We start from the raw sequence: 144,179 nt of genomic DNA on the forward strand, positions 1-144,179 counted from the left end.
TGAGATTATGCAGAGTAAAAACACCAATTCTCAAGGGAAAAGAGGGCCAGCCCCTCTTCTTTTCTTCCTTTAGAGTTTGTGTGACACTCTCGGCCATAATCTGGTAAGAGATTTCTCGGGCCAACAATTTGTCTGGAATATATAAAGGGAGAACATGCGGCCTGGCCTGGCTCCCAAAAACCCTAACATAGGTAAAATGCTCTTCCCCGAACCAACTTGCTATAGCTGGTAAGTCGAAGGAAGCTTCATAGGAAATTTTTGGGATGGGTTTGTCATAGATGGAATAGTAAATGGGCACCATGAAACCATTGCAAATTTGATACAAATGGTCCTTGTAAGAGGACTTCCACAATTTCTGATGGTACAAATGAATGGGTGAAGGGTCTTGGGTGGTCCACCTCCAACTGAGGATAGGAAACTCAGAATTAAAGCACAGGGTATCCATAATGTAAGCAGTATAATAAAATGGTGGGATCTTCCTTTCGGTGACTATGGTTTTGGCTCTAAAGTCACGAAAAGCTACGACCAATTTATCAGAAAGAATGGTGGCCCAATCCATGATTATACTATTAACAGCTGCTTCCATTAGGGGAACCATATCAATATTGATATTAGCAGAGTCATGTAACCCCCATAGTCTACACATCATAATCCCCGCATAGCAATAGGGAGAAGCCAAAGAATCGACGGAGTACTTACCCGAACTCTCGTGCTTGTGTTTGGCCGGGTTCTGCCTCCAATCTCGGATGGGTTCAGATGGTGATTCATTTTCGGCTGCAAATTTCTCCACGAAGGCTCTGTTATAGATTAGCTCTGGTTCAGGCAAATGATACATTTGTCTCAGGTTATCAGGCTTGAACGACCCGAAAATCCTTCCATCCCTTGTATGAAAAGTTCTATCAGTGATGGGAATTTCCTCAATTGCCCAGCGCACCACATCAGTGTAAGGGAGGACCTGCTCTCTGGCTGCTATCCTGTGCAGAAAGGAGTCGGCCAAGTCTTTTAGGGTTGCGTCGGACTTCCTTTGTACATCCACAGTAGCTTCCGTCACTGTCTTTTCCGGTTGCTCAGCTTCTAATAGATTATACGTGCCCTGCCATGTGGTCCTAGTGAGACCAGTGCACGTAGTGTCTGAAATTAGGCCTTTCTTCGGATTTGTGGCAGCTTGACCTGCAACAGATGTAGCAGTGGAACCAGCAGTCCTCTTGGATTTCTTCCCCATCATGTTCAGGCTTTTCTCAACAGATGAACTCTACACAAATGCAAGAGAAATCGTAACAAGAAAAATAACGATGACAATCCATAATGGGAAAGATATATATCACTTAAAGCGTGGCGAGATTAATTTTCAAAGGTGGCTGCGGATCTAATCACTAGGAAGTCATTGCAGATGCATTGATGGTGATTTAAGGCCTGCTACCCATTAAATGAGTATTACACCGTTATTCGGCTGAATGATCCCCTAAAGCGTGCAACAGATATTTTAATGGTTTAAACGCAAGTGTTCGTTAATCGAAGGGGCAAGGTTTTAAATACGCATGCATTACCTTATCCCTGCATTTAACGGTATTTTGAAATTTGCGCTTTATCAACCGGATTTAAATATAATTTTAAGGCTTGAAGCAATCACTTTTTGAGAATGCCGATCACTGATGAATCAATATCGCATCGCATCGGGGGTAAGATGCTACACTATTGTTTGGAAAAGGTCCTAGGCGAATGCCGATTGCGACATCGCATCGGACTAGTGCGTGAAAACAAAACAAAGTGCTTATAAAGTGATTTGCCGACTTCCGATTGCGATATCGCATCGCATCGGGGGTAAGACCTGAGCGCCTTATCAAAGTGCATAGGATTCCGCCGACGGCCGATAGCGATATCGCATCGAGTCGGGGTTTATAACTTAAAGTGTTTTATCACAAGAGGTAGTGCCGATAGCCGATCGCCGATATCGCGTCGCATCGGGGTGTGAGTTATGTGCTCTTATTAGGTGTGCATTGAATACCGCCGATCGCCGATAGTGATATCGCATCGGCAAAGACCAAAGTGTCATTTAAATGCGTTTCTCTTGTTATTGCGATATGCGATCTTGCGATTGCTTTATCACAATAACGAAAGATTGTTTAATTATTGGAACATTATTATTCAAAAAGGCTTAAATTCATAAACTCATTTGATTATCATACCTTTTTTGAACAAACTCATTGATGCCAATTAAATTTCTAAAAGGGACCCATTCCATATGTTAATTTTTGTGAATGAAAATGTTATGAATTGGGGGGTTGTTGTAGAGCACAACAGGACCTTAAGTGGAGTGATTCTTATGTGTTGATACAATTACTTGTGAATGTATATACATTGTTATGATTATGTTATACATGTATCACGCTAATTTTGTGATCTTGCCGACAGGGTATTCTCCCCGAGCTATACTAAGGTATGTTGGTTTATTGTGATTTGGTTTATTTGACATACATTGCAGGAAGAAAGCTCAAATGGCTAGCAAGGTGGTAGACTACATAGAATCTCCCTATGCATCAGATGAGCAGCGTGGTATGGGGCATGCTTTTGATTTCACCGATACATTGAGGATCTTGAAGGAAGAGATAAGGAGTTGTAAGGTAGATAATGACTGAATCATACAAGCACAAGAGAAGTAGGAAGAGGTTAATTTTATACTTCTTTAGAGTTTGTCAGAACTGCAGCGACAAGGGCTGCTTCGGATCATCCATGCACATGAGGATGGGACTAGTGGAACATGTGGTAGTAGATCTCCCGGTAAACACAAGTTGGATAGATATGACACAATGAGAGATGGCAGGTTGTTGGAAACTCTGGAAAGGAGGGGTGATAAGTACAGGTATTATTCTAGTTTTGGTTTTGGTAGACATCATGATCATCATCGCTGTCATCCTTACAGGAGGATTGATAGGGGATACTTGCTGTATGAATTCAACAAAGAAAAAGTACTCACGTTTAACGCAGATGTGAAGAAGCCGGAAGATGTAGAAGCTTGGATACTTGGTATGAAGAAATTCTTTGAGTTGCATGAGTACACAGATAACATGAAGGCTAGAATAGTTATCTTCAGCTTGAAAGATAAAGTATACATCTGGTGGGAAGATGTTAAGTGAGTCAGAGATATCAGGAGAGATGACTTGAGTTGGCGGGAATTCAAGAGGAATTTAGGAAGAAGTATTTGTCAGAAATGTACTATGACATTAAGGAAAAATAATTTTATGAGCTAAATATGGGATCATTGAACGACGAAGAGTGCATAACTAAGTTTCTTGAGCTATTGAGGTATGTAACATATCTTGCTGATGAGAAGGCTAAAGTTCAAAGATTTGTTAGTGGATTTCCATTATCATTAAGAGATCGGATTGAGTATGATGAGCCTCTGTCGCTTGAGGAAGTTATTGGGAAACTAAATCATTTGTATGAACAATCAAAGAATAAGAATGAATCTCAGCATGGATGGAAGGGAAAGGATAAAGGTAGAGGTAAATGGCAGCCTAAGAGGACAAGACCTTAGAATGCAGATGAGAAAGAAAATGTGGCACTGCAAAAGAGATTTAATGCAACTAGATAGGGACATGGACCACAAAAGCAACATGAGGTGAGGGCATTGGTCGGTTGGAGTGTTGGACATGTGGAGAAGAACACCCGAGGAGAGTTTTTCCGCAACATTAGGGTGGAAGGCCTAAGATATACAGTGCACAAGAGGCGCAAACTGTTGAGGATGTTGGTCAGAGTATTCCACATATCTATGCATCAGTGGACAACATGCAGGAAGAACATCAGGAACCTATAATTGAGATGGATGGTAATATTTATGATCATGTTATTTCTATGTTGATTGACCCTGGATCCAATTATAGCTATGTTAGTCCTGGCTTTGTAGATAAGTGTGGTTTTAATAAGGAATTGCATGCGAAGTCTTGGTTAGTGTAGTTGGCTACATGTACAAAGAAGCAAGTGCATCATTAGGTAAGAGCTTGCGCATTTGATTTGAATGGTATGCCTACAACAACACATTTGAATGTTTTACCTTTGGGTTCATAAAGTATGTTATTGGGCATGGATTGGTTGTATTTACATAGAACCAAGGTTGACTGCTATGACAAAGCTATTAAGTGTGTTGATGACAATGGAGAGCCAAGAGTCTTGCAAGGTAAGAAGAAAGCTACATCAGTTAGGATGGTAATAGCTATGCAAGAAAAGAATAGCCAAAGGAAAGGGTACAAGCTATTTGCAGTAAACATTTCTAGTGATAAGGGTAAGGAGGTTGAGGATGCAGATGTGTTAAACAGGTACCCAGTGTTGCAGTAGTTTCAGGATGTATTTCCTGAGGACATTACATAGTTTCCACCTCATAGGGAGGTAGACTTTTCTATTGAGTTAGTGCCAGGGGCAAATCCAGCATTGAAAGCACCTTACAGGATGAGCACACCTGAGTTGATTGAGTTAAAGTTGCAGTTGAAGGAAATGTTGGACAAGGGATACATTAGGCCAAGTGTATCACCTTGGGGCACATCAATATTGTTTTTAAGGAAGAAGGATGGTATTCTTAGATTATGCATTGACTACAGGGAGTTGAACAAAGTGACTATCAAGAACAAGTACCCTTTGCTGAGGATTGATGACCTTTTCGATCAGCTAAAGGGAGCAGCAATGTTCTCGAAGATTGACTTGAGATCTGGATACCATCAAGTACACATCAAAGAGGAGGACATTTACAAGACTACAATTAGGACTAGGTATGGGCACTATGAGTTTGTTGTTGTTCCATTTGGCTTAACTAATCCTCCAACTACATTCATGTGTTTGATGAATAGTGTGTTGCATCCATATTTGGATAAGTTTTTTATTATTTTCATTGATGATATACTGGTATATCATAAAAATGAGGAAGAGCATGCTGAAAATTTAGCAACAGTGTTGAGGTTGTTGAGAGAGCATATGATATATGCTAAGCTCATCAAGTGTAGTTTCTTTCAGATAGAGGTACACTACTTGAGGCATGTTGTCTCAAAGGAAGGCATTGTAGTAGATCCAAAGAATATAAGGGCCATCATGGAGTGGGTAGCTCCTAAGAGTGTGGATGAGGTAAGATCTTTCATGGGTTTGGTAGGCTATGATAGGAGGTTCATCAGGAACTTCTCGTAGATTGATTTACATCATTGCAAAGGAAAGATAAGAAGTTCGAATGGATAGAGGAGTGTGAAACTAACTTTGAGTAGCTCAAGCAGTTGTTGACACATGCACCAATGTTATAAATTGTTGATTCAGACAAAGAGTTTGTGGTATGTACAAATGCTTGCAAGAGAGGGCTTGGTGGATTCCTTATGTAGGATGGACAGGTGGTATGCTATGAGTCGCGGAAACTAACGAGCATGAACAGAACTACCCGACACATAATCATGAGTTAGCAACGATTATACATGCATTGAATATGTGGAGGTACTATCTTCTTGGCAACAAGATTTTGCTGAGGAGTCATCACATTGGGTTGAGATATTTGATGGACTAGTCGAGTGTGAATGGAAGATAGTCTAGATGGTTGGCCACGATCAATGAGTTTGATTTTGAGATCAAGTACATCAAAGTTAAAGATAACAGGGTGGTCGATGCTCTCAGTAGATGGGTACAAATACATCACTTAACGGCTATGAGCTCCTATGGGACAAACTTACAGGATAGGATCTTGTAGGAAAGACAATGGGATGTCAAGTATATGGAGATTGTGCGTAGGATGCAGCAGGATGCTGGCACAAGTACAGGTGATATTACAGGTATAGGTATAGGTGTTAGTATAAGTATAGGTGATATTACAAGTATAGGTACAGATGCTGGTACAGGTACATGTACAGGTGATATTATAGGTATAGGTACAGGTGTTGGTACAGGTACATGTAGTGGTATAGGTATAGGTGATATTATAGGTACATGTACAAGTGCTCGTACAGGATACTTTGGTGTAGCGAAGACTGTGGCTAGCTTGTAGAGGTATGTGTATTGGCCCAAAATGTAAGAGCAAGTAGCTAGATTCATAAGAGGATGCTTTCTTTGTTGTACCAGCAAGCCTAGCAATAGGAAACAAGGTATGTATCATCCCCTACCTGTACCTACTCATCCTTGGGAAAGAATTTCCATGGCCTTTGTGGGAGGTTTACTGACAACTAGGAAGCGACATGACTACCTATTCATGGTAGTTGACAGGTTCAGCAAGATGTGTGTTCTAATGCCCTGTAAAAAGACCATCAATGGACAAGAAGCAGCAAACTTGTTCTTTGGATAGGTCTGGTTACACTTTGGGATACCAAGGAGCATCATTTCAGACAAGGATACAAGATTTATCAGTGCATTCTGGAATACATTGTGGGAGAAGATGGACATGAAGTTGAAGAGATCTACAACATTCCTTCTACAGGCGGATGGGCAGGCACAAGTAGTCGATAGGACTTTGGTGCAACTTTTGAGGGGTTACAACTAGAAGCATCTGAAGACCTGGAATGAAAATCTGGTGTATATACAACATTCTTATAACAGAGCGGTCCACACTTCTACAGGAAAGTCCCCATTTGAAACTTGTTTTGGATATTTACCACCTTCACCTTTGGATATTGCATATGGGTAGCAAGGAGGAGTGAAGGAAGACCTTACAAGACATGCTTTGAGGGATGAAAAAATTATAGAGAAGATTAGGCAGATCCACATACAGGTATAAGAAACGCTGCGGAAGTCGTGGGAGAAGTATAAGGTCAGACATGATCAACACATAATAGAGAAATCATTCAAGGTGGGAGACAGAGTATGGCTATAGTTGAATAAGGAGAGGCTACAGGGGCCTAGTAAGAAAATCAAGGCTCTAAGATATGGTCCCTTTGAGATACTAGAAAAGGTGGGTGATAACGCATATTGACTCAGTTTACCATCATATATGCGCATTTACTCAGTTGTAAATGTAGAGAATTTGAAACTCTATGAGCCTTCCATGTTAGATCAGGAAGAAGAATAGGTCCTACCTTCTGTGGAGGATTTGCCACCAGACGCTCAGGCAGAGTTGACAGAAGATATAGTTTTACAGAAGAGGTCCAAAACTACAAGACAAGGGCAACAAGACCTTTGGTAGATTGGGTTTAAGGGACAACTTTCAGGAAAAGCTAAATGGTACACTAAAGAGAAGGTGGAGGAAAACATTCTTACCTCATTCAGTAAAAGATTTTGGGGACCAAAATCTTCCCAAAATGGGGAGGTGTGATCTGAATTGGATAATTATATTGTTTTTCATCCATGCCAATGCATTTGGAGTGGAAAAAGTGGAGGAATCAGCTCACCAGACCGTTTTTACTGGCGGGACCTAGTTGGTGAAATGTGGTCTGAAACCTTATGGGAGAATTTTGAATCATCAAATGAATTTTTTGAGGTAAAATGTTGTTTCTTAAGTGCCACACCCTTTCATGTTGTTCTACACAAAAAAATCTTTCCAACGACGCAAGAATCGTGTCAATCAGAGTTCGTATGCAAAAGTTATGCCACTAAGAAGTTGACCTTCCTATTTTCACACCTATAGTTCGAGAGGGTGCTGCGTCAGCCCCCATTATTCATGGAAAAGGGGCTAGCCATGTGTTTGTGATGTAGAAGGCTCTAGAATAGTCTATTTTGTAACTTTAGTGAAGAGTTGATGTAGTCAAACTTAACCATTAGAAGGCTATCAGGTTGTGTTATAATTGTCCGCTAGGAGGAAGAGGCATTCCATTCTTTCGAGAGCATTTTGCTCCTTGGATGAGAAAATATAAGCGGGAGAGATACGAGGTAGAGCACACATAGATGATTTGTGCACTATAGCAGCCCATGAGCCACAGTCATTACTTCTTTATATTTGCTGCCATATTTCCAGATAGAGAAAGAGAGCGAAGAAACCTCACCTTCTAGCTGGGTTTTCTCTTGAAAGGGTTTCCCAGAGAGAATATATTGTGTCTTATGTGTGTGTGAGCTTGTTTTATTCATTCTCTACTTTTCTGCATATTTTATATTCGTATGCATGCACTAATTACAATAAAATCTACAGATCTATAAATTAAATAAAATTATAATAGTGTAGAATCTTAGTTTTTTAATATAATATTATCAAATCTATTGTGACGAACTGTCCAGTGGAATATCCATGACAGTTTACAGATCACTCTTCCAGGAAAGAGACATTGTGGACTTTTACAATCAAATGGATTTTACCCAAACATATCTGTAGGTTTTAACCCCGTACAGAAATTACCCGCATACGAATTCTAAAACACAGAAAATAAACAATGCGAGAGAATAACACATAAAACACATATACATAGAGATTTTCCCCTGGATCCCAAAACTAGGACTACTAGCTTGATTTTTCATTATGTTCCTTTCAATGTTACAATACATATTTATACATGTTGAAGCATCCAATACCATGGACCAAAAACCATCACGTCGAAAATCATGTGCGAAAAACATGCACAAAACCATAGGTAGGTCCACCCAACCTAATATAGAGTCCAAAACCAAAATTTTCCGAGGCCCTACCCCAGACCCCATAGAGTGGGGTTACCTGCGCCCCTCAAACCCCCTGTGACTGCCCCCGCTACATAATTGGAGCAACGAAGGGAGGGCTCTGCCCCCCTTCTAAACCCCTAGTTAACTACATGGGTTAGTCGTGGAAAGAATATAACACAACCCAACATTCTCCCACTTGTTGTTTTCTTTCCACAAGGGGTCATAAGAGAGCTTAGTCATTTATCCAGCCCTGCAAGGCCCATTGTTTCTCTACACCAAGAGAACTTCTTAGATCTCACAGATTTTGTCAATGCATCTGCAGTATTCTTCAAAGTGTCCACCTTTACCAGTAACACCTTTTTGTCTTCTATCATATCCCTCACAAAGTGATATTGAACATCAATGTGTTTTGTCTTTGAATGATATGCAGGGTTCTTTTCCAAGAAAATTGCACTTTCGCTGTCACAGTCTATCCTTATAGCTCCCCATACTAACCCCACACTTGAACACAATCTCTACAACCAAACTGCTTCCTTGCTTGCATGAGTGGCTGCCATGTATTCTACCTCTGTAGTTGATAGTGCCACTACAAATTGTTTCTTACTCATCCAACTGACTACACCTCCAAATAGGTTAAACACATACCCACTTGTAGATCTTCTTTGATCCAGATCTCCAGCCCAGTCCGCATCAACAAAGCCACGAATATCCAACACTCTGTCCAATCTTGGTCTTCCTTGGTAGCACAAACCATAATCACTAGTGCCATACAAATACCTGAAAATGCTCTTCACTACTATCTAGTGCTCCTTCCCTGGTTTTGACATAAACTTGCTCAATACTCCCACTACATGTGCAATGCGTGGTCTAATACAAGTCATCACATACATCAGCCTACTGACTGCACTTGCATATGGAACACGAGACATGTCCTCTTCCTCTTCTTGTGTCTTGGGACACTGTTCAGTAGATAGCTTTACACCTATAGGAATAGGAACCTTCAGCGATTTACTATCCTTCATATTAAACCTCTGCAATATTGTCTCGACATACTTCCTCTAGTTTAACCATAGCTTCCTGTTTGTTCGATCTCTTTTAATTTCCATGCCAGAAATATAGTTTGCAGCACCAAGATCTTTCATGTCAAATTTGGAGGATAAATGGGTCTTAAAATCTTGGATAATTTCTTTGTCATTTCCAACCAGCAACATATCATCCACATACAAGACCAGATAAATAACACTGTCACCAATTAATTTAAAATACACACAATGATCTGCTTTGCTTCTGGTGAAGCCAAGTCCCCATATAAATGTATCAAATTTCTGATACCACACCCTTGGTGACTGTTTTAACCCATATAGAGACTTCTTTAACTTGCATACCCGTTCTTTTTTACCCTTCACTACAAAGCCTTCAGGTTGCTTCATGTATATCTCCTCTTCCAGACCCCCATAAAGAAATGTTGTCTTCACATCCATCTGTTCTACCTCAAAATCAAAAGCAGCAGAAACAGATAAAAGTAATCTAATAGAAGTTACCTTGGTAACAGGAGAAAAACTATCACCAAAATCAATTCCCGACACCTGGGAATAACCTTTTGCTACCAATCAAGCTTTGTATTTCTCCACCTTTCCTTCTACATTTGTCTTCTTCTTGAACACCCATTTGCTACCAATGGGTTTCCTTCCAGCCAGCAACTCCACCAGATCACAAGCCTCATTTTTGTGCAAATATGCCATTTCATCAACCATGGCCTCTTTCCAGAGTTTTCCATCCTCTGAATCTACTACTTCCCTCACAGTTCTCGGATCATCATCAGTAATAAATAAAGCAAAATTTGAATAGAAAGCAGATGGACCATACTTTTCTGGTTGCCTTCTTTCTCGAACTGATCTTCTCACACCTGGAGTTTGTGGCTCTTCATCTTTTGATTCCTCCTCTACTGTAGAGTTTGATTCTTCCTCCTTTAGCTCAAACTCTATCTTCTCAAGTTCCTTTGGTTGGACTTCATGTTTAATAACATCTTTCAACTCTCTGAACACCACATCTCGACTGTACACAACCTTCCTTATTACTGGGTTCCAAATCTTGTAACCCTTTAAACCATCCTTATGCCCAATAAAGATGCACTTTTCAAATTTACTATCCAACTTGGTTCATTTCTCCTTTGGAACATGTACATATGCATCACATCCAAATACCCTCTGATGTGAAAGAGAGGGTTTCTTACCAGTCCATACCTCTTGTGGAGTCTTATCCTCCAACGCTGATGAAGGTGATCTATTAACCAGGTAACATGTTGTCTCCACCACCTCTACCCAGAATTCCTGTCCTAACCTGACACCACTGAGCATGCTTCTTGCCATTTCCATCAATGTCTTGTTCATTCTTTCTGCAACTCCATTTTACTGAGGTGTATATGGAGTAGTCTTTTGCTGTGCTATACCACACTTCTTACAGAATTCTTCAAATTCCTTACTACAAAACTCTCCACCGTTATCTATCCTCAATGCCTTTATCTTCTTCTCTGTTTGGTTTTCCACTAGAGCCTTAAATTCTTTAAACCTGTCAAAGACTTCAGATTTCTTCTTAAGGAAATATATCCATGTGTTCCTTGAGAAGTCATCTATAAATGATACATAGTCACAGACTTACCTAGTGATGGAACCTTCACAGGTTCAAACACATCACTATGCACAAGCTCTAATATCTGTTTTGCCCTCTTACCACCAGAGGGGAAACTCACCCGATTCTGCTTCCCATATACATAATTTTCACAGAAATCAAAATCCAGAGAGCTATTACTCATACCTTCTACCATACATTTACCATGAAGTATTCAAAGGCCCTTCTCTCCATTATGTCCAAGCCTTTGATGCCACATCATGGTCTTCTCCCCAGAGACCACTAGATTTTCTACTCCACTTTCAGGAACCACAGAATTATTGCACCCATCAAAAACAATGCTACCTTGCAGCTTGTATAGAGTTCCAATCCGAACTCCCCATATCAATACCAGTGCTCCCCAAAGCATCTTGCAGGTATCCTTCTCAAACACTATTTTTACACCTGCATCATCCAGCTTTCTTACAGAAATCAGATTTCTGGCTAATGCAGGAATATGCAGAACACCCAGAAGTGTTCTAACCCTTCCACCTTGCAACTTCAACTTTACTTTTCTGCGACCAACAATTCTAGCCTTCCTGGCATCCCCCAAGAAGACATCACCACCATCATATTTCTCATACTTACAGAACCACTCTTTGTGGGGAGTAAAGTGAAAGGATGCACTTGAGTCAATCAACCATGCCTCATGATCTACATGTGTACTTGAAGAAGCCAAGTACAAATCCCCACCTTCATTTGAGGTGGTTTTCACCTCTGCATAAAGAGCATCATCAGATCCCTTTCCTTTTTCAGGAGTTTTAGATTTACAGTCCCTTTTGTAGTGCCCTTCCTTTCCGCATTTCTAGCACACCACCTTTACAGGTTTTCCTGGAGATTTAGATCTCCTTCTAGATTTAGATCTCCCACTTGATGACTTATTTTTGTTTCTGTTCTGGGACCATCCTCGTATAGACAAGGCATCACCATTCTGGCTCTCCATATTTTTCCGTCTCATCTCCTCCGTCAGCAAGGATGAGACTATTTCATCAAATAGCAAGGCAGTTGCATTGCTACCTATTGCAATAACCAGACTATCCCACGAATTTGGTAGAGAACACAACAAGCTAATGCACTTATCTTCATCTGAAATTTTTATATCAACAAACGATAACTGACTTACCACAATATTAAACACATTTAGATGCTCTGTCACCGAGTCTCCATCTTTCATCTTCGGGTTATACAGTTTTTTCCATAGGAACAGTTTATTCACCAGAGACTTAGATTGGTACAAAGCCCCTAACTTGTCCCACAAAGCCTTCGTTGTAGCTTCCCCTGATACATTCAGCAACATTGAATCTGACACACACAATCGTACTGTGCTCTTTGCCTTCTAATCCAACTTCTTCCATTATTCATCAGACACTCCCGTTGGTTTAGTATCTGGATCTGCCACGATCCATTGATCTTTATCCACCAATAGATCCTCCATCTTGAGTTTCCACAACTCAAAACTCTGACCATTAAATTTCTCGATCTCTATCTTTCCACTACTTGCCATCTTCTTTCACTACCAGAATCGATCTCGCAGATCTCCCACTGAATAGGGTCTACCACATGCCCGAACAAAACCCCTCAGCAACAAAGGCATCCCCTTGAAGGCAAAACAACTTTGATACCAAATGTAGGTTTTAACCCCGTACAAGATTACCTGCATACGAATTCTAAAACAAAGAAAATAAAGAATGTGAGAGCATAACACATAAAACATATATATACAGAGATTTTCCCCTAGATCCCAAAATCAGAACTACCAGCTTGATTTTTCATTATGTTCCTTTCAATGTTACAATACATATTTATACATGCTGAAGCATCCAATACCATGGACCGAAAACCATCGCGTCCGAAACCATGTGAGAAAAACATGCACAAAACCATAGGTAGGTCCACCCAACCTAATATAGAGTCCAAAACCATAATTTTCTGGGGCACTGCCACGAGCCCCATAGAGTGGGGTTACTTGCACCCCTCAAACCCCCTGTGATTCCCCCTGCTACACAATTGGTGCAACGAAGGGAGGCCTTCGCCCCCCTTCTAACTACGTGGGTTAGTCGTGGAAAGAATATAACACAACCCAACAATATCCTCACATGTTCGATGACGATGATAGGACTATTGGAGGCCCCATTACTTTGGAGGAAATTATTCGGGCCCTAAAATCCTCTACATAGGATAAGTGTCCACAACCCAATGACTAGATAGTTGAGTTATTTTCCCACTTCCTGGAGATTACGGGGCAAGATTTGTTGATGATGGTGGAAGAGTCTAGATTGAATCATCAGATTTTGAGCTCCTTAAATTCCACTTTTATCAACATTATAACAAAATATTCAAAGGCTTCCTTATTTTTGGAATTCTAGCCAATATCCATATGCAATATTTTATATAAGTTGATCTCCAAGATCATTGCTTCACGACTCAAAGAAAAATTATCTTTATATATTTTCCCTCAACATTTTAGGTTTCTTAAGAACTATCAAATTCATTGTGGCCATTTCATAGGAGTGTATTAACTCAATTAAGGCATGGAAACAAGAGTCAATGATCTTGAAATTAGATTTATTCAAGGCTTATAATTTTGTGGATTGGTCCTTCCTACGTTTAATCCTTCATAAAATCAAACTCTCACTGGAAGTGGTGGAATGGATCATGGCATGTGTGTCTTCCGTAAATTATGTTGTGTTGATTAATGGTATTCCCTCCTCTATTTTCAAGATGCTCACGACTTATAACAGGGATGTTCTCTCTCCCCTTTACTCTTCCTTCTAGTCATCAATGGTTTGAGTAGGAGGATAACTATGGATAATTAGTGTGACTTGTTTCAAGGTGTTAAGGTTTCTAGTAGCAGTATTGTGACCCATCTTATCTTCATTGATGATGTACTAGTATTTAGTTGCATATCCTCACCACAATGGAAACATATATATTCGATTATCAGTAAATTTGAGTACCCTTTAGGTTTATATATGAATGAAAGGAAATCTCTTCTTATTTATGCTGCGGAAGATTATGGGTAGACCGAGGAAATTGCAAACTTACTATCTGTCAATAGATATGTGTTAGAGCATGGTTTTAGATACCTTGGTTTTACTCTCAAGCCAACTAGATATAAATTAATAGACTATTAATGCCTTTTACAAAAAATTGAGTTTAGAATCCCAATGTGGGCTTAAAGATGGCTATCATTGGGTGGGTGATTGACCTTTGCACAATCAGTCTTGCAAGGAATAGTTGTATATTGGATGCACCTCTTCATAATTCCCAAGAAGGCGGTCAATTTCATAAATTAAGTAATTGATCACTTCTAATGGTTAGGTGCTCATGGCCTAGACCATTTTCACCTGCTTCATTTGGAGTCTCTTACCAAGCGAAAGCCTGAAGGTGGTTTGGGTATAAATAATTTGGAGAGATTCAAAAGGGCATCGATAACAAAACGCTCATGGAGAGTTATGGTTGGTACTAGACAATGGCATAAGATCCTCTTAGAGAAATATTTAAAAAATCAATCTTTGCAGGGATGGATTTTGAGTGGGGCTCCCTGAATACAAATTGGATCATATATTTAGAGGGGCTTCATGAAAAAAAAACAATGGATCATGAGAAACTTATGTTGGATGTTGGTAGAGGCTCTGAGGTGGAAATGGATTTAGATCCCATCATTGGCTTTGTTGAAAACCATGTCCTCCCCAAGGAGATCATGCTTCATATACACGAGCTAGGCATATATACACTTCAACGAATACATGAATGGGACAACATTATGGGCCTACATCCAATATGGTATAGCAGAAAGAATTTTGGTTTAGCTGGGAAGTGGACATTAATTTGGGAATATTATATCCAAAATTTATATGAAGTTGGAGTTACATTAACCGACACGGTTGACGCCCTCATTTGGAATGGGAGATCATCCCAACAAATATTGGTTGAGGAAATATATTCATACATCACCCCTCCAAATTTCCTTCCAATCGGGAAGGAATGGACTTAGAAGATTTGGACATGAAATATGACATTAAAATTGAAATGTTTTGGTTACCTCATTGATACAATAAAATCCACACATGGGAGAATCTAAAAAAATGAGGATTTGATAGCCCTATTAGATGTTACATATGTCAACAAGGTAGTGAAGACCAATTGCATTTTTTTTTAAATTGCATGGGTGTTATTGTTGTATGGTCAAATTTACTATAATGCTTAAATATTTGTGATTTCAAGATATACTCCTCTATCAATGAATGTTTAATAGACCGGAGTTAGAAACATAGCCCCCTTAAAGCCCTTCATTTATTTATATGCTAGGGGATCTGGTGTGGAAGGAATAAATCCTTTTTGATGACATTCCTTTCTCTATTCATAGGAACAACAATAAATCAATTGTGTTTTTCATGGAATTCTTGCAACTCCTTGTGAGTGAAAAGGGTATGATTCCATCCTTTATTAGCTATATGGACATTATCCCTGTTGGATTCTTCGATGGGAATGCACTGAACTTGTTATGTGGTTTCATAGCTATTTTAATCATGGAACCTAGCTCACATTATGCTTACAATTGGTTTGGAGGTTGGGAGACTAACTCTAAAGCTGAAGTGATGGCTTTATGGGGTCCCTTGGATTGTGCTCTTAGGCTATGCCTCAAATCACTTTCAATATTTGGTGACTCCAAGATCACAATTGATTGGGAAAATCATATATTTGGTTTCAACTCTACAATTCTCACGAACTGATTAAGGTGCATTAGGGACATGTCTTCTCATTTTAATAACCTCACATTTGCACACATTAAATGCCATCAAAATCAATTGGATAACACAATGTCAGAGGAAGGTTTGAGAATAACTAGGGGCAGAATACACTTTCAAATATTGAGTTATGGTCATTATGTTGGCAAGGGATTCATCCCCATATTTTGATGACTGTTAATAGGAATCGTTATATGTTTTATTTCTCTTAAGAAAAGGGATCCTCCATTTGGGTTTGGTTTGGATTGGACTTCCTCCAGACATTGTCATTTATATTTTTAGTCGATTACAGTCTCATTGGATTTGGATTGGCTTATTTTTCTTGAGATGTAAGTATGAAATGTTTTTTAAAATTGCTTTACAGTCTAATTTTACACATTTTATTTTTCCCTTCTTCGTCAAAGCTCTATAGGATATGTTATGACAATCACTTGCTTATGTAAGCATTATGGAATATTCTAGGGCGTTGTGTGATGTGTCATCTCATGAGCTTGTTTAATTGGTTTTCTCTTTTCACATTCCTTATGTGTGGGTATCGTGTTTCCATCCATTTTATATATGTTTATGTTGGATCATATAAAATGGTTTTATTTTAATATAAACAATTTTGTATTTTTTTTTTTTTGAAAAAAAAAGGCATGTCTATATTATAATAGGGTTCCTAGATTTTATATCTAATTATCAATCATTATTAGGTGGATGGCAGAGAATTCATTTCCATAGAATGTTTTATAATATTCCAGACTATTCTTAATAGTATACACAAATTAAAGACTTGATATTTGTTTCCAAGGTAGTTGTCTTTTTTCCTTTTAATTAAAATTCATTAATTAAAAAATATCATATTAAAGGGATAGTCAATTATCATCGTGAATAGGAGTTTTGGAGTTATATTTCTTGGAATTGAAAAAAGTGGAAACAAAATAATTATTATGGAGATTTGGAGTAGATTGTTTGTTAATTGTGGTTATTGTAATTCCTATTAATATTAATGTTTGGTAGGTAAATGTTTTTACGTTTATTATGGTTTGATGCTTATGAATATTTATCAACTATAGTTATTATAGTATTAAATATAATCATAATGGATTGTAAAGTATCAATTGATATTAAAAACAGACTATGTTACAATACCGAGAGAAGTGGTGGTGTCTAAAGACACAATTGTTCGAATCTTAATGGCCAACTGAAAAAATTAACATGAGTTTGTTTGGAATTAAAATTTGTTACATGGGAGATTAATGCTATCTACAAAACCATGGGTTTCCACAAAAGTGGAGCCTAAAAACCGCGGGTAACTTAACTGAGTCAAGCTTTCCTGAACCACCCTAACAAACCCTTCCTTAAATTTGACTTAGGGAGATTAACGTGGTCCTATTAATTTATTAACCATCTCACTTGAGATCTCACATGCCACCCTCAATGTAGGATACCAATACAATTTCCACCCTGGTACCTATCCAAGTGGTCCATTCCACAATTTGATGACTCGATGTGCCACTACACTACATATATCTTTGATCATAGTCTTAAGGCCTTACAATATTCTTGAAAAACATGTATTACAACTTTATCGAAAATACACATGCATTAGACGAAAAATCTTTAGGAGGTTAATTCATCACATGCTCAATCGTTCATTAAACTTTAGTGCCTCCATCTTCATTATTTCTATTTTGATATATCTTTCCCAACCGATACCTTGACCTGACTTTTTAACAATATTTTCACTCATAAAATCTGCACTATGAATCAACCACCATACAACTCGACCTATTTCTATTTCTCATTTGCAATGACAATTTAATTTGCAACCTCGTCGAATAGGTTGTTAAATATAGCTAATTACTCCTGCATGGAGAGTTATATAAAATTAGAGAGTCAGTTAACTGAGTTAAGTTCAGTCAAGTCGAGTTAAGCCTTATTCTAGGTAAAGTAGAATTTAGTGTGTGGTTGCATGTCAAGTTATTTTAAGTGATTCACTAGTCGGAAAAGGTTTAAATACCCCTCACTCGGTTCATTCTTATCATCAATATTTGTTTGATCAATTGAAGATCCGACACTCATGTTATTGTGTGTGTATATTTTTTGTTATTTTGTGCCTTTCCTCCTCTTCCTTTCCAAAAAATTGGTATTAGAGCAGACGAAGGAATACAGATCCGTGGAGCCAGCAAAACCAATAAGAAGAGGGCCAAGTGAAGAAGGTCGACAATGTTTTTAAAATTGCATTATAAAATTGTTGCAGGAGTTAAGCATGTGCAAGTCAAGTGCACAATTCCCACTTTGTTAGTGCAAAAACTGTGACAATTTGGTCACAAACTTTCGGTTTGAAAAAATTGAGATATTTGTGCAAGTTAGCTGAATCGGGGGTGCGCAAACACTATGAGGCATTAAAACGTCAAAATTGTTCGTTTCAAGGCATATAAAGGAGTCACATGGGGCCATGTTTGAAATTCAAAGTTTTACATGTTTAAGGTCACGTGGGTTGTTATGACTTACATTAAAGTGTGATACACTTTTTTTTAAATGGATTTTTCGAAGGTTTCTCAATTCAAAGAGCTTTATAAAGTTTCTCATATATTTTTGTGAGTTCTTTATAAAATATACAAAGGTTTTTTTATTAAAGTTGTTTAAAAAAAAGAGAAGTTGAAAGTTTTGTTATTTAAAAAGGTTTTTATTAGTTTTTGAAGATGGCTTTGTCCAGTTTCCATTTGCAATTTCCTTCGTTTATAGGGAAGGATTATGATGAGTGGGCCATTAATATGGAAACCACATTGAAGAAGCGTGATGTTTTGGAATATGTCACATATGGATTTCCATAACCTAAAGATGAAGCGACTAAACGAGCCCTTAGTAATGCAGAGAGGGAACAATGGAAGAAAGACAAAAATAAGAATGCACAAGCGTTGCAACTTATCTAGCAAGGAGTGGACCGAGCAGTGTTCCAGAAAATTATGATCACATCTTTAGTGAAGACAACACGGGAGACTTTGGCCACAAGCTATAAAGGTATGGCCAAATTCAATATTGTTAAGTTGCAGAATACTAGGAGATATTATGGAAGTCTGTAGATGAAGGAGATAGAGGACATCGATTCATTCATAAATTGGGTCACAACTATCGTAAGTCAATTAAAAATATATGGTGATGATATTAAAGATCAAACAATGGTTGACAGGTCCTCATATCTTTTTCTACCACATTTGACGTTGTGGTAGCAGCCATAGAAGAAGCTAAGGATTTGGAAACATTGATAGTTAATGAGTTGATGGGATCATTTCTATACCATGAGGAAAGGATCGATAGAAATAAATATTCCACTTTAGAAACCGCTTTGAAAATCCATGTCTCTATTTCAAGAGGTAGAGGTTGAGGAAGAGGGAGATCGAGAGGTAGAGGATGAGGTGGAATATTAGGTGCTCAAAGAGATGGCAGAGAAGAGCAGGAACATGAAAGTGGAAGCAACAACAGAAGCTTCAACAACAACCAAAGAGTTGATAAATCGAAGGTCAGGTGTTATCATTACAATAAATTTGGACACTATGCCTGTGATTGGAGGAAGAAGATAGTTGATCAAGGAAAGCATAGAGATAATGTCACTATAGATAATACTAACTCTATGTTCATATATTTCCATATCATGCATGAACCTTCTGATAATGTGTGGCTATTATACAGTGGTTGTAGTAACTGCATGACAGGAAACAATAATTTGGTTGCAAATTTGGAACAATCTGTGAAAACAAAGACTGAAAAGACTATGGATGTAGATGGCAAAGGAGTGGTCAACATTCTAACCAGGTAGGGGGAGATGAAGATAATATCAGAGGCATATTATGTCCCTAGTCTCAAACATAATTTTAAGATAAGTGTTGGTCAATTGAGTGTGTTATATATGACAAGCCCCCAAGCAAGCAGCTGATAACTAGGGTGCAGATGATGAGGAACAAACTCCTTCATCTAGTAGTGAATTATAGTGATTAGGTTAGTTCATTTACAGTTGCATGTTCTAATGATTCTAGGTCATGGCACATTCGGTTTGGACACTTGCACTTCTCTAGTTTAAAATTGTTGCAGCAGAAACAAATGGTTAAAGGATTACCTCCCATCAAAGAACCTACTAGTACTTGTGAGTGTTTCATCTTGGGAAAGAAACATCGTGAGAGTTTTCTAAAAGGAGTTGCATACAGAGCAAAGCATCCACTAGAGTTGGTCCATACATACTTGTGTGGACTTATGAGGACACATTCAATTGGTGGAAGTTGTTACTTCCTCACTTTCATTGATGGCTGTAACAGAAAGACTTGGGTTTACTTCTTGAAGCAGAAGTCTGAAACTTTTACAAAGTTCAAAGAATTCAAAGCCTTAGCAGAGAACCAATGTGATTGTAGGATCAACGTATTGACGTAAAATCGTGGTGGAGAATATGATTCGAAGGCATTCCATGATTATCGCAAACAACATGGAATCATAAGACAGTTACAACTAGGTACACACCACAGTAGAATGGTGTAGCAGAGAGAAAGAACATAACCATTATGAATATGGAAAGGAGCATGCTGAAAGGAAGAAACTTGTCTAATGAGTATTGGGCAGAAGCAGTTGCATGTGTTGTTTATGTGATAAACATATCCCCTACAAAGAGTGTGATGAACATAGTACCAGAAGAAGCATGGTCAGGTATGTCTTGCAATGTATCTCATCTCAGAGTGTTTGGATGTGTAGCCTATGCATATGTGCCTAAAGAGTTAAAAGTCAAGTTGGATGATAAAAGTGAAAAATGCATATTTACTGGTTATAGTGAGTAGTCAAAATCTTACAAAGTGTATAACCATGTCACCAAGAAGACCATGGTCAACAGAGATGTTTTGTTCAAAGAAAAAGAGCCATGAAATGGCAATATAGACAAGACTATTGATGCAATAGTGCCACTAATGGAAGAAGAGGATGTAGCAAAACAAGAGCAGCAAGGATCATAAGAGAAGACATCTAACAAAGTCACCCCAGCAAGGACTCCAAGATATTATGAACAACATGGATCTTCAAGTAGATCAACAGATCAAATTTCTCCTAGTAGTCAATTAGGTGATGGATCAAGCAATGGTAAGAAGAAGATCAAAAGTTTGAAATAAATTTATGATGATTTGGATGTCAATTCAAACTTTACATTATTGTCATTCTAACCTGATTCGTTTGAAGAAGCAATAAGAGATGAAAATTGGGTGCAAGCCATGGATGAAAAAATGAAAGTTATTAAAAAGAATGAATCACGGGATTTGGTTGATTTTCCAAAGGATAAGAACCTCATTGGTATAAAATGGGTGTACAAGAAAAAGTTGAAGGAGAAAGGAGAAATTGAAAGATTTAAAGAAAGACTTTTAAAAAAATGATTATCACAGCAACTAGGACTAGATTTTAGAGAAACATTTCCTTGAGTAGCCAGATTGGATATGGTAAGAGCAGTTCTAGCAACAACAAGTTAGAAAAAGTGAAAAGTATAGAAATTAACCTTTATGAATGGAATTCTAGAAGAAAGGTAAAGAAGGTAAATTTTACAAGTTGAAGAAAGTGCTCTATGGACTAAAGCGATCACCTAGAGCTTGGTATAGCAGAATTGATAGCTACATGATCAAGAATGGATTTTGCAGAAAAAGCATTGAGCCTACCTTGTACACAAAGGTAAATGGGCATGGACAGATTTTGATTGTTTTTTTATATGTGAATGAAATGATTTACACTAGAGATCTTGAGTTAGATGAATTTAAAGCAGTCATGAAAAAATAATTTGAGATGACAGATCTTGGTCTCATGAAATATTTTCTTGGCATAGAGTTGAGCAATCTAAAAAATGAGTTTTTATTTGCCAAAATAAATATGCTAGAGATTTGCTGAAACGATTCAGGATGGAAAGTAAACCAGCCCCAGTTGGAATAGGCACCAAGTTAAGTAAAGATGATGAAGGATCAGATGTCAATCCAACTCTATTCAAAAGATTGATTAACAGCCTCATGTATCTCACAGCCATAAGACCAGATATTATGCAAGGAGTTAGTTTGATCTCTAGCTTTATGGAGACTCCAAAAGACACATTGGAGAGTAGGAAAAAGAATTTTGAGATACATAACATGAACTAGAGATTGTGGCATAACGTATGTAAGCACAGGGAAGAAGGATTTGATTGGGTACATATATAGTGATTTTGCAGGAAGTTTGGATGATAGGAAGAGCACTTCTGGTTATGTGTTTCATCTTGGTTCAAGTGTGATAGCATGAACATCTAATAAGCAACCTATTGTGACATTTTCGTCAACAAAAGCATAATATGTAGCAGCAACATCAACAACATGTTAAGCAGTGTGGTTAAGAAGAGTATTTGATGGACTCAAGCAGAAACAACAATGATCAACAACAATATATTGTGACAACACCTCAGCGATTGCACTTTCCAAGAATAGTGTGTTTCATCAAAAGAGAAAGCATATTAATACTAAATATCACTTTATTAGAGAATTTGTCAACAATGGAGAAGTTCACTTGAAGCCTTGTAAATCGAGTGATCAATTGACTAATATATTTATTAAGCCATTAGCAAAATATGTGTTTGAATTCCATAAAAGAAACTTGGGTGTTGTAAGCCTAGCTGAGACATAGACTAATAAACATGCTTAAATTGTCATGAGTCATGTCTTAGTTTAGCGGTCGTAATTAGGGGGGTGTTAAAGATAGCTAATTACTCTAGGATTGGGAGTTATTTAAAATTAGGGAGTAGTCAAGTTCAGTGAAATTGAGTCAAGTGGACTTAAGTCTTATTCTAGGTAAAGTTGAACTTAGTGTGTGGTTGCATGTCAAGTTATTTTAGGCGAGTAGTGTGAAAAAGTTTAAATATCCTCATCAGGCTCATTGTTATCATCAAGATTTTTGTGATTAATTGAAGAGCCGTAGCTAGTATTATTGTGTTGTGAATTTTGTGTTATTTTATGTCTTTCCTCCTCTATCCTTCCAACCTTCCAAGATAGGTTGCCCTTGCACCCTCACGCACCACAACGAGTTATGGGGTGAACCCAATCCTATTGAGATCTAGCCACCAATAACTCTAGTTGTCCCTCATCCTTGGAGTTTTCTTTCCAGCGGGATTATTATGGCAATCCTTATGGCAGCAACCTTCGTCTTGAGAGCACCTCGACGTTCTCCTTTCTCCGACTAGCACATTGATAGTGTTTACAGAAACCACAAACATCCATTAATATCATTTGACCACTCTTGTTGGACAGTCCAGGTCCAACCCGTGCTCGACTACAACTTAAAAACTTCTGGACAAAAAAAATCTTTCTGTGGCCAACTCTATTTCTCTAGAAATCTTTCTGGATTTGAGCGTAGCTTCAACATTGCTTCGTGGTTATCCCAATGATCATGATGGTCCCATTGTTCTTTGCATGGGCAATGATGGTTTTCTCTTTGTTTCCCACGGCAGCAAGATCTCCGTCTATAACTGGGTGCTCTGCAAGGAGAGATTGGTTCTACCCGCTTTAGAACTATGGACACTGTGCGTCCTTGGGTTGTGGCCCAAACATCGTCCCCATTGTGTGAGCTCGTGTCCATTGCCTTTATTCGGTAGGCCCTCTGGATGCCTCAATCTGTAATATGTCCTATACTTCCTTTAACTGGGGAATCTCCTCATCACTGAGCTATTCAACTTTTCGGCATCCCGGTCTCCAATTCCTGCCATTATCAGAGATCCCACGTTGACTTACATTCTACAGTTATCCTTCCTCCAACATCTTGCTGCTATCGCCGCCACTTCACTTCTCATATACCCGCCTATAGCTAGGGCTTACCATCGTGGACAGGGTGCAATTCGGGTAACTTGGGAAACATTTTCCATCTACATTGTAGAGTAGCCACATAAATTTTGTCTCATCAATCTCGCGTCATGGTTTCACATTGTCTTTGGTCGATCTCACGCTGGCTCTGGCTCTGGTTGCTCCACTCTACGCTGGTCGCACTTGGAGAAAAAACAAATAATTCGACACTTTAACATTAGTTGGCTCATCTCCACTCAAGCAGGCTTCACGTTATATGCAACAACACAACCATTGCTTCTTTGTACTTTCCTCCACAAATAGGACGTACATCCACAAGTGTTGTTTTTTTTCTTCACATGGTTTACCAGGTTATCCACTTCACTCCAGCTCTTACATTCACTAAGTTCTAATATATTCACTTTCGGCACATTGTTGTTTCGATTCTAAAGGCTACTTGGAAAAATTATTGGCTTTTTAAATAGGTTAAAAGAGGTTACATGAAGATGAATACCACGAACAAAATTATGGGTTCTCCCAAATTTGGAGCCATAAAATTGTTGATAACTTTACCAGTCAAATTTATCTAAACCGCCCTAACAAACTAAACCACATCTTAACAGTGTTTATAAATCATAAAACATGAACAACTTAAATGTGATATCTGGTCGTACAATTTTCTGCGTGATTTACTGTCATGTAACAATATTCTGCGTGATTTACTGTTCAAATTTAATGACATCAGAGCTTCGCCTGTGCACGACGTATGTGGCTTGTCATTTCATTTCACTTGAACTTCATGAATAAATAGGTAAAGATACATTGTATCGGGATTAAGATACATTGAATGCTGTGAGAATTCACTGAATTTGATTAATGGGAGGGGTCGAACCTCGAACGTGAAACACTGTTCCGTTTAACGGGGAAGTAAAGAGATGCTGATGGATCCATGAGATGTAGGAGTTGGAGCAGCAGCTTGGGTCTCAGATTCAGGTATGGAAGTGGAATTCGGGCGTCTGTCTACAGCGGCATCTATAAAAGCTGGTCGTGTGGGCTCAACAATTCTCTCTGAATTGGTTGTTAACATCGACACAACCTCTGACATGGCCGGTCGTTGCGTCCATGAGCCTTGGGTGCATAGAAGTGCTATACGAATCACTCTTAGCACCTGCTCTCTTGGGTACTGCCCCTCCAACAATCGATCGACAATATCCAAAACTTGATTCTGCTCGAACTGATTCCATGCCTGCATTATCATCAAAATAATCAACAAAATTTTTATAGTCACAGTTAGACGTGTTTCATATACCATAATTCATAGGCTAGGTCTATAATATTAGACACCATTTTACAAGCAAAATTACAACCGTGTTACATATATAGGCTACGTCTATATGAGACTTCTCTGCAGCAGCATTTACAACATTGCGGTTCATAAAGAAATATGAGGGATAAGTGCAAACGTACTCTATAAATACACCATCGGTTACAGATTCAATAGTTTATATATATATAAAAAAATGAGATGAATGCAGCTTTAGACCTTAGGAAAGATGAGTAAACATGCAATAAGCCACATTATCATTTTAGGTTAGTAAAAAGATAAAAGAGAAATAAACTAAAAATAACATTAATAATTCACACCACATAGACACTATCCTCTAAATTATTTTAGAAAAACCAACTTTGAAAAACAAATTTAATTTACTAACTTTGTTTCATAAAAAAAATTACAACATAATTTTTATATCTTTATAAAATACATTATATTACTTTCAAAATGACTAGGAACCACCAACTTCCAACTATAAATTGGTTCTATCATTAAATCTTCACCCAAAGTCCTTTAACACCACTTACATTTTAATATTCCATAATAGCTTCTTAGCTTTCAATAAGAAGAGAAGGAAAGCCTAAATTTTCCTATCAAAGAGGATATGGTGCAGCATGGTAATTAATGTAAGAGTTGCAAAGAGGAGGAAAATAAAGCTTTCCTTAACATGCTAGGAAAGAGGTATCTTGAGGATATGGTGTAGCATGGTAATTAATGTAAGAGTTGCAAAGAGGAAGAAAATAAAGATTTCTTTAACATGCTAGAAAAGAGGTATCTTAATATGACAAATTAGTATGACAGATTAGTAGTGTATTTTATATTTTAGTATTTAAAATATAATTGTGAAATGTTATTTTCAAATGTTTCTTATAAGTATTTTAATTTAGAATTATTTAAGTAATTTTAGATAAATGGATATAAATTAATATACTAATTAAATTAAAACATTAAATAATGAAATATTTATACTTTAATTATTTATATATTTTTAAAATATTTAATAGGTTAAGATACATATAAATTAATATATTAATTAAATAAAAAAATTAAATATTTATATTTTAATTATTTTTTATTTTTTTAATATTTAATAGATTAAAACATTAAAATATGAATGGATGTATTAATAAAAGATACGTTTCCATTCGGCCTGGAGTATGCCGTAAAACTGCTTCTGCTTGGCTAAGAGCTCGTCTTCCTCGGACGTAAGGAAACAGGTTAACGGCCCAAGACCCAGAGGCATCTGGCAGGAGTGAAAGCCTGCTCCCTTACGGACCACCAGCGGGTTATTACAGGTGGCGTGGTTTTCCTTGATAACGGTGATGAGTCAAATTGACATTCGCGGATAGCAGCCAGAGATGGTTGTCCTCACTGTTGGTTTGACACCTGAGTTTGATAGGTTTTGCCACCTTTGGAAAAAAAAAAAAAAAAGATACGTTTCCATTATTTTTATTTTTCCAAAAAATTCATATTTAGTTGTTTATAGATATTCGTACAAATATGAATATATATATATATATGTATATAGATATATATATTATTCTAATATTTAATATATTAAATTTTTAAAATATAAATTAGCATATTACTAAAAATAAAAATACATGTTTTTTTTATTTTTCAAAAAAAACATATTTAGTGTTTTCTGGATATTTGCATCCTATATTATTTACTGCATCATTAAAACCCACTTTCTGGTCGGACATTCGTGGAGTGATGACATTTTTTCTATGACCTGACCTCACATTCCACAACAGGAAGGTAATCCTAAAAATTACTACTCTCTGGAATAGGTGGACAAACTCTTTCATTATCACTAGACCCTGCAAGGAGTTTGGCTTCCATGTATGTAATAGGTGGTGGTTTATGTGGCAATGTTGTTGTTGTTGCTGCTGCGAGGAATGCTTGTGACATCTTTTTAATGAAAGATTGTTGATATACAACTAGATGCCCACGTACGTTTGGGTTTAACGCGATTGGAGTAACTGGAACTTTTGTCAGTCCTCAATCTAATTTGTCAACTTCATTTGGACTTGTTAACATCGACTCCCTACTCTCTGAGTAGCTTCAATGGTTTTACAAGCAGTATTTTTTCACAGAAAATCGACCTCACTAATCCACTGGTTTTCATTTGTTTAAATTTATATTGGTAGGGGGAAGATTTAAGTGATTTGACTTGGGTCCGCATCACAATACTCTTCTGCTGACAAATCTGTCCCAAGCATGGTTTCAAATTGAATACGTGGTGCAGCTGTAGGTGTTATATATTTTTCTTTTATATAACAACACTTACTTGGTTTACTCTATTGGGGTACAATAGGTCGGCGTCGTACCTTGGTTTTTGTATTGCTGGTATTTTATATATGATACAGTAGATTTTCTGGACGCTGTTGCAATCCCAAAACATTCTCTTTTGGGATTTGCTGATGGATTCGCTGGTTTAAGTGTCCTTACTACCTGAAGATCCTTTATTGCTATTTATGACCATACATGCCGGTTCTTAATAGCTATTTATGATCATAGTTGTGCCGGACCTGACATCTTATTGAACACTCATTCTGGATGGACCCTTCCGAATCAGACACATCGGCACAAGAAGCTTTCATCAGGGCCACGTTGGAGGCTGAGAATAAGTATCCATAAGGCATGGGATTTGAATGGGTTGGTGGGCCAGCACCGCTGCACTCATGGTGCCTGGAAATGACTCCTATGGGGAGGCTAGGTGGAGAACATGCATCAACCGGTGTACAAGTGCAATATCTGGAGGCTGGTCAATGACATAGCAAGAACAAACAACTTTTCATGGATATTGCAACCCCGACTCCTATGCTATGTTTTTGCTATGATGTGCTTATTGACCAAGTCTCTAGTAAGAGGAAAAGGGCACTCATGTGGGTAAATGGTATTTCTCTAATCCAAGTGAGGGACAGATGCAGGACTGGATAGCTTCGAAGTGGAAATCAATGTTAGGGTATATGCCAACGGTGGTGAGACTGATGGGGGGTTGGTACAACTTCCAATTCCTCTGTGAAGAGGATTTGCAGAAAATTAAAAAAGTTCCATGGATAAAGGGGTGCAGCTTCTTAGCATTGCATGCATGGTACGTGGGGTTTAATCCCCTGAAGGAGATGCCAAAAAACAAGTTTATCTGGGTAAAATTACCAGGATTACCTATTGAATTTTGGACTATGCAAGTTCTGACGGATATTGGTAATGCTATTGGTCAATGTATATACGTTGATCCACAATGTTTGGGGGCCAAAGATAAGTGAATTGCTTGGATATTGATTGAGAAAGATTACTGTGGTAGTTTTTCAGATCATATTGAGATTAAGTGGGAGGACACACAATTACAACAACGACTGGACTTTTGGGGCATTCCTTTCCGGTGTCTTATATGCCACCACACGGGCCACTTTATGGCACAATGTCTGCACAAGAGGAGTGGAAAGCGCATGTACCACAAAAGAAGGAGAGGTGATGAACAAGTCAAAGGTGGCGGTATGCTGGACTCCCAGATAGTTGGTTGTGGCAGGACTCCTATTTCGGATATGGCTATGCGTCACACAGGTATTTCACATATCACTACTATTACCCTTGTTGGAAATTCTCCACTGTTAATTTGAGCTGAGTCTAGGTCGGGTCTGGTCCAATCTTCCTCTTTGGAAATGGGGGTGAGTTCCCCGCCACTCCCAGATAACATTCCCGTTATATCTCGCCCTGAGTCTCTCCATACCTCCACTTTTCCAGCTCATAGTCTACCTTACGCGATACCTTCCACGTCCCACATTACCTATATCCCCTCCCCTAAATGTCACCCTACTCCCATCACAGTTCCACCTTGCATTGACCGACCCATCTCTCCCATTTCACCAGTTGCCTCGCCCACCAACTCAGTCGACAGTGACCTGGAGTTTCTTTTGCAGTGGAAGACATTGGACTTACACATGCTCACCATCCACAAGCCATCTGGATCCACATCCCCTGTAATTAACCTGACATCAGCCGGAAATATTACGGTTCGACGGAAGAATAGCCGAGACAGTCGACATTTCTAGGGACGACCCCGAAATATCCCTTTTGAATCTTTCGACTCTCGTTCTTTGACAGATGTCCCCATTGCATCTTCATCCTCTCCACGGGCCCTTAGAGCAAAGCAGCCCTTAACCTGTATCCCATGAATTACATCCTGTCAATGAACATCTGGGGATGGGGCCGTCCCACAAGTATTTGGCCCTAAAAGAGCTTTTCTTTTCGACCCATCCTTTCATTATTCTTCTACAAGAGACTATACATTTAGTAATCTAGGTAATAAAATAGTTTAGGAAAAAGTTACCTAACTAGTATATGGCGGCCTCTGATGTGGACGACCTGTCTGGGGGACTTGTTGCATTATGGGGATGAAGGCATATTCATGCTTTGCTGGTATCCTCTTGGTGGGTAATATTAGAGGTTTGCCTGACCGGATTCACATTTTGAACATCTATGCCCCATATAGGGATAGAGGCTTATTCTGGAAGAAGCTGGTGGATACTCAGATATTTGAATTAACCACTCTGATCATGGCAGGGGATATGAACTGTACAACTGGTGTGGATGAGTTATGGGGAGGTAATGGATGAGCAGGCTCGGTATTTGCTCAGATAAAAGATATCATTATTGATTATAACTTCATTGATATTAATCCTTGTAAGTTCGGGCTAACCTGGGACAGCGAGAGAATGGGAAATGACTATGTCGCCAAAAGACTGGATCGATTTTTTCTCCAGGAACAAGTTGTCGAGAACTTGGTTTTGTCCAATTGGACATTGTTGACAATTTCATATCAGATCACTGACCTAATACTCTTGGCTGGCGCTGTGGGGATGTACGCGTTGGAATTCCTTTCAAGTTCAATTGGGTATGGTTGGCGGACCCCAAATTTGACAAGATCATCTAGGAACACTAGAAAAGGAACATTTCAAATTCCTCTTCCCATAAGATTCATATGCTACAAAATCTTCGTGCCCTAGAAAAGGTGGTTAAAAGCTGGGAACGCAAACAAATCACATTACAAAAAATTGAATTGATTGAGATATCAGAGGCTTTGTCTTCTTTTCGACCTCAGTTGTTAACTCAACAACTATTCGGGGTGGTTTGGGATAAAATACACTCATTGGAATAGAAGAGGAATCAAATCTTGCAGCACAGGGAGGCGATATGGAGCCTTAAGAGCAGGGCTATATAGATACAGGAAGGCGACAAAAACACAAAAACCTTCCATATGTTTGCTAACTATAGAAGGAAAATCAATTCTATATGGGAAATTGTCGATGAAGTGGGAAATAAACATATGACACAACAAGGGATTAGCAGAGCGACGATTCTGCATTTCGAGAGGGCCTACAATCGTAGGGAGCATGAGAACGCAGAAGACCAATTTGGGGGATAGAGGAGTACCCACATATGTTCGAGGAAGAAAACAACAACTTGTGCAAGGAGGTTTCGAAGGAAGAAATTTGGGGGTTACTAAAAACCATGAAGTGTGATAAGATTCCTAGCTTGGACGGCTGGATGGTTTAATTATTCTCTCATTTCTTTGACATCTTCAAGGGAGAGCTAGTAAATATGGTGCAGGAATCAAGAGATAGAGGTTATATTCATCCACGTATCAACTCTACGTACATAGCTTTGATTAAGAAGAAGGAAAAATCGATTTTTTATCAGATTATTGGCCCATTTCTTTATGTAATCTTATCTATAAGATTATATCAAAAAAAATTGCCAACAAGATAAGGACACACTACCAAAGTACATTTCTCTAGAACAATATGGTTTTTTACAAGACCGGTAGATACATGATGTGGTGGCAATCGCACAGGAATGCATACATTCTATACATGGAAAAAAATTAAATGCAGCCATCATGAAAGTGGACCTTCAGAATGCATATGATTACCTCGACTGGTGGTATTTGAGGATGATCCTCCATAAAATAGGAATACATCACAGAGGCACAAAAAGGATAATGGCGTGTGTCACAAATGTTCAATTTGTTGTTGTGATCAATGGATACCCAACTAGATTCTTTGGTGCTAGGAAAGCGCTCAGGCAAGGGTGCTCCCTCTTACCACTGTTGTTCACATTGGCGATGGACAACCTTAGCTTGAAGATAAAAAAGGCGGTTGATAATGAAGAATTCAGGGCACTGAGCTTGGGCAAGGATATCAAAATCTCACACAGCTTCTTTGTGGACGATGAATTGATCATGGGTTTGATTAAGCAATATGACTGGTATGTACTATCGCATACCTTTAAAATATTCGAGAGGGCATCGGGGCTCATTATGAATGTACTCAAATCTTCCATTTTATATGGCTCCTACAACATGGATGACATTGCATTTATACAAAATCTATTTGGGCTTGAGGCAGTCTCTCTGGAAGGTGGAATAAAATATTTTGGATTTCATATCAAACCTGGTAGATATCGAAATCAGGACTGGATGTGGTTGATAGATAAATTCTATAAAAGGATTACAGGTTGGGAATTTAGATGCCTCTCCCTAGGAGGATGAATTACACTCACACAAGCTGTTATTACTCAATTGGGAGTATATTGGGCTCATTTATACCATCTCCCTAAGGTTATTCTACATAAACTGAATCGTCTCATGGCACAATTTATTTGGTCGGGGACGATGCGCTCCCACAAATAACATCTGGCCAGACCGGAGCTGATAACCATGCCAAAGCGCATGGGTGGTTGGGGTATATTAAACCTAAAGCTATTTGGATGGGCTCTACTGATGAAAGATCTTTGGAGGGAAATATTCGGTGCTGGCATATGGGGATGTATTGTCAGGAAAAAATACTTAAAGGACAAACCTTTACTATGTGGATGCACAATAGTAATGTCAAGGTCTCTATGGACTCAACTATATGGTGTAGTTTATGTAAAATTAAGAACTTATCCTTAAGGAGCTTGTGCTGGCGTTTGGGAATGGGACACCATATTATTATGGGACTAGATCATATTATGGGTATTGATACACATGATATGTTTTCTATGGAGTTGATACAGAAACTAAACAGGTGGGGTATTATTTTCTAGAATCAAGTACCAATACCAATATGGAAAAATGCTAGAGATCTAGGATTGACGGACCAGATGGCACAAGAATGGGAGCATGTCAGGCAGATTATGAAAATGACTTGTATTTGCTGGGATGCGAAGGGTTATCAGATTACATGGAATGAGAAGATGAAGGCTGGAGGAGTGATGGTGGTGGATGCATATAATGCCCTTTGCAGACAAGAGACACAATCTATTGAGGTATGTTGGTTCTACAATTTTTGGAAAACCAAGATGCCTATCAAAATGATTGCTTTTATTTGGCTTGTATGGCATAATAAGAATCTTATATGGGGGAACCTAAAAAAGAGGAATTGGCAAGGGCCAACATATTGTGTACTTTGTAGACATGCCGGTGAAGATAATACACATCTATTCCTAACTTGTCCTGTTGCCATAATGATTTGGGAACACATTGTTGCATATGTGGGTTTTCCCTACATACGTTTTGATAATATTGAGAACTGTTTGATTTGGTGGAGTAATAAAAAACCATCTTGGCATACGATCCCCCTTGCTATTTTCTGGGAAATATGGAACAAACGCAACATAATTATTTTTGAAAATGCCCTGGGTGATGTTGTGTAGATGTTGGACAATATTAAGCAATGGTATATGATTGGAATTTCACAGGATAGTGGTCAAAAGAAAAAGGTAGAGAAGAGCTATGGTCCTGATATTACATACCTGACTGGTTTTTTTGATAAGGCAGAACAAAGAGGCATATGTGGATGTGGATTTTGGATCAAATTTTCAGAGGTATAGGAATACTGGGTACACTGGGGAGCCAGTAGAGGCTCGAATATGAAGGCAGAAGTGATTGCCTTATGGGGATTATTATGGTTCACTACTTTCCTCAACATTTTGAGTATTCATATATATGGAGACTCTAGGACCACTATTGAGCACATCCATGGTAAAATCAAAATTAAATAGCCTATGTTGAATGGATGGCTATGCCAAATAGAGCCGATTTGACATACTTTAAAGGACTCAACTCTACAAACATAGGACGAGAACAAAACCAAAACTCGATGGCATGCATATCATGATCGTGACGTATGAACACAGAGTGGATGTTGGTTTGCTTCCTTTGCCCAGATAAATCATCTACTAATGCAAGGAATCCTTGACGTGTTTTATGTTGTTTTTTGTATACTTTTTGTGATTTTGTGAATACTTACAGGATGATATACTACAAGCTTTCTTGAATGCATAGGATATGTTTATTTTTCTAATGACACACAGAGGCTATTTTTCCTTTCTACCGATGTGGTGCAAATAATCTTGTACAAAGATGCTCTAGGATGGGATACTGTATAGAATGACACAGCATATGTCGGGTTAATATTTAGTTGACGCTGACAACTATGAATGTAATATGTAGATGACATATACTTGGGTTGCTAGTGACTCCAATTTATTTTACATAAATAGTGATCACTGAAGGGATACATCAAATCAAACATATAAACTTTATATGCACTGCATTTTTGTTTCACTATATCTTACTGAAAAAAAGAATACCGTAAAAGATTCTTATGAAGGAAAAGTATAGGGGAATATGAAGAGGTATCTTTCTCACAAAAATGATTCTAAAAGCTACATTATATAACAAATACTCTATTACACTCTAGGATGTGGATAGTTATAGAAGCTAAGTTATATAACAAATGTTCTATTTCAATATAGAGTGTGGATAGTTATAAAATACTATTATATTGTTAAATTTAAATATTATTTTTTATCCATTTTTTATATTGAATTATTTTTTAATATAAATATAGATATTATAATTTGATATATAAATAATTAAATTTAAATTATTTTTAAAAAGTTAAGATATTTTGGAATTTCAATTTAATTATTAATAATTTAAAATTTAGATATTCGAAATTTAATTTCAATAAAATAATTTTAATAGGAAATAAAAATAGACAAAAATTTAAATTAAACTTTAATCTTTATAATTATATAATTTTTTCAATGGAAAATTCTAATCCTTACCATTTTTTATTTACAATTTTATTTTTTTCAATTTAATAAAAAAAGTTGAATGTTACGAATTCAAAGGAGGGATGATTTTTTTCACATTCATCATTATTTCTGAGGAGGGACGATTCGATTCGTTTTCATCATTATCTTTGTGTGTCCTTGTTTGCATGTAGGCTATGGATCAAATGGATTATTGGTGTTGCATTAACACCTTTTCTTGAAATTTTTCAGTGATAGGAGAAAATGGATCAAGAAAACATGAATTTTGGACATGTCTCTGCACTTCTCTTCCATGGTATGCATATAGGCGGCCTTGTATACCTAGACCAGGAAGATAAATCCAAGATGTAGGGTATGATAAAGCAGCGAGCAATGAGATATTGAATGTATATAATGAGAGGGTGGTATCATTTTGGTCAATTTCTTCATCCACTGCAGGGGAATCACATGAAAGGAATAGGCGTGATTATGAAAAATCCTATTCCTGATTCATCGCTTGCAGAATGGGAAGAATAACACTAGCAAAGCCAACCCAAAGCTGGTATTCAGTGTTCACATGGTTAAAGCCAGAATGAGATCTTTAGATTATTTAAGAGTGCTATAATTTTTATGAGGTGTAGATCAACTTTAAGCTTATGTCGATCGTTGATTCTCATAATATTTAGGATTTGGACGGAATCGCATGAACAGAATAGGCATGATTATGGAAAATCTTATTTTTGATTCATCACTTGCAGAACGAGAAGAATAACACTGGCAAAGCCAGCCCAAAGTCGCTATTCAATTTTCACATGGTTAAAGCCGAAAGGAGATCCTTAGAGTATTTAAGAGTGCTATAATTTTTATGAGGTGTAGATCAACTTTGAGCTCATGTCAATTGTTGATTCTCAGAATATTCAGGAATTGGATGGAATCTTATGAATGAAATAGGTGTAATTATGAAAAATACTATTCCCGATTCATTACTTACAGAACGGGAAGAATAGCACTCGCAAAGCTAACCCAAAGCCGGTATTCAATGTTCACATGGTTAAAGCCAAAAGGAGATCCTTAGAGTATTTAAGAGTGCTTTAATTTTATGTGGTGTAGATCAACTTTGAGCTTATGTTGATGGCTGATTCTCAGAATATTCAGAAATTGGACGGAATCACATGAATGAAATAGACGTGATTACGAAAAATCCTATTCCCGATTCATCGCTTATAGAACGAGAAGGATAGCACTGGCAAAGCCAACCCAAAGCCAGTATTCAATGTTCACATGATTAAAGCCAAAAGGAGATCCTTGAGTATTTAAGAGTGTTATAATTTTTATGAGGTGTAGATCAATTTTGAGCTTATGTCGATCGCCGATTCTAAGAATATTTGGGAATTGGACAAAATCGCATGAACGGAATAGGCGTGATTATGCAAAATCCTATTTCTGATTCATCGCTTGCAGAATGAGAAGAATAGCACTGGCAAAGCCAACTTAAAGTCGGTATTCAGTGTTCACATGGTTAAAGCCAAAAGGAGATTCTTAGAGTATTTAAGAATGGTATAATTTTTATGAGGTGTAGATCAACTTTGAGCTTATGTAAATTGTTGATTCTCAAAATATTCGAGAATTGGATGGAATTGCATGAACGTAATATGCGTGACTATGCAAAATCCTATTCCCGATTCATCGCTTGCAGAACGAGAAGAATAGCACTGGAAAAGCTAACCCAAAGTCGGTATTCAGTGTTCACATGGTTAAAGGCAGAAGGAGATCCTTAGAGTATTTAAGAGTGCTATAATTTTTATGAGGTGTATATCAACTTTGAGCCTATGTCGATTGCCGATTCTCAGAATATTTAGGAATTGGACGAAATCACATGAATGGAATATGCATGATTATGCAAAATCCTATTCTCGATTCATCACTTGCAAAATGGGAAGAATAGCATTGGCAAAGCCAACCCAAAGCCGGTATTCAATGTTCACATTGTTAAAGCCAAAAGGAGATCCTTAGAGTATTTAAGAGTGGTATAATTTTTATGAGGTGTAGATCAACTTTGAGCTTATGTCGATTTCTCATTCTTAGAATATTCAGGAATTGGATGGAATCGCATGAACAGAATAGGTGTGAACATGAAAAATCCTATTCTTGATTCATCGCTTGCAGAATGAGAATAATAGCACTGCAAAGCCAACCCAAAGTCGGTATTCAGTGTTCACGTGGTTAAAGCCAAAAGTAGATCCTTAGAGTATTTAAGAGTGGTATAATTTTTATGAGGTGTAGACCAACTTTGAGTTTATGTCGATTGTTGATTCTCAGATGTTGGAAATAATAATCCCAACCACCGCAATAAACAGCCTGACAACAGCCATACTTGTTAGACGTATTTTTGTAGGTTGCGTCTCTGTTTGAAGATGGAAGGACTGAAGCCAGGCGTGAACCATTCTGAAATGCAGCAAGGAATTTAAAATAGTCAATGTACTTTGGTAAATAGATATGGGCAAGCATTCATTCAGCAACCATTGCCCACACTCTAGAAACACCTGCGTGATTCTGATTACACTCAACAACAACATCATATTAATTTCCCTCTGTCATGGATTAAATGTAAAATTGTATGTTGACCTATATATGAATGTAAAAGTCATTTTGTAATGGGTTAGAGAGTAAGAGGTTAGAAAAAAAGAGAGCGCAAGTCTCTGGGGAGAAAATGGTGGAGAAAATTTTGGTGGGCGCGTGAAAACAATAATTACAGTATTTTACTGTGTGTTATTCCATGTGAAATTTTAATTTTTACTTAGTGATTGAGCCGCAGCCTCTTGTGAATGTATTTTCTTGTTTTAGAATATAATACGATGTTTTATTGTGTTGCTCCAAACCTACTTTGTCATTTTTTCTGTGAGCAAATATTATTCATAAGTCTCTGAAATAGCTTCGCGGTGCGCGAAGGTAGCTGCGTGAAATCAGATCTGTAGTGCACGAAGCTAGCTGCACGAAAGTAGCTTCGCGAAAGTCAAAGACTTCTACCCCTCCATGAAAATTAAAATTCCTAATTTTTTTTTAACATAGTATGAAAGCGGGTTAAGTATTGTTAGTGTAAAAACAAGAGTTTTTACTAATAGTGAAAATTGTTTTGAGCGCCGATTGTTTTTTAGCATATTTACCAGCAGGTAGAAAGTTTTTTTTACGCTCAGAAATGGAAACATAAAGCACAAGCTTGACTAATCCTCAACTACCTCAGTTTAATGGAAAAAATTACGATTATTGGGCTATTATAATGAAGGCCCTATTTTCTTCTCAAGACATTTGGGATTTGGTGGAGAATGGTTTTCAAGAACCAACAGATTCAGCAGCATACAATGCCTTATCTCAACAAGAAAAAGATGTGTTAAGAGACAACAGGAAGAAGGATTCAAAAGCCCTGTTTTATATTTTCCAAGCGGTTCATGAAAGTATTTTCCTAAGGTTTGCAGCAGCAACGAAGTCCAAGCAAGCATGGGACACCCTTTAGACAACCTACCAAGGCATGGAAAAAGTCAACACAACAAAGTTGCAAATGTTGAGGAGATATTTTGAAACACTTCCTATGAAAGAGTCTGAGAATATAGACTCGTTTTTTACACATGTAAGTGGGCTGGTTACTCAAATCAGGTCTCATGGTGAGACACTTAAGGAAGGAAGAATAGTTGAGAAAGTTTTGAGAAGTTTGCCAGCAAGGTTTGAGGCCATTGCTGTGGCCATAGAAGAGACAAAGGATCTCTCACAGTTCTCAGTGGATGAGCTTAATGCATCACTAATCTCTCATGAACATAGACTAAATAGACCAGCAACCTCCTCATTGGAGCATGCCTTCAAGACACAAGTATCATTTGTTCAAGGTTGAGGCAAAGTAAGATCATATGCTAGAGGAAGAGGAAGAAGCCCACATAGAGGTGGAAGAAGCAGCCCTTCAAGCTCAAGTGGAAGAGGCAGCAATCAAAATCCAAGTCAAGGCCCAAGCCAAAATCAAGCAGAAGGTCAGAGGTATGATAAATCTCAAATTTAATGTCATTACTGTAAGAAGTATGGTCATTATGCAAATGAATGTAGAAAGAAGCAATATGACATTAGTAACAAACCAAGTGTAAATTTCACAAGATAAAATCAGAACCATGATAGCATGTTTTTAGCTTGTAATGTAGCACAAGAAAAACAGAGTGATATATGGTATCTAGATTCAGGGTGTAGCAACCACATGTCAAGAAACATAGAAATGTTTTCTGATCTAGATGAAAGTGTGAAATCTGAAGTGACATTAGGGACTATTAGCAAAGTCTCTGTCATGGTAAAATGAAGAGTTAATATCCTAACAAAGAAGGGGGAGAAGAAATACATCTCAGATGTTTACTTTGTCCCCGATCTCAAACATAATCTCATGAGCGTTGGACAACTCATGCAGAAAGGCTACAATGTCTTCTTCAAAAATGATGTGTGCACAATTTTGGATAGGCCTCCAAGCAGACAACTGATTGCAAAGGTTCAGATGACAAACAATAGAATGTTTCCCCTAAAAATAATATCAGATTTGCAGAAAGAAGGTGCACAAGCACAACTATCTATGAACTCACAAGAAGATGGAAGAAAAGAGGCAGTTGTCACACAAGTAAACTTTCAAGCAGAGATAAAAGATGAAAATTGGTTATGGCACTTGAGATTTGTACATCTCAACTTTGGAGGTTTGAATTTGCTGCATAGGAGAGACATGGTGAAGGGAGCACCACTCATAGAAAAATCAGACAACATATGTGAAGGATGTATCTTGGGCAAGCAACATAGAGAGACATTTCCAGCAGGAAAGTCAGTGAGGGCAAAGGCACCTTTGGAGATTGTCCACTCAGATTTATGTGGACCAATGCAGACACCATCAATTGGTGGCAGTCACTATGTATTGACCTTCATAGATGACTACACAAGGAAGACATGGGTCTTTCTCCTAAAACAAAAAAGTGAAGTGTTTGAGCACTTTCGCCAATACAAGGCTCTTGTTGAAAAGCAAAGTGGACACTACATCAAAGTCCTTAGGACTAACAGAGGTGGAGAATACATCTCAAATGACTTCCTTCAATTTTGCAGGGATTATGGAATTCATAAGCAATTTACAACAAGATATACATCACAACAAAATGGTGTGGCAGAAAGGAAGAATATGACCATTATGGAGATGGCAAGGAGTATGTTAAAGGCAAAGCATTTGCCAAATGACTATTGGGCTGAAGTTGTCGCTTGTGCAACATATATCTTGAATAAATGTCCAACCAAAAGCATCCAGAACATTGTTCCTAAAGAGGCATGGAGTGGAAGAAAACAAAATGTCACTCACATGAGAGTTTTTGGATGTGTGGCATATGCACATGTCCCTGATGAGTTAAGGAAGAAGTTGGACAGCAAGGGGGAGAAATGTATATTTGTTGGATACAGTGATGAATCCAAGGCATACAAGCTCTACAATCCATCAACCAAGAAGGTCATAATCAACAGAGATGTGTAGTTCATAGAAGAGGAAGCATGGGATGGAAGTTTAGAAAAGACAGTCAATGTCAAAGCATGCATACCACATGAGGACAAAGAGGAATTAACAGCAACAAGTAATTCCTCAACAGTGACTCCCTCTACTCCTATTCAAGCGCAGCAAAGCAGGCAACAAGCAATGCCATCAACAAATAATAGGACAGTTTTTTGCAACCAAGCAAGCGCTTCTCCAAGCACACCGCAAAGCGCGACATTGAGTGACATGTCAAGCCCATCTTCAACAAGCACAAGAAGACCAAAGTTCAGAAATTTAAATGAAATTTATGAGAAAAAATAACATCTACCCAAAAATTATCAGAAGCATCAGTTTATAAAATCAGAAGGCCATCACCTGGTGGTTGAAGCTTTGGAAGTTGCTGACATTCTAATTTGAGTTCTTTAACTGCTGCAGTCGCTTTTGCTGACCATCCTTCTCGAAGATGTTTTCTAATCGGAGCTGTCTTTTCTGACAATCTGGGAATATATCTGTGCACATAATTCAAGACATCTAAAAATCTCTGAATAGTTTTAGTGTATTTTAATTCATCTGGAAACTGAGACAGTTTAGTAAGAATATGGGGTTGCATTTGAATTTTCCCATTAACAACATTAATCCCCAAGAAATCTATACTGTCTTGAAATAAAACCATCTCAAGGCAGATTACTCTCATAGCAGATTTGGTTTCAACAATTTGACTTTGATGTTGAATGGATACCTGGTAACTCTAATTTTTAAGCAGATTCTTTAACTAGAGATATGAATAAAGCTTTTGTCACAATTCCAGGAAGCTTTTTTATAATACCAGGAAAAGGACCCCAAGATGATAATTTCGGCACTTTTGTTGATAGATTTAGACTTCTTGAAAATCATGCAAATCATTTGACAGAGGAAATCAAGAATGTTGTAGGTCAGCGATTAAGGAGAAATTAGTGAATTCGATGATGTCAAGCATGGCATTCTAAAAATGTTGGCATATCTTTGGGACTAGATGCTGATTTGGTAAAAATATATCCATTCGTTACAATAAAATCATACTTCTCAAGAATAAAATCCATTCGTCTCTAAAAGAATGCAGGGGAATTTTTTAGGCCAAATGGAACCACCTTCCACTGATAAAAACCGGCAGGGCATGTGAAGGCAGTTTTGTGTCAATCCTCTTCTTGGATTTGTATTTGGTAGTATCCAGATTTCATATTGAACTTACTGAATACTTTGCTATTTTGAATTTTTTGCATGATGGTTTCTGTCCTTGGTAAAGGGTAATGAAAGCCCTGAGTTATAGCATTCAGAGGTTTATAAATGATTACAATTTTGGGCTTAACTCTGACTATTTCTGAGTGATTTCTGTTGATAACTACTGTTCAATAATATTCGAATCTATTTTGAAGTAAGTCTTACTCTGCTTGAGTTCCCATATTTTTGATATCAGAGCCCCGTTCAGTTCAAAAGTTTATAAAATATAGACAGAGTCTAAAGCCAGCCAGGAAACCTTCGAAAAGCTTTTGTTATACAATTGCTGAGTAGATAAAAGCTGCTTTAGTCAATCTCTGGTCTAGTTTATAACCATGTCAAACTTCTTAAGATCATTCTCTAACATAGATAGACGAACTGTTACTGAAGTCGATTCTCGTTCTATTGAAAATGATCATATTGAACATGAGAAAGTTGAAGATCCCGAGAACTAGAACCCACCTGTGTTAAGTTCAAAAGAAATTTATCAGGTTCCATCTCTGTTCAGTCTATCAAAAAAGAATTATTTGAAAGAAGTCGAATTGAAACTTAAGATTTTTGGTCCTTCTGTACAGATTGTTGGTTTGAGTTTGTTCTCAGAAGATGAAATTTAAAAATTCAAAAAATATGTTCTAGAGAAAAAGTTTTCTTATTTGCATTTTGGAGGGATAAGGATAGGACTAGCCGCACTGTTTCATCACGGCCTTAATACTCCATGTATATATGAAGTTTTTGACACCAGACATCAGAACTATGACCATGCTTGCATCGGAACCATATTAGGAAATTTATCCTCAGGTTGTCAGTATGGTACCATTTACCCCGATTATTCTATTAGTCTGTCTGATGTTCATCTAAAAGACTGTTGGAAATTATTAGTTGGTGTCCAAGGTCTTGAAATGGTAGAAGATAGTGAATTCCTTTCAGTATTAGTCCAAACATCTTTCCAGCTTACAAATACTATTCATCCCAAGTTAAAGCAACCAGTGTTAAAATATTGTGTCACCGTAGGAGTCAGTAATGCTCAAGTAGAAGGAGTTCCTTATGATAAAGAATCCCTTCCTAGTGACTGGTATATTTAGTATAAATCTTTGGCATCAACAGACACCTCAAGAAATAGAACAAGAAGAATGTCTGTAAGCGATGGTCGTGTCCGTATATTACCCGATAGATCATCAATACCCCGACCAATATTTATGCCACAAAAGCATGTCTTACCAGCGATTCCCGAAGTTGAGCAACCATTGACTAGCAGTCGCAAATCTTTTTCACGAAATGTATATAACCATCCATCACAAGAAACCACTGTATCTATTCCGTCAGACCAGTTGTATATTCCTAAAGAAAAGCCATTCCTTGCTATTAATAATATGTTTAGAACATATGTATCTAATTCCTCCCCTATAGAAGAATTCCAATATGCAAACCATAGATATGTCAAAGGTGGAAAATGGCCACCAAAAACCAAGTTTTGTGTTCTTCTTCTTAATCCAAATAGCCACCCACTAGAGCTGATTGTGCACCATTACTTGAACATAATTCCCAAAATTCTAATGATCTTGACCAGATCTATCAAATCAGAAACTATCTAACTACCTGGTGTGCACACGCGGAAGATGTCCTTGATGATTTGGGTCGGCAATCAGATTTGATAAATGCTAATCTTAGGCTACTCTATGAAGAAAAACAGTCTGAGAAAGATGCCAAGGAAAAAAGGGAAAGAATAAAACAGAAGAAGAGGGCTAAAGAAATTCCAAAATTCACTTTTGATATGAGCACTCCCAACTATTGGGATAAAGAAGAAGAGGATGAAGATACAGAAGAAGCATTCACTACCACTAGTGCAGAAGAGTCAACTTCAAAACTTTCTGGTAAGTTGACTAGTGTAAAAAAGGAGGCCTATAAAGCCGATAAACAATTTTCTTCAAAGAAAGAAATTATGACTCTAGACCAGGCAGCCTCTAAATTTCCTTCTTTTATCTTACCCTCTATAAACAACCAAAATAAAGCTCATGTCTTGAAAGAAGTCCCAAAATACCCGCACATTGAAGAAGATTTATATGCTGCAAATACCAGTGGGTATATTCTTGATTTAGATAATTCATCCAATCCTGAAGAATCAATCAGGATATGGATTGGTGCTCTGTATCAAATGCAGGTCACCACAAAATTAGATAATTTTTCTATCATGGTCCTAGCAGAGAAAAGAATGGCCGGAATTGTATATGATTGGTGGATAGGACCCTCAGATGAAGAAAGAAGAGCAGTCATGGAAGCAGGACTGGCCACTCTGGAACTCTTATTGAAAACTCAATTTGTACCTGAGCCAGTAGATGAGAAAAAACAACTCCTTACAGACTTAAGTCGTATGGAATTAAAAGATCTAAAATATCTTGATCAATTTGGTAAAGATTTCATGGCAAAGGTCTTTAAGGCAAATCTTTCCAATGACATTGCTCAAAAAATTGCATTTTTGTCTAAGCTTCCAAGTAATTTGGGAGATCTAATCATGAAAGATCTCGATGTCCAGAAAAAAATGAATAGATCAAATCTATTGGGTTGATCTTCTCTTTAGATGTACAAAAAAGGTTAAATATCTGTGCTGGCAGAAGAAAGCACATGATATTACACCTAGTTCAGAGGTCTGTAAAACAATGCTGCCCTGGACACCCTTTAAAAAGAAGAAGAAATCAAAGAGATATGGAAAATTCAGACCCAAAAGAGTCTCCAACCCCCGGAAGCCTTTCAGAAAATTTAAATTTCTGAAAAAGAGAAAGAATCCAAGAAACAACAATTGTTGTTTTATCTGTAAGCAAGAAGGCCACTTTGCACGCAAATGTCCTAATAATTCCTCTTCCAAATTAAAAGCTTGTGTTGAAATTGAGGAATTTCAAGATGATTGGTCTTTAGTTGCTTCAGAAGATGAAGTTTCTGATGTATATATTCTAACAGAAGCTTCAGAAGATGAAGATATTAGTCATCCCACTGTACAAAAGATGAATATTTGTAATTATTGTTCATATAGTGATATTTCTGAAGAATTGCACTATAGTGATCAAATAGATGCAAGTGAAACAGAAGAAACAGAGGAAACTACAGATGTTTCTGAAGATGAGTTTGAAGCTCCATAAGTTTCTGAAGAACTGCAAAAAGGTAAGCAGCTAATCCCAAAACTGCCTGAACTCAATTCTTTTTGTCCTTATAAAAAGAATACTGCTGCCTCTACCAGTTTCACAGTCCCAACACTTAATAGAGTAGAAGAGAATGCTCTCTTAAAAAAGATTATAAAAACCAATAGTCTGATCTATATTCCAGTCCAAGTACAAGTTTGCAATGAATGGATAAATGTAGATGCATTCCTTGACAACGGAGGATTTAATAATTTGGCTCGACCCTCTTTACTTAAATCTCTTTGGAAGCCACTCCAAAAAATTCTAGTGTCTGAAACTGTTGGTGGATCTGTTCAGTTAACACATTATGTGGATAACATTCCTTTGAAAGTTGGGGGGAGTATTGTTAAAATTTCTACTATTCAACATTTTGATCCATCTGCAAGTTTAATGCTTGGCATGCATTTTATCAACTCTGTGCTCCCAATCACTATCAACGAAGATAAGCTGATAATCAATTTAAAAAAGAAAGCTATTGTTGTGCCTAGACTATCTATAGAAAATTCTGAGGCAAGAAATGAGAATAGCCAAAAGAAAGTCGGCGCACGCAAGCCTCTTAAAGACTCCAATAATTGGCAAGAAGTCTTACAAACATATGAGAACAAGATGGAGTCAAAAATAACCAAAAGGCCTATATTGACCCAAAATGGTCCGCTAAGCAGATTGCTATGCATAATAGATTGCTGGAAAGTTGTTCAAATAATCCCCAGCAATTTTGGACAGTCGAGAGTCCAAAACAAGAGATAGTGACTCTACACGACAATGGAGTCAAAGGAAAATTAATCCCATGCACTCCTGCAGATGAACAAGAAATCAATAGACAAATAAGTGAGCTGCTCAATATGAATCTTATTGAACCAAGCATGTCTCGTTACTCTTGTTCAGCGTTTCTGGTCAGAAATGACTCAGAAATAGTCAGAGGTAAGCCTAGAATGGTAATCAATTATAAACCTCTAAATGCTATAACTCAGGGCTTTCATTACCCTTTACCAAGGCCGTAAACCATCATGCAAAAAATTCAAAATAGCAAAGTATTTTGTAGGTTTGATATGAAATCTGGATACTACCAAATATAGATCCAAGAAGAGGATAGACACAAAACTACCTTCACATGCCCTATAGGTTTTTATCAGTGGAAGGTGGTTCCATTTGGCCTCAAAAATGCCCCTGCATTCTTTCAGAGACGAATGGATTTTATTTTTGGGAAGTATGATTTTATTGTAACATATATTGATGATATTCTTGTACATAGTCCAGATCTTGAAACACATTTCAAGCATTTAGAATTTTCTTTTAGTGAAGTTCAAAAGCATGGTATAGTCCTTTCTGAGAAGAAGATGGTTTTATTTCAAGACAGTATAGATTTCTTGGGGATTAATGTTGTTAATGGGCAAATTCAAATGCAACCCCATATTCTTACTAAACTGTCTCAGTTTCCAGATGAATTAAAAGACACTAAAACTATTCAGATATTTTTAGGTGTCTTGAATTATGTGCACAGATATATTCCCAGATTGTCAGAAAAGACAGCTCCGATTAGAAAACATCTTCGAGAAGGATGGTCAGCAGAAGCCACTGCAGCAGTTAAAGAACTCAAATCAGAATGTCAACAACTTCCAAAGCTTCAACCACCAGGTGATGGCCTTCTGATTTTACAAACTGATGCTTTTGATAATTTTTGGGCAGCTGTTCTTTTTGAGAGAAGGAAGAATGAAGATGGAAAGGAAGAAGAAATACTTTGTGCCTATGCATCAAGTGAATTCTCTCCTAGTCAAAAGAATTATTATATTGTTGAAAAAGAAACTTTAGCAATATTTAATGGGATACAGAAATTTGAATTATATCTGGCACCTGTGAAGTTTCTTATAAGGACTGACTCTATGAACTTCAAATATTTCTTATCTGCCAAAATTTCAAGGCAACTTGCTAGAGGAAGATTACTCTCATGGTAGATTTGGTTTCAACAATTTGACTTTGATGTTGAATGGATACCTGGTAACTCTAATTTTTTAGCAGATTCTTTAACTAGAGATATGAATAAAGCTTTTGTCACAATTCCAGGAAGCGCAATTTGACTTTGATGTTGAATGGATACCTGGTAACTCTAATTTTTTAGCAGACTCTGCAACTAGAGATATGAATAAAGCTTTTGTCACAATTCCAGGAAACTTTTTTATAATACCAGGAAAAGGACCCCAAGATGATAATTTCAGCACTTTTGTCGATAGATTCAGACTCCTTGAAAATCATGCAAATCATTTGATAGAGGAAATCAAGAAAGTTGTAGGTCTGCGATTAAGGAGAAATCAGTGGATTCAATGATGTCAAGCATGGCAGTCTAAAAATGTTGGCATATCTTTGGGACTAGATGCTAATTTGGTAAAAATCTATCCTTTGCCCAGCATGTAGGTAAAGATTTATTTTAAAATCCTATCAGATATCTGGTCTTCTCAATTCACTGAAAACATGATTTGGATCTTAAAGGTATTAAATTACTATAAATTGATTGCTAGAGTGGATTTTGCATTAAGTATATATAAAAGAGCCCAAATGCTAGATTTAGAAGCCATTCCAATCAAAGCAGACCTAGAAAAATATCTTTTGTCACTAAGGATTCCTGATATTTTTGAAGAACTAGAAGCATCCTTTTTACAGAGAAATGATGAAAACTATGCCCCTAATGATACTTTCCCTCAATATGAAATTTTTGAAAATTTTGCTGATTGGGAGATCAAGGGAGGATTTTGCAGAAAAAAGCCATCTACTAGGACATCCCAATGCATCCAGAGAACTCTACAGTACCTAAGGACTTTCTCATCTCCTTGGGATTATCAAAGTTTATGACTCAGAGAAGATATTTCCCCAAATCCGTTTTCACAGGTTTTCTGTCATGAAGTTACAGGAGAAATTAAGACCAGTAATAATATCGAAAGAATTAAACAACTGGCTCTTTGGTTTAAAGATTTTGGGATGTTGAAGCTAATTGAGAAAAGACAGGTGTTGCTGCAATTAGATGAACTTCAAGGTGAACCAAAAGTTTTATGCTTTATGATTAATCAAATAGCGTTAATTACAATTAGTATTATTTCAGGAAACTGGAATAATAATGTCATTCATCTTATCAGTTTATTGTTGTCAAACAAAATTTGTACTTCAATGATCTTCGAACTAGGATGGCAATCAAAAGCATTAATAAATGAAAACTGTAGATTATGGGTGCAACATGCAATTGAAACTTCAACTAATATGTTCCAGATCTTCAAGTGGGAGCTTCTAGATGGCATTGAGTTGGCAGTTCAGCCTTCTCCATCATTTCGAAAAGTTTTTAAAGATTCCTTTCTAGACATTGATATCAGTCCCTTATCATTTCTAAACAAGTGGGAAAAACAAGAGGTGATGTTTACCCCACAACAACCAAATCTTCACAAAATAAAAGTAAATCAGAATCAAGGACAAACATCAAAAGCATCTCCAGATAACAACAAAACAATACCAGCAGATGCTAAAGGAAAAAGTAAAGTTGAGGAATCTACTTTTCAGGCCTTTCAGGACAGCTATCCAGATGCACAGGATCCGCATGATTTCAGTTGGGACAAAGAATACTCAAAGTTGATGGAATACAACTATCTCATGAGTCTTGAAAAGAAAGCATTTGAACGACAGTTGTCCTCTGATGATAATGATGATGATTACGATTCTGACTGAAGTCCGAAAGGATACTGGTAGAATCTTTGTACAACAGAATCTAGACTTAGCTAGCAATGTGATAATATGATCACATGTTGTAGCTAATGTAATTATTGTACCGGAAAGGTTGAGTAGACACCGTCGGTGAAATGAATACCGATAAGACCCTCAATTATTTCCCCTTTATGTCATGTCTTAGATAGGTTTAGATTCTCTAAGGAGGTTATAAAAGAAAGATCAATGGAAAGAAGCCCACAAGGTTGGACGGAGTGCTTCTTGATCTTGATCTCGTATTGTAATCTTTCAAGCTCTGTAATTTTTCTCTTTGAATTAATATCGAAGCCTACTGGGCTGCCTGTCTGAGGACAGTTTCTGTCATCCAAAAGAACCTGGAACTATAAGGCGAAGGCGTTTGAAGACCCATGGAGAGAGGTCATAGTGCGCGTGCATGTTCGGTTGAGGAGAAGAAACTCGTGTTTCAGAACTACTATTCAATAATCTTCGAATCTATTTTGAAGTAAGTCTTACTCTACTTGAGTTCCCATATTTTTGGATGAAGTTGAAAGTAGCGCAAGTCTGAATTCCTTATTTGCATTATTTCGTCATGTAGATGACCCAATCCACTTTGAAGATGTAGTCAAAGAAGAAAAATGGGTTGCAGCAATGGAGGAAGAAATAGAAGCAATAAAAAGGAATGACACATGGGAGTTAGTGAGCCTTCCAAAACGAAAACATGTCATTAGAGTAAAATGGGTCTATAAGACCAAAAGCAACATTGAGGGAAAGATTGAAAGGCACAAAGCAAGACAAGTTGTCAAAGGATACATGCAGCAGAATGGAAGAGATTACGTGGAGACATTCGCGCCAGTTGCGTGGATGGAAACAGTGCGCGTAGTTGTGGCGATTGTTGCGCATCACAAATGGAGAGTATATCAAATGGACATAAAATTAGGATTCTTGAATGGAGTGCTGAAAGAGGAAGTGTATGTTGCACAACCACCTCGTTATGAGGGATAAGGCCAAGAAGACAATGCATATAGGTTGAGAAGAGTTCTTTATGGGTTGAAGCAAGCACCGCGCACATGGTACAATAGGATATATGCTTACTTGTTGGACAATGGTTTCGACAAATGTGATGGTGAGCCTACTCTCTACATCAAAGAGAGCAAAGGTAAGATTCTCGTTGTCGTCTTATATGTAGTTGATTTGATTTTAATTGTTAAGATAGATATAAATTAATATAATAATTAAATAATAAAATATTTATATTTTAATTGTTTTTTATTTTTTAATATTTAATAAATTAAAACTTTAAAATATAAATTGATGTATTAATAAAAAAACAATTTTTTATTATTTTTATTTTTCCAAAAAAATTAATGAAATATTTATATTTTAATTGTTTTTTATTTTTTCAATATTTAATAAATTAAAACTTTAAAATATAAATTGATGTATTAATAAAAAGGCAAGTTTCTTTTATTTTTATTTTTCCAAAAAAAAATTTGAAATATTTATATTTTATTTTTTTTGAAATATATATATATATATATTTTAATATTTCATAAATTAAAACTTTAACATTTATATTGATGTATTAATAAAACGACATGTTTCTATTATTTTTATTTTTCCAAAAAAAATATATTTCGTTATTTATTGATATTCTTACTAACAGCAATATCTTAAAATGAAATATTTGTATTTTAATTTTTTTATTTATTCTAATATTTAATATATTAAAATTTTAAAATATAAATTGGCATATTACTAAAAATAAAAAGATATGTTTTCATTATTTTCCAAAAAAAAAATATATTTAGTTTTTTTAGGGATATTTGCATAAATAAGAATATTGTAAAAGATAAGTATGGAGGACTATCACTATAAATTTATCTTAATTACGGATCATATTGGACGGTCCGTTTAATGAAGAGACATTTTTCTCACAAAAATAATTTTAAAAACTAAATTATATAACAAATGTCTTATTAAACTATAAAGTGTGGATAGTTATAAAAACTAAATTATATAACAAATGTTCTATTACAATATAAAGTGTATAATAGTTATAAAATATTATTATGCTTTTAAATTTTTGTAATAAAGTGTATAATAGTTATAAAATATTATTATGCTTTTAAATTTTAATATTATTTTTTATCAATTTTTTTACATTGAGTTATTTTTTAATATAAATATCAATATTATAAATTAAAATATAAATAATTGAATTAGAATTATTATAAAAAATTTAAGAGTTTTTGGAATTTTAATTTAATTATAAATAATTTAAAATTTAGATAATAAAAAATTAGTTTCAATCAAATATTTTTAATAGTAAATAAACATAGATAGAAATTTATATTAAACTTTAATTTTGAGAAGAATCTTCGGCGAAAATCACATAGAGATATTTTTGTCGACAGGAACCAACCAGTGTGGTTCATCGTAGGACAAGTTGAATGAGCAGATCTTGCTATGCATTATAAATAGATCCGGCAGAATATCCAATGACCAGGACAAGTTGAATGAGCAGATCTTGCTATGCATTATAAATAGATCGGGCAGAATATCCAATGACCAAATTTCCAGATCAGGTAACGACTAAAATGATAACAGCTAGATTGACCAGGAAACGGCTAGTTAGACTATGAAGGGCATAATTTATTTAAATAAGTAAATTCAGTTATTAATTTCCTTATAAATGGACAATTTTATAAATGTAAATATATGTTAGAATAAGCAAGTTAATATATTATAATTATAAAATAAATCAAGTCATAGAGAATAGTTAATTATATTTTAATTAAATATAAGTTAACTATATTTTAAATCAAATATAAGTTGAAGGGACATTTAAATCTTAATTTAAATTAAGAAAATAAATGAATAAAATAATTAGTTATCAAAAATGTTTATAAATATTAGTTAGTTGAATAAGTTAAAAATAAAATAATCTATAAATAGTTAATTCTATTTTAAAATATAAGCTAAAGGACATATATTTATGAATATATATTAAAATAAATAGATTAGTATCAAATTCGTAGTCAAAGTGTATCTCTATAAAAATATTAGAGAAATTGCAATATTAATTAATAGTTTATTAAGGGGAAAAAATAGTTAAAATAAATAAATAAAATAAGTAGATTAATTAATTAATTATATAAAAAAAAATTAAATAGTCAAAAATAAATATTAGAGAATTCAAGTATTAGAGAAAATACAATACTAAAAAAAATAATAATAAATAAATAAAAATAAAAAATAAAAAATAAAATATTAATATTAATTTAAAAGTCAAAGAGTTTAAATATATAAATATTAGAGAATTCTTTTTTTTAGTATTGTATTTTTTTCTAATACTTGAATTCTCTAATATTTATTTTTGATTATTTAATTTTTTAATTTTTTTTAAACTATTTTTTCCCCTTAATAAACTATTAATTAATATTGTAATTTCTCTAGTATTTTTATAGGGATACTCTTTGACTATGAATTTGATACTAATCTATTTATTTTAATATATATTCATAAATATATGTCATTTAGCTTATATTTTAAAATAGAATTAACTATTTATAGATCATTCTATTTTTAACTTATTCAGCTAACTAATATTTATGAACATCTTTGATAACTAATTACTTTATTTATTTATTTTCTTAATTTAAATTAAGATTTAAATGTCCCTTTAACTTATATTTTATTTAAAATATAGTTAATTTATATTTAATTAAAATATAATTAACTATTCTCTATGACTTGATTTATTTTATGATTATAATATATTAACTCGCTTATTCTAACATATATTTACAATTATAAAATTCTCCATTTATAAGGAAGTTAATAACTGAATTTACTTATTTAAATAAATTATGCCCTTCATAGTCTAACTAGCCGTTTCCTGGTCAATCTAGTTGTTATCATTTTCGCTGTTACATGATCTGGAAATTTGGTCATTGGATATTCTGCCCGATCTATTTATAATGCATTTACCTGATCTGGAAATTTGGTCATTGGATATTCTACTTGATCTATTTATAATGCATAGCAAGATCTGCTCATTCAACTTGTCTTGACAATGAACCACACTGGTTGGTTCAAAACGCGTCAACAAAAATATCTCTATGTGATTTTCGCCGAAGATTCTTCTCAAAATTGATATGAATCACAGAAGCCTAAATTCATTAATTAAACTTTAATATTTATAATCATATAATTGTTTTTAATGAAAAATTCTAATTGTTACAATTTTTTTATTTACAATTTTTTTTTTTCCCATTTAATAAAAAAAATTTGAATGTTACGAATTTGGGGGAGGGGCGATTTTTTCATGTTCATCGTTATTTCTGAGGAGAGACGATTCGATTCATTTTCATTGTTATTTTTGTCTTTGCTTCACGCATTAGACAGAGGTTCAGAGCTCGACTTAGCGCGATTCGATTCATTTTCATCGTTATTTTTGTATGTCTTTGTTTGAATGTAGGCTGTGTACTGATCAAATGGCTCATTGGCGTTGCGTTGTACTTCACACCTCTTCTTGAACATTTTTGGTGATGGAGAAAATGGATCAAGAAAACATGAATTTTGGACATGTCTCTGCACTTCTCTTCCATGGTATGCATATAGGTGGCCTTGTATAACTCGATCGGGAAGCCAAATCCATGATGTAGGGTATGATAAAGCAATGCGCAATGAGATACTGAATGTATATAGTAAGAGGGTGGTATCATTCTGGCCAATTTCGTTGTCCACTGCAGGGGAATCGCATGAACGAAATAAGCGTGATTATGTAAATTCCTATTCCTGATGCATCGATTGTGGAATGTGAAGAATAGCACTGGCAAAGCCAACCCAAAGCATGTATTCAGTGTTCACATGGTTAAAGCCAAAAGGAGAGCTCCATAGTATTTAAGAGCATTATAATTTTTATGAGGGTAGATCTATTGATTTGTGTGAAGTTAGTCTGATAAAATTTCATAGGAAAGGTTAAGGATGAGATTTATTGATTTGTGTGAAGTTAGTCTGATAAAATTTCATAGGAAAGGTTAAGGATGAGATTTATTTTCGAGGGAATTAAATTATTTTAATTTTCAGGATAACATCTTATTAGTAGGTAGATTATTCTTTCATTCAATATTGAGATTGCCTCCTACTTAGATTCAACCTCATTTGGAAAAAGAATAAAGAAAATATCAATATTAACATACAACTATATAAATTAAATGATGGCTGATCAATCAAATATTGTGTCATTTGTCATTTATTTGTTTTGTTGGTTTAAATATTGTATATAAATGTTTATATCAATCAAATATTATGTATCATTATAGAAATCTAGGTAAGAAAATATGATTTGAAATTTTTTTATTTTATTTATTTGTTTTGTTTGTTTTAATAGTGTATATAAATGTGTATATCTATTCAATAATATATTTTATTTTTATACTAAGAATTTATGATATCATAGTAGAAATCTAGGTAAGAAAATATGATTTCATTTTTTTATTTCATTTATTTGTTTTGTTTATTTAAATAGTATATATTACTAAAAATATTTTCAAATATTTAAATATAAAGCATTCATAATTTTATATTTTTGTTAAAAATGAAAAAATTGAAAACTACTATGAAATGAACACACCTATAGACATAAATATGTGAAATTACACTGGGTTTCAATTTTTCACACGAAATTACAAGACGTCGACAAACCTTGTTCTTATAATCGCAGTAGATGGCAGTCAGTGGCAGTCAGCGGAGTCGACAAGGGTAGTTGAAAATTAATGGCAGATTACTGTAGAAACTACGGCAACAAGGTTGTATAAATTTTCATGTTTGTGAATGAAATGATCAAGCTCTCCTGGAGAGTCGTACCAGTTCAATCAACTGGTATCAGAGCAGGTTTGACTTTCGACAAACCCTATTCTTATAACGGTGGTAGATGGAAATGAGCGACAGTCAGCGGAGTCGGCAAGGGTAGTTGAAAATTAATGATAGATTACTGTAGAAACTATGATAGCCAAGATGTATAAATTTTCATGTTTGTGAATGAAATGATCAAGCTCTCATGGAGAGTCTTCCCAGTTCTATCAACTAGTATGAAAGCCACTTCCGCTGTGTAGACTAAAGCTATGAGGAGGGCGTATCCAACTCCTATGCCGGCCACAGATACGAAGTGAAGGCGTGAAGCTGTGCGAAAGTAAGTCAAGTGTTGGAGCTTGGCGGACGTTGGTGTTGGCTTCCCTCTCATCTGCAGAGGTGAAGTGTTGCGCTGCCGAGCCAAGGGCTACGTGAAGAGTGGAATGGTTGAGGAGCGTTGAGTTGAAGTTGAGCTATTTTATTGGCTAAATATTGGTTCGACTTGTCACTGCCGTAGTCACTGAGGGATTTGCGTCTGGTTCAGCCTTTCCGGATCTATGTGTGGTTAAGGAGCTACTGGTCAAAAGAGAGTGATATGAGTTGTGAATAAGTGCTTGCTTGGAGGCACAAAACTGCAGATGCATGTTGTGTAGAAGACGTCCATATAGCGAGTCTGTTGGAAGCCGTGATGCTTGGTCGACGGCCCAGATCTCCGACTAGCGGAGGTGGACGAGCAACGCGATGGCGCCACCTAGGGACTCCACCTGGAGGAAGGCCGACAATGACAGATGTTCATCTGAAGCAGAGTCAAAGCACTGGATGCAGTTGTCGAGGACAGGGCTGATGTATGGGATATGTGCGGGAGCCCGTAAAAGAAGCCGTGGCCTTGGTGGTCGAGGGCGTAAACGCAGAGCCCCCCTGGACGATGGAGCACGTGAAAACCGCTACAAAGCTTTTAAGTGCTACTAGAGTACCGAAATTGAAACCTCCAACAGTTGGAGGGGGCGGTGAATCCTTGGGAAAGAGCTCGTGGAGCTAAGGAGTGTTGGGCAGGCTGAGCTTCAAGAAGTTTGAAGGCTGAAAAGGGCATTGTAGCTCATGTAGTGTGGAATTATTAAACAGTGATAGCCTAGGAAGAGGCATAAAGGAGCTGTTTGGGGAAATAGCCAGCATAGACCATGGGACAAAACATAGTTAAGAAGAGCGTTGTTAAAAGGTTGTGTGGAGAAGCAGAGAGTGTAGACCATGGGACAGAGCATGGTTAAGAAGAGAGTTGTTAAAATGTCACCTTGTGTGATGAGACTCACTACCAGAACCTGTGGAGCTTTGTTTGGTCTAGTGTTGTCTAGAAGAGGGCATAACAGTGAGCCTGGGAGCATGTAAGGTCACAGCCAGAGTTTTACGCTCGATGGTGTGCAGAGTTGTGGGCTCTATGGTGTGAAGAGCCAGAGAAGGGCTCGATAGTGGTGAAGGGCAAGTGGAGTCTGCCCTGTTGTTGACACTGTTGGAAAGCGTTATTTCCAGTGGAGTGTCTGCTGACGAGGGTTGTGCTGCCCATGATGCCTGTGTGGTACAAAGAGTATCCAGTGGAGTGTTGGCAAATAAGAGTGTCTGCAACAGAGTGTCCCCTGATGAAGATTGCGTCGATCGTGACGCCTGTGTGGCGTAGATCCAGTGGAGTGTTTGTAGATAAGAGTGTCTACAACCGAGTGTCTGTTGATGAATATTGTGTCAACTGTGACGCCTATGTGGCATAGATCCAGTGGAGTGTTGGCAGATAGGAACGTCTACAACCAAGTGTCTGCTGATGAATATTGTGTCGACCATGACCCCTACATGGCGTAAATCGAGTTGAGTGTTGGCCGATAGGAGCATTTGCAACTGAGTGTCTGCTGATGAATATCGTGTTGACTGTGATGCATGTATGGTGCAGATATATCCAATGGAGTGTTGGCACATAAGAGTTTCTGCAATCGAGTGTCCAGTGATGAAGATTGTGATGCTTGTGTGACATAGATCCAGTGGAGTGTTGGCAGATAAGAATGTCTGCAACTGAGTGTCTGCTGATGAAGACCGTAATGCCTATGTGGCATAGATCGCAGAGAATATCCTATGGAGTGTTAGCAGATAGGAATGTATGCAACACCGTGTCCATTGAAGAGAGTTGTGGTGGGTGAATCAACAACAAAAATGATAGCCCCCTTATCAAGTTTTTTTTTATCTACTGTTGTAAGCCTTAGTTGAGACTAAGACCACCAGGCACTTTAAAATTTAGGCCGTCATGATTAAAGGGAGGTTTGTTAGAGTATTAATCAAGACATTGACAAAACCTATTCTTATAACTGTGGTAGATGGGGCAAGGGTAGTTAAAAATTACTAACAAATTACTGTACAAACTACGATAACCAGGATATATAAATTTTCATATCTGTGAATGAAATGATGAAGCTCTCATGAAAAGTCTTCCCCGTTCCATCACCTTCAAATTCGGTGATAAGCTCCATAAGCCTTAACCTATTCCTTTCAATCTCGATGATAAGCTCCATAAGCCTTGAACCTTTCCTTTTCTATGTTACTTTTAAACCCGTGGCATGTGGAGACATTTTTATGATTATTATTATGGATTGTGGTAAAATATAGTGTTCAAATTCACTTCAAATATGCACAACATTTATGGAGTAACCAAGACGGAATACGACAAGTGTGTGATGACTAGCTCCCTCGAAAAATATGAGACAGGTTCAGCCAAGAAAATGAAAGACGAGTTCGGCCATGTAATTAACAGATCGCTATCAGGCAAAAAACAAATAAAAGACTGTTTGAAGAAAGAAAATAAAGCGCCAGAGATATGGGCTATTCTTCAATCATTAATAGGAACACGATAGAAGTACTTAGATCATTTGAATATTTCATGCCAACCCAACTTAACAAAAGATGTTCACTACTACATGTAGGGGGGTTTTAAGACAATATTTGAGTCAATTGTCTTAACTCAAGACAAAAAGAAACTTGTGTATTGTCTTAAATATTGTCTCTAAGCGGGTGTCTCAAAATATAATGTCTCAAAAATTTGTCTCTATAAAGACAATATAGAATACATATTATTATTGTCTCTATAAAGACAAGAATTATTGTCTATTAAGAGACAATTTGATTTGTCTCTCTAGAGACAATTTCATTTCTCTCTAGAGACAACTTCATTTATGTCTCTTTAGAGACAATTACATTTTTGTTTTTTTACACAAAATTCCATAATTCAAACTATTGTATCTCTAGAGACAATATAAAAAATTATTTAAAAATAAATAAATGTCCATAATTCAAACTATTGTCTCTCTAGAGACAATATAAAAAATTATTTAAAAATAAATAAATGTCCATAATTCAAACTATTGTCTCTCTAGAGACAATATAAAAAATTATTTAAAAAAAAATAAATGTCCATAATTCAAACTATTGTCTCTCTAGAGACAATATAAAAAATTATTTAAAAAAAAATAAATAAAATCATTTTGAATGTCTGCTGGTCATGCCTTCCATTATGTCTATCGATCCGAATAATTTTCTTAGCCTGAATAGAAGATTCTTCAACCACGCTTCTGTATTCTGCTCTATAACCACAAGGCCTCTTGTTTTGGCCCCATTGTAGGAGAAGATCTCCTCATTCTGCAACGCAATGCCTTGAGGGCTGGTTTTCTTGGCTAGTCTTTCTATCTTCACTCTTCTCACAGAATGGTTCCGAAATGGAGTTTATGTATTCGAGAGCTTTTTGGTGGTTCCCTTTGCTGCTTGTCAATGACCCTCCTTTCGTCCTTACTGTCTTTCTTCCAAAAGGGTACTGGGATAGATCCCATTTAAAATCCTTCCATTCTCGAGGTTTTCTTCCTTCTTTCATAGCTTCACATGTGTCTTTTTTGCATTACTCATCGGCATAGAATCCGTGCTAGCCCCTTGATCTCTGCACAGAGGAATCACGGGTGTAACATAAATTTTTGGCCACAGATTTAGTTTGCAGGTTGAACAGGACAAAATATATGCAACAGAGCTTCATTTTAGAACATATAGGCCACCTTCAATTAGACTCCAAAAGTAAATCTGGTGCACATATTCATCAGTTGTTGGAACTGTAATTGTCTTCAGCAGATAACTTGGCAGGGCTTAAAAAAGCAACATAGCCAAAAAATGGATATGAATACTTCTTATGAATAGCTCTCAGCTTATTTCCTCTCGCATTTAGGTGAAAATCAACCATGAAATACGCACATTCCCTGGAACAATGCACATAAATGTTATTACCTCAATGTACAGAGTTAACAAAATGTGTGTACGCCTCCAGATGCTTAGTATTCACGTTAGTATTAGATAAATGTTCAATTCAGACAGGGTGTTAGTAGCTGAGTTCCAACATATAGTTGATCAAGACATAATGTTCTGGCCATAGCTGATCAACAATGCCTACCTGGAATTGATGAAGAAATCTAAAATGTCCAGGAGTAGGATTTCTTTAGAAGGGTAAAATCACTAAAAGCATGATCCTTTAAAAATTTTAAGGCTTACTTCAGGTCTGCTTCAGAGTAGCATGTATGAAGGGTAAGTGTTTTGTTCCAACATGGATCCTTCCTCAAAGTGCATCGAGCAGTGTAGACAGCAGCAACAACAAGCATTGATGGACTGTACTTGCTCATTATGTACTGAAGGAAACACAGTTCAACCAAGAAGAATGCCAAATTCTCCATCTGAATAATAGATAGTATGACTTGTCAGTACAACAGGGTATTATTAGGAATACAATGAAGAAAATTAATTTAAAACATGAATGCTAGATTTTATGAAGAATTTTTGAAAGTAGATTTGATCAATGCTACACAGGGTACTTTCAACAATATAAAAAGTGGTGTCATTCAAAACTTTACCACTTTGTTGGAATCAGATGCTATTAGAAACCTGAGGAGGAATACATATGGAGTGGGAACTGTAAGCTTGAAGTTCAGTTGCTTTAATATCGTAGACTCCTACGAAGAGTTATTATCAATTGATCAGTCAATCTGAATGTTTGGAGACTATGTTGCAATCAATGACAAATAATTATCAATTAGAGCTAATTACCATGGCCACTATCTGTTCTGACGTGCATTCATTTGGGAAGATGCAGATGAAGTCATTGACCTGTAACCAAGTATAAACCAGCTCTTATCAATATTATGTTACCTATTATAATATAATTTTTGTGTTGATTCCAGCATAAAGCATAATCTTCTGTAGGAGTAGATATTGCTGGTGTATGTACTTTTATACAGCCAACAAAGTGCTCATATAATTAGATATATACACATCCTTTCTTACAGATGTCAGCAAGTCATCCTACCTGTGGAGGACAGACTTCTTCATATTTGCTAGCTATAAACATTGCAGTGATAGCAAGTAATGGAAAATTCTTCCTTGCAATACTCTGAATAGAAAGGTATCTGTCAATGATGTTCATAGTGAGATACAACATCTCTGGCATTAATTCCAATTCCAGATGCACCTGAAAATTTTAAGATTTTGATGTCAGGCCTAAGAGATAGACCATATAAATCTCTTTTAGATCTAAGTTTGACAGCAAATGGAAGTTGGAACTAGCATAGGAACAAAGTTGTACCTCCACCAACCAATCAATCATGACTGCCCTCATCTTTGCGTTGATTTTAACCTGGTTTCTCATATAATCTGGAGGTACGCAACTCACGTCCTGGGCATACATGAATGCCAAATTTTAGTTAAGGAAAATAAAACTTTACCTTCACCCTAACAAGAAACTGCAATCATTGACAGAGAAACATACCTCAATTGTCCTGTAGAATTTGTATATATCTTCAACGTATTCAACAACTGCCAATTGGTTTTCAATGTTTCCATCATCAATGCTAGGAAGCACCTGATGGGAATCCCTGAATGCATCCTGAAATACATTCATCAAGATTATTAATCATTTTCAGCCGACTTACATCATAAATAAACACAACACTAACTTGAGGCTATCAAGATAACTAATCATTTTCATCCAACTTACAACATGACTAAACACAAAGCTATCTTAAGGTTATAAAACTTGCTAGTAATTTGGAGTGGACATGGATACTCTTTGGTTTGTGTATATTTGTTGAACAAGAACAAGAAAAGTATAAGAGAGTGACACAGACCTCACTTTGAGATGTTAGCATTGCAGTCTTTGGTTTGTGTATATTTGTTGAACAAGAACAAGAAAAGTATAAGAGAGTGACACAAACCTCACTTTGAGATGTTAGCATTGTAGTCAATGATGGTGCAGTGTGTTTCCTGGCTTTCAGTTGGCTAGGTCTTTATAATCCCCCTTCTTGTGCACTTGAGTCGATGTTATCACTAATACAAATGACAGAGTCATTGCTGGTGGTGCAACTGTCATCATTGGGTAAGTTGGCAAGGCATAAAAAAGCAACATAGCCATGACATGGATCTGAATACTTCTCATGAACATATCTCAGCTCATTTCTTCCCGCACTTAAGTGGAAGTCAACCATGAAGTTTGCACATTCCCTGGAACAAGTAAATCAAATGTTATTCCTTAACAACGTACAGGGTTAACTAAAGGTGCACACACCCCAGACAGTTTGATGTGCACATTTGTCAATCTTTCCCATATGTAGAATTAGATACAATTTCAGATAGGTTGCTAGTAAATTAGTGTTGTAGCAAGTCCACTAGGTTTTGGATATATAATCTACAAATTGCGTAATTCATGGAAATTCCTAAGATATTTAGGAGTAAGTATCCTTTGGAAGGTTAAACTCATTAAAAGCATGGTGCCTTGAGAGCTAGAAGACTTACTTGAGATCTTCTTTTGAGTAGCCTGTGTGAAGAGCAAGTGTTTTACTCCAACATGGATCCTTCTTCAAAGTGCATTGAGCAGTGTAGACAGCAGCAGCAACAAGGATTGATGGACTGTATTTGATCATTTTGTAATGAAGCAAACAAAACTAAACCATGTAAAATGCTATATTTTCTATCTGAACCATGCGATAATACATTTTAATTTTTAACAGTAAAGGAGAGGATTATTAGGAAATACAATGAAGAAAAGACATTTAAACCAAAATCTCAATTTTCCAAAAGCATTTTGAAAGTCAATTTGATCAATACATTAGAAGATTATTTTGACAATACAAAATAAATAGTGGATTTCATCACTTTACCACTCTGTTAGGACCAGCTGCCTTGAGAACCCTGACAAGGAATACATATGGAGTGGGAACGGTAAGATTGAATTCCAATCTATTTAATATTGTATGCTCCTGCCAAGTATCATTATCAATGTATCACTGACACTGAATCTTTAAAATCTATTGTAATTAAATGAAACAGAAATATATCAGCTAGAGATAATTACCATGGCTACTATCATTTTGGATGTGTATTGGTATCGTGAGATGCAGATCAATTCATTGACCTGTAACCAAATATGAATTGATTCTTCTTATGTCAATATTCAATAGCCAACCAGGTATTCTATCAATTAGATATATGCAAAAGGTTTCCTTACAGTCATGCTTATGGATGTCAGTAAGTCATCCTACCTGAGGAGTGCAAGTATCTTGAAATTTGTAAGCTACAAACATCGCAGCGATACCCACTAATTGTAATTCCCACTTCCTAGCAATATAAATAGAAAGGTATCTATCCATAATGTTTACAGTGAGATACAATGTTTCTGGCATTAGTTCACATTTGTGATGCACCTGCAAAATTTAATATTTCAAGGTAAAGCCTAAGAAATTGCCCACATAAAGTTCTTCTAGATCCAACATTGGCAGCAAACAAAGTTAGGATAGGAACTAATTTGTACCTGTATCAACCAATCAATTAGGTTTTCCCTCATTGTCTCATTGATTTCATCCCGCCTTTTCATATAATCTAGAGGTACACGGCTCATGTTCTGGACATACGGGACTACCAATGATTACAAAATGAAATTTAAAATTTTACCTTCACATTCACACAAATCTCCAATCATTGATAGAGAAACATACCTCAATCTTCTGATAGGACTTGTATATGTCTCCAACATATTCTACAACTGCCAATTGGTTTCTGAGGTCTCCATCATCAATGCTAGGGAGAACCTATTGAACATCCTGAAATACCCCCATCAAAATTATTAATCATTTTTATCCAAACTACATAATAGATAAACAGAAATCAATCTTACAACTATAAAACCTCTTAGTAATTGGGCGTGGATGTGGGTACCTTTGGCTGATATATATTTGGATTTGAGCCAGTACATAAAACAAGAAAAGTATCAGAAAACTAATAAACTTAATCAATAAGACATACCTCACTTCGAGCTGTTAGCACCGCAGTCTGTGACTGTGCTATAGGTTTCATTGCTTTGAGTTGGCTAGATGTTTGTAATCCCCCATCTTGTGCACTTGAGTCTATGTTATCACCGATAGAAACTACATTATCCTTCTTTCTAGCAGTGTCATTCTCAGCCTTCCTTCTGACAATCCGCCTCTGTTTGTTTCCTTGGACTGCCTTTGCCTCTGCTTTGGCTCCTGCCTTAACAACAATATCATCTGCTTGGAATTGTTGGAACCAAAATGGGAAAATTAAAGAGTGAGATTCCATGCTTGGGCTCACAGAAAATAGAGAACAAAATGAGTCACGTGAAATGAAAACAAAGAGCAACAAATTAAACATGCCCAGAAAAATAAAATACTAGGCAGGAAGATCGAAAAAGCAGGTGGCTGAACACAGAGGTTTTGCCTTGTTGCTAGTTCAATTCCCCAGGAGATTGTCCTTTATAAACAGTAGACCCAGTTCTTAAAAAAAAAACAATAATTCAGCTTACTTGATTGACTCTGATTAAACTTACCTGAGTGTTGGGATTGGCTCCCTTGTTGGCATTGACAACCAAGTTTACTCTAGACCTCCTGAAATAGTAGTCAATCCAATAGTGTAGGACTTGACATTAGAAGCAGAGGCCACCAAATAGAAAGAAACAAAAACCCAGATTCAATTTATACATCTAAAGGATAATAAATAACATAAAACAACATACTCCATCACCACATCTTTGTTGATATTTCATTTGGGGTTCCGAGCTCCCACCACATTGCCAATGTCTCCTAATGCCTTCCTATTATTGTTGCCTTGCTGTGCTTTTTGATTGGGTGCAACCATTGCAAGGCCTGCCATTTTGCGCGCACATGATTTCATGGAAAAACAAACTAAAAAAACAGCTTAAAATGCAGTTTTTCTATGGGTCTTCAAAACATGGGCTTCAGGATTAGCCAGGTAGATATTTCCTATATCAATTACTGACAGCCAAAAACACGCAACCCAAATCTGAAGGGCCATCCCCCACATTTTCATCACATTTTATCTTAAACGGCCAATTTTCAATCACAAAATAGAAACAGTAGGGAGCTGATCCTCAAATTCCAAGCCTGTTTGAAGAGATTGAATTTGAAGGAAAAGATACAGAAAGTTACGGCACATTCGAAGCTGATATGAGGCTATATACTGCGCTACAACAAAAGGTAAGAATTAATTACTGAGATATCTACATACTGTTTTAAAAGTTCAATTCCAAGTAAATCTTGAAAAATTCTTGCCTCCATAATCCAGTTAACCATCAGAAGGCGTTGTTTTCCTATCGCGTCGGTCAATTGAGTATTAATATTGTCCAACAGATGACCTTGAAACGATGGTTTCTTACGCTCTCTTGCTTTAAATTTCTGAAATGTATCCTCGTCTTCATCCTCAGTGCATATATAGTCCTACACAGTACAAGAAACAAAAGCACTGTGAATTGAAAGTTCAACTTATAAAAACAGAAACCTATCGGTTCATCAAAAGTTTTGGCTTTTCACATCTTGTTTCATAACAAAGTTCTTTACAAATCATTTTTCAAATATCAGCCTGGCACGAGATCAATGAGGAACTTGATTTGACAGTTATTTTAATTAACAAAGTTTTAGCTGGGAACAGAAATTGTATTTGCTGTAAATGAAAATAAAGCGTAATGATCAAAGTTATAAGCTTCGCGAGTTCTTGATTTTCGTTCCTTTAATGTTCAGATGAGAATTTAGAAAAGGAAAAAAAAAGACAAACTCCAAATCTAATGTTACCTGTAAATAGTCGGAAAATACTTCATTACCACGATGGGATTCTGTATACTCTCCACATTCCAGATCAGTTATAGTTAATGGAAGCTCCGTCAAGCCAATGGAACCTTTGGCAGAAACATAATCACTCCATGACCAAAATTTCTCTTCAAATTCACCAATTAATGGATAACAAGAACTGGCAATGACTGAGGGCCGCACAGCGCCAGAATCGGCCTGTAAATCATCGCTTACCACGGTAAGAAATTGGTCAGTCGATTTCTTCTCAAACAGTGCGGAAGTCTCAGCTGAGTCTTTTCTGGCCTTCCGACCGTGCCCCAAAATAAGCCTTCACCATTTAGGTAAACTAAAATCGGTTCATGCACTAAAAACAGTAAATTTTTGCACAAATATTTGATTCAAATAAGAAGGATTTTAACGGCTTAAAGGCCGTGATCTTCCCTCCTATACTACATAGAGACAAAGGCAATTGTCAGATCCATCCAAGAAAGACCTTCCTGGAGTTCCATTCACAGAATATTATAAATCAATTAGAGATTTCAACAGCCGTTGTTTCTTCAGTGCTTCTATAAACAATAACCTGCCATGCCACAAGATGGTAAAAGCATTCCTAGTGTCAGTGCTTCTATAAACAATAACCTGCCATGCCACAAGATGGTAAAGTGTCATCTCAATGCACTGCCACTCGCAATAAAAGGATAGAGAAAAATTACTGCAGTCCTAAAATATGTTTGAAAATATCAAAGGTAAAGAATTTGGAGGGCTACGCTTGCAAGCACGAAAGAAAGAGTGTCAGAAATGCCTCAGGTTCGACCCTGGCGCAACTTACACATAATACCTTCAAATATTTCTAAACTACAACAAGTATACAAGATTTTAGAGGCTGAAAATTTTCCTTTAACAGTAGACATGCACATATTACAGATTACAAGGTTTCAGAGAATATGATTATAATGAGAGCCAGAAAACTGAAATGAAAACTTAAACTACACCGCCGCGCAAAGGATCACCAGAAATTCCCATTCTTAACCAACTCTGAAGTAGGAAACAAAGTATCAAGGATGTATGCAACAAATCGCCCAAAAAAAGTTTACAAAATAAGATTAAATGGCCATAGATTACACCATCTACTGCTAAACTTTGCAGAACCTTAGAATCGAAGGAGTTAATGCGTTTGGTCAAGGACTTAACACCACGGAAACGAAGCCACTAAAAATGTGCAAAACAATCGAACATTCCCAGCATATTTAAATCAGAAAATCCAAAGAAAATCCTCTTTAAGAGCAACATACAGAAGAAACCTATAATTACGAGTTGTACTGCCTGGATCCCTCTTAAGATCGTTCAAACTCGCAAAATTTACGAGCCACGGGAAGGGAGGAGATGATTACAGACCTCATGACCAAAGCTGGGATAAACCAGAGGCCGAATATGCTTCCTTTCGATGTTTCAAATATACATCATCTTCCTCCCATTCTGGCCCAGGGGGGAGCAGTTGGCATGTGTCCTCTTGCAACTGTCACATGTAAATTTTCAAAACCCAAGGACTCAGGCAATAGAGGGCCACTTCCTTCAGAACTCTGATCAGGTAGAGAATTCTCAACAGCTTCAGATAACCCTCATTTTCCTTCATTCCCAAAGAAGCTTTAGGGGTAGTCGTATTTCTGATAAGCTGCAAGAAACACTCGTTTTCCTTCATTCACAAGGAAGCTTTAGGGGATAGTCGTATTTTTGGTAGTAAGGGTGGCGACATCGAATTTCTCTGTTCAGTTGATTAAACAATTTGCAATAAGATACATATACTATAAAGAAAACATTGTAAACATATCGATAGAATCCAAAGCAAATTTAAACTGCGTGTACATACCGAAGAGCAACTGTTCCGGAACGATATCTATGAGGCTTCTTCACACCTCCGGTCATGGGAGCAGATTTACGAGCAGCCTAATTTAAAAAAGGAGCTTCAGAATAAAATGCCACAATAAAAATAGCACGCCTCAATTAACTCCACCAAAGATGCAACAGAAGAAATATAGGAAAGTCGTTACCTTTGTTGCGAGTTGCTTCCTCGGAGCCTTTCCTCCGGTAGATTTTCATGTTGTCTGCTTCGTACAAGCCATGATTCAAGGAAAAGAGCGATCTACAGCACAAAGAGCAAGAACAAAAGCATAAGACCAAAGGCCAAACATCAAAACAGAAAATCCAAAACCACAACAAAAAATTACTATCAATCTCTTTTAGAAAAACCGCTTTTAGGCAATGCAATTGCGATCACACCACCTTAAATAAAATGGAGATTTTCCCATAATAAACCCTCAAAAACAAATTTGAAGAACAAGGAAAATAGGAAATCAAAGCAGACATATACTCTGAGACAAACTAAAATGGAAATAAAACATGGATCCTAACCCAAGAACAACCACAAACCCTAGGAAACCAAGAGAATTCACTAATTCAAGAACAATCTGACATGAACCTTAGAACTATTTACATCAAAAACTAGCAGACACGCTACAAGAATATAAATATGAATAATAAATAGAAACACACCAAAAGAAGATAACCCTGGAAACATACACCAAAATCCTCTGCTACACAACGCCCTTTTTGGGATAATCTGCATTCACAGTTTTCTAATCCATGAGTGCATGCTTGCCTGTTCGATACCTGTTCGCCATTAGAAACATGGGAATACAGGTAACCTGATGAGTGCATGCTTTCCAGATGTGATGCACGGCGAGGATAATGAATCGGTAAATATCTTTTACTGCCAGATGTCAAACACAAAAGCATATAACAGATGTCAAGCAGAGAAACAAAGTGTAGACGAAAAGCTCACTCAAAGGAAGGCCTATCGGCCTAATAACCCATTATAGAATCAATGCAAATTTTTTAATATAACATTCATATTAGGGAGCATCAGAAACTAGATTAAAGGCTCACCCTGAGAGCTTCCGTGCCAAGTACAGGAATGGCTTCTCAAAGTTGTAGTTACTTTTTGCAGATATCTCATAGTACTGAAGATTCTTCTTTCTATGAAAAGTAACTTGCTTAGCTTTCACTTGCCTATTCTTCACATCAACCTTGTTTCCACAAAGAACAATAGGAATGTTCTCACACACCCTGAAATTCACAAAGATATTTAGCTAATCGGTTCAGGTAGTTGTGCCACCACACAATTAAGGAACCTTCATTTCTACTTAGAGATCCAACCCCTCTGCAAAAGAGATACCTACAAAGATCTCTGTGCCACGTTGGGACATTCTTGTAAGTCAATCATGTAGTAACATCAAACATGATAACTTCACATTGCCCATGAATACTGCAACAAACAAAATCCCAATCAGTAAATAAGAAGGAAACAAATAAATAGAAGTGGAAAAACACGGAACCCTCGCCAATTCAATCAGGAAAATGCCAACAGAAATAGGAAAAGAAAACCAGTATTGATCAAAACAACCAATAACAAAGTCTGTCTATAAATTCAAAATTAAACTAAATTAAAATTAAAATAAATATAAGTGGAAAAATACAGAACCCTCGCCAATTCAACGAGGAAAATGCCAACAAAAGCAGGAAAAGCAAACCAGTATTGATCAAAACAACCAATAACACAGTCTGTCTATAAATTCAAAATTAAATTAAATTAAAATTCAAAATAAAGAGACATAAACGAGTAAAACAGAGTGCTGATAAAAAGGAACCAAAAAAGGGCTCATAGTTGCTCCATTGTCATTGATATTGAGGTTAAAAGGTGTTGCTATTGAGCCCACACTACATACATATCAACACGGGAAAATAGAATTGATAAGTCAAAAGTTCTCTTGGGATCGATCCAAGTTTAAATCCATGTAGGACCTTTTTAAACAAAAAGTTGAAAAGGCACCCCAAAAGCTCAAATGTACAGTGCTTGAATCAACAGGTGTCTACTACACCTGCAGAGGATGACAAAAAAAACTACTTTCGTAAAGTCCCAAGAGACCTGATTTCAAGTGAAAATCAAAATCAGTCTAGCAAAATACAGAAATGGGAAAGTAATCAAACTAATTATTGACGTACCTTAACCACATTTTGTCATTAAACCTTACCTGACTGAGTGATAAAGTTGGGTCAGCATTTCATCCTTGGCTTTCTCAACTTGACAAAGCACCACAGCCTGAAAATCATCAAATCATCAATTCAAGTATCATGGACTGAATAAGCACTAAGATTTTGTATGGTTGTATTGTGTGCTCATCCACATGGATGTCTTACTTTGGGAACATTTGCAGCAAGTCTATTCAGAACAACTTCCACATAACCACGGACTTCTTGAGCGATCATTCTGAGCTCCTCCTCAGGATCTACAGTCCTTCTTACCATGGTCTCCTAGATTATAAACAAGAAAATCAAACTGAGGTTGAATATGAAGTTGGGAATAATTTTTCTATTCTCATCGTTGTATATGGTCATGGTCTCCTAGGCTAAAATGTGTATTGATTCTTAATTATTTAATAGCAAACATTTTGATTATGTACATGTGCAACTTACGATGGAACTTTATGTGCTTCATTGCCTATATGCAAGTGTTTCAATACAAGCTATAGTTGTTCACGATTATACTTTGGGTTACATAAAGTAGTCTTGGCCTCTGGCCAGCTAAATATTGCCTACCCTCTACCTTATATCTATTTAAGTTTTAACAGTGGAAATAGTTTGTCTTGAAGATCGAAGAAAACTCAAAGGATGTTAGTCCTAGCTGAAAGCAAAGACTAGCAATCTATTTTCATTTTCTGCTAAATAGTTCTCTACCAGAGAAACCAAATTTTTTGGTTACCTATAATTATTCATAAGTTGAACAATTGTCCAGCAGCACAATGCCTACTTATCTGCAATATAATTGTCCAGCAGAAAATAATGTGACTAGCATGCATTTGAATGCAGTTTACTAATTTGTTAACCTTAAACAGACATGTGAGTACTCAATAGTAAATAAAGACAATTCCATATAACATAATGTAATTCAGTTAATGAAGGCTTCTCACCAAATCATGCCATGATTATGTCAGTGGTTATAATATATACAATGTACAGTTGAGGAGGAACTTCTATTTATGGATATATAACAATGAACTCAACTCATCTTGCATTTTATTTGTCTCAAACAACCTATGAAACGTTTGTTGTAGTATAAAGGGTGCATCTTTATCAAATGCGTTAATTGTCTTTGTAGGTTGACATTTTAATGGGCCAAAGGTTAATGACTCTATCTTCCAGCAAGAATTGGCAAGCAAATGAATTTCACCAATGGCTCCAACATAGAACCAAATTTCAGGAATGGCAGACTAGTGCCTTTCTTGCTGGGAATACCCTAATAATGGTCCCTTCATGTAGGGGATGTCCCAGCGACATCCAATGAGCCGTTCCCACAAAACTGGAGATGCATCAAATGATATTTGTTGCGTTCATGTTCTCATCCCCATTCCATAGAAAACAGGTAAAAAACATAGGAGAACAGGGATGCCTCAAATATCATTTGAGAATCAAAGTCTATAGAAGGATGTATCTAGAGGGGCTCACCACTCTGTTACATTGTTACATTCCAAGCATATGTAATTATTCTGCTTCATCTTCAGAAGGCTTATTGTAGCATAACTGCCAGGTAATTCTTCAGAATTGCGCCCAAGTTTTACTACTTCAAATGGGATTCAGAAGTTTGGATTTAAGATGCTACCTTAGCTTTGATAAGCGTTCCATCTCCCAGTTTTACTATAGTTAAAGAAGAATCTATATACTGTTGAATGGAAACAACTTTAGCATTGAATCTGATCATTCTTGGAGCCAATTCTTTTGCAAGGGTATCCAGAAGCATACTCCTTTGCACGCATCGAACTTCATGATTTCTGCTGATAGACAGGAAATGTAATTAGCATTACAAAGCATGCGAAGAAAAAGATGACCAAAATAGTTAATGGGATAGAAAGTACATCATGTCACAAATCACAGCATATCTATTTCATGCCCTGCAAAAACTTGTAAACTCAACCACTGAGATAAAATAATGAAATTAAACAGCATTTTGAACTGTTAAAAATAGAAGGAACGAAGGCCAAGTACTATGTAATCCACACAGTCCACCAAGTGAAAAGGCTAGTTGGCCTTGAGCTGCATCTGTGGCTCCAGGAATATCAATCACTATCCTGAGTGAGATCACCAATACAAAAACAAAAATTATTATTTATTCAACTTATTGACCATTATCTTAAAACAACTGTAAATAACCCAGTAGAATCCAACATAGTTCCATTTAATCTAACATAAGAATGTACAAATCTATCTAATCCATAAGAATATCAGTTCCATTTCATCTAACCTAAAGATAGTATAAATCTATCTAAACCTCGAAAATATCACACCTCAATGCTTAAAAGTCAGTATTTAAAAAAACTGACAAAAAAATCTCGGTTCAAGAGTTTATCACCTTAGGTAAAAACAACTAAAAAAGTAAAACAATTAAAACTAGCAATTGTCCCAAAAGGTACAAAGAGAGGCCGATAGGATTATTAAATCAGAATTGTTGAATTTTTCTAGAAGAGTTAATTGGTTTGTGGAAAACCTTGTTTTCTTGGACTGGATCATTGTGCAATTACTTTTCTTTAGATATTTTGTTTATATCTATATTACAAGGAACACATTGAATGTCTTATTTCATTTCTGCTATCCTTACTAATATCCTTTCCGTGCTTTCCTTAGCAATCTCATGTAGGGAAGCCCCCCTTGAGTTGGAGCAGAGCCAACCAGAAGACAAAGGAAGAGCTATTGTGGTGACAATGGCTAACCTTCTTGAGCTGCACAAGACTAGCCCATTGATGCTTGGGACTTTACATCATGTGGAGGTGCTATCTTTTTTGTAAAACAGAGCATCCCTCACAATCAGTGCTATACATGCAAATAGTGAATAGGAAAAAGAGAAACCAACCCTTGCTCCATCCAATCTAGAGCAAAGCCCCTAGTCCTAGGGCGAAGAACTACTTTAAAATTCTAGATTGAAGTGGTGAAAAGGGGGCTGGAGGCATTCAGAAAATTTACTTAAAAAAACTCAAAAAGAGGAAATAGAGGAGGTCATGAAGGATCCCCAAAATGAGAAGGAGCAAGGGTCGGGGCCAAAGGAAGATCTAGTTGAAGAGATTCCCTGTCTAGCAAAAGAAAAGTAAGTAAGCAAAAAAGGGGAAGAGGCAGCTACAAGGACCCTATCTTGTGTGCAAGCTCTCTAACAAAAAGCAGACCCATCCAACTCTCCGAGTCTCCACCACTTACAAGAGGACAAAAGTTGGAGAAGGTGCTGCAGGAAAAAGAAGCGGACAAAAATAAAGCTAGGGGATCTCAATCCCTGCTAGCAAAATATGGCAACACCTTGGGTTCATAGGAAAATGCATAGGTATGTACTATGTTTTTCCAGTGTATTTTAATTTGCAAGCAATTTGTTAAGGAGTTCAAAAGCCTATGCACTATTAAGCACAGGAAATCAAGAATGAAAGCTAGTTCAACCCATCATCCCAACCCTAACCCAAGGATAGGATGAAGAGTGGCATACAAAAATATTGTATTGGGTTGTACAAATATAGCCACAACACTCCCTCTTTTCTTTTAATACATTATTATAAAAAAAATATTGTAATCAAATCTACAGTAAAATAGAACCATTGTCTATGGTTACAAACTTGGATCCTAAGAAAAGCTGCACTAGGATTGACCCAAAGTCAGATCCAGGGGTTGCTACTTTATGTAAAGACATCTTAGCATGACAAACTGATAAAGAAGTTGTTAACTTGGAATAGTAATCATCTAGAATTTGGAATTGGCAAAACCCTGTTAGGAGATGCTTATAGGCAAGATTCATGACATGTGCATCTATTCTATTTCTGATTCTTTCCTTCATGTGATAATATGGTATTCTACTGTGTATTGACTTGATCGCTGCTACTATTTTCAGCGCAGTACTCTCAGCTGATTATATCAGTTATGAATGAGCTACTTGTGATCCCAAGATCTTTGTGATCATCAACTTATTATCATGTACAAAGCTAGGGATTGCCAGCAAATTCTGCATCCTCATCAAAAAGGAAATGAATATGGATTAAGAGCTCATGTAGAAACTCCTTTATGCCAACAGACATTTTTCTCATTAATATATGTCAGCATCTTAGGCTGAAGAGGAAACTTCTCGTATACTTTTCATTTCTAATATGCTATTCCAAGTTCTAGTCAAAGTACTTTCATATTATAGTTTCCATATAATTTCAACACGAAAATGTCAATCTTCCAAAATGACCAACAACTTCTTGATTTTCAATTGTAGATCTTATTAGACACTTCGTGGATATATTTGAATCTAGTGTAGGAACAACCAGAAAATAATTTCAGGCAAACTAAGAGGGATACTCCAAAAAATCATCAATCAGGCATGAGCTAGTCGTGAAGGAAAATAACAGACAAATATACAAAGACAAGGAAGAAACTGGCTTACATTATTTCCAACAAGAAAAAAATACACCACTGAACAAAAATTACTTTAATAATTGCATTCCCCATGTTGGTGAGAGCTGCAGAAAACTATTTAAATAAAGAGTACAGCAGGAAGCATAGTGTGAGATTTGCATACAAAAATATTGCCAAAATATGAGGTACCATTTTGTACTGTTGTTTTATTAAACGAAGCACAACACTATGAAAAGAAGTATTTCTCAATGCCATACATCCTAGATGAGGGTGTAACTATTTCTTTGTTTATTTTGGTTTATGTGCATTATTTCCCATGTCACATGATGACAGTAATCAGAAACATATTATGCAACTACGCAGCATGATGAATATTGATCCATTCAAAATCTTTTTAAGGTCTTCCAAGAAAAAATAATGAATTGCTGAAAACAAGGATAGAACCTTGTAAGAATCATCGGCTTTGGACAAAAGTTATATTTTAAATACATGGAATCTAACTAAAGTTCCACATCTAAAAATTGGAATTATAGATGGATATGCAGCAATGATAGCTTCTTTGTAAGGTAAGAAAAATGCAAGATGATTAGGGTGAAGAAGAGGGTACTCACACGCTGGCATCATCCCTACCAAGAAGTTTAACATGGGTTCCTGATCTGGGAGACATCAAGTGAGTTGCAGATAGCTCCTCTACACCCAGAATCCTTCCAGGCCACCAGGACCCATTTCTCCTTCTCACCCACACAATGGTACCAACAGCTGTATCAATTTTGGATGTGATAGTAGGTGCTGCTGCACTTGATTCTCCCATGATTGTCTAAAAACCAAGAATCCAACCCAGCTTAGATGCCTAGTACCCACCGTCTCATTGCCATCTCCTTTTATCCCTCAACCCATCTAGTTAACCCTCAACCCATCTATGTTTGCAAGCAGTTGGTTCTTGATAGTTTTCTCTACAGATTTGCTGTTTCGACATATGTGAAAGGGACATTCCAGTCCTTTACTATACATCTCTAACAATTTTTAAGTGTATTTTGTCATGTAGTTTTCAAACCAGGATTTTGAACCGTACATTATAATCAATCAATTTCTAAGTGTATTTTGTCATGTAATTTTCGTGTATTTTGTCATGTAGTTTTCATACCAACATTTTGAACCGTAAATTACAATGAATCAAAATAGTTGAATTTTATCATTAGTATCAGAAAAAGCAGTGATGTTCCTGTAATATCAAAGTTGCAATGTATAATATCAACATAGGCAATATATATATATATATATATATATATATATATATATATATATATATATATATATATATAAAACAATCTAACCAGAAAGCATAGAAATTCATGGGTTCCTCTGTCATACATGATATTTAGTGGAGGAACAACCAAAGGAAGACAGTCCAAATTATTTACACAATCAGTATGATCTTAGTTCAAAATCAGACAAAAAATTATGCCAAACCCTCACAAAAACCTCGCTCTATAGCCTGAAAGGGCAGAATGTGAGCAAGCACCTGAAACGGTGAAGGACATAGAAGACCAGATTCCCAAGTTATTCCTCAGGCAACCCCATTATTCTGGCTAGATGGCCTGACACCCTGCAAATCAACCAAGAGAAGAAATAAGGAATCTATTGTAAAACCCTAATCGGAGAACAATCGAATTCTTGCAATTGTCAGTCATCACTTACCAGAGTTTACACTCCACATTAGATCAGAAATTTTCCTGTAGGGTCTTCGGATTCAGCAGGGAAGTCGTCTACGTGATGGATTCAGGGAACCTGGGAGGAACCCTACACATCACAGTAAATTTAACTCATATTAGACATGGGAAATTGAGCTAAAATCTAAATTAAACATCTCAAGGCATGATAAAGGCTATACCTGTTAGGCAACTGTGTTAATGAGGGAGTCGAAACTCCAGGGAAGCCATCACTACTGTCTGCGAAGGGTGTCGAGAAGGTAATCTCTACAGCATGAGATAAACAAGGAGGTTTGCATTATCCATTATACCCTATGTAAGGAGACATTGAAACCTTGTACACAAAAGAAGTAATGAATAGTACCCTGCAGCATGAGAGAAATATTGTTTCTAGTAATCAGAATGTCTGTAGCAAGAATTTACCTGTGTTTGAAGCCACTAGCAGGTGAGGGATGGCGAGGTTATCGAATTTGCAGAGCTCAGCACCGCGGAGTCCAGACGCAAATGAACTGCTAGTGAAGCGAAGGGGGTAGGGTTTCATTACCCTAACAAACTCTCGGCAACCCATGACCGTGCGATGTTTATCTTGGTGATCCAACCATTATAGTGAACCCTTGACCATGCAACTAACACCTAGCGAGTGAGGACCCTGATTCAAGAAGGTTCTGTGTAAGCTGGGTGGAGGGTTACCGTCAATGGTAGGTTAAGGCACCGGGAGGATGGTTAAATTAAATAATAACAATACCAAAATAACATACATTACCCTGCTTTAAATTAAATTCCAAACACTATGGGTCAACCTTAAAAATTACAAAACTTAGTAAGATAAATAAATTGGTTTCCATATCCAAAAAAGTGACTAGGGTCCACTTGTGTGGTAAAATTCTCGACTTATTTAATTTCATATGTCTTAAAAGAAAATTTGACTATGGGTAAACATGTGCGATAATCGTGAATGAGTTCATAGATATGATTTTTTATTTTTATTTTTTTATTTTTTTTATGGAGTGTAATTAGTAAGAGTTTTTACATGTGGATATTTTTTTTGGTTTTTATTTAACTTTCTCATTTTTACTTTTTCTACCTCTTTACTGTTCCCATATATTTGTGGACAATTATATGCAAATTTTTATGTTGAATGGTGCATAATTAAGCAGTTTTTATTTTTTAATTCAATATCAAATAAACTATATATATATATATATATATATATATATATATATATATATATTGTGTAACAATTTTGTATTAAAATATATTAAAACAATTTTATATTAAATATTAATGAAATTTAAAATATATTCAAATGCAATTCTCATTAATTGATTTTTTGGCGTTAGGTTTTTTTCTTTCATATTAAATATTAAAGATAATTATATTTATTATATTTTTGTTTAAATATTAAAAATTAAACATTGTTTTTTTATATGCATAAAGTAAATAATCCTTTAATAAAACAATAAATTCAATCTTTTTATTGTTATATTCTTAATATTTTACTGGCTTGTAAATTTGTCTATTAAAAAAATTATAATGAGATGCATATTTTTATTTTTATTTTAATATTTATGTTATATATATTGAATTTATAATAAAAATTTTGAAAATATGAATTTATGTAACTTTAGAAATTTTATGTGAATGGATTTTTTTTTATGGATCAATTATAAGTTTAGTGTTTTAATCTATAATGTATAGTCTCTTATTCCCCATAATTAGAATTTATTTACTAACTTAATTGAATGTTCTAAAATACTCTGCTTGTGTTAACTTTATGACCATGTTGCAAAACTTATTATATTTAACTTCCATTTTTAAAATTAACTATAAACTATATGCTTTTGTGTACGTCTTTACCTTTTCTTAGGTCAACGACAAAATATAAGGGGCATTTGCCTCGTTTCCAGTAACTTCTGAATATGAAATTGTTATACATACAATTTGTTGTAGAAACTGCCAAAAATTCTCTGCTATGTTTAACTTTGTGACCATGTTGCAAAACTTATTACATTTCATATAATAATAAGTTTTTTTAAGGGTTTTTTTTTTCTTTTTTAATTATAATGTATAATCAATTTTTTTCAAGAATTTAGATAAAGAATCATTGGAATTTTTTTATGAAGTGGAATTCTCTTAAGAATTTAATGTATGTTTAATGTTTCAATATAAAATATATGATCGTCACTTTTTTTAGGTTTTAAGTTGTTTCTATTTATATTGAATTATAAAATAAAATTTTTGAGAATATTAATTTATATAAAAAAAACTTTGGAAAATTTATTTGAAGTGGAATTTTCTTGAGGATTTATTGTATGTTTAATGTTTGAATCTATAACACATGATCTCACTTTCTTGAATAGATGCATATTTTTATTTTTATTTTAATATTTATGTTATATATATTGAATTTATAATAAAAATTTTGAAAATATGAATTTATGTAACTTTGGAAATTTTATGTGAATGGAATTTTTTTTATGGATTAATTATAAGTTTAGTGTTTTAATCTATAATGTATAATCACATTATTTTTAAGTTTTTTTTTTCTTGAATTATAAAATAAAATTAAGAATTTAGATAAAGAATCATTGGAATTTTTTTATGAAGTGGAATACTCTTAAGAATTTAATGTATGTTTAATGTTTCAATATAAAATATATGATGTCAGTTTCTTTAGGTTTTAAGTTGTTTTTATTTATATTGAATTATAAAATAAAATTTTTGAGAATATGAATTTATATAAAAAAAACTTTGGAAACTTTATTTGAAGTGGAATTTCGTTGAGGATTTATTGTATGTTTAATGTTTGAATCTATAATACATGATCTCACTTTCTTGAATTTTTAAGTTGTTTTTTATTAGTATTTTTAATGTTTATATATGTCACCCATCTCTTATGGGTTGTTTAGGTTAGTAGAGAGACAAATATGAGCAGAGGCAGAATTGTGCAAACAATATGAGAAGAACTAAATTGTGCAAACAATATGAGTAGAACTATGCAAGCAATGGAAGAATGTTGAGTAAACTGAATTGTACAAACAATATGAGTAGAACTGTGTAAGAAATGGAAGACTGTTGAGTAATGTGTTAGATGCCCTACTGCCTAATGTAGATAATTTATAGTATATCTATCTTCAAGGAGGAATTACATTGGTTCATTTCATAAATATCAGCCGAACTTCCTAGGTTACCTATGCCCAATTTTTACTACACTCTCAAGGATATTGTATTTGAAGTTGCCAAGAAGAAAGAAGGATTAACTTGCTCCATTCACTTTCGACACACATATTTGGCTTCTCTGCTTGGAGATTGGTAAACTATGTATAAATGGAAACAATATGAGCAATGTTGAGTAATGTGTTAGATGCCCTCCTGCCTAATGTAGAGAATTTATAGTATATCTATCTTCAAGGGGAAATTACATTGGTCCATTTCATAAATATCAGCCGAACTTCCTAGTTTACCTATGCCCAATTTTTACTACACTCTCAATGATATTGTATTTGAAGTTGCAAAGAAGAAAAAGGATTAACTTGCTCCATCTTCAAGGGGAAATTACATTGGTCCATTTCATAAATATCAGCCGAACTTCCTAGTTTACCTATGCCCAATTTTTACTACACTCTCAAGGATATTGTATTTGAAGTTGCAAAGAAGAAAGAAGGATTAACTTGCTCCATTCACTTTCGACACACATATTTGGCTTCTCTGCTTGGAGATTGGTAAACTGTGTATAAATGGAGACGTGTATAAATGGAAACAATATGAGCAGAACTGTGCAAGCAATGGAAGAATGTTGAGTAATGGAAGAATGTTGAGTAATGTGTTAGATGCCCTCCTGCCTAATGTAGAGAATTTATAGTATATCTATCTTCAGTGGAAATATTACATTGGTCCATTTCATAAATATCAGCCGAACTTCCTAGGTTACCTATGCCCAATTTTTACTACACTCTCAAGGATATTGTATTTGAAGTTGCAAAGAAGAAAGAAGGATTACCTTGCTCCATTCGCTTTCTACACACATAGGCCCAATTTTTGCTACACTCTCACGGATATTGTATTTGAATTTGCAAAGAAGAAAGAAGGATTAACTTGCTCCATTCACTTTTGACACACATATTTGGCTTCTCTGCTTGGAGATTGGTGAATATTTTAGGCAAATTGTGTATAAATGGAGACATGTATAAATGGAAACGCCTCTAGATATTACTCACAAAGAAATTTGATCTAGAACCATTACCATATGAGGGTAAGGGTTCACTCTAGCTCAGACTATGAAAGACAAAGGAGATCTGGTCTGGGATGCAATTATCAATGAAAATAAACTCTTAGAATTGTCAATGAAAATAAACTCTTAGATTGAGCACTTAGGAAGAAAGTTGCTCATGCCTCTTTTTTTAGTATATTGTTTGATTATATTACATTTAACATTAACATTTATTTTTCACTTCAATTCGGCTATAGTTAGATCATGTAACATATCACATCCTTTTTCATCTATGCTCTTCTTCCATATGTGCTACAGACTTATGGAGTTTCCTTTGCAACATCTGGTGCAAATGCTAGTTAATCCTCCTCCATATGCTTAAAGCAATCAACGGTGAACATTGTCGCATCCTCAAGATCGAAGAAACCTCAAAAGCATCATATGCATGATGTTTATGCTAAGACGAGCCCCAAAATGCGATTTAGTCAAAGTCCAGAGTACTTCCAAAAGCTGAATCAAAACCGCGTCAAAAATCCCATGAAAAGCTCAAATAAAATTTGCCAAAATTTTCAAATGAATTTGGTGTCTAAAACTCCTAAGCCTGTAAGTAAATCGAGTTAGCTCCATAAATTAAAAAAAAATCAATTTTGAAGCTATAAATCAACTTTAAAACCCTCTCAGCCTCCTTAAAATATATTTTGATTCAAGCTTAGGCCCAAAATACAAACAAAATATTAGACGGGTCTTAATAGAATCTCATTTTAAAATAGAGGTTCATACTTCAAACCCTAGCCATTTGTGTGAAGGAGGAAATGGCTAAAGATGAATTCAATTTTCTTAAAATATGGCTTAGATCTACCTGCAACAAATAGATTAGATGATTGAATTTGAAATCACAGCCTTTCCTCTTTAGATATGTAAAGCGAAACAAAAGATATGACGACCCATGGTGTTCCACAATTTTTTAGGGGTGACAAGGTTTTAATGTTGAGATAAAGGAGTCCTCTCCATGATACTCTCATGCCAAATGTTGATATGCTCATTATTTATTGGAAATAAAGTTAGTTACGTATGATCACAATCATTAATTATTCATTGGGCACCAAACAAATGAATTGTACCACACATGTTACATACGATCACAATCATCCACGATAAAATATGATTATTAGCCACTCTGCAATCAAAGGCACAATGCAAGGACAACATGTATCCATCTTGGAGGACAGTGGTGAAACCCAAAATTTTATTTATGCACAGTTGGTGGAGTGTAGAGGCATTCATAGATTGATATATATGCTGAACAACATGGGTGAGAGAGGATGCCCATGCTTCACCTTAGTTGTCTTCTTGATTGTTGGTTAGATATGTTGAGGATATGGTTGATGGGTTGATATTGAAGTCAAAATCCTCCCTTAACCCTTTAGCCAAAAAGATGTCTCCTCAAGTATCTCCAATAATATCATATGAATAGTCATAATATTTAACTTGGAATTATGGCCCACCATGATCATCTAATAATTAATTGAAATAGCAGTAGACCCCAATTTAGGGATTGGGTGGATCATATGGTGGGACTATGCTAGTGGGAACCCTAAATAAATGACTTGAAACCCCCTTGATTTTCTACCTTGATGGCATTCATCTCCCAAATTTCTTGTTGGATACACAAGTCCTGAAAACATGACAAGGAAGATGAGAGGAAGTTGACAAGGACATTAGGTTGTCGTAGAACATCATAAAGTGCGTCCACATGGATGAACATGGAATGGGAATTAAGGTCATAAAGTCATAAAGGTCACAAAGGTGCATCAAAATATTTTTGGAGTGTCCCAAAGGTAAGTATACAATTCTTGGAGCATAAATATAAGATTTTCAAAATCTGCATCCAATGCAGTGGAGATAACACCAAAATTATGATAAATCTCCAGTACTAATGCATCATATCGGTATGCAGAAATCATATGAGATTTATTATTATTCATAAGGAGTGCAGATACCGATCAAAAGAGGTCAATCTACCAAATAGTAACACATCATTGACAAATATCAAAGGAGTAGTTGTGACTTGTCTACTACAAAATTACATTTAATCCATCTACCTCCACACCTGCAACCAAAATTACTGCCCTTGTGAATTTTGTGACTAATTCTTCCACAATCCAATATTTTATCCTCGACATCTTCTTCTCGCAAACGTTGTCATAGATACTTTTAAGTAGGGATATTGTCTACTAACAAATATTCTGCAATTTGCCTCCACCATCCTTGTAGAAATTATGGTGTAGAGTTGCACCTACTTATGAAGTTTTAATCAAAATCACAAGACACAAACCTACTCTATTGCTCTCTCGAAGTTAATTCACACAAGTTAACATCATCCAAGTTGTCTGTTGATGTGGAAATTTGAATTTTTTTCAATATAATCAAGGAAAAATGAAATTGAGAATTTCTTGCTACATTTTTCAACACATAGTTCATTGGAATGTATTACTTTCACTATGAACTTGGCATAGTTCACATGTTAAGTTCATAAGGTTTTGGGCTGATGTGGTTCTATGTGTTGTGTATATAAATAATAGGTGTCCAACTCTTGCTATTAGAAACAAGACTCCCTATGAAATGTGGTATGGCCACATTCCTTCGGTGAGGCATCTCAGGGTTTTTGGTTCCTCATATTATGCCTTCATACCTAAGGAACAGATAAAAAAACTCAGTGCAAGGAATCACAAAAGTATCTTCTTTGGGTACTCATACCTCCAAAGCATACCATCTCTATGATGAAGTGAATAAGAAGTTTATAATATCTAGAGATGTGATCTTTCTTGAGTCTTCCAAGATTGACAATGTTGTTGAGTGGTAGCTTAATTGTTTGGATATATTCAAACATGCAAAGTATTTTCAAGAGTTTGATAGTGAGATTCCACATCTCCTTCTCTTAGCTCTATAATTTATATGAAAATCCTTGAAGAAATCAGGTTGAAGGAAATTCATTCACCTGCTTTGTCAGGAAAGAGCTAAGAGACTATTGGCAGCAGGTAGCCAAATCTGACAAGCGGTGAGGGTACATGCACGATAAAAAGCAAGGATTAATGCAAAGGAGTAATGCAGAGGAGTGTACTGACTACATACATATCATCAAACATCTTTCATCCCACTTAGGATGCCTTGCATCGTGCCTGGTTAGTCATAAGATCATGTTGGTCACAACCTCAGTAGCTTAAATAAACAAGTGGTAATACTCTTCATCTACTAAGCTATGTAATAAACAAGTGAAAGGGAGCAAGAAACATAGATAAAACACATGGAATGACTTTCAGTTCTTGTAACCATGAATGTCATTGAAGACGGAATGATACAACAATGATAAGAAAACTTTTAAGCTACATTATGAGGTGTATTTCAAAAGACGTGCTTTGTTTTCCATACCTAGCCTCCAAAGGGTTATGCATCATATGGAGTCTTCATGCGGTCCTAATATTCTATCATACCTTGGGTTTCTTAGTCTACTTATTTTTCTCCTCAGCTCCTTGAGAGTCATCTATCATGTCATCTTTCTTCGTGGCCCGTAAGAGACATAATTGTGTAGTTTCAACGAGCAGTGATTGTTGCGGGATGAGGCCTTGGGAGGACACATTTACACAGTTTTAGGATGTAAGGCACTACTTGGGATGAGGCCCTGGGAGGACACATCTATGCAATTTCAGGATGCAAGGAAGACTGGGTAGTCAAGGGACAAAACTGCACAGTTTTTGGAGACAGTGGGTTCCGGCTAAGGGAAGGACACTGGAGGAAACCACTATGCATTTTTGAATGGTAAGGGAGGTTGGGAATTCTGCACATTGCACGGTTCGAACAGGCAATGGAAAAGCTTGAGGGTTACATATGTGAAGTGTGTAGTTCAGGAAAGTTGGATGAGGCTAGGTTGCTAAGGAAACTCCAAAATTTAGCTAAGTGTGGGATCAATGGAACTTATGTGAATAGTGATAAAACTTCACTACGATCACACACTTGAAAACTTATCGATACAACATAGACCATCCAGAACATATAACACATACTTCACTTAATGCAACAACCTTTGTGGCAGCTTACGGCAAGTGCGGTTTTGATTATAGACTTTGGGAGGATAAAGGCGACACTTGTGTAAGAGTGTGTGAAATGAGTGTTAAACATGTCTCATTCTCATAAATATTTCCCCTTGAAGCAAAACAAACCTCCCTTTGCATGACAAGTGATTACCCCCATGCCCAAAGATGACACATTCTATGTAAAGATAAAATCATAAACGACTCTTAAGATCGAAAAGGGGAGCTTGAGATCATCAACTTACCAATAAGTGACTAAGGAACGATTGATCACAATATCCATAGTAGGCTCTGAAATTTAAGTGCAGGCCAAAATTTTGGAGGGTGTTGCAGCCTCTACAACAGAGCCTTCACCTTCTTGCTAGCTTCGTTTTCAACTAGTGTCTTGAATTCTACGAACTCAGAGAATGTCTCATCTTTATTCCACGTGAAGAAGATCCAACACTTCCGTGAGAAGTCATCAATAAAAGTGACAAAATATTTGTGTCTGACAGTGTAGGTTGTCGAGAAAGGTCCATAAACATCATAGTGGATCCTTTCTAGGATTGCATGTGCTTTGTTGTCCTGATCATGGAATGTGGATTTTATGTACTTTTGTAATGTACATCCTTTTCATATATCCTATTGCTTAAGTGCTCCTTTAGAGATGCGAGTGGTTATTTGTTCTATAATATTTGAGGTACCATGATACAAATGACCAAGTATTTTGTGCCAAAGTTCATCAACATTGCGACCTTCACTTTCTCCGCCTTAGTGCTTAATGTAGCACATTCTTCCACATCTAGCTTATACTGGTTCTTCACACGAACCCCGATCTACTTCACCTGCCCCGTGGCTATGTGTCTCAGGAATGCTTTTCCTTTGTTGAATATCACTTCACAACCATGGTAAACCATCCACTCAGTGAATGCCAGTAGACAGACCCCTAATCCTTTACCTTTACCCTTTTTTACTATCGCCTCATAATTGTTGGTTTTGAAGGGCATCTTTGATGTAACGTCCAAGACCTTCCGCCATAATAACAAATAGAAAGGGCGAGAGAGGGTCCCCTTGTCGGATACCTCTGGACGGGTGGAAGGGGGTGGAGGGGGTCTCGTTGATAAGATTTGAGAAAAAGGTAGAAGTGATGAGACTCATAATCCATCTTACCCAAGCGGGGGTAAATCCAAAGGCTAGCAGTATTTTTTGAATATATTTCCAGCTTAAAGTATCGAAAGCTTTTGAGAGGTCGATTTTTAGGAGCATACCTTCTTTTTTGGTTTGCTTTAGGGAGTGAATGATTTCATGAGTGAGAATTATGCCATTGGTGATCTGCCTTCCTTCTACGTAACCTAATTTCTCCGGTGATATAAGAAGAGGAAGCAAGGGCTTGAGGCATGTGGCGATCACTTTGGAGACAATTTTATACAATACATTGCATAGTGCAATAGGTCGGAATTTGTCTGGAGTTTGGCTGCTCTCCTCCTTAGGGATGAGGGCGATGAAGGTGGCATTCAAGGATGGAAGCATCCATCTATTAACTTTGGACTCCTCGACTACTTGCCAGACTTCCTCCTTGATTAGATCCCAAAAGTTGTGAAAGAAGTCCAAAGTGAAGCCGTCTGGTCTGGGTGCTTTCCCAACTTTGAGCTGTCGCATAGCTGTCTCCACTATCTGTAAAGAAATAGGCCTAAGGAGTATTTGATTGTGTTCCTCAGTTATGATCTTAGGAATAATCTTGATGATCTTCTCTATAGCTGGCAGCCGATCAATCTCCGTTTCCTGATGCACCCTCCGAAAGTGGGTGAGGAGTTCCTGTTCTATATCTTCATGCTTCTCTAGATGTTCCCCTTGTCGATTTTGGAGGAGAGTAATGCTGTTGTGCATTCTCTGTTGGATAGTGGTATGGTGGAAGAACTTTGTATTGCGTTCGCCCTCTTTAAGCCATCGGATCCTCGATTTTTGTCTCCAAAGAATCTCTGCCTGTCTTGCTCTTTCTATAAATTTGGTTGCTATTATAAATCTAAAAAAAGGAGGGAGACTGAGCTCCTGAATACATGCTGAGGTGCCAAGAAGAGCTAGGGAAGAAGGAGTTACAGCTTAAACAAAATTCCTCCTTAATCTTGCCTTTTGGGCTTCTAAAACCAAAAGACCAAAGGTAAATCCTAACAAACTGCAGTAGTAAATAACATCATTTACAAAGCATATCAATCTATATTACTGTGGCTGATGTGTCGAGCAGTGGACTCTTCAGGTTTGTCGTCGGCGCCGACTTGCTTCAAGCTTGAAGAACTTTTTGGAGTTGCGTTTTTCTTTTCTCCTGTTCCATTTTTTCTGATGTTCCTTTTCTGCTATTTCGTTTTCTCTGCTGTTCCTTTTCTGTTGTTCCGTTTTTTCTGTTGTTCCTTTTCTATTGTATTTTCTGCTGTTCCTTTTCTGCTGTTCCATTTTTTCTGCTGTTCCATTTTTTCTACTGTTCCTTTTCTGCTGTTCCTTTTCTGTTGTATTTTCTGCTGTTCCTTTTCTATTGTTCTGTTTTTTCTGCTGTTCCTTCGGGAAAACGGAACAACAGAAACCAAAGGTATATCGAATGAGCTGAGATGTTGTTCGGATCCAGGAGGTCTCTTCATTATGGTATATGCTGAAATGATTCCACGCCATTGCAGATAAGGCAGCCCAGTGATCTGGCACAAGCTTTGTTGGCTTCACTGTCCACAATTTTATTGGGCAATCGCAAAACATGATAGTAGCGCACATCTTTCATGGTGTGTCCTAAAATTTGGCACCATCTGATAATCTGTTGAAGGAGAGAATTGGGCAGATCCCTATTCTGAACCATTGCACTGACGACTATCTTCAAGTCTCCCAATATCGTGACTGTGTCTATACCAAGCTTCCCAAGTTGGATAAGACCTTGGTAAAGGGCTAGGGATTCTACTCTGTTATTGGAAGTGTGGCCAAGACCCCACTCGTATGAGAGTATGTTATCCCCATTAGCATTAAAAATAACTCCTCCCACCCCTGCTGCCCCAAGATTCGACTTTGAGGCCCCATCGAAACAGAGATAATGCCTATTGTTGTTTTTAAGCCAACCTGCAAATTCTTCCTCTTTTAGCCTGATCTTCCAGTTAGGGGAAACATTGTTGTTTCTGTTGCTAGCAGCGTTGCCCTTCTGATTGCTGGTGTTTTGGTCTAACAGGTGTCCAATGAAAATGCGTTCTTCTATGCTGAGTTCACTGACATTTATACTTCTCGGATTCTTAACTGAGATGATCTCAAGGGCAAGACTCCTTGCCTTGGTGCAAAGGCTTCTAACAGTCGAGTCCTTATCCTTAAAAACCTTCCGATTTTGTGCCAGCCAAATATTCCATAGCATATTGTGGGGAAGAATGTCCTAGACTCTCTTCATTGTGTTATTTTTCCTGTGCTGCCAGGGGTAGTTATTTTCCATTTGTAAAGAATTTCTCCTATGGTGTTTTGGGTGTTCCATGGGATTTGATTGTTATGAGACAAGTTCCTCCAGCAGTTGATGGCAAAAGGGAATTCAATAAAGAGATGATGCATTGATTCTTCAGCAGCTAAGTAGTTAGGACAACAAGAGGGGCCACTAATTCCCCTCTTTTGAAAATTTTCAGCCGTGAGGGTTTTCCCTCTGAGGAGGGTCCAGAGAAAAAACTTGATTTTTGGAATTGCCTCGGATTTCCAAACCAGCTTCCAGTGGTGCCAACTTGGCATGGGGTAGCTGATGTTGCAAATATAATGGTGAGCAGCTTGGATGGTGTAAGAGGATTCAGATGGGTCCCAACGAAACACATCAAGATCGTTCTTTTTGACAGGGGCTATACTGTGCAAAATGGATTGAAGGACAGAAAGACTTGCGTTAAGACTATTGGGTATGGCTGGGAAGGCCCAACCTAACCAAAGAAGGGTGTGAGGATCCCATTGGGAGATCTGGTCCAAGTAATGAATGCCTGTTCTTTAAAAAAAGGAAAGGATAGGGGGGACTCCCCCATGTCTTTTTGTTGGCTACTGACCCATGATTCTATCTGCTCCAATATTGATGCTTGCACCTCCCTTGGCGATTTTTGAAGCATTTTGAGCAATTAGTGGAATTGCTTTCTTGCATAATCGCCAAATTTTGGAGGATTCTCTATTGGAATATCTCAATCAAGAAGCTGCTGTCTAGGAAAATTGAGGTATTTAATTTCCAGAACTTTTTTCCACCATGCTGGGAGTCCAGTAATGAGTCTCCAGACAATTTTTCCTCCAAAGGCTAAATTGAGAAATTTAGGAGATCTAATTCCAATACCTCCTCGGTCTTGGCGCTGGATCACTTGCTTCCAATTAAACAAGTTGAATTTCTTTTTATCATTTCCCCCCCCCAGACATAGGAATTGGCGAAGGACGATTTCCATTTTGTTGTGGAAGGAGGCCAGAGCTTGAAGAAGAGAAAAATGATATAGGGGGAGAGAAGATATACCTGACTTAAGAAGAGTGAGGCGACCAGCTGGGTTGAGCCAAATAGATCCCCACTACTGCACTTTTCTTTTCATTTTGTCGACTACTATGTCCCAGACTTCTGCTCTCAAAGGTCCAGCACTTACAGGCATGCCCAAGTAAGAGAAGTGAGTCCAATCATACTTGCATGTGACTCCAAAGATGATGGCGATATTGTGAAGCACCTGTACTGTTGTGTTCCAGCCATATATGCAGCTTTTCAAATTATTTACCATTCCGCCAGAGTAGCTCATGTATTTGTCAAGGAGAGATTTGAAGCGCTTGGCTATTGTGGTGGAGGCCCCTCCAATCAGCAGGGTGTCATTGGCAAATTGTGAATGATTTATGTTCTTGACCCCGTCCCCAAATTTTATTCCTGTGATTAAGCCAACCCTCCAGCTGAAGTCCAATGCTCTGCTGAAGGATTCAGCCATTAGAATGAAGAGATAAGGTGAGGGGGCAACCTTGTAGGAGGCCTCTGGAGGATTGGAAAACTTCTCCAGGTCTGCCATTTACAAGAGGGGAGATCCATGGCCCCGAAATGCAGGCTCAAATGAGGTTGAGAAAGTGGTCATCAAATCCCATCTTCTTCAAAGCTGCCAAGAGGAAGGAGTGTCTCACTATGTCAAATGCATTGGCCAGATCAAGCTTGGATTTCTGGGGGAGGCTTTGGTTTTGGGCTAGACTGTTTGGAGGTTGCTTTATTTTTTTTGACTTGTTGTTATGTGTCTTCACTGGCTTCAACATTTTCTTTTAGTTTACTACACCTATTAGAAAAATGACCATATTCATGGCATACCTTACATTTGAACGGGATTTGTTCGTAGTCCAGCTGCTGAATATGGGTCCATTGGTCCACTTTGAACTTGATTGCTTCCGGAAGGCCCTTTCCTAAGTCGACTTCAACACAGATCCTTGCACAAGCGTGCATGTTGTCCTTTGGTTCGCATCTGTCGATGTATTTTCCGACAGCGTTCCCAATGGCTTTGACCAATTCATCTCCTCAGCAATGAAGAGGGAGATGGGGCAAGAAAACCCAAACCGGGACTGCATTAGGTATATCCATTTCTGGGTCGAAGTTAGGGGACTGTCTGTTCAGATAGAGACCTCTCGAATCCATGAAGTAGGGACCATTTCTGAAGATGAGATTCTGTTCTTCTTTGGTTTCAAAGAGGAATGTGTAGTAACCCTTTCCACAAAATCTTATTACGATTTTTACTTGGATGTTCGTGTTCCTGTTACACTCCACCCATTTCTGTACAGCTCTGGGAGAGGGCCACAGGCCAGTAAATTGTCCAACCAGACCTCTCTCTGCTAGAGAGATCGCTACCTTCCTTGGGAGACTAGGGGGAAGGGAGATTTCTGGGATGTCAGCTAGTTTCTTGACGAACTTTGAAGCTGTGGGTTTGTTTCGGATGGTAGCATTTTCAGAAATGAGAGAGGCGAAGATCTCAGCCTGGTCTTCATTGTCTTGCATCTGGGAGGGGTCGATCCTAGCCATGGAAAGGCCAGAAGGGAGCCAGTCGCAGCACTGGCCGGAGGAGGAGGGCAGAGCCTGACTGCGGGGGTGCCGAGGAGGAAGACTGGAGGCCCAACAGTAGGGGCTGCCAGGTGGGAGGCCTGCGGAGGGCCGCAGGAGGCGAGGTTGCAGGGGCACGGGAGCTCCGGTTCAAAATCTCACGCGCGATCAAAAGGTCGACATTGGAGCTTGTACATTTTTGCACCTTCTGGTGGTGTGAAATTTCTCCATGTCTCTGTTATCAAGTTATGAAAATCGGGGTGATTCAGCCAAAAGGCTTCAAAGTGAAAGGGCCTGCGAACATTGTCTCCCAGTCTTTTCCAGTGAAGCCTAATAGGCCAATGGTCCGAGCCAGAGAGTGGCAATATAGAGGCCAAGAGATCCCCGCCAAGATGTATTGCATTATCAGAGATTAAGAATCTGTCTAACCGAGTTGCAATTTGGTGGGCATCTGCACGCTTGTTGTTCCAAGTATAAACACCATTGTTGAATTCCATATCTATATGCTTGTTGTTATGAATGTAGTTTTTGAAGTACATGTTTTCACAGTCCAGCTTGATCCATCCTCCTCTTTTTTCCTCCAATATTGTAATCATGTTGAAGTCCCCTCCTGTGATCCAAAGTGGGTGGGATCTTTCTGAGTTGATTTGAGTTAGGGTGTTCAGTGTGTCTACTTCGTTTGTTGCCTCCTGGGAGAAGTAGACATTAGTTAAGTGTCCATGAGAATTTGTCCCTGTTAAATGAAACTTGGCCTGAATAAAGTGATTACTGGCATGTATATTGGTAAGTGTTATAGCTCTATCATCCCAAATGATGGCTAGCCCTCCTAAGGCTCCCATGGCTTCCACTGCCACTTCTTTGCTTCCTGGCCATGCTTTGGCAAGGATTTGATCCAACGTTGTGGAATTACACTTGGTCTCCTGCAAGAAGAGAATTTGAGGCTTTTCCTGTTGTAGCATGTTCTTTATTAATCGTCCCTTCCCCGGGATGTTGAGCCCTTTGATGTTCCATGAGATGAGCTTCATGATTCACGATTGGGAAGGGGATTATAGTATTTGGTGAGCTTGGAGTATCTTCCAGATTCCACCAGCATCTCCCCTATGTGGATGGTTCTCTGAAGATCAGTTTTCTGTCCTCGCTTCTTGTTTTCTTTGAAGATATTTCTTCCATCCAACTGACTACCAGTTTGGACGCCTAATGATCTTTGCTTTTTTGCTCTTGAGAGAATTACTTCTAAGTTCTCTAGCTGTCGCTCAGGAATTTTGTCATATTCCTTTTTCTTACAAGCCTGTTCAAGTCCCAGTATATCTAGATCTCCGATGTCAAAGCTCTCCAGTTCCTCTTCCATGTGCTGTACTATTTCCTGCTCTGCCTCTGAATCATCTACAATCGTGAGTTGCATCTGAGTGTTATCTACCTCCATACCTTGAGCAGTCCTTTTCTGCATGTTACTGGGAGAGGGCGTTTTGGTGTCTGCGGGTTGCTTAGAAGTGAGGGATTTCTTTGAGCTTGATGGAGCAGAATGGGCGGAAGTATGAGGAATGGCTTCAGGTTGTTTCTGATTATCTAAAATATGAACCTTTGGCTGGAGCAGGATTTCAAATCTATTGCTTTTTGAAGGCAAGGAGGTGCCGGTGACAGGTTTTTTGACTGAGGTAGAGGGCTTTTTATGGGTCTTTTTGCGATTGGCAAGTTTTGTGAACTCATCTGGGTCGGATTTGTCCATTGAAGGGGTGGTCGTGGATTTCATATTGTAGGGACAGTCTCGGAATAAATGGCCTAGGGCGTGGCATTTTTTACAGCAGAATGGTACATGCTCGTAATCTATTGTTTGTAACCATTCATAATCATCATGGTAGAGGCTTACTGCGTTCAGCAGAGCTCTGCTAAGGTGCATGTATACACAAATCCGCGCATAGGAGGTGTATCGCTTCATCTTTGTCTCCTCTACCACTTTGATGAATTCGCCTAAACCATTCCCAATGTCTCACAAAGAGTCTTCATCCCAATACTCCAGAGGGAGAGAATAAAGGCACAACCACACCGGGGCCCAGCTCAGATCTTCTTTGTCCGGGTTAAAGCGTTTGATCCATCCTCTTAGGTACAACCCTGCTGCGTTGAAGAAATATGGTCCTCCATCCAATACCCTGTTTCGGTCCTCCAGACAATTGAAAATGGCAGTAAAGAAGCCCTTAGGCCCTAACTGCAGTGTTATATGCCCTTTTGGCTTCCATTTGGCTGCAATCCAGCCGTGCAAATCTTTCTCCATTGGCCAAAGGCCTATGAAATTTCCTATCAAAGCATGATCCCTCATAAACTGGATCTGAGTGTTGATGCGCTGACTTGGGAGCTCGATTTTGGGTCTGTCAACTGCTACCGGCTTGCAGGTGTTTGACGTCACTCATGGTTCTTCATTTGTGTTGTTATTCATTGGCGTATTTTCATTCTTTGTTGATGTATCTTCTGGATGGTCCATCCTGACATTTTCAGTCTGTCGCAGGCCGTTTTCCGTATCAGCGGGGGGAGGCATCATGTCCTCCCCCTGAGGGGATTCCATTGCGTGATAGCTATTCCTTATTGTGTTGTAGCTGCCTTATGGCTGAAGGTTAATGGCAGAACGACGCAGTCTGTGAAGGTCTGCCAGTTGCAAAGCAACGTCAAACCCTAAGCGCTCCACTCTCCATTTTCTTTTTTTTGACATAAACGGTTAGTTTTTATTTAAAATTCGGCAAATCAGCTGCCGAGGACTTTAACACTGAAACCCTGTATTTCCTTGTTATAGTCGGCAGGGAAAGAAGATTTTGCTTTTGAATAGTCCACTGAATGAGTTACACTATGAATGCAGATAGAGGCTTGAGAAATAACTTGATTTGGTTTTAGAATGGTGCCTTGAAATTCCGTTGCTTTTGCTTTCTGTTACGTAGCTCTGCTTCCTAGCTTGCAAAGAGGAGATCCAACGCACCAAAGTGCCAGATCCTCCCAAGAATCACTGTGTTTTCTTTTTGAAATGTTTGGCGGAGTGTTATATAGTGTTCAAGAATGCCAAGAGTGGTAAATTTGCCTTGAAGAGGCCCTCGTGAACTCCCCAGCACCTACCCAGACAGCAGTGAGTTCCAACGATGAACAGAGATTGAAAATGCCACAGTTTCATTCTAAACTTTCCCTTGTGGATGAGTCTGTGTTTCCTAACAGCAGCCAGCTCAAAATGGTTCGGTCCCGAAGTCTGGAGAATCTGAATCAATGAAATGCTCAAAGGAACAGAGGCCTAGACAACTCCAAAATTAAGGAATGATGCAGTCCGATTCAACATCATTTACTAACAGAGATCTCCTGCTCCTGAGAGAGCCTAGGTTGGCTGCCAAGTTCGCCTGTGAGTTTAACTTCCTCAGAACATGATAGAAGGAGATTTTGTGGAACTTGGGCAATGGTAGTCTAATTTTTTTGAGGATGGGGCCTAACTGCACCTGAGAAGGGATCTTTTGAGAGTTCATAGCCTATATAATTAGTTTGGAGTCTCCAAAGACTGAGATGGAGAGGAGATTCCTCTTGATAGCCAGATTTAGACCTTGTCACATAGCAAGAGCCTCTGCTCTGTTGTTTGTTTCATGCCCCAGACCCCAAGAAAAGCACAGTTCAGTTGAGCCACCTGGGCTTAAGATAACTCCCCCGCCACCCGCCTTTCCTGGGTTACCTTTAGAGGCCCCATCGAAGAATAGGCAGTGATCATCCAAAGCAAATCTCCATTTGATGAATTCCTGTTCTTCCAAACGAATTTCCCAATGAGAAGGGGCTTTAGCAGGAGGAATGGATCTATTCTGATGATTTGGAACAAGCTCTTTTAACCATTGATCTTCCTCGCTGTCCAGAATCATGCCATTTCTTATGGTGGGTTTGGTTTCTAAGGCCTCCCCCAATAGAGCTTTGATCTTAGTGATAATTCTGACCGGGTTACAACTCTCCTCCCTAAATATTCTGTTGTTCCTCTCCAACCACAGTTTCCAGCATGTGAATTTGGGGATCCACATCCAGCTAGTATTGAGAAGGCTTTTTTTGGAGAGACAAAACGGGGATAACTTGGCCCAGTTTCTTAGCAGGTCTTGAATATTTCCTGGAAGCTCCATTTTGTCAAGTCCTAACATCAAGACACCCTTCCAAACTTCTTGAGCAAAGGGGCACAATAAGAACAGGTGGTTAGTTGTTTCTTCATCCGATGCACAAAGAGGGCACCTGGAGGGACCTTCCATTCCACGCTTCCTTAGGTTATCTCTAGTGAACATACCTTTATGCGCTAGAGTCCAGCAAAAGAAGTCACTTTTGGGGAGAGCAGGAAAAGACCAAATAAATTTCCATTGAGTTGGCTCTGGGGGGACGCTAGGGACAACCATCATACTTTTGTAACCTTCTGCTACTGAGTAAGAGCCTGAAAGAGAACCCCACCCTCTTTTGTACTTAGAAGAGGCCTTTAAGGAAGATTTTCCTTGGAGCAACAATAAATTGGCTTCACCATCCAGCCAATGCGGGACCTCGCCCAAATTCCAACCATCCCATAGACTTTCTGCATCATTTGTCCAATTGGAGAAGTCCCAAAGGGTTTCCAGATTGCTGGCCTGAAGCCAAGCTCTGATGTTTTCCAGTTTTGCCATCTGATTCAAGGGATGATCTCCAAGAATCGAATCTTCCCAAATTTTTATTTTTTTCCCATTATCTGGGATCCAATAAAGCTTATGACTGAAAAAGTTTCAAAGTTGTGAGACAAAGTTTGAAAACTGGTGATCCTTTGGAAATTCTAGGAGGCTGGTCCAAGCACCTCAAATGCTGCCCATGAAAATATTATTTCCACAGAACTCTCTTGCTCCAACTAGGATTCCTAGAAACAATGTTCCAAAGGAGCTTGAAGCCGAGAGCAAGATTTTGGGCTGCCAGATCCCGCATTTGGAGACCTCCTTCCAAGAATGGCTTCTTAATAGTGTCCCAATTAACTAAATGGAGCCTTCTTTCATTATTTTTCCCTCCCTCCCATAGAAATCTTCTCAAGAGACCATCCACTTTAATAATAAAGGTTTTAGGGGCTAGTAGAATGGAGTTCTGATAAACTGGGAGACTTATAAGAACAGATTTCATAAGGATTACCTTCCCAGCATTATTCAACCATGAGGCTCCCCAAGCTTGTATTCTGAGTTTTAGCTTGTCTAGCAGGGGCATCTAGTGAGCTACCTTAGGATTTGATTTGAAGATTGGGATCCCAAGATACTTAAATGACTCCCAGGTCAGGGTTCTTTTCCATTTCTAATAGCCTTGTTATGTTTATCAAATCTTTGATCAAGGAATTCCAGCCATAGATCGTGCTTTTTAGATAGTTAATCATGCTACTCAAAACCTCCCTATAAATGTCCAGCGCCTTCTTGAAGGTTCTAGCAGAATTTATGCTAGCTCTTCCAAGCAATAATGTATCATCAGCAAACTAGGCATGATTTATGTCTTTAACATTGTCAGCCATTCTCAGGCCTGGCAGAGTTTGGATCTGTTGACAGTAGTCTAGCTGGAAGCTAAGCACCGAAGCTTGAATGGCGTAAAGAAGTGGGGACAAAGGGCAACCTTGTCTTAGCCCCCTCGAGGCTTGGAAAAATTCCGTTGAATGACCATTAACCAAAGGCGCTATCCAAGGGGAGGCAATGCAGGCTTTCACCCAAGTTATGAGAACTTTTGAGAAGCCAAATTTCTCCATCACAGAAAACAGGAAATCATGTCTCACCCTGTCAAAGGCATTTGTCAAATCTAGCTTAATCACCATGCCTTTCTCTTTTCGATGATAGCTTGAATGAATTTCTTCTTGCACCAGCACAATATTGTCAAGAATCTTTCTCCCTTTTATGAATCCTCCTTGGTTTTCAGGGATGATGACCGGCATAATTTTCTTAATATGGTTGGCTATTATTTTTGTAATTAGCTTCTAACTTTTATTACACAAAGAGATGGGCCTGAATCTTCTGAAATCAGTGGTTCCTTTGTATTTCGGAATCAAGGCAAGGAAGGCCAGGTTGGTACTGCCTCCAATCTTGGTGCAGGTCTAAGATTTACAGATCATTCTCAGAAGGTATTTTTTAATTGTAGGCCAGCAAGTCAGGTAGAACCTTGTAGTGAACCCATCAGGGCCTGAGGCTTTATTCGGATCCATGTAATCCAAAGCTTCTTTAATCTCATTCATACTGATCGGAGCAGTCAGCATAATATTGTCAGAATCTTGAACACAGTGAGGAATAAGATCAATCAGATAGGCTTAAGAATTGATAGGAGGGTCTTCCGGGGTAGAGTAAAGATATTTGAAGAAGGAGTGGGTTGCTCGCTTTATGCCTTCAGAATCTTTAACCACAGTGTTTTGATAGTGAATTTCATTTACTCTTTTGAAGTGCTTATGTGCTTCAACTTGCTTATGGAAGTAGCTTGTATTTTTGTCTCTGGCCTATAACCAAAGATTTCTGGACTTCTGTCTCCAGAACTCTTCTTCATCCCTACTTGCTCTATGGAGATCTTTTTGCAACTCTACTTCTTTTTGAAGAAGGATTTGAGTTACATCGGAATTCTACATTGTTAATTGATGGCCTGCTAAACTGTCATGCATCTCCTTTCTTTTAGCGGTGGGCGTTTTCAACCTTTTAGCCCACTCCTTGAGTGCCCTTTTAAGTGTCCTCATTTTTTCTTCCCACACAAAGAAAGGGGATCCTTCATGAACTTGCCGGTTCCAGGCCTCGGAAACCGCCTCCTAGAATCCTTCTTGATGAATCCACAGAGAACTGAATCTAAAGGGAATGGGGCCAAGATTTCCATCCAAGGAGAGCTCAAGCAGAATGGGTTTATGGTCAGAGGTGTAGTTCGGCAGAATTTTAGAGGTGGCGATTGGACCACAAGTCAAGAAGGAGGATTCGACTAGAAATCTATCCAGACGAGCAGCAATGTGGCCGGGGCCTATCCTTTTGTTTGACCAGGTGAATTTCCCTGATGTGGGCTTGATATCCTCCAATTCCCAATCTAAAATGAGGTCTTCAACCCATTCTCTAGCTAGGTCCCTGACCAGCGAGCCCCCCTTTTTCTCTTCTGCAGCTAGCGTAACATTCAGATCAACTACAGTAATAATATTTTCTGGGTTGTGCAAGAAAAGATAGGACTGGAGCGAATCCCAACAAATTTTTCTCTCAGATGGTAAGACCGGAGCATAAAGATTGAACATACTTACTTGGTGGCCAGATTTTTTATGGAGGAGCTTAGTGAGTAGCCAATGGGGGCAACATTCTTCGTGAACTAGATCATATTTGGAGCTGTCCCAAAAGGAGGCAATCCCTCCAGAGGCGCCTCTAGCGCTGACTGCTCTCCCTTGGCCTTTATGCCATAATGATTTGCTTGCTTGGAGGAGTAGAAGGTCCTCCAGTTTTGTCTCCTAGATGAGAAGGATTTCAGGCGAGTACATCCTTAGAATGTCTTTCAGAGCTTCTTCTTTCAACCTGCTGCCTAACCCTCTACAATTCTAGGAGACGTATTTCATTATTTACTGGCTTGGAAGGTTGTGGCTCCTTTTGGAGCCTAACCATGCTTGCGCCTAGATCTGGTATTCATCATTCCTTTGAGAGTTTTCTGAGAGCCTTGGAGAACATCCAAATAAGTTTGTTCCTCTCTCTGTTTCTTCTTGGACTTTCGACCCCTGGCCGACTTGATAGGAGTGACTTGCGAGCTGTCTGAATCTGAGACTCCATCTTCTGAATCTCCCTTAGAATCGGAGCCCAGATTGATGCGCTCCTCGTTTTCTTCTTTTTCCCCTTGTTCATCCTCTGATGGAGGAAGAGTTGACTTTGCCTCTACTTCTTTCACTTTCTTCGACGGGTCTTCTGGTTCCTCTTGGGTTCCAATGGCATCTGTCTTTACCCCAGAGGAAGAACTCTCTTTTGGAACTTCTTTGGCTTTGGTTTAAGCCAGGGCTTCACCAATGGCCCTGAATTTTTCTTCTCAGTTGGTTTTGGGACTGCCTTGCCCTTTTTTATTTCTTTCCATCCTTCTTCGTCCACTTTGTCCCCGGTTGGAGCTTTTGGGCAATTTCGTTGGAAGTGTCCATGTTCGTGACAGGTTCTGCATTTGAAAGGCAGTTGCTCGTAATCCAATTTTTGATAGTGATGCCATTCTCTGACTGTAAGTTTTACCGCTTCGGGCAATCTAGCTTCCAGATCAACTTCCACACAGATTCTTGCACAGGTATATTGGCCCTTGTTATCTGCTTTGTCAATGAAACGGCCTAGGCCATTTCCAATCTTCTGCAAGGTGTGATAGCTCCAGCAATGGATCAGAAGATTGGGAAGTCGGACCCAGACTGGGACCTCTTTAGGGGTATCGATTAAGGGATCGAAGTCGGGGGTCCACTTATTAAGATACAGATCCTGATTTCCCATAAAATACGGACTGTTTCTGAAAACCAAATCTCGATCTTCTTTGGAGGTGAACTAGAAAATGAAATACCCTCTTCTGACAACATAGCAGATCACATTGTTTTCCAGCTGGGGCCTCTAGTTGCGTTGGATCCAGTCATCTGTTGTTTTTGTAGAGGGCCAGCATCCCATAAATTGTCCTACCAACCCTCTGTCAGCCAGGGCTACGGCGATTTTTATCGGTTGGTCTTCTAGCAGGGCGATCTCAGGCATTTCGTCCAGTTTTTTGATGAATTTCGAGACTTCTGGAATCAAATGTTTCTTCCCTTTCTGCGAGAGCAATCTTCTAAATGCTTCTTCTGAAGAGATTGGTGGGGTGGGGAGCAGCAATCTTCTAAATGCTTCTTCTGAAGAGATTGGTGGGGTGGGAGAAGGCTCCCCACCCCCAGGCGCACTCATGGCGGTGGCTACGCTCCTTTGTGATCGCAAAACCCAGACACAGACGTTGTGCCAGCAGCAGCACTGGCCGGAGGAGGGAGGCAGAGCCCGATTGCGGGGATGCCAAGAAGGACTAAGAGCCCAGCAGCAGGGGCTGCCAGGCAGGCGGCCTGCGGAGGGCCGCAGGAGCGTGGGAGCTCCAGTTCAGAATGCGTGCGCAGATCACCCTAAAACTCAGCGCTGCCCTCCATTTTCATTCGAAATGAAATATCATATTAAATATAGGTTTGATCTAAAGTGGTCATTGTATTAAATATAAAGTTTTGTCTTAAAATATTTTTGTCTCAAAATGCTTGTCTTAAATATAAAGTTTTGTCTTAAATTGTTTTTGTCTTAAAATAATTTTGTCTTAAATATAAAGTTTTGTCATTAAATTTTTGTCTCAAACTACTTTTGTCTTAAATATAAAGTTTTGTCTTAAAATAATTTTGTCTTAGATTGTTTTTGTCTTAAAATAATTTTGTCTTAAACTATTTTTTTATAAAATATAAAGTTTTGTTTTTAAATTTTTGTCTCAAACTACTTTTGTCTTAGATATAAAGCTTTGTCTTAAAATATTTTTGTCTTGTTTTGTCCTAAAATATTTTTGTTTCAAACTACTTTTCTCTTAAACTATTTTTATCTTAAATATAAAATTGTGTCTTAAAATATTTTTGTTTCAACCTATTTTTTATTTAAAATCTATATTGAAGACAAATCAATTCATATTAATTTTTAATGTAAAATAACTAAAATAGAAAATGAATTTTTGAGACAAAAGATTTTTGTCTTAAAAAAATGTCTCAAAAGTGCCCCTTGGTATAGTAGTGGTTCTTGATTTGTATAGTAGTGGTTCTTGATTTAATTATTGAACTAAAGTTATCTTCATTTGACTCACCCATTCGAGAAGAAGCTGACGAGGGGCGGGCAGTCTTGCATCCACGCACTTTCTCCCACTCACGATCTCAAGAACCACGATCCCGTAACTATAAATATCAGCTTTTACCGTTAATTGCCCATGAACGGCATATTCGGGCGCAATGTAGCCTCTGCCTTACACCAAATTCATGAAAGCCACGAATTAATATCTGGATTCAACAGTTACAAAGAAAAACATCTAACAAATGAATTGCTGAACTTACATTGTTCCTCCGACTCTGGTAGAAACATGTGTTTGGCTTTCTGGGAAAAACCTAGCCAATCCAAAATCTGAAATTTTGGGATGACGGCTGTCATCCAGAAGAATATTTGGACATTTGATGTCTCTGTGTATAATGCGAACGTTGGATTCCCCGTGCAGGTATGCAAGGCCTCGTGCTGTGCCGACTATAATATTTATACGGTTTTCCCAGCTCAAAGGATTTCTTATCTCGCCTGCGGACCTCCAGCAATAGTATTCTAAAGCTTCAGTACAAGTTACATAATTTCTAAAAACAACATGAATTTTGAAAACGGTGGCATTAGTTAGAACAACGTACCGAATAAATGTTTGTCAAGACTGTTATTTGACATAAATTCGTAAACCAGCAAGCGTTTGTGCCCTCGCCTGGAACATCCGAGTAAACAAACAAGATTACGGTGACGGACGCTGCTGATGAGCTTCACTTCCGTTAGAAATTCCTCAGCAGCTTGAGTAGTCTGCTTTCCAATCAGTTTCTTAACGGCAACATCCCTCCCATCCGGAAGCCTTCCCTGCGGATCATCAAATTCATTAAAATTACACTGCAAACGTACCGCATAATTGAACAAAACCACGAATATTATTATACCTTGTAAACTTCTCCGAATCCTCCTTTGCCAAGCATGTTGTTCCGATCAAAGTTTCCAGTGGCATTTCTGAGAATCTTGTAATCAAAATATACTTCCCCGAAATTTCGTCTTGCATCTATATTATTATCTGCGGAGAGAACATCACAATAAGAATTTTCTTCATAATGATTTAATCCGACAAAGTTACAAATAAATAAATTATATAAATTATATAGTGCAATTCAGCATGGAAACGATACTTCAGTAATTTTTTTATTATTACCTGTTCTAACATGGCTTTTCCTCAGTCTAACACATCGATACCACAGCTTGACAGATAGACCTGCTAAAACGACAAATGTACCTATTGTACCGAGGACGTGTTGCCACGATATACCATTTTGGTTTGATGTCTTTTTACCGGACGGGTGTGTCGAATTACCCGGTAACGGTGTCAAAGGGTGTCGCAAATTCGTCGATCTGGGCGGCATGGTAGGCGACATTGTTGGGGAGCCATACGGTGTCAGTGTCATATTGGGACCCACCACTGTAATATTTTGTCCTGTAATTAAAACGCAAATATGAATCAACGAAACAGGCATTTTATGTCATGATGAAACAGCTAATATATGCACAAAGTGCTCTGAAGTCTGGTTATCGGTAAAAACAAATGATATTTCTAAAGATCAAAATACGGGTGTTTGAATTTTTTAAGATAGAAATGGTTTAATCACTATCAAGAATTCAAGCACTCAAAATTTTGATCAAAATCTTGAAGTTTGATAAATTAGATTTTTAAATATATATGACGAATTTTATTATAATTTGGTTGAAATTTCTATTATTTTCCTGATTAATTTGTAAGTTTTTTATAATTTGATAGCTGCAAATTAGATTTTCAAATATTTCTGCTAGATTTTATCTTAATCTTATCAAATTTTCCATTATTTTCTTTAATTTAAGGGTATTTTTCAGACTACACTATTATCGCGCATTATGGAGTGTTAACACTGACCAAGACCATCTAAGGAATCATTAAGAGTGGGTTATGACTTGGGCGAATGAGCAATGGGCTTTTTGAGAGAATATCATCGGGATCGCTGTCATCTGTTAAGAAACGGTATCGAGAAGAAACCTTAGCACCCAGACCCTGAACATAAAATCTTGACATCTCATAGGGTAGGAAACAACTTGTCACACTCCATGGTAAAAATACCATAAAAAAAAAAAATTAATTACATCTCCAATACTTTATGACCCACCTTATACATACTCGAACATAAACATTACTATACACATGTATATATGATGGCTCTCGAATACCCATGCGCTGTCATGGTTCACATTTCCACATGGTCAACCTAATACACAAAGTTTATTTTCTGTTTTATTACCCTACGAATCATGGGTGATCGGATGAGGTCAAAGGTTATCACTTGGTTGTTGTACCGAGTAAACTCCAATGCCAGGTGTGACGGACATGTAATGTCTTCACCTACCTTGACCAGGTGTCCAGCACCGTGCAAGGGCCATGTGAAGTTTCGGAAAGCACGCTAGGGTTTACGCGCCATTCTTCTGCTTGGATGGACGGCGAGGATTTCCTGCACAGATCTAAGGGCTCACATATGTTCCAGGGTTTAGCGGGTTTATATATACCCCAAACCGCATGTTTCGGGTTTATTTGTTCCTGTTGGGTTTACCGGATGCTTGTTCAGCTCAGCGAATTCCTTGTCTCCGTCGTGTGCCAGGTCTTGCCCAGCCATCCAGGTATTTTATCCGTCAGTTCAAGAATTTCATTACAGCTGATGTACACTCAATATCTTGATGACACAGAGTTAATTGTTTTAGTTAATAAAATCTCATGACTAATTTCTATTGTTCCCTATTGCAGGGGTTTACCTTTTGATGCTCCTGCCGCTCCAGGATAGAACATGCGTTCGAAATACTCTCAGGTATTTATCCTCTACAATGGATGCAGAGCTTCGATTTGTTTAGATGCCTGAGGGTTTACTTGTATCGTCTTATTCTTTCGTTGAGGGTTTCCTCATGGCAACTCTTATTGCTGTCTCAGGGTTCCTCTGTTCGGCCCCAAACCCTGATTGAGATTAGCGGTCGGCCTTGCCATGCCGAACCCGCATCAAATCTGGTTACACAGTCTTGTGTTATAAGTGTTTATTTTGATATCTCGCTTAGAGTTTGTGTATTTGGCTTCAATGGTTCACGGCCTTCCTTGCCGGAACCGGATGAACTCGATTAAGTTGGAATATATATTATCTCAGTTCTTTTGCTGTTAGAAATTAGTTTGTGTTCTCTCAAGTGTATCGGGTTTCATGAAGAGGCCAGGGTTTGCCCCTCGGCTCGCTGGACATTTATGGACAGTCTATTACTGTACCCTTCGGGTTTCATTTATCACGCTGCTAATGTATAAATATTTCTCTTTCCTCCCTTGGAGTATGATGAACATGTTTCCGCTGGGTTAAGTTACAGTAATAACTTTGTTGTCCATATGCATATGAGCTTTGCTTTCCAAATGTACAGTGCTCGTTTTGTTTAAAATTATTGTCTGGTTATCTATTGCATATGAACTTGCCTCTTCAAATATACAGGTTCACTTCTGCTATTATCTTTCCTCTGCTAACAGAGTCGAGACGTACCTTTCGAGGGTTTGTTTATAATAACAAGGGTTTGTTTTATAATGACGAGGGTTTGTTTATAATATCCCTCTGCTCACACGACGTTTTCGTGACTGTACACGGCAGTTGAGTGGCCACTTACCACCGCGGTTCTATGCCAACAGAATGCCTTTACTGGTTAAACAATGGTTTCCATTTGTATTCAGCATTAATACAGTCGTCTTTCACTTGTTTTACATGTATAGTGAAACTAAACCCTAAGTACAGGGTTCGATGAGCTTTCTTGGACGGCCTCACCGTATTCTATTACGGCACTTAGTGCCAATGTATTTCATGTTTGTTACAGTAATACGACTATTCATTGTTGATCTATTGTTTCCATGATTCTTTTCTAAGGTTAAAGATTGTTAACGATTCCTTTTGCCATTGAATAATTTATGCATTTGTTGCCATGCACTTACTGTTATAGTACTGAAGACCTTCGTGAGGTTTTATACAGATATATCTCGGCTAATCGTAGCTGTTATTTCTATGCAACTACCATGCATCTCCTTCTTCTGGTTCACATGCATCGACTCTTACAGTCGCTTATGCACTGATTTATATAGCTAACATGTATCGATTCTTTCAGTTATTTATGCAATGAGTTTAACAGCTATCATGCATCGATTCCTTCAGTTTCTCATGCATTGATTTTTACAGCTATCATGTATCAATTTGTACAGTTAACAAGCTTTGGCTCTCACAGTTAACAGGCATTTATCTCACAATCAACATGCATTTATATAGTAGCTAGTTTCCGGTTAAGCTTGAACCGTCAGTAATATTTGCTCATAGAACTGTCTGTAATACTTCAGGTAACTGTTATCTAGCTAGCCACAGAAAACTTGAGCTTAACTATACTTTACTTCTTTATACCAATATACGGAATACAGAGGTTTGAGTCTAGTGACTAACCATACCTGATTTGTCAGACACAAGAATCAACGCTCCAGAAGTTCACCTGCAATTTGTATGCTTGCTCTTATCCACCCAACCATGAGATCCATTGATACATTGGATTCTCCCCCCGAGCTGTCCTGCAGGCCTGCAGCCCTCAACAAGACTCATGCACTGTTGTGCTAGGGTTATCTGGTCCTTACCAGACTTAACCCTCTTTCCTTTCTCTTTTTCTTCTCTCTTCCAATTTCTCTCTCCCTCTCTGTCCCAACAGACCAGGGGTTTTCCTTCCCAGGACTTTTCCTGGCTGAAGGGTTAGTTTCTTTTTCAGTTTTATAACTGTTTCTTTTTCTTTAGAAATCCTCCCTTAGGAGATTGCCAGCATTTTTCCAAAATCTTTCATTCATAAAATAAAGTAATATCATTTAACAACAGTAACTAACAGTTCACATTAGTTTCTTACCATAGTAACTTTTCATAATTACATGTTTTACGGGGTCATCACACAACTGTTCAGAAGAATCCGAACACCAATAGATTGGTGACAGTATGCTTTCACTTTTCTCGCGGCTCACAGTTTCTCTGAAGCATTTTGAGCGCTAGGGGGCTGTGAAAAGGGGCCGTTCAACTCACCGCTTTTCTGAAGCATTTTGAGCGTTAGAGTGTTGTCTAAAGGGATAAGCGCCGTTCCAGTGAGAATTAAACAGTATGACGGGAATTTGAAGGTAAAAATGTTAAAATAGAATATGCACTAACAAAGAAAATTTACAACCAAAATAAACTTCAAGATAATAAATAGAATTTAAGATCATAATGTTAATAGGATCAATAGAATTTGAGAAGACAATGTGAATAACCAGAATTTAAAATAGAATATGCACTAACAAAATAAACTTCAAGATAATAAATAGAATTTAAGATCATAATGTTAATAGGATCAATAGAATTTAAGAAGACAATGTGAATAAGCAGAATTTAAGATGATAATGTGATTTTAAGGTTAAATGGTTTTGCAAGTTTTGTTTTGTTTTTTTTAATAAAGTGTATAATTTTTTTATGCGAATTTAATGACTAATCATTTTGCGTATTTAGATCTACAAAGAATACCCTCATTGCATATTTAGATCACAATAAAAAAAAACTACTAAACACATTTTTCTTTGGATTTTATAGTGGTAAATCTATTAAAATTATAAAGAAAGACTATTCAATCCGAAATTTAATTCCACTTCAAATATACATATTTGAATTTTCCAAGAAATTAAAAAATAGCTTTTCTTAATTGATAAGGATTGTTTTATTATTCTGATTAAATAAAACTATTTTACATTTCAAAAATTCCCTAATAAATTATATTTCTTAATTTATATTCTTTTTGAAATAAATTTTCATTTTTCTATAATTTTTTATTTTTTAATTTTAAACTATTTTAAAATAAAAAATAACTTGTTAGAGTAAATATTTTTAATAAATAAAATTTTTAATATTTTAAATTTTAATTTAAATTTTATACTCTAAATAAAATATCATTCTCTATCTTTTTAAATTAAAAATAATTTATCCACCTATATTTTATACTTTAGAAATAAAAAACAATCTAACCTCTTAAAACTATGTCACAGCGCCACCTATCCCTAACATAGATACCACAAATAACATTGTTCTTCACAGGGGAATAACACTCAATTAAAACTATGCTGAAGTAAAATTTGACCCTGAATTCAATTGTAACAGAGTCCGAACTTACATGTAATAATGTTACTTAAAATAGTGTTACTCATCTCATGAGCGCTTTCTTTTTTGCTCATAATTCTTTGAAATTATAATAACAACTTCAAATTAATAATGCCACTCACTTCAAAGGTCGCTAAAAATTTATATACAATATTTCCATGAGATTTTTCCTTTTTCGTTTTATAGAAAAAGTAAGGTGTTTTTTTAAATCAATCAGTTGAATATAGACAACTTTAGTCCCAATTTATTCCCACATATAACTCTTATGTTTAATTTCTTTTCATAAGATTCAAATTAATAATTCGATGCGTACTAATTAAGGTTCACACAAACCAATTTATTTACACCTTCTAAATTACGTTTGACAATTTCTACACAATCCCACCAGGTCTGCAGGTTGCAGGCCATGTCTGCAGGGCTTTTGACAGTTTCTAAAACGATCCCATCAGGTCTCCAGGTTGCAGGCTGTGCCTGCAGGCTATTCATCTGCAGTATCCATGGAAGATATGTAACGAAATAACCTCTTAATAATTGACGTGGCGTAATCTGTATGGCTGAAGCCTCTTTGGAAAAACTAAAAAATCTTCCTTTTTCATATAAAATGATGGTTTTAATCACTATTCTTATCCCGGCTGTTTTACGACCATTACCAGCACAAGCTTTGAAGTTAAAGGTTTACAAATTGACCTGAAAGACAATGGGGAGGCTCCGAGGGCTCGGTTACAATGTCAGGAATTGACCTTCAGATCATCGATTAAGCACAGGACAATCAGGATAGGTTGAGAGTTTTAACATTGGCATCATTGGCATCGAAAAATGGGATATGTTGAGGGTTTTAACAATGTAATCGACAAATGGGCTTTGAATAGTGTACCCACATACATATACTTGGAAAAGTGTCTTTTAAGTCTGGTGCAAATATATAATGACCATATTTCACGAAAATTGTGTCCATAAACATTGAACACTGATCATATTTGACAAACATTTTGCCCGTAAAATTTCAGCACTGAACGGATAAAAGCTTCTATATCAGGACAAATCCAATCTGTCATCAAACCTGTAGATCCAAAAGATTATGTTTGAAAGCCCAATGGCTTAATCTCGGAGGTTTCGATGTTGGTGGCAGTCACAGAAAAATACTGATGATTTGCCAAAATATGTTTGGATTCAGGCAAACAAAGAACCCTTGAACCTGCCATGTCTCAAACCCTACCCAAGGCGATGAGAGAGGAATCCACCATTTCTTTTCAGGAAAGAAGAAATTGACCATTCAGAAGGTCAGAATTTTATCCAAGGTGAAATGAAATGAAAGATTCTGCTACTTCCCTATGTTTGCATAATTTTTTTAGAACCGTGAGCTTGAAAACTGTTCCTCTTTCGCCCCGGCTTCTTGAGAAGCGCCAAGGAAGTAATTGACATTAGCTATTTATACAAAATGTAGCCAATTTTTATTAAATGTCATCCAGCAACAATGTGACCATTTTTTTCAAAAGGCGACCGATAAGCACTTATCCCTTTTCTTTACATCGTTTGGTAAGGGATAGGCCCAGGCTCTGAAAAGGTAAAGGATAAGCGCATATTCCTGGCCATTACATCATTTTGGATGGATAAGTAACAGCTATAGATATCAGTAGAGAAGTTATATTTACCTTATATTTTTAACGGGATTTTGCCATTTAGTTTCTAGAAGTTTTTGTTACAAAATTTAATCATAATTATAGGAATGTTTAATTTTTTTTTTTAATGATAGAAATTGATTCACACAAACACTTTTAGTAAAAAAACCTAAATCATATAATCTAAATTTCACAAAATTTCAACTAAATTTTAATCAAAATCTTGAAAAAAAATTCACTGTTTTTAGAGCAAAATTGTAACCAAGTTAGAATAAAGTCTTATAGTGTTTGTCGAAAAATCAAGCTGAATCCAATCGTTAGGTGGTCAATCGGCCATTTTCCGTCGAGCCGACGAGAAATTGACCGTCCACAAATTCGTCAGAGTTTGATAGGATTTAGGTGCGTCCTTATTTTCCTGAGTAAGCAGACTAAATAGTAAATGAAGCGGATGAATAATAGAGTGTTTATTGTACACAGAAATGCAAACCGTAGAAGGTCCAAACAAAAAAAATAAACATTACGCGAACGAGTTTAGCCAAACAGTGCACAATATGTTGAGGAGGTCGAAAATTCACTCTCTGATTCTCAAGCGGTCACACGGTGGAATAGAGAACTGACCTTGCAGGGAGGTGGAATTGCCGTCGCAGAAAACGACTTTATAGTCGGTGCTTCTGGGGCAAGTGAAGGTGCTGGTGGCGTTGTCCTTTGCATAGGTGTAGGCCTGGGGGCATTGGCGCTTGAAAACCATCGAATAATTAGTCGGACGGCAATTCTTCAAATATTTCCCCGTACAGCAATATTGTGACGTATTAAAACGAGTGCAGGCGCTATCGCCGTAAACCCTCAATTCAACGGGGCAGATCGCACTTATATTGCTGCTGCAGGTGACTGCGTTGCACGAAGGGTTGGAGGGTATGATCGACATTGGCAGGTTGAATCCATCGATGACAGATATGTCATAAAAGTCGCTGTTCTGGTATTGATTGAGAGAGTATTCGACCATCGTCACAGGGGGGTTTCCGGAGCCTTGACAGTTTAGCAGACCCCCACAGTCCCCAGTATTGCAGCTGCCGCGGCCGTTGCCGTTGAAGGAACACCCCGTGCGCCCCCAAAACCTACCGCCTGTTGTACCATTGGCGACTTGAACCCTCCACGACTGCCCGCTGTCCAGCCGTTTACCACGGCCTGATGAACCCGCTGCCCAAACAGTGAATCGGCAGTTGTTCTGGATCTCGAAGATCGCACCTCCTGCCCCTGCAAAGATAAAAATTGCAGATATAAAACGTAACCCTTCGAAGAAAAAGAGCAAAAACCAAAAAGCTGTAGTCAGTACCCTGTAAAACGCAGATAAAAAATGCTGAGAGGAACACGAGCGGAAATCCCTGTGTTCTGGCCATGGCTGTGATTCGAACTTTCAGCAGCAAAAGCCAAAGTATGAGGGCGTCCATAAAGTGTCCACATCAACAAGCAGAATTCCCTGTGTTCTGGCCATGGCCGTGATTCGAACTTTCAGCAGCAAAAGCCAAAGTGACGGCGTTCATTATGTGTCCGCAGCAACAAGCAATAGCCTACCAGGCGATGATTCATGCCTGTACTGACCCGTCGCTTCCGCCCGCCAGTGTCCATTTTTGGTGTACAGACTTACTTCCCGATTTTTAAATAGTACGATTGGAGGAAATTAATGTAGTGACGGATTTCTTTTGGGATAAGGTTCACTAGCACAACACATTAATATACGTTTATAGGTGTTTTTCAAATATATTAGTAAATGTGGTTAATATTCGTTTATAGGTTTAGATAAACCATATTAATAATTATGAAATGTATAATGTAAAAATGGCTATTAAAAATTAAATATTTGTAATTGTTAAAAATAATGTAAATAATAATATGGTTATTATATTAATATTATACTATATATTAATATAATACTGTGTTTTTATATAATATAATATTAATAGTTATATTTAAAACTATAACATAATGAACATAATATTCTAAACCAAGAGATTAATAAACACAAGGAATTTGTATTAAAGATCCAATGGATTATAAACCCAAGATATTTAAGTTAGATCCTAGGATTACTTCAATAAATATTGTGAATAATATTATATTGTGGGAATATGAACCCTTAGATTAATAAACCAAAGAGATTGATATCATAAACGCAAGGGATTATAAACAGATGAGAATAATATTAAATACAATGAATTAATATTATAAACTGAAGCGATTTAAACCCTAAAATAAACATTAAACTCTAAGATTAATATTATAAACCTTAGGATTAACATTATAGACATATGCTATTAAGAAACCTAAGGGATTTTAAACCCATGGGAATAACATTAAACCTTAGGAACATAAACCCTAAGATTAATAAACCCAAAGGATTAATACTATAAACCCAAAGGATTATAAACTTAGGGGTTAATATTAAACCCTAAGATTAATATCATAAACTCAAGGGATTAATAAACTCATTGAATTAAAATTAAAAACATGAGGGATTATAAACCCAAGGGAATAACATTAGACCCTAGGATTAACATTAAACCCTAGGAATATAAACCGTATGATTAATATTATAAACCTTAGGATTAATATTATAAACCCAAGGGAATAACATTAGGCCCTAGGATTAACATTAAACCCTAGGAATATAAACCATATGATTAATATTATAAACATTTTATAAGTTGTATGATTAATATTATAAACCCAAGGGATTAATACTAAAAAACCAAGGGATTATAAGCCCAAGGGACTAATATTAAACCCAAGAGATTAATATTATAAAACCAAGGGATATAGACCCTAAGATAAATATTATAAACCCTAAAATAAACATTAAACCCAAAGAATCATATCATGAACCTTATGATTAATGTTATAAACTCAATGGATTAATATTAAAAGCCAAGGGATTATAAAATCAAGGGAATAACATTAAACCCTAGGATGAATATTAAACCATATGAATATAAACCCTAAAATTAATAAACCCACGAGATTAATATTATAAACCCTATGATTAATATTATACTATATGAATATAAATCGTATGAATAATATTATAAACCTAAGGAATTTGTATTATAAACCCAATGGCTCATAAACCCAAGGCATTTATATTAAACCCTAGGATTAATATTATAAACCCTATCAATAATATTATTCCCTAGGAATATGAACCCTTAGATTAATAAATCCAAGGAACTGATATTATAAACCCAAGGCAATAATAAAAACAAGGGATTAATACTAAAAATTCAAAAAACACAAAGGATTAATATTGTAAACCCAAGGTATATAAACCCTAAGATAAATATTATAAATGCTAAAACAAACTTGGTTGACCATGGTTGATTTTCATATTGAGACAATATTTGTCAAAATGCGATGTTGGACCATGGTTGACCATGATTGATTTTCATATTGAGAGAATCTTTGTCACAATTTGATGTTGGACCATGGTTGAGCATGGTTGACCATGATTGACCTTGGTGGACAAGCTGACAATGTTTGTCACAATGCGATGTTGGACCATGGTTGACCATTGATAACGATAGTTGTGACAATGTGATGTTGGACCATGAGACAATCTTTATCATAATGCGACCATGGATATTGATGATTATTGATCATGGTTGATTTTTATATTGAGACAATATTTGTCACAATGTGACATAGGAGCATGGTTGGTAATGATTGACCATGGTTGACCATGGTTGACAATGGTTGATTTTCATATTGAGACAAAATTTTCACAATGTGATGTTGGACCGTGGTTGAATGATTGACCATGATTGTTTTTTATTTTGAGATAATCTTTGTCGAAATGCTACATTTGACCATGGTTGACCATGATTGAAGATGGTTGATCATGGTTGATTTTCATATTAAGACAATCTTTGTTACAATGTGATGTTGGACCATGGTTGCGCATGAATGACCATGGTTGATGATGGTTGACAATGGCTGAACATGGGTGATTTTCATATTGAGACAATCTTTGTCACAATATGAGATTAGACTTTGGTTGATCATGGTTGACCATGATTATAAACCAAACATATTTATATTAAATCCTAGGATTAATATTATAAACCCTATGAATAATATCATACCCTAGGAATATGAACCCTTATATTAATAAACCTAAGGGATTGATATTATAATCCAAAGGGACTAATAAACGCAATGGATTAACACTAAAAACTCAAGGGATTATAAACCCAAAGAGAATAATATTAAACCCAAGGATCTAATATTAAAAACCGAATGTATATAAACCCCAAGAAAAGTATTATAAAGCATATAGTAAACATGGTTGACCATCGTTGACCATGGTTGATTTTCATATTGACACAATATTATAAACCCAAGAGATTTAAATTAAACTCTAGGATTAATATTATAAACCTTGTGAATAATATTATACCTTAGGAATATGAACCCTTAGATTAATAAACCTAAGGTATTTATATCATAAACACAAGGGAATGATAAACCCATGGGAATAATATTAAACACAAGGAATTAATATTATAAACCGAAGCGTTATAAACACTAAAATAAACATTAAACCCTAAGATTAATATTATAACCCTTAGGATTAACATTATAAATGTATGTGAATAAAAACCCAAGCGACAATATTAAAAACCCAAGGGAATAACATTAAACCTTAGGATTAATATTAAATCGTAGGAACATAAACCCTAAGATTAATAAACCCAAAGGATTAATACTATAAACCCAAGGAATTATAAACTTAAGAGATTAATATTAAACCCTAAGATTAATATTAAACTCAAGGGATTAATATTAAAAACCCAAGGGACTATAAATAGAAGGGAATAACATTAAACCCTAGGATTAATATTAAACCATAGGAATATAAACCCTAAAATTAATAAACCCAAGGGATTAATATTGTAAACCCTAGGATTAATATTATACCCTTGGAATATAAATCGTATGATTAATATTATAAACCTAAGGAATTTATATTATAAACCTAATGGATTATAAACCCAAAGAATTTATATTAAACACTAGGATTAATATTATAAACCCTATCAATAATATTATACCCTAGGAATATGAACCCTTATATTAATAAACCCAAGGGATTGATATTATAAACCCAAGGCAATAATAAAAACAAGGGATTAATACTAAACCCCCAAAAACACAAAGGATTAATATTGTAAACCTAAGGTATATAAAACCTAAGATAGATATTATAAACCCTAAAACAAACTTTGTTTACCATGGTTGATTTTCATATTGAGACAATATTTGTCACAATGCGACGTTGGACCATGGTTGACCATGCTTGATTTTCATATTGAGAGAATCTTTGTCACAATGTGACATTGGTCCATGGTTAAACATTGTTGAACATGGTTGACCATCGTTGACCATGTTTGATTTTCATATTAACAGAATATTATAAACCCAAGATATTTAAATTAAACCCTAGGATTAATATTATAAACCTTGTGAATAATATTATACCTTAGGAATATGAACCCTTAGATTAATAAACTTAAGGGATTTATATCATAAATGCAAGGAAATGATAAACCCATGGGAATAATATTAAACACAAGGAATTAATATTATAAACTAGAGTGATATAAACACTAAAATAAACATTAAACCCTAAGATTAACAGTATAACCATTAGGATTAACATTATTGTTGACCTAGGTTGTTATTGATGTCAGTATGGCAATATTCTAGATACTAGATGATGATATGAAGCCAAGGGGAAGCAGAGCAGATTCATGAAGAAACAGGAGCAAGGCCATCAGGAAAGCCAAGCCATGAGCCATCATTGAAAGACATTAAAAATCCAAAGAAAGACATTGGAGCAAGAGGAGCCACATCGACGGAGCATTGCATGTAATACATGCCTAAGAAGAGCTGAGAGGAAGAAGTCATCAAAAGAGGAGTTAACATATTGGAGGAGCATAACAGAGCTATCGAAGGAGAAAACAGAGCTATCAGAGGAGCAAAGCAGAGCATATCAGAGGATAAAAGCAAAGCTATCGGAGGAGCAAAATAGAGCAATCAGAGAGCATATCAGAGGAGAAAAGCAAAGTTATCAAAAGAGAAAAACAGAGCTATCGAAGCTATCGGAGGAGCAAAATAAAGCTATCAGAGCTATCAGAGCTACCAGAGCCATATCGAGAGTAATATATGCCAAGGAGCCATATCGAGAGTAATATATGCTAAGGAGCCATATCGGGAGAAATATATGCCAAAGAGCCAAAGCAGAGTGTAGTTTACAGGTATATGCAATATACACTATTGGAGGTAGACTTTACATGTATATCGATATACACTATCGGTGGCAGCAAATATACATATATCGGAGCATAGGGGCAGAATATATGTATATATTGATGATATCATAATCGGCAGGTTCTACAATGAGCCACTACCCAAAACCCCCAACTATGATATACATGTGCGGACTTGACGCTATATTTATTCGGGTGTATAAACAGATGAAGTCTGTTTTCAGTGTATTGCATGGTTTTCTAGTATATTTCATAGATTCATGCTTATTATATAATTTATATATGTTGTGCACCTACTACAACATTAAGAAAGGCTTTTTTGGCATATCGCATCTACCCATCAGAACTCGCATATCACTATACAAAGGGGTGTCACCCCTGAAAACATTGATTGCGATATATGTTGCGGACCCAATGCAACATTGCAGTTTGATTTAATATCATATCGCATCCGTAGGAGAATCAGTCGTCGGCCATCGGCGATGTCATGGGCTCGATTAATAAAGGACCTCTAGAAGTCGCGACTTCCGATTGCGATAACATTATGGAGGAGCGGATCCGATGAAGTTATAGATGCGGGTGTAATGAGTTTGAAGTCCGACCTTTAGTGTTTCAATCGGTTTTTTCATATATTCCTGTGTATTCCAATATTTGCATTGCCCGGGGTTTTTTAGGCCAAAAGCTTTTAATAACGGTTCCGATAGTGCAGGAGGCCTGAACAATGGCGATTGCGATTGTATGGTGACATGGCATGTGGGGCCTTCCTGATTGGTACAGTCTCTCTGTTAAATAGTAAAGCCCTATGTATGAATGTTATTAAAGAAAAAAAGGGACCTCTCTGATATGGTTTAATAAACATCATTTCCTTTGTAGTTCGGCCTTCTCTTCTGTATTAACGTGTCTGTGAAGCGTTGGTTAATCCGAATAGGTAGAGGAAACTATAGCGACCAAGGAGGGAAGTCGAAGGATCAAACGAGGCAGAGGAAACTACAGTGACCGAGGCGGAAGCCGAAGAGCGAGCGGAAAGACGAAACCAATGGTTAGAGGCATCAGGAAGATACAAAAACAGAGAACAAGGAAAGTTGAAGAGTTGTTGAAAAAGTTGGAAGAAACAAAGGCAGCTGTAGGGCCCAACAAAACAGAAAAGGGCCGAAGGACCAATAGGATAGGAGGCATTCGAAGGGTGAGCTTCTCTATTAATCGTGAAACCCTGTGAAATAATTAATCAGGTACACAATGTAGTCTGTAGAACAATTTTGGGATGTAATAAATAAAGTTTTATCTGCGATGTTTGAAGGGAGAAGTAGTCAGCAGAGAAGCAGTCATGTTGAAGCATTTACTGTGACAGTAAGAACAAATGCTTGAACAAAAAGTTGGTTCTTATGTAGAGCTTAGTGCATCTAATAGTAGACTCAATAAAGCTATGTTGAGACATTATCAGAGGTCATGAAGGCTATTGGAGACTCTATGTGGACAGTATGAAGAGTTGTAAAGACTCCTTCATAAGAAGATTAGTTGTCATTGATGTTGTAGCATGGAGACTACAACGAAGCTATAAACAAACATAACTTAGTAAAGAAGAGTTCTGAGAGCAAAACATTACTATCAAACATGCCTTGACAAGATTGGGTTGGAACCCTTGGGGTTGGTGCCTCAGAAGCAAGAAGGATTGGAGTCCTTGGGGTTGATGCCTCAGAAGTAAGAAGGATTGGAGTCCTCAGGATTGGTTCCTCAGAGGTAGGAAGGATTGGTGTCCTTGGGACTGGTGTCTCAGGAACTAGAAGGATTGAAGTCCTTGGGAGTTGGTGCTCTTAAGTCCAAGATTGTTGCCTTGGAAAAACAGAGTTGGAGCTCTAGAGGTTGGAGCCTCACAAAAGTCCAAGTTGGTGCTTGGCAACTGATTGCAACCATTTATATATTGTATCTATTTTATTGCAAAGATTATATTAATAAAAGCATTGATACTTGTTGTTCATCTTGTGTTCTGAATGTAAATGTTTTAACTGGTAAAATAATAGTTGAAAAAGAAATATTGATTCACCCCCCCCAGTATTTCCAACAATTAGTTTTAGATCCAATACCTTCATTCAAAGCCTAATAGCTTGAAGGTTGATCTTTAGAACACAAATGGCGAAGTCAAGGAAGAAAGTCTCTAATTCTCCTAAGGATGTGTTTCCCTCTACCACTAAAATAGAAGACAATCAATTTGAGGAGGCTCCATGGTTTAATGGGAACTTTAGTATATGGGAAGCAAGAATGACTAATTTCTTACAGACTCAAGGCATTGAAATCTAGAAATCAGTGATAGGATGGATGGAGAATCCAAGGATTACAATGAAAAAGCAATGAAGGCAATATTGAATAGGCTGCCTGATTCTATAAAGAACAATCTAGGAAAATATTCATCAGCAGAGGGTATATGGGACAAACTTCATGACCTTCTGATGGGACTAGCCCTGATCACTTACGACATACAATTAATGTGTGATTGCATGGATGATTTTTATGGTTGATTGGTTTTATGGTGCGGTACTGGTGAGTTAATGTTGTGAGGACAACTGTCCTATCCACGGGCTTCACTTCTCCCGCCTCTTCACTATGCCAAAGAAACCCTAACCTTTGTCATTTTGTTGTTGTTCCGGTGCTCTGCTGCTCCGTCGAGGTGAGGTCTCTGCTACTGGGTTCTGGCTGCTACTCCATGAGGGTTTCGGTTATACTTTTGTCGTGAAGGATTTCACCCCACAATTTGACTATAAGCTTGACGTTTTGTTGTAGGTCATGGTCGTGGGGTGGCTCGACTCTCAGCTCTCATCCGGCATTCGAACAGAGGTAAGCTCTCCTTCCATGATTTATGGTTCTGCTTCGTTTGCTACTGTTACTAATTCTTCTTGCTCCTTGTGAGCAGTGGGCACTCTGGTGACTGTGACCTTGGTCTGTGGCTTCCTTCCTCCATTTGCAAGGGCTCAGCTCCTCTGGTAAGTGAGCTCTCCTTAAACCCTCGTCCCTGTTTTCAATTTCTTTTTATGGTTCTATTTCTTGGATTCTTATGGCCTTGTTTGGTGGCCACTGTAGGTGAATGACTGGGCTCACTGGCCGCTGGTCTCTTGCCCTGACACCTACACTCTTGTATCGGGTAGGGTCGTGCCTCGTCATTTCTCTGTCTGTCTATTTCAAAGTGTTTGTTGTTTGTAGTCTTTACTTGGTCTGTTGTCGAGGGTTGTGGCTTCGGCCTCACTGTTTCATGGTTCTGTGTATTTATGCCTCCGGGCTGTTAACTTATGAAATTGTAATTATGTCGGCTCTGTGGTTAACTTATGAACTCGTAGTTATATTCGACACTGTTATGGATGACCTCTGTTTCATTGTTCGGTCCCGTAGCTTGTTTGTGACTTTATATTTGTATCTTGGACTGTAAATTTTTTTTGATATCTATATATACATAGAGATTTTGAAAAGAAAATAGTAAATGTGAATGATACAAGTTTGTTGGTACCTGTAGATGCTTGTTTCTTTCTTTGTTGGTAATTGTACTCAACTCTTCTGCAAACCCTCTCTGTTGATTTATGGAAATCAATCATGTTTTCCTCTTGACTCTGTGATAATTTCTCGCTCTCTATCACTGTTATGGAATGGGTAGATGAACTTAATTAATTAAGTTTGGAGGAAAAAAAGAAATAACTTTAGGCTGCAATATATGGACTCATATTTTCTTGCTTCTCAAAATGATTGCATGCTTCTTTTTATTCAATACTATGATGGATGATTACAATGGCTTTTCCTTCCTTCTTAAAGATCACTATACAATTATTTAAATTGTCAATAGTTACATTTTAGTTATTCATTGATAACTGTTCATCTTTGTCTATATTCTAAAGTTAATTTGAAACAATAAATTAAAAATAAAAAGAACAGTAAATAAAAATAAACAGTGGGTTGGGACAGCCTTAAACTTAGTGTAAAGTCCTAAATGCTGTTAACTAGAAATTTAAATGGAACTTAAAAAAAACTAACTGAAACTCCTTCTGGTCTGCAAAGACAAATACTCTAGCCATGACCTCCCTTAGCTGGATGCTCCTGCATCACCTTCACTCAAAAGGAGCATTGACCGTGACCATCAGTCAAGAAGATGATGGAAATCAAGAAGGAAATCCAGAACCCATCATAGAAGTTGAAAATGTGAATGATGACATCAAGGCTAAAGCAGACCTAGAAGATGAAAAGAATGAAAAATATTTTGTAGAAGATCTCCTCGTTCAACTTATGGCTGCCATGGAAAATATTAATAATTTGAAAAAGGAAAATGAGGAACTTAAGAAGATAGCACTAGCTGGTGACCAAGATCAAACAAGGGATGCAATTAACCTTTTCAAGATTCAAGTACAAGAAAGGGATGAAGAACTTGCTAAGCTTAAGAAGGAATTTCATCAAAGCAAAAGAAAGCATCATGAAGAAGTCATATCCATGACAAACCAATTGGATAAAGCAAAGGAACGAGAAGATACCTTGTCAAGTCAACTTGAACAAAGGCACAAGAGCTTGAACAAACTTGAAGAAGAGATTGGTCAGTACAAGGTGGAGGTCTCCTCTCTCAAATCTCAACTACAAGAAGAAAGGAAACAAGCACAAGGAGTTGAGAAGACAATGGAAGCATTGGAAATCATAGAAGGACATGTTGATGAAGCAGGAAAGGGAAGAAACACCATGATTTGTCAACTAAAAGCAAAGGATGAAGAAATCTTCAAATTAAAATCTAACATCAAACTTCTCAAGGCCAAAACATGTAAAGCTACAAGGATCAAGGAAGAAATGGAAAGCAGTCTAGCAAAGGAAAATGAAGAAATCTTCAAAATGAAGTCATATGTCATCTCCCTTAAAATAGAAGCAGATGAAGCTACTCGTATCAAGGAAGAAACTGATAAACAACTTGCTAAGAATAATAATGAGTGTGAAAGATTGGAAGAAGAGATGTCTTCCTTAGAAAAAGGTTGAAGGGATGAACAAAATCTTGAAGAGCCCTCAAGCCTTGGATGACATGCTCAGCTATCAAAGAATTCCATTTGATAAAGCAAGTCTCGGGTATGCAGGTGAATCCTCAAATAAAAATAATAATGCTTCAAACAAAAGGGATGTGAAGAAGCCAGAAAGAAATGGTGATGCTCCCAGTTCCAGCAAAGGCAAGGAGAAAAATCAAGGCTACAATAGAAGAAATCTGGCAACAAGAAGAAATCATGCTCCAAGAAGAAATGTAGATGATGTCAAAGATGCGAGAGGCAATGGTTATCATCAAAGGATCTCAAGGCAGAAAGACTTTAGTAGTACAGCAAGGAAATCTCCATCTCCCAGGTACCAAAGTTCATTTTTTGGTTATTGTTATTCTTGTACAAACTTTGGTCACATGGCAAAAGATTGTAAAACATATCATAAAGATAGATGTTATGGTCCCCAACCATCTACAAGAAACAATTTTGTAGGAAGAAATCATGAATTCCTATTCATGAAAAATGTAGAATGTTTCAAGTGTCATAACAATGGTCATATGGCACGTGATTGTAACTTAACTTGGGCTCTTACACAAGCTAGAACCATGCAAAAGAAGAAAGTTTCACAAGTATGGATAAGGAAGAAAATACAATCCAAAAGTCTCTTGAACTCTCCAACCGACAACACATGTCATTTGCCTGAATTTTGATAATCTAAGCATTTGATGGGAAGACTCTGCCAAAAGAGATGATGCATATAGTTAGGGGGATCCTGTGATTCTTGATCATTATTACAGAAGATATTAGTGAAAGGGTCCCTATGAAATCCTTGTTGAGCTATATTGACAATCATTCTTTGATAAAGATCATTTCTCAGGAGTACTCCATTGAAGAACATGATCCTGTAACCATTCTTTGGACTGTTGTTAAATATGCTTTCCACTTAATCACTAAGTAGTATTTGGAGCAATAGAGAAGGTCATCTAATGCTAGAGAAATAGGGCAAATAACTATGGTGCTGATATTACAGATGTTAAATGTCTTGACTTAGGGATTTAATGTGAGAACAGGTAAATTATGGACACAAATAGAGGCAACCTTCAAACAAACAGATACACCTGGAATGGAGTTTGAAGTAAGAGCAGCTAGCAGCATATAACAAAACTGAAGCATTGCAAGAAGATGCAAATCAACAAAATGAATTTAAAAGACAATCACAGATTGGATATCTAAATCTGCTAGCGGAAATAACTTGCTGAGATATGTACAAGAACACAAGGAAAAGATGGCTCATAGAAAGGAGAATGTCGTGCAGTCAAATATAACTTAAGCTGATACTGGTCACTTAGAAAATACAACAACAGTGAGGCACAACCTCTCACCATTTCATCCAAATGCAATGATGTTGAATACTGGATGGCAGTGACTTAAGGAGAAGCATAGAAACACAAAGGAACTCGGATCTGAAGAAAGATGGCAAGAAAGAAAATTTCAGTGGCATTTTCTCTTGATTCGGACTATGAAGGCCTCTCAATTCTGACTGTGGAGACAACAATATGGATTGAAGCATAAAAACCTAGACTTGGACACTTGGTGTATGGCTATTTGCAATCTGGTTGAAAGCATTGAAGTAGAGCATCTTTAAGCATTGTTGAAGCCATGATAAAGTAGTTCTGAGACATGAAGAGGGAATAATGTGCTAATTGATGATAAAGCATCAATCCTTCTATCTTGAGTAAAACAAAGAGCACTATGACAGGGGGATTCATAGACCCATGAAGATCTATCATTCATAAAGAACAGAAGCAGTTTGATAGGGGGAGTCCTAGAGCACTCCTTTTCCATTGATGTCAAAGGGGGAGAGAAGAAGAATATTGCCATCAATAAGAAAGGGGGAGATTGTTGACCTAGGTTGTCATTGATGTCAATATGGAAATATTCTAGATACTAGATGATGATATGAAGCCAAGGGGAAGCAAAGCAGATCCATGAAGAAATAGGAGCAAGGTCATCAGGAAAGCCAAGCTAGGAGCCATCATTGAAAGACATTGCAAAGCCAAAGGAAGACATTGGAGAAAGAGGAGCCACATCAGAGGAGCATTACATGTAATACATCCCTAAGAAGAACTGAGAGGAAGAAGTCATCAAAAGAGGAGTTAACATATCAGAGGAGCATAACAGAGCTATCAAAGGAGAAAATAGAGTTATTGGAGGAGAAAAGTAGAGCATATCGGAGAAGCAAAGCAAAGCTATCGGAGGAGAAAAACAGAGCTATCAGAGAGCATATCGGAGGAGCAAAGCAAAGCTATCGAAAGAGCAAAATAGAGCATTCAGAGCTATCGGAGGAGCAAAACAGAGCTATCAGAGCTATCAAAGCTACCAGAGCCATATCAGGAGTAATATATGCCAAGGAGCCATATCGGGAGTAATATATGCCAAGGAGCCATATCGGGAGTAATATATGCCAAGGAGCCATATCGGGAGCAATATATGCCAAAGAGCCAAAGCAGAGAGGAGTTTACAGGTACATGCAATATACACTATCGAAGGCAGAGTTTACATGCATATTGATATACACTATTGACGGCAACAAATATACATATATCGGAGCATAGAGGCAGAGTATATGTATATATCAGCGATATCATAATCAGCGGGTTCTACAATGAGCCACTACCCGAAACCCTCGACTGTGATATACATGTGTGGACCCGACGCTATATTTGTCTCAGTGTATAAACAGATGAAGTCCGCTTTCAATGTATTGCATGGTTTTCCAGTATATTTCATATATTTGGGCTTATTATATAATTGCTATATGTTGCGAACCCGCTGCAACATTATGAAAGGCTTTATTGGCATATCGCATCCGCCCATCAGAACTCGCATATCGCAATATCCAAAGGGATGTCACCCGTGAAAGCGCTGATTGCGATATATATTGTAGGCCCGATGAAACATTGCAGTTTGATTAAATATCATATTGCATCCGCAAGAGAATCGACTGTCGACCATCAACGATGTCATGGGCTCGACTTATAAAGGACCTTCGGAAGCTGCAATTGTCGATTACGATAACGTTATGGAGGAACGGACCCGATGCAGTTATAGACGTGGGTGTAATGAGTTTAAAGTCTGCTCTTTAGCGTTTCGGTCGGTTTTTTCATATATTCCTGTGTATTCCAATATTTGCATTGCCCAAGGTTTTTCAGGCCAAAAGCTTATAATAACGGTTCAGATAGTTCAGGAGGCCTGAACGATGGCGATTGTGATTGCAATGGTGACGTTGCATGTGGGGCCTTCTTGATTGGTACAGTCTCTCCCTTAAACAATAGAGTCCTGTGTATGAACGTTATTAAAGAAAAAAAGGGACCTCTCTAATATGGTTTAATAAACATCATTTCCTTTGTAATTCGGCCTTCTATTTTGTACTAACATGTCCATGAAGCATTCGCTAATCCGAATAGGCAGAGGAAACTACAGCGACCGAGGAGGGAAGTCGGAGGATTCAGCGAGGCAGAGGAAACTACAACGACTGAGGAGGAAGCCGAAGAGCGAGCGAAAAGAGGAAACCGATGGTCAGAGGCATCAGGAAGATTCAAAAACTGAGAACAAGGAAAGTGGAAGAGTTGTTGAAAAAGCTGGAAGAAACAGAGGCAACTGTAGGGTCCAACAAAAAAGAAAAGGGTCGAAGGACCAATAGGACAAGAGGCATTCGAAGGGTGAGCTTCTCTGCTAATCATGTTACCTTGTGAAAGAATTAATCAAGTACACAATGTAGTCTGTAGAACAATTCTGGGATGTAATAAATAAAGTTTTATCTGACATTGTTTGAAGGGAGAAGTAGTAAGCAGAGAAGCAATCATGCTGAAGCATTTACTGTGACAGTAAGAACAAATGCTTGAACAGAAAGTTGGTTCTTATGCAGAGCTTAGTGCAGCTAATAGTAGACTCACTAAAGCTATGTGGAGACATTATCAGAGGTCATGAAGGCTATTGGAGACTCTGTGTGGACAGTATGAAGAGTTGTAAAGACTCCTTCATAAGAATACTGGTTGTCATTGATGTTATAGCATGGAGACTACAGTGAAGCTGTAAACAGACAGAACTCAGTAAAGAAGAGTTCTAAGAGCATAACATTACTATCAAACATGCCTTGACAAGATTGGGTTAGAACCCTTGGGGTTGGTGCCTCAGAAGTAAGAAGGATTGGAGTCCTTGTGGTTGATGCCTCAGAAGTAAGAAGGATTGGAGTCCTTGGGATTGGTGCCTTAGAAGTAGGAAGGATTGGTGTCCTTGGGACTGGTGTCTCAGGAACTAGAAGGATTGAAGTCCTTGGGAGTTGGTGCTCCTAAGTCTAAGATTGTTGCCTTGGCAAAACAAAGTTGGAGCTCTAGAGGTTGGAGCCTCATAAAAGTCCAAGTTGGTGCTTGGCAACTAATTTCAACCATTTATATATTGTATCTATTTTATTGCAAAGATTATATTAATAAAAGAATTGATACTTGTTGTTCATCTTGTGTTCTAAATGTAAATGTTTTAACTGGTAAAATAATAGTTGAAAAAGAAATACTGATTCACCCCCCTGTCAGTATTTCCAACAACTATAAACCCAAGCGACAATATCAAAAACCCAAGGTAATAACATTAAACCTTAGGATTAATACTAAATCGTAGGAACATAAACCCTAGATTAACAAACCCAAAGGATTAATACTATAAACCCAAGGAATTATAAACTTAAGGGATTAATAGTAAACCCTAAGATTAATATTATAAACCATAGGATTAATATTAAAACATAGGAATATAAACCCCATCATTAATATTAGAAACCCTAGGATCAATATTATAAAACCAATGGATTAATAAATCCATTGGATTAATATTAAAACCCCAAGGGATTATAAACTCAAGGGAATAACATCAGACCTAGGATTAATATTAAACCCTAGGAATATATGCACTAAGATTTATATTATAAACTGTAGTATTAATATTATAAACCCAAGATATTAATACTATAAATCCACGGAATTAATAAACTTAAGGGATTAATATTATAAACCTAAGGGATTGATAAACCCAAAGGATTAATACTAAAATCAAAAGGGATTGATAAACCCAAGGGATTAATAGTAAACCCTAGGATATTAATATTAAATCATAGGAACATAACCCCTAAGATTAATAAACTCAAAGGATTGATACTATAAACCCGAAGAATTCTAAAATTAAGGGATTGATATTATTAACTCAATAGATTATAGAGTGAGGGGAGTGATTTTAAACGCAAGGGATTAATATTCTAAACCTAAGGCATTGATAAACCCAAAGGATTAATATTAAAGACCCAAGAGATTAATAGTAAACCCTAAGATTAATATTATAAACCCTAATACTACAAATTATAAACCCAATATTAAACTTTAATATTATAAACCAAATATTAAAAGGACCTAATATTATAAACCTTGTATCAAATCCAAGTGCTGTAATGTAACAATGCGACATTGAATAAGTTACAGTGTAATGTAACATTGCGACAATGATTGTTAGAATTATTTTCATATTGAGACAATGTTTGTAACAATGTTATGTTGGATACATTTTTTTACCATTCCAATCTTATAGTAATAAGCCTTTGATATTATAAGCTCAAGGGACTAATAAACCCAAGTTATCAATTCTAAAAACCTGAGAGATTATAAACCCAAGAGAATAATATTAAACCCAAGGGATTAATATTATTTCCAAATAATTGAAGCGACGGGCAGGTGGGTAATCAGCAGGTTGAGGTGATTGATCCGTTCAAGGTAGAGCGTCTGTTTAAATAAAGGGATATAAACCCTATGATAAATATTATAAACCCTAAAATAAACATTAAACATGAAGATTCATATCATGAACCTTATGATTAGTATTATAAACCTAATGGATTAATAAACCTAAGGGCTTAATATTAAAAAACCAAGGGATTATAAACCCAAGAGAATAACATTAAACCATAGAATGAATATTAAAACATATGAATATAAACCCTAAAATTAATAAACTCAAGGGTTAAATATTGTAAACCCTAGGCTTAATATTAAACCCTAGGAATATAAACCCTATAATTAATATTATGAACCCAATAATTTTATATTACAAACCCAATGGATTATAAACCCTAGAATTGATATTATAAACCTTATTAAACCCTAGGATTGATATTATAAACCTTATCAATATTGTTATACCCTAGTAATATGAACCCTTAGACTAATAAACCTAAGCGATTAATATTAAAAACCCAATAGATTAATATTATTGGATTATATTAATAAACCCATTGGATTAATATTAAAAATCTAAGGGATTATAAAGCCAAGGGAACAACATTAAACCTAGGATTAATATTAAACCTTAGGAATGTAAACCCTAAAATCAATATTATAAACCTTAGGATTAATATTATAAACTTGATGGATTATAAACTGAGGGGGAAACTTTTAAACCCAAGGGATTAATAGTAAATCCTAAGATATTAAAATTAAATCGTAGGAACATAAATCCTAAGATTAATAAACCTAAAGGATTAATACTATAAACCCAAAGAATTATAAAGTTAAGGGATTGATATTAACCCCTAAGATTACTATTATAAACCATAGCCTTAATATTAAAACCTATGAATATAGACCCTATAATTAATATTAGAAACCTTAGGATCAATATTATAAAACCAAGAGATTAATAAACCCATTAGATTAATATTAAAAACCCAAGGGATTATAAACCCAAGAGAATAACATTAGACCATAGTATTAATATTAAGCCCTATGAATATAAACCATAAGATTAATATTATAAACCTTAGGATTAATATTATAATCCCAATATTAAACTTTAATGCTATAAACCAAATATTAAAAGGCCCTAATATTCTAAACATTGTATTAAATCCAAGGTTTGTAATGTAACAATGCGACATTGAATAAGTGACGATGTGTGTAACAATGCGACAATGATTGCTAGACTTATTTTCATATTGAAACAATATTTGTCACAATGTGATGTTGGATACATTTTTGTACCATTCCAATCTCTTGATATTATAAGCCCAAGGGACTAATAAACCTAAGTTATTAATACTAAAAACCCAAGGGATTATAAACCCAAGAGAATAATATTAAACCCAAGAGATTACTCTTATAAGCTAAAGGGATATAGACCCTATGATAAATATTATAAACCCCAAAATAAATGTTAAACCTAAAGGTTCATATCATGAACCTTATGATTAATATTATAAACCCAATGGATTAATAAACCCAAGGGCTTAATATTAAAATCCCAATGGATTATAAACCCAAAGAAATAACATTAAACCCTAGGATGAATATTAAACCCTAGGAATATGAACCCTAAAATTAATAAACTAAAGGGAGTAATATTGTAAACCCTAGGATTAATATTAAACCTTGGGAATATAAACCCTATAATTAATATTATGAACCCAAGAAACTTATATTACAAACCCAATGGATTATAAACCCTAGGGATTTATATTAAACCCTAGGATTGATATTACAAACTTAATCAATAATATTATACCCTCGAAATATGAACCTTTAGATTAATAAACCCAAGAGATTAATATTAAAAACAAAAGATATTAATACTATTGGATTAGATTAATAAACCCATTAGATTAATATTAAAAACCCAAAGGGATTATAAATAAAAGCAAATAAAATTAGACCTAGGATTAATATTAAACCCTACGAATATAAACCCTAAGATCAATATTATAAACCTCAGGATTAATATTATAAAATCAATGGATTATAAAGTGAGTGAGATAATTTTAAACCCAAGGGATTAATATTATAAACCTGAGCGATTGATAAACCTAAGGGATTGATAAACCCAAAGGATTAATATTAAAAACCCAAGGGATAGATAAAGCCAACGGATTAATAGTAAACCCTATGATATTAATATTAAATCGTAGGAACATAAACCCTAAGATTAATAAACCCAAAGGATTAATACTATAAACCCAAATAATTATAAAATTAAGGGATTGATATTTACCCTTAGAATTAATATTATAAACACTAGGCTTGATATTAAAACCTATGAATATCAACCCTATGATTAATATTAGAAAACTTAGTATCAATATTATAAAACCAAGATATATTATAAGTTTAATATATGAAACTCTAGGATTATGAACCCTAACATTAGTATTAGAAACCAAAAGTATTAATATTAAAAACTCCCTAGTTTAATAAATCCAAGGGATTAATATCATAAAACCAAGGGATGAAACCCTTAGGTCTATTAATCGCCTGGATTTATAATATTAATCCAATAAGAAAGATGCCTTTTGCTAATATTTAATATTATAAATACCGAATATTAAAATATTAAATATTTATAATATTAAATATTAAATGATTTTTTTAATTATCAATATTATTAATAAGTCGTTGTTACCATTAATATTTGAATGTTATTACTGATATTAGTTTTTAAATGTTATTAATAATTTCAATGTTATTATTGTGTTAATAAAACTAAATGTTAATAATCTTTGAAAAGAATTATGATTAATAATGTTATTAACAATTTTTTAAAACATTATTAATATATTATTAATGATTTTGTTATTAACAATATTATTAATAATATGGTTTATAATATTCCCCCATTTTAATTTAAATGTTATTTCTATTATTAATGACAATTTTTATTTATAAACCTAATGGATTAATAAAGACAAGGGCTTAATATTAAAAACCCAAGGGAATAACATTAAACCCTAGGATGAATATTAAACCATAGGAATATAAACCCTAAAACTAACAAATTGAAGGGATTAATATTGTAAACCATCGGCTTAATATTAAACTTTAGGAATATAAACCCTATACTTACTATTATGAACCCAAGAAATTTATGTTACCTAAAATTATAAAAACCTATAATTATGAAAGTATAAACCATCAAATTTATCAAGAATCTTTAATCTTAAATATATTTTTTATCAACCCTCAATATAAACATTTAATACAGATGTCATATTTAATTTATTAAAAAGGTATTTGAATGTTCACTGTTAAATTCAAAATTGTTTAACAAAAAATAAATCAATACAAGAAATTAATTTTTCCTCAAATCTAATACAACAAAAGAACTGCATATTATTAAATATATTAAGATAATTAAGTCTACAAATAAGTAATTTTCCCTCAAATCTAATATTTGATATTCACCATCAATAATATACATACCACTGATAAGTTGTATAGAAAGATGATCCATTTTCACTAGAAAATCAACTAATATATCATATTTATTATTATCTTTCACTTGAAAGATGGACATGGGTGAACTATAGATCCTCGTCACCAAGGAAAAAAAAATCATAAAGTTCTAATTTTATGAGGACTCAAGCTGAAATATATATTTGGAATACATATCTGTGCACAAACATGTGAGTATTGAATATTAAATCCACCCAACCATCAAAATAGAGAATACAAAAGCATGGAGCCTTTAACAATGGAACAATGGTAAGATGGATTTATTAACTCATATAAATTTCTCTCGCCTCTTTTTTTCCTTTTAATTTCTCTATCACTAAACGCATGTACATCCCTTATTAAAAAACTCATGTACTTAAGAAAACTATTAGATTCCATACATGTACATCCCTCAATCTAAAAAGTTGTGGCAATATGTACAAAACATAACTCATCCCATATCAAAATGTCTATCACATGCCAACCACATCCCTCTTTCTCTGCATACTATGCATAAAAACTACAGACATATATTCTTATATCATTTGTCATTATTTAATTTCCTACAACTTTCACATCACAACAATACAAACACCAAAATACCTTACCGTCTCAATCATATTAATTCTGGGGAGTTTGATCGAGATTCTAATGTAACTAAACCTGCAAAACTCAAAATCCATAATGCATACAAAGATGATTAATTTGAAAAGGAAATCAAACCTCCAAATTTAAAAATTAAGTTGAGTAATCAAACTTTGACGATCGAAACATGAGGAATGAAAATGTTTGTCTTCAGAATCATAGTTCCAGTTGAGAGTCCAATGTAACTGTCAGGCCAGGCAGTAACTCCTCAACCAAAAATTGATTCGTGTTTATTCCTTCAGGTAGGTCTTTAGTAAATACATGAGGGAGAGACTGTTCAGTTCATCTCCCGATGACTGTTCATATTAGTTATTTATCTATTTACATTATATTCACCCAATCATGAGGATTAGGTATCAACATTCCCCCCCTTAATCTGAAGGGATGTTGGTGAGTCCAAGCATCATTCTGAATCGTTCAAGCTTTTCTCTTCCAATCGCTTTGGTGAAGATGTTTGCAATTTGCTGATTTGTAGAATAATGACAGAGATGGATTGTTTTGGCCTCAACATGTTGTCGAATCAGATGATATTTAGTAATGATGTGCTTCGTTCGATCATGGAACTTTGGGTTCTTGGCCAACTTTATTGTAGAGGTATTGTCAATCATGAGTGGAGTTGATTGTACTTGTTTTACCTGCAAATATTCAAGAATTTTCCTGAGCCACACAATTTCTTTTGTTGCTTCAGTTGCTGCCACGTATTCTGCTTCTGTTGTGGAATCTGCTGGAACTGATTGTTTGTATGATCTCCAGGAGACAGCTCCTGATCCAAGACTCATAGCATATCTTGAAGTAGATAACCCAGTTTCTTTGTCTCCATCGAAGTCTGAATCAGAGTATCCAATCAAGCTGAAGTCGTCCACCTGTGTACACTTGATTCCAAAGTCTTTAGTTCCCTTCAAGTACCTTATAACTCTTTTTGCAGTAGACCAATGTCCCTCACAAGGCTTTTGCATAAACCTGGAGAGGATTCCAATAGCAAATGAAATGTCTGGTCTGGTAGTAGTTAGGTAGTTGAGACTTCCTACAACTTGTCTATACTTTGTTGCATTCTCAAATTCTTTTCCTTCAATAGATGTGAGCTTTAAGTTTTGTGCCATTCTTTACGAGGGCATCATACTCCTTTTGCACTGTTTCTTTCCATTCATCATGAGAAGCAACTTCTTTGAAGGAAGTTGGTTCAAAATCTGTAGACAAGTTCAATTCACAATCATAATAAACATCCATATCAACAGGTGAATTAGAGTCATCCACATCACCTCCATTTTGCCAGTTTGAATTTCTAGTTCCTGTCTTTCCAAACTCATCAGGATGAACACTTTCAAGTGTCTTTGTCAGCCAGTTTGGGGGACCTTTCTCAGATGGTCCAGGTTTCTTCGTTGATTGAGTTGGGACTGAATCAAGATTGAGTCTCCCAATTCTATCAATCACATCACTTAAAGCATCATCCGTTTTTGGAGTTTCATGCGGGGGAAAGTGTTCTTCAGAAGAAGATTCCACATGTTTATTTAGTATAGGAATCCCCCCTTCAAGATGTGGAATCTAATTATCAAATTCTTGAAATGATTTTTCTTTTGCGAATCTATCCAAGCGATCAAGTTGCCGCTCAACAACATTGTTAGTTTTGGATGATTCAAGAAAAATTACATCTCTAGATACAACAAACTTTTTATTTACTTCATCATATAGATGTTATGCTTTGGAGGCGTTTGAATACCGCAGGAAGATACACTTACGACTTATAGCACCAAGTTTGTTTCTATGTACCTTTCGTATCAAGGCATTACAGGTGGAACCAAAGACCCTGAGATGCTTTACCGAAGGAACATGTCCATACCACATTTCATAAGGAGTCTTGTTTCTAATAACATTAGATGGACATCTATTCTTTATATATGTAGCACATAGAACAACATCAGCCCAAACCATTATCTTTACATTTTTTAAGAAGAGCATGGATCGTACCATATTTAAGATTGTCTTATTCATCCTTTCAGCTACACCATTCTGTTGGGGATTATAAGGCACAGTTGTTTGATGTTTGATCCCATGTTGGCGAAGATAGTTTTCAAATTCATTTGATGTGTATTCTTTTCCATTGTCAGTGTGAATAGACCCAATATGAGATTGTGCATCATTTTCAATCCATTTATGAAAGTTCTTGAATGTTTGAAAAGCATCAGATTTGTTCTTCAGTAAATAAACCCAACACATTCTAGTGTAGTCATCAATAAATGTCATTATATATTTGTTTTCATTTGCAGAAGGAACAGGCATTGGACCACATAAATCTGAATGAATGAGTTCAAGTTTTTTATGTGCTCCTGAATGTGAATCATGAAAACACTGTTTGATATGCTTTCCTAGAATGCAAGCATCACATTGCCTAAGTTTCCTAGGAATTGTAGGCAAACCAGCAACACCATTTTTCTTCAACAAGCGGAGGCTATCATAGTTCAAATGTCCAAATCTAGCATGCCATAATAAACTTGATGGAAGTGTACCTTCTTCATGATGAGAATTGTATGAGAAATGTTGTGCATGAGCAAAGGTTCCTTGTAGCTTGAGAAGCCTTTCTTCTTCTATTCCCCTCATGACAAGTGAGTGGTCAGATGCTTTTCTTACCTTAAGCTTGCCATCAAACATATGAATGGAGTGACCTTGCTGGCGGATGTGGACCAAGGACAACAAGTTTCTCTTGAGCTGTGGAAGATATAGAACATCATGCAGAATAAAGTTTGGAAGACCAGGCAGTTTAAGCCTGATTGTGCCAAGCCCTAATGACTTGATTTTTGATTGGTCTGCAAAGTATACTGCTCCATCAACATTGTCAGTGAAATCTTCAGAAAAATCTTTTCTATGAATCATGTGGCAGGTTGCTCCTAAATCAAGAAACCAATCATTTTTCCAAGAAGCAAGTGAAGCATTAAACAAATCTTCATTTACTCCAATGTTACATTGTGCCACAACATAGTGAGTGGATTCAGGTGCTTTACCTTTGTTTGTATAATCAGTTTTACCTTTCTGTTGGTTTCTTTTCTGCTCAATTTTGACCCATGGTAGCTTGCATGTAGAGGCATCATGTGGTCCATTTCTTTTGCAGCGAATGCAGTGCAAATCTGCCTTTTCTCCTTGAGAGTGTCTGCCCCCCTGCCTCTGAAATATCTTCCTCTTCCTCTTCGACCATCTCTTCCTCTTGAAGAATCTTGAGCAGGACATTTTTCTTTATGAGCAAGGCACACAGCCTCTTCAAATGATTCAGGGGTTGTCTCCTTTCCAAAAGCTTTCTCTCTTTCAGCAAAATTTTTCACAAGAGAGTCAAAGGTGATATCTTTGAGATTACCATTTGCTTGCAATGACTCAAGATAATTGGAGTAAGTAGGATAAGGTGTCTTGAGAAAAGTGATAAGAGGAATATCCAATTCAACCTTAGTGGATTTGATATCATGCATTATAGACTTTACTTCAGATGCAAGAGCAAGAGGATCATTATTTTGCAGTTCAAGAGTGAAGAGTTTAATCATGAGTTGAACAACTTCAAGTGCAGAATGTGAGTCATAGAGTTCTTTCAGCTTTTGTAAGGCTTCAAAGGCAGTTGAAAATGACGAAATATGGCGACTCACCTCTTCATTTATAGATGCTACGATTAATGCATAAGCTTTGCTGTTCTTGTTTTCCCAAATGACGAGCTCTTTGTCTGAGGTAGGCTGTATTGGTTCATTGTCTCCGTCTTCGACACACACTCCTTTCCACAACTCATTGAAAATGAGGGTGTGTTTTATCATCTGGGACCATTCAGGATAGTTCTCCTTGCCAGTGAGAACTATTCCCACAATAGATATGATTGAATGCATACTGTAAAAAAAAACTTCTGCTGGTAAAAAATCTGTGTACTGTATTTTAAAAAAATACTTCTGCTGGCAAAATGTGCTTTTGATTTTTTATTTTAACAAAAGCTCAACCCATATGGTTATTGCAGCAACATTCGACATTTTCTAAAAAACACACACAGCCAATGAGGCGGTGTGGGAAAACAGTATGGCTACCAATGCGCATGTATTAAAATGATGTAAAAAATATCCAAAAGCCACAAACTTATTCAAGGCAACCTTTTGGAGAACACCCAACAGTATTACGCAGGACAGCACATTCATGCAAACATAATCAGATACATGTTTCATAAGCTATAAGAATCTGCTAAGCACCAGATTATAAGCTTGATATGATGTATAAAGTTAATTAAACATCAATTATATCAACGCATCAACCTGTAAAAACTGTCACAAGTTACTCGTCTTTCTGGCTACGCAGCTTAGCTAACTTGTTAGTTACCAGAATATCAATTTGTGCAGCATGTTCTACAATTGCTTTCCTCTTTAATGATGAAACATTGTGTACGATTTCAGCTTAGTATTTCCTTTTGTGCATCATAAGAATGTCTAGGTCATGAACATTGTGTCCAAATCCCTGCGGCTTCTTCGGTCTTCCACAATTTCTCTGCAGAAACAAGAGGCAGTGGAACTGATTCTAATCTCAGTCACATGCGTTTGCCATGGGTGAAACTGGGGCCGTCATTTAATGAGGAAGGAAAAATGAAATTATAGAATAATGATGCTACTCGTAGCTACTAAACAAATGCCATTCATTAGGCCAGGGATGATACCATTCATCATTCGAACCAGGGCGCCGCTCGAAGGGCTCTTCAGAGAAGGATCATATGGAGCATACCAAAATTTTCATGCATTAGAGTTCACACTCATTAAAGGAGAGGAACGCTTCCGGCATTGTAGCAGAGGAACATTGCAGCAGAGGAACATGGTAGCAGCATTCAGACCATTGCGTGGAGCAGCATTCAGGCCATTGCGTGGCAGCAGCGTTCAGGCCACTGCATGGAGCAGCATTCAGTATGCAACGTTTATGGGCAGCGTATGGACAACGCTTTTGAATGGAGAGCAGAGGAGCAGAATAGGGAGTTACAAAGGGCATAAAAGCTAAAAAAATGGAGCTGGCTCTGATACCATGTCAGGCCAGGCAGTAACTCCTCAACCAAAAATTGATTCATATTTATTCCTTCAGGTAGGTCTTCATTAAATACATGAGGGAGAGACTGTTCAGTTCATCTCCCGATGACTGTTCATATTACTTATTTATCTATTTACATTATATTCACCCAATCATGAGGATTAGGTGTCAACAATAACTAAACGTGCAAAACTCAAAATCCATACAAAGATGAGAAATTTGAAAAAGAAATGAAACGTCCAAATTTGAAAATGAAGTTAAGCAATCAAAATTGGGCAATCCAAACATGAGAAATGAGAATGTTTCTCTTGAGAATGTGAACAGGCAACAATCTCAATATCCATACAAAGATGAGTAATTTGAAAAAGAAATTAGATATCCAAATTTGAAAATGAAGTTAAGTAATCAAAATTGGGTGATCCAAACATGATAAATGAAAACATTTCTCTTGAGCATGTGAATAGGCAACAATTTTAGGTTTACGTGGACGCTACCAAGTTGAAAACGTTACAATATAAGCTTTATTATAATGGAAAATGGACATGTGGTTGGAGTAGACGTTTCATAGTCTAATGGTCCTTTCAATAATGGATACGTATTTCAAAATAGGTTATGCACCCACTTTCAATCAAGGGAATCAAATTTGCATTAATCTCTATAAGTGGTTAATAGTTAATGGGATAGTAAATTTGTAATCATAATTTGGTAAAAAAAAAAATTAAACAAGGTTTAATCACTTGATTTAGATATGCAAGGAAGTTATCTCTATCCATTTCATCTATTGATGTAGTGGCCACAACCAAAATATTCTAGCATCTTTTATTTTCAGCCATTTGATTGGAATCTATTATTAACAAAATGATTAAAACGCTCAATTCCAATAAAAGAGATGCCTATCGACATAATTATCATCTATACACAAAAATCATATTCATAATACAAATTTTAAATTTTTACGACTTATATATTTAAATGAATTAAAATTATAATATTTAAATATTTAAAATGTGTAAATTAACCATAATTCCAAAATTATATTAATATATGATTGCAAAAATATTGATATAGATTATAATATTAATAAAAATAATTATATTAATATAACTTCACATATATATTTATAGTTGTAAATTTAGTCTAAGAAAAATATAATATATTAAATATTAGATGTGAGGCGACAGTACGTTATGGAAACACCAATATATTAAATATCTGAAGTGAGGCAACAGTCAATTATATCGGATTCAATCCGCGTATATTATAATTTGATTATATTTATTTATAATTAATAAAGGTTTGTTATTGTTTTTTTCAACTAATATAATTATATTATTTTTTATTAAAAATAATATTTAATTATATTTTCTATAATTATATATTTTTTATTAAAAATCAATATTTTATTATATTTTATATAATTATATTAATTAATATTAAAATGAAATTAATTATTAATATAATTATATAAATTAAATGATTATTAAATATTGATACACCATTTTTAAGAGTAATTCAAAACCTATGGTTTTCAATAAAAAGTTTTAACCAAAAGTGAAGAAATCCAATCACTCAACCAATATTTCACTATCATTGCAACTTTTGCATTATGGGGTAATTAATAGGAGAGGAAAATGCTTTCCAAGTATTTTAATCGTTTCCATGCAAATGGAAAAATGAAGATACTCTGACTTTTTGAACCTTGTAAATCTGAATCTATATCAAATCACCTTCTTATGGGGTGATTTGCTTTTCAGTTACCTTTTAAAAATTTACAAAATTATGAAGATTTTTAAAATTTTATAAAATTATCAATATCTTTTCATGAGACTCGAAAGGGGTTGAGAAGTTTGAAAATTGTTAAATTTGATGGTGAGTTTGTTTTGAAATTTTAATCTTGTTATTATGAGTTTATTTTTGTATTTTTGAAATGGTAAGTTATTTTTGATCGAATCTGATTTTTTTTTTCAAAAAATATGACCATAAAATTATTTGAAAAAATAATTCTTTAAAAACGAAAACTGATTTAACATTATCAAAAATCCTGACACCCTAAAATCTTAAACTATTATAACCTGTATTTCTCAAAATTTCCACTGTATTTTTACCAAAATTACCTTAAAATTTGCACTATTTTCCGCACAAAATTGTAATCTCATTAAACTACTTTTTTTGAATTTCTAACCGCGGACCACCAGGATTTTACTGCTTCAATTTTGGCTCGGTTGCGGTTCATCCCATCACATCCCGCGGCATTCATGACGGAATCTTGAAATACAGTCTTTTGATTGCTAGTGGACGCGAAAACTGACGTCGGCCCTTCCGTTATCTTTGGATAAGCGCAGAGCGGAATTAATGAAAAGCCTAAATACTAGATGAAGGAACATGCCAAAATTATTGAAGTCCAGAAATCCAAAGGAGAAGCCCTCCAAAACAAAATTATATGCTAAGAGAGAGAAATAAATAAAAAAGGCACAGAGAAAGGAAACAGAACAACGCAACATACAGCAGCTGGACCTCTTTGATATTCGTCAGCAGAGAACACTGGCACTTCCTTAATATCGCCATCCCGATCACGGACCAGGCTCATACTACAACAGATAATGTTCTTCTTCACGCCATTAATTCAATCAAATTATTCACAGCGCCCTCCTGCAAATATTCTAACTCATTTCTAACCCTCAACTGATTTTTTTTCTTCTAAGAGGAAAAACACACTAGAATTTTATTAAGAACAACATCAGTATATCATCCACCATGGTCTCTGTATAAAATTGATAGATTCTGAACAGTGCAATCAAAAAGTCTAACCCGCATTATCCAGCCACGACCCGACAAAAATATTATCCATTATCCATTTTTCTCCATCTATTTTTCAAAAAATTGGGAAAATCACAAAACATAGATAAAAATTTATCTCAAATTTGTAAAAATTTTGGCATCACTTTTACACATATATTTAAATTTCTTATCATTTTATCTAATTTCAATAAAATTTTGACAATTTTTAAGGAAAAAAATAATTTTATACTACAAAATTTGAATGATTATTTTTAGATTCTATAGAAAATTAAAAAAAATTAAACCTCACACTTTATTATCTTTTGCCAATTTTTCCTTTCCATATATATAGCAATCCACCGTAATTAAAAAAAAAAAAGTAATAATTGTAAGAAAAAAGCCTTCTCCAAAACCATCGCTGGAAAATTTGAAAGGTTAATAATCACAAGTAAACTAATTTTCTATGTCTTTTTCAAAAAATGATTGACTGATTTCCATTTTTTAAAGAGTAATTATCCAAATGTTATAGCATAGAACTCTTTTACCTTATAAATAATCAAAAATTTATATAAAAACTATATAAAATTATTAAAAATTTGTTTAATTTTTCAAAATGTCATTAAACATCGTATAAGTGACATATTTTAAACTACTCAAGATTTCTAAAATTTAAAATAAATTTCCACATTTAAAATTTTTATAACTAAATATGCCTAATAAAACCTCATAAGGCACACAAGAAAACAGATAAGAGCTTCCGCCATCCCTCTGCGGTGTCAGATAAGGAGCGTATGCTTACAAAGGAGAATAGTCCTGTTCTCACAGCCGCCGCACACCGTCTGTGAAGCAGAAGTGACATTTTCTCCCCTGAAATTTCTTCATTAATTCTGAATTTTATTTCGTGTTCTTTTGAAATGAGCAAATTATAATTTAAATTATTCTTTAAATTGTAATTTTAAATTATTGATTTGAAATTGTAAAAGTTATATTTTAAATTATTTTAGAAAACTATATAAAAATTAAGAAATTTAAAACTTAAAATTTTTAAATATTTATGTTATTGAATTGATAGGTTTATTGAAAGAATAAATTTATTTTACAATCTAATATGATGTGTAATTATTTCTATTTTTTTATCAAAATTTTAATTTTACTCATATAAACTAAAATAAAAATTTTAAAATTTTTTAAAAATAAATAACTACACAAATAATTGAAATAATAAAAATTTATAAAAAAAATTACCAATAAAAAAATTAAATCTCTTTAAACTCATCTTAAATGTAAGTTTAAAATAAACCTATACTAAATTCATAAAACTTATTAACAGAAAATCACTTAGTGGAATAGGGCCATGAAAATCAGATCGTGCAACTGCCCGCCTTGGTCATCCAACTACCACACACCCGGGCAATCAGGTATTTTTTATTTCATTATTAATTCCAAATTCGTACACATACATCCTTGTCTATTTTATTATTAACTTCAAAATTGTACACAGATTTTAACAGTTCAGATCCGTGTAATATCCCTAAATAACTCGGTGAAAACTAGACAGTAAGTAGTAATTCTTTTAAAAAGATTACGAATTAGTTTAAAAACTAATTCCTGTTATTCATAAAACTAATTATGGAGAATATTTTGGCGAATTGTGCGTGGAACCCGTTCGTCCTCTACACGGGTAATAACTGATTCTTGGATTCGGTACTGATGTTCGGTATTGAGAACTGATTCTTGGATTGGCGGTGAACAAAAAGGATCAATGACGATTACCGTAGAGGGGGGAGCGTCTCTGAGGGAAGTTATGGATGCTGCTGCTGAACATAGTTTGATTTTCCCTCACTCGCCCTATGGGGAGGGGATTACCATCGGAGGACTGCTCAGCACCAGGGCACATGGCAGCTCTCTGTTCAATAATGGAAGTGCAGTTCATGAGTATGTTGTTGGCATGAGATTGGTGGTACCTTCGCCTCCGGGTTATGCGAGTGTTGTGAGCTTCGATGAATCCCATCCAGACCTGAATGCTGCTAAGGTTTCTCTCGGCCTTCTTGGAGTCATTACGCAGAGAGTTGTTAGCTGTGCCGTTGGAAAACTACAGCATCTCTCGTAGAAGACTTGCGTGGAAGCGCTGTTGATCCGCGGAGATCTATGGACTGTGTAAAGTAGTTTTGAAATCTATTGAGTGCCAAGTAAGGATTGAGCCTGTGTGAACACTTTGAGAGGAGTCGCGCCCAACTAGTGGAAGGATTGGGTGGTAAAGTGTTGCCGAAGGTGTGTTGCAATGAAACATTGGAAGACGTCGAAAAAAGGCATTACAGCTTTTCCAGAAATACATCTTGAATTTGAGCCTGTCGTGGCTGTTGCGGTTGTTCACGCAGAGGGAGTATGTGTGCCAGCTCTTCGTTGGAGCTATAATGCTGCAGATCTGAGGGGGGGCCTGCAGACTTGAGTTCAAAAATGCAAGTTAACAAGCCCTAAGCATGCGCTATGGCGACCAGTTCTTGAAGAACGTGGAATAAACGTGTGGACATAAAAGCTAAGTATATGTAGTTTTCCTCTAGAAAATTACTTGTGAATCTTGTGTTAAACGTTTTAAGATTCAAGTTAACTTTTGATGTTTGAATATGTATTACATGCATGAAGCTATTCATGTATGTATGTTGCTATAGTTTTGTTTGCAAGACTATGGGAATACTCGTACACGAGTATTAATTTCCGCCTTGGTTTTAGAATGCAGTTCAAAATACAAGAACGACCTTGTTTATTCACTCTTTTGCTGCTATTTACGAAGATTTATTTTGGAAAATAAGAATCTGGTTTTGATTCTTTTCTCGGTTTTACATGAGCTAATGAGTTAGAACTCTCTTAAAAAGAGTTATACATTGTTAAACATTGTGGAGGTCAACAGTGTTAATTGGGTATATATGCTAGTTAAATAGCAAGTCATGCTTGCTTACGCATATGAGTGGATGCTAAGGAATCTCTTTCAGACATTGTTTATTGATTCTTTAATATGGTAACTAATCTTGTTGCCAAAATTGTTATTATGGCATGCTTGCTCATGCACACGAATAGATATTAAAAGATCTCTTTAGAGGTTGATTATTGTTTGAATAATATTGTACTAATCTTGTTGCCAAGATTGTTGATGACTGCATTGACAGGAAACGATGGCAGATGGTGCCAAGGAAAGTGATGTTTTACATTATGGCAGGAAAAAGGATTATTCGTCCATGCAGATGAAGTCAAGCTGCAGTATTGTCCATTGCTAGAACAATTATGCCACAAGGAATGTTGCATGTGGCGGTATGTAAATAAAAGATTACATGTAAATTGTATTAGCTTATAGCTAGTTATGTGACAGCTTAATGAAAATTCATTGTAAAGCTTTTAAGACAATGGTTAAGGGATGGAATCCCTTATAAACCATTGAGTGAGGGGTGAAAACCCTCATGAGCGTTTAATAATAAGATTAAACGTTTGCTGGTTTTCACCCTACGGGGTTTCCAGGGTATATCCGTGTTCTTAATGGTGTGATTGATGTGATTGCCTTATGTGTCTGTTGATAATGATGGGTCCTTAATGATGATGGTTCTTTGTTTGATGTGACAACCACAATGTCTTAGCACATGATTATCTAACATGGTTAAGGATATCAAGAAATGGATGCATGGATTCATGAGACAGTTTATGTTATTACAGTGATGGTTAAAGGTTATGCAATGGTTATGAAACCTTCTGTCTTGATGGCAAATTACTTGATGTACTAATGAATGGTATATCTAATGGCTAGTGATGATTTGTGGAGTTGTGAATTGATTAATTACTTGTGGTAATTGTATAAAAAAAATTCTAACTCCCTACTTTTACATGCGAGGTTACCGAGGTATTTGACAAGTGGTATTAGAGCTAAAGGTTGCAGTACTGGCGCCTTTGGGAATTGGTAAGCGGAAAGGATATTGAGGTACGCCATCAGTAGGCATTAACTCAGGTATGAGTTTAATTATTCACATATTCATTTATGTAATACACTACTTTTGGCATGATAGGTGTGATTCATGTTTATAACTGCTTTAAGTAGTAAGTAATAAGTTGTTGCATAACTACGTTCATAACGTTAGATTCCTGATGAGGATAAAAGACAATGAAACTTTTGTCACACCTAAGAATAATATTGAGTACTCATTACATTCATGAACAATATTGAACACTCATTGAGGAAAGTGACAATCAACTACCAAGTTTTGATTTGCAAATATGGCAATAACAATGATGCATTTAATGAACAGAATTGAAGTTACAATGAACAAAAGGATGAAAAATTGTTTTAAAAAGGACATTAGAAGAACCCCTTTAGATATTGAAAACATGCAATGAGTCAAGCAGCGAGACTTGATTGTCATAACTAATTTTTGATTAAGTTTTGCCATGGTTTCATTAAGATGATTGGTAGTTGAGATTGGTTAGTGTTGTATGACTAACCCATAGAACTTATATGCATTAATTGAATTGGACTAAGATTGTTACAATTCGTAAACAAGTGAAGTTGATTGATGTCACATGCATGGAATGTGTGTATGAAGATTCTTACTCTCTCTGTGCTATAGTTCCAGTTGTTTCTGAGAAGAGTTCCTAATTTTATTCACCATGAGAATGCATAATGAATAGTATATGCTTATGTCCTAATAGTTTTAATGATGATTACCCTCTAATTAACTGAAATCCATTAGCATGGTATGTGCTTATGTTAATCATTACTTGTTGGGAGATAAAAACCATTGGAGTCTCAATTTAATGATGGTTGAATTTATCTCTACTATGGGAATGATGGATTTCTTATGCATGTTGCATTCCAGTGTGAAGTTAATTGGAGAGGCATGTTCAGTGGGTAACATTTTTAGGACTCATTCCTGGTATAATTACATGTGATAATTATTCATAAATAGACTACCTGTGTTAATACAGTTGTCAGTAAACTCTAACTACCTTCCCCAACTATAGATGCTTCCAAAGGAAATGGAAGCAAGGAGAAGGAAGAAGACCGTGCTGTAGGGACAGACAGAGATAGGAAAACGAAATCGCTAAGTCTGGTGGTGACCAGATAGCGCAAGCTTTGAGTGTCAGAATCTTGCAGAAGACGCTAAGTCTGGGGTTGACTAGATAGCGCTCGATGTGCATATGAGTATTCCTTTGACCATGCTTAAGGAGTTGGAAAATGTGTGTTGATGTTAATGATTTTCGTAATGTCTCCTTGAACTCATTATTCTGAAATGGTCACATAGTAGAGTTATGATAGTTGTTGCATCTAGCATCAAGTGGTAACTCTGGTGCATGTGTGACACTTAGGAGATCATGCTTCTAATTGCATAAGTAGAGCAATTGCTTCCGGTAAGGGTGGTTTAATTTGTTAGTTATGCATGTTGATCCAAAGATAAGATAAGTATCTTGCTCACTTTCTTGAAGAACACATATGAATGTTTTATATGATTTCTTAGTAGAGGAAGTATTTGAATGCATGCAATAAAAGAATAGTTCTTTTATAGATTTTCTTGGTAAAGGAAATGTGTTAAGGAATGCAGTTAAAGATTGATTATTTTATATACTTTCTTAATAAAGCAAATAGGTAGTTCCTATTAGGAAGACTACACTTGAGTCTTGTGTGTGAAATGCTTGTCTCTTGTCTATAAAATCCTTGCTAAATATGGCCAAAGTATCTTCTTGAGAAAGAGGATGAGGCATATAAATGTCCTGATGACATAGCATGGAAGGTGGCCAAGTTTTCTTGAATTAAAATATGTATCTTTATTTGATAAAAGCTTCTTGGAAATATATATATATATATGCTAATTGCATTATGATTCTAATTAGTTTCTAAGTTCTAGTGAAATGATTATGCATTACCTGCATGATAAAAGATAGCTAAGGATGTGCTTCTAGGCACATAGATATTCATTTCTAACTTCTTGAGGAAAGAGTATATTACATATATACATAAATATAGTCTCATCCTAAGAGTATGCATACTTCATGTATGAAGATGCAGGATTTTATAAGAATTTTCTTAAAAAAAAAAAAAATAGAGGTTCTTTCCTTAAAGGCACATTAGAATAATGTTCATACAAGAACCAAAATCCTTACTGGTTTCATGAAAAGAACTATGTGCATTGAAGTAAAGTAATTGTGTTAGGAGAACACATGTTGCATATTGGTAGCTATTGTGACTTTGGAATTATAAGTCTGTGTGTACTTAGAGAAAGTGGTCATGTTAGCTTCCTTGAAAATAATGATCTCTTGGAGAGATTGTCTTGTTGGATGAGCTGTGTTGATTGCTTGATTTTGATGCATAAAGGATAAGTAAACCTTGGTTTGTATCTTGATTCTTATGCCTAAAGATAGATATCTTTAATAATTTCTTGAAAGGGAATCTTGAGAAACCCTCACATCGGAAGATAGAGAAATGAGGATTAAAATGACTTCCTTTAAGAAGGAGGTATGTGGTTTGTTGTATGAAATGATGATAGTCCTTTAGTGAAGGGAATAAGTGTTGCATACATTAAAGAAGGGCTTCTATGATAAGCAATGGTATGCACAAAGATTAGTCATTGTGACATAAGAGTTATGTTCTTGTATATGTTTAATTATACTAACGATGCATGACTAAAGCTAGCCATAGTAAACGTAAGATAATACTCCATTAATGATGATTTGAATTGGAACAACAGACTATGGCAAAATTGGAAATGTTTAGATTATTAACTCAACTGTTGTTGACATTTATGCATTAATGAATATTGCATATGCTTTTATACATGACAATAGTGTATGCATGAACATTCTTGGAAATGGAATATGTGTTAACTGATGCATATTTATAACTAATGTTGCTGATGGGATTATGTAGTGGTAGCTTAATGGCAACAAGAAAACTCATCACATAAATTGCTGCAATGTGAAATGCAATTATAAATGAGAAAGAATGATGTTATATGATATGCATGAATTATGTTATGTGGAAAATTTGCATGCATACAATGTGTATGATGGATATGTTTCCCATCAATCTTGATGTTGTGGACCCATGTGGGGGTTAAGTGTAAATGCATGGTATACATGCATGTTTGTTGTGCTAATGATAATGATTATATGGTTCATTGTGTAAATTACTTTGAGAAAGAGTAATAAAAGAGAAATTTAACATGCCAGACAGTTGCGGATAGTTGGGTTGATGACAGTTACCTGCCTGGAGGGGTTGATGGTACCTGTCTGCCCGGATTGTGAAAGGCTTGAATGCCTTGGGTTGATGACAGTTACCTGCCCGGAGGGGTTGATGGTACCTGTCTGCCCGGATTGTGAAAGGCTTGAATGCCTTGGGTTGATGACAGTTACCTGCCCGGAGGGGTTGATGGTACCTGTCTGCTCGGATTGTGAAAGGCTTGAATGCCTTGGGTTGATGACAGTTACCTGCCCGGAGGGGTTGATGGTACTTGTCAGCCCGGATTGTGAAAGGCTGGAATGCCTTGGGTTGATGGCAGCTACCTGCCCGGAGGGGTTGATGGTACTTGTCTGCCCAGATTTACTCTCCCTGGATTTCTTGAGCTGGTTGGCCAGTGGAATTCCATGTTAGACCTGGTAAGGTCTCTATCAAAGAAACTGTCTGGATGTGAAAATGACTCGGTTTGGTTGTGGAAACCAGTTCCCATGGGTTGGGAATTCTTTAGTCTGTTGTGATTTTCATGGCTAAAGAAATTAACTAATCAGTTGTATGTGATGTTAAAAATAAATTCTATATATAGTTGTGTGAAATGTGTTATGCACATTTAACATGAAATGAGTTTAATGTTCAATAAGGAGTTATTGGAAATTTTAATTCCTGTATCATTTCATTAATCTTGTGAAAGTCTTAGTAGGGGCTAAGACCATTTCCAAATGATGCAGTGATTGACAGCTTTGATGATTAGAGAGCTAGGTGCTCTTTTGGTACATCTAGAAGCACTTTGCGGATGTCTTTAGTGAGAATTCGCTCAGTGTGCACGTGAGCAGTGATTTATCATTTGAAGATTGGTGTTAATGCTCTTTAAGTACTTGTAAAAGTACTGTGATTTAGAAATCATCTAGCATTGCACAGTTGAATTGATAGTCAAAAGTATTTCATTTGACTCAAAATATAGTGACTAATGCAATTGAATTTGTTAGTCATATATTACAGGAATTACTTACCATGGAGGATTGAAGAATTGTCCAACCACTATTAAAAGACTTACATGAAAGTATTCATGACTTCCAAGAATAGATGGTAAGTAATGGTAAGTTGACATAGAGAATTGTTTATTATGAATGAATAAGAGCCAATTGGTGGCGATTAGAAGTTGCATATTTTTGCAATTTCGAATGCTTATGACTATTGATGCTTATAACTAATGATATTTCTTATGACTATATCATTACTATTTTGTTTGTCGTCTTTCCTTGGAATGAAATCGTTGATTTTAAAAGGAAAGGATCACCTTTTGCGTGGTTAGATGGTAATACCATGTATAAAATCTAAGTTCCAATGAAAGATGAACACCGAGGACGGTGTTCCTGTTAAGGGGGGGAGTATGTAATATCCCTAAATAACTCGGTGAAAACTAGACAGTAAGTAGTAATTCTTTTAAAAAGATTACGAATTAGTTTAAAAACTAATTCCTGTTATTCATAAAACTAATTATGGAGAATATTTTGGCGAATTGTGCGTGGAACCCGTTCGTCCTCTACACGGGTAATAACTGATTCTTGGATTCGGTACTGATGTTTGGTATTGAGAACTGATTCTTGGATTGGCGGTGAACAAAAAAGATCAATGACGATTACCGTAGAGGGGGGAGCGTCTCTGAGGGAAGTTATGGATGCTGCTGCTGAACATAGTTTGGTTTTCCCTCACTCGCCCTATGGGGAGGGGATTACCATCGGAGGACTGCTCAGCACCGGGGCACATGGCAGCTCTCTGTTCAATAATGGAAGTGCAGTTCATGAGTATGTTGTTGGCATGAGATTGGTGGTACCTTCGCCTCCGGGTTATGCGAGTGTTGTGAGCTTCGATGAATCCCATCCAGACCTGAATGCTGCTAAGGTTTCTCTCGGCCTTCTTGGAGTCATTACGCAGAGAGTTGTTAGCTGTGCCGTTGGAAAACTACAGCATCTCTCGTAGAAGACTTGCGTGGAAGCGCTGTTGATCCGCGGAGATCTATGGACTGTGTAAAGTAGTTTTGAAATCTATTGAGTGCCAAGTAAG

The 144,179-nt window shown here is 36.4% G+C and overlaps 2 protein-coding genes, 1 long non-coding RNA gene and 2 pseudogenes across 3 annotated transcripts; 2 read left to right on the forward strand and 3 right to left on the reverse strand.

Moving 5' to 3' along the window:
- Window positions 1-24,344: 24,344 nt before the first annotated feature.
- Window positions 24,345-107,543, reverse strand: LOC149183164 (PR5-like receptor kinase). Its single transcript, XM_089417059.1, has 11 exons — window positions 107,199-107,543; window positions 106,484-107,119; window positions 99,224-99,502; window positions 98,961-99,088; window positions 98,670-98,883; window positions 98,334-98,565; window positions 98,090-98,240; window positions 59,503-59,619; window positions 59,320-59,409; window positions 59,044-59,205; window positions 24,345-24,998 (listed from the first exon to the last, which is right to left on the reverse strand). The coding sequence occupies exons 1-11, from the start codon at window positions 107,311-107,313 to the stop codon at window positions 24,669-24,671; spliced, it is 2,454 nt and encodes an 817-aa protein (XP_089273185.1). The 5' UTR covers window positions 107,314-107,543; the 3' UTR covers window positions 24,345-24,668.
- LOC149183165 (G2/mitotic-specific cyclin S13-7-like) lies at window positions 59,989-60,690 on the reverse strand. Its single transcript, XM_089417060.1, has 2 exons — window positions 60,525-60,690; window positions 59,989-60,233 (listed from the first exon to the last, which is right to left on the reverse strand). Exons 1-2 carry the CDS (start codon window positions 60,650-60,652, stop codon window positions 60,020-60,022), a joined length of 342 nt encoding a protein of 113 aa, XP_089273186.1. The 5' UTR covers window positions 60,653-60,690; the 3' UTR covers window positions 59,989-60,019.
- Window positions 73,826-74,366, reverse strand: LOC149183166 (uncharacterized). Its single transcript, XR_016257669.1, has 3 exons — window positions 74,196-74,366; window positions 74,003-74,104; window positions 73,826-73,910 (listed from the first exon to the last, which is right to left on the reverse strand). It is a non-coding gene; the product is annotated as an uncharacterized LOC149183166 (long non-coding RNA).
- A 29,127-nt stretch (window positions 107,544-136,670) lies between the features above and the next one.
- On the forward strand, window positions 136,671-137,018 carry LOC149183167 (putative L-gulonolactone oxidase 1 pseudogene; annotated as a pseudogene).
- A 6,729-nt stretch (window positions 137,019-143,747) lies between these two features.
- LOC149183168 (putative L-gulonolactone oxidase 1 pseudogene) lies at window positions 143,748-144,095 on the forward strand (annotated as a pseudogene).
- The last annotated feature ends 84 nt before the right edge of the window (window positions 144,096-144,179 follow it).

Source organism: Pinus tabuliformis, chromosome 3_2 (assembly GCF_031772625.1).
Source record: "Pinus tabuliformis cultivar Carrire ecotype Pingquan chromosome 3_2, CPIR1, whole genome shotgun sequence".
NCBI classification, from domain to species: Eukaryota; Viridiplantae; Streptophyta; class Pinopsida; order Pinales; family Pinaceae; genus Pinus; species Pinus tabuliformis.

What these genes read in the sequence shown, in the direction of transcription:
- LOC149183164 (XM_089417059.1), bottom strand. Translation starts at nt 107,313, where the DNA reads ATGGACGCCCTCATACTTTGGCTTTTGCTGCTGAAAGTTCGAATCACA. An exon ending in TTTTATCTGCGTTTTACAGG is followed by an intron (nt 107,120 to 107,198) that starts GTACTGACTACA and finishes TTATCTTTGCAG; the next exon opens with GGGCAGGAGGTGCGATCTTC. An exon ending in ACCAGAGTCGGAGGAACAAT is followed by an intron (nt 98,241 to 98,333) that starts GTAAGTTCAGCA and finishes GGTGTAAGGCAG; the next exon opens with AGGCTACATTGCGCCCGAAT.
- LOC149183165 (XM_089417060.1), bottom strand. Translation starts at nt 60,652, where the DNA reads ATGATCAAATACAGTCCATCAATCCTTGTTGCTGCTGCTGTCTACACT. An exon ending in TACTCAAAAGAAGATCTCAA is followed by an intron (nt 60,234 to 60,524) that starts GTAAGTCTTCTA and finishes TACTTGTTCCAG; the next exon opens with GGAATGTGCAAACTTCATGG.